A 116,317-nucleotide genomic window follows, 5' to 3' on the forward strand; every position below is an offset into this window, starting at 1 on the left:
TTACATTCAGACTATGTGCTAGATTAAAACTGAACACAAGTATTTCTATTGTACATGTAACCCTTGGAACTAAACCAGGTATTTTCTTTTTAGACATGCAGACCTGAAACAGTACTTTTAAGTGAAACTTTGGGACAATTTTTACTTTTTGTGGCAAAAAATTGTCTAAACCCAACAAGACCTTGGAGGACAGCGTTGCCATGACATAAAACTGAAAACTGAACATAAAGAAACATCAGGTGGCGCCATTAACAAAAGTTTCATCACACATAAGAGTCCAACACATAATAATTGATTGTGTGGATGACTGTGATCACGACCCAAAGTGCAGACGTTTAAAGACTGCAGCCTCTTCTGACCACAAACACCAGCAAACTCACAAAGGTTTACGTCTGCGTGGTCATGAAACTACAACCCAGAAGGACCAAACAGGGTAATACGTCCATGAATGAGTGCTTACAATGAGGCCAGCTAATTACACATTTGAACCTTGCAGTGGTGTTAATCTACATAAATTCAAAGTGGGAAAAATGCCTGCAGTGATTGAGTGATTACACCAAATTACCCTGTAAGTGTAGCTTCTATCTCTACTTCAATGTGAAAAGTGCTTAGAAAGTCAACCACCTCTGAGTGGATTATAATGAGGCCTGCTGCACACACTGAGATAGTGAGACCTCGCTGACTGAGAGAAGTGCCAGAGTGGAAAACTAACAGGACACAACCACAGATCAATCAGGTGGAGGGATTCAAAGTCAAATTTACAAGTGAAATGTAATTAGAACTTTACTGCTGCTTGTGAACAGACTCTCCATGGTGAGGTTGACTATTCATGAAGGTGTGTGTGTGTACAGTGCAAAAGAATTAAAGATGAGGGTGCAGTCAGCAGTAACATCAACACCAGTTTACTTCTTTATGAATTGAAACCATGTCTGTAGACTTAACGAACATGGCAGAGAGCTTGAATGCGATACGGTCGTCTCACTCTGTCAGTCACAGCAAAGGAGTGAATGCACAGTAGGACGTGGAGAGGTTGGCTCGGTCATCAGAAAACTGAGCGCTGCTGCTGCAAATGTCTTCAGTAGCAAAGCGAAGTCGCAATAGAAGCGGCGGGGGAACGAGGTGCAGGTGGAGAGAAGGATGGAGACACGCAGGTGAGGGGAAGGAGGTGTGAAAACAAGAGGAGCTGATTGGCTGAGATCGGGGCAGGACTAACGAGGCTGATGCAGGACAGGTGTGCAACAAAAGCAGTGAGGGGAAGGAGACCACGCCCACAGACAGACGGAGAAGAAGCGGGAGACGCATGAGGAAAGAGAGCAAAGCACTAAGGAAATTACCAAAGACAAATGTGTCCATAACACTCAGATACAAAATACTGGGACCCAGTCACCCTGAAGGGGGATGTACACACCGTTTGACAAGTGAAAATGTGTTCAGAAAATGACCTGATCCTTTTCATTAACCAGGTGATGTTGTGCTTTGCTGTTGAAAAAAGGAATCCAGTTGAGATGACAAAACAGCTGATTCCAGAGGAGAGAAGAGGAATACAAACACTAAACTAAGAGCTAACTGATGTGGCACAAAGGACGACAGCAACAGACAACATGACGGCTGAAAGAGTGAAAACACAGAACAGTTAAAGTTAGCGTGAGCTGCTCTTTGGGTTCTGTGTTTAGCCTGCATGCCTTCATTAATGCACAGCAATATTTGGACACCCAACTGAATCTTTAAAACATGCCATACTTAACATTTTGACATTAAACAGCAGGAACAGCACAGCGAGCCACAGCGAGTGCTGTAGGAAGAGGTTTTTGCAGGAAGTCGACCTTTAATCGTCACTCTGCATCTGTTGTGTTTGATTTGTCTTTTATTCCTGTTAAGTCACACATTCTCTCTTTCCCTTAGTTTTAATGAGAGACTCTTCTGTTCTCATGAGTGTTTCTGTGTATGTCAGGTTTTCACACTTGGTGTGCTTACACTCAATCTGAATTGGTTAAAGATTAAAATTTATCACATACAGCTTTTCCACTGCAGTGGAGTATAATGTTCTGACTATTTCTTTGCTCTTTGTGCATCCCGATCTTTTACCATCTCAATTCCCGTCCTGTTAGCTGAATCCTGGTGATTCAACACTCACCGCTGACACAACGGTGAGAATGGAAAATAACATTGAACACTTTCATTGAGAAATGTACATTAACTCATCTTTTATCCTCCAGCCATCTCCTTTCTCCACCCCTGCAGTGTAACATAACCTCCATAGTTGGCCGCGTCTATTTTCAGGGGTGTTATGAATATTTGAGGATATGACGGTGTTGGGTTTTAATAATCCTGCTTGTCAGAATTAATCCAAATCTCATCAGACCAAATGAAAAGTGACAGGAAGACGGAGGGAACCAAGAGCTTGTTTACAGCAGTCTGGGAGCTGTCCAAAACGATTTGCTGAACCGTCCCGGGTCAGCTTTCACCTCATTAAGCTCAGATGTTCCCCTCTGTCGCTCTGTGGATGCTCACCGCCATTGTGACCGCATGTTTTTTCCTGTTCTAGTTTCACTTTTTTGTCTTTGATATTCCTGAGCCAACAAAAACAGAACAGATTGTTGTTGTTGTTGTTATGCTAAAAAGAAGGACAAGGAAAACATCCTAGAAATGGAATAAATGATGTGAAGAATAAAATTTGAGTTGGACGTCTTAGCTCACCCACCACCGCCTGACCTACTCAAGATGCACAGTCAGTTCAGGAAACACAACAATTCAGCATTTGGAGTCGTGACAGTCGCACTGATCACAGATCAGACAAACACTACTGAAGCATGGCGAGTCTTCTGTATAACCATCCATCCACCCATTTTCTATACCACTTATCCGTCAGGGTGGCGGTCTGTGTAACCACATGTGTAACTTTAGTGTAACCTTTGCTCCCAAACCCAGCATTTGCACCTGTGTGTGTGTGTGTGTGTGTGTGTGTGTTTGTGTGTGATAGCTACCCAATCCAACCAAAACAAGCGAAGTGATAAAGTGTAAAAGGTGTCTTATTATTTTGAGTGCAATGGCTGCCAATGTAAACGCCCCTCTGCAGCAGACTCCTATCAGGATTTAGCATCATGAAACCATTTTCTAATATACTTTTTGGCCACCTATACATTACACCCATCAACACTTTGATTCTCGGGACACTTGGGAACAGTGAAAGACGCCAGCCTCCCTCCCTCCCTCACATTTCCAAACAATCCCATTTGAGTTGCAATAACAATAAAACTCTCTCCTCTTCTTCTTTTGTTCCACTGCCGTCTTTCAGCAAAACACTCCTGCTCTCTGATTCCCTCGTGATTCTCCGTGCCTGAATTGTGGCAGCAATAAAACAGTTTGCTACTTTCCTCTCTCCATCTTTCTCAGACAAATGCTCTCTCCTCCGGTCCTTTACAGCAGAATTGTGCTTTCTTCCTCAAAATGCACTTCAGGAGCTTAAAAAAAACCCAGTTTCTTTCATTTCCTGTGTCCTTAAATGCAGTAGGGGAAAATACTTTACTTTCCCCTACTGCACTTCTTCAATTCTCCTTTTTCCTCTCCAGAGAACAATACTAAAAGGTACAAGTAGCTCATTTGTGAGTACACAATATCTTAAGCACAAAATGGGAGAGCAGCCCCCTCCTTCTTACTCGTTTTCTGCTGGCCTTCCTGTTCTCATCAACTGTCTGGTTAGTGAAGTCGTAACAGCTATCACGCTGACCGTTTTCTTCCTTTTCTAGTCTTAAATCTGAGTATGAAGGTGAGACAATACACTTCTTTTCTTGCTGTACTGAGATGTGAGAACACTATCCTTCTTTGCCTCTTTGTCATTCACTCCCTCCATCATTTCTGCACGAGTTTCCCTCCTGAGCAGGATGGAACAAGTTCTCAGCTCGCAGATGAAATGTAGGGCTGCACTGTGCACCCAGAGCACAACAAGGCTCCCTGAGTTTGGTGTGGAAGAACTTGACTGGCCCACACAGAGCCCTGACCTCAATCTCATCGGACACCTCTGGCACGAACTGAGACTGTGAGCCAGGCCTTTTGGTCCAACATCAGTGCCCGACCCCACAAATGCTCCATTTAATGAGTGAAGGCTGCCACAGCTGCAAAGGGGAGACCAACTCCATGCATTTAGAATGTGATTACACCAAAGTTCCCTTTGGTGAAATGGTGAGGTGTCTCAATACTTTTGTCTATACAGTGCATGTGGTGAGACTCTCTCCACAGTAAACATTTACACCATCTTTATTTACTGCATGTCGGATGCTTCCTGAGATTCCATAGAGGCCATATGAATGGCAGTTACCTCAGCGTGAGGCTCGCTGACAGCTCATCAACATGAGTGACAAGTGTTGGGACAGGAACCACACCGAGGGGACGAACGCAGGAGAGAATACATTTTCTGCCACAGGTTGACAAGATGCAAAGTGTCAAGAGAATTTACTTCATGAATGTCACATTTCATACTGTAGTGGCGCCTGGAGATGCAGCCTGCACTACACTGCTGTTTACACAATGAGTGTTTTGTGTGTTTTGTAAGATTGTTACCCTTGCAAAATGTAAATGCTAAAGTTGATGCTAATGCTAATTGATGTAAATGCTAAAGACATAAAGGTAACCAGTAATACAAACCATGCAGCTCTGCAGGCTGGAGACAGTACGCTACACTGGACTGCTTTATCTGGCTTATCCATCTTAATACACTGCTTTTTTATATTTTATTGAACTGCAATGACTTATGTTTCATGAAAGAGAGAAAAAAATGGCTACACATATAAGAGGGGGAAAGACAGCTTGGTGAATGGTTAGCAGAAAAATAAAAGTTGTTTTTAAAACCTGCTAATTCAGTGATTGGAGCGCTAATGCAGGGTCATGAGTGGAAGAGAGGGACCACAACTGTTTATACATTCAGACAGGAAAGCCAGAACGTAACACGAGATTTTTACAAAAGGTTGAAATTAATTAACGAAACAGGTGCAGTTCACTTTAGTTACCTTTCTGTGTTGGTGCTATAATGGATTAAATTGAACTGATTTGTGTTAAACAGTTTGCATGAATCAGTACCGAATAGGAGGAGGAGTAAGAAAACGCTAATGAGGTGTCATTAGCTTTGTCCCCATTTAGTGGCTGATGCCCTGAATCCACATTTACACATTGACTATGTCCTGATGCCACAACAATGTATGCTATATAGCCAAAAGTATTAGGACACCTGCCCATCGCACTAACAGGGACTTTAATGACGTCTCACTGTAAACACACAGACAGCTTTGCAGCTTTAACAGCTTCCACTCTTCTGTGAAGGCTTTCCACAACATGTTGGAGTGTTTCTGTGGGAATTTGTGCCCATTCATGCAGTAGAGCATTTGTGAGGTCACACACTGATGTTGGACCAAAAGGCCTGGCTCACAATCTCCGTTCCAGTTCATCCCAAAGGTGTTGGATGGGGTTGAGGTCAGGGCTCTGTGTGGGCCAGTCAAGTTCTTCCACACCAAACTCATCCAACCATGTCTTTATGGAGCTTTGCTTTGTGCACTGGGGCACAGTCATGCTGGAATAGAAAAGGGCCTTCAACAAACTGTTGCCACAAAGCTGGAAGCATAGCATTGTCCAAAATGTCTTGGTATGCTGAAGCATTAAGATTTCCCTTCACTGGAAGTCAGGGGCCGAGCCCAAACCCTGAGGAACAGGCCCAAACCACACCTGAATTCTATATAGTGTAATTCAGCCCAATCTTGATACACTTGTGGTGTTCATTGCACATCACAGTATGATGTTGGACAGAATAAACAACATGTTGATTATTTCACTGTTCCTTAGAGCCTTGCTAGCCGTCTAACAGGGTGAGGTCTTGGAATTTTTAAGTAACTGAAAATTTCCAGCACTGTGCCCTGAGCAATCCTACCTCATCCAACCACCGTCCACGTACATTAAATCCTAAAAATGACCAGCCGCTTCAACGCGCAACAAGGTTTGGTTTCAGCCGTTACGACATTCAAGAAGTGACGACAGTGAGGCAGTCAGAATTAGAGACCTTGTGGACAGTGAAATGATGTGAGCATCTCTGCTTTATACAGAAAACACATAAAGGCTATGCATATATTCAGATGTAAAAATAAAATGTTTGCATGTATACATGGAAAAAATGACTCACATGATTAAAGCTTCCTTTGTTGAGATATTTCCACAACTTTTATCCTATGCCATTTATTCCAACCCTGTCACGTTCATCCATGCATGAATTTTCACACTGCTGTTTTTCTTCTTCTTTCTTGTTTTATTAGCAGGTTTTTCGAAAGGTTAAAAATGCCTGAGATTTGCAGTAAAATGTTTTAAAGGGGGCCAGCTGTAGAGGAAGGGTCAAATGCAGGGAAAAACAGGAGAGTTGACAGACATGAATGAAATCTTTTTCTAGAAGACTTTCTTCTAGAAAACTTGCTGTTACACACCACAACCATAATGTTTTTGTTGCCTACACTCGATGCTTTCTTTCTTCTGTTTGTGAGCTTTCCTTTATACTACATACTGGAGGACAACTTTTCACTTGTGCCTCCTTTGTGGAACAGACATGTGAAAGAAATCCCATTTTTCCATTTCCCCTGAATGTGATGCTGTATTGCAGCTCTTAATAGGGATTCCAATCCTACAATAAAGCAGCACTGGAGGTGTGTGTGTCCTGTTTAATGCACCAGCATGACATGAAATATGATCCAGGAAGTCAAGTTAGAGTAACAGAATAATGTGTTTAAATGCTTATCAGATACCAACAATGGACAACAGTTTGCTCACAGACAGGATTTCACAACTCTGGAAATGTGTCTTTTGTAGCAGCTAAACAATACAAAATATGGTGTTTATATGGCGAAGTAATTTCAAATGGACGTGATGCATGACTGTGACGACGTGACATTGTGTTGCAGCAAGAGTTGATTCTGGTTCCTTGTCTTTCCAGATGGCTTTGTGTTGTTTTGCTACTGGGACAGGCTGACTCCCTTCAAAGGCAGGAGATGTGGTCTTCATGCAGGGCCCAAGTCTGAACCCAGCCATTTTAATTAGTCCTGTGGAGAGCATGAATGTGCTCACTAAATTTCATAGCCTTCTGCCCAGTAGGTTTGCTTGATGGTGGAACGAGGAGAAAGTTCACTGTAAATGTCGGTAATCATCCTTTTTAAGAACAAAACCAAAAACAAAACAACCAAAGTGTTGGAAAATGTTCAGTCAGTGACCAGTAGGAGTCAGGAAAGCATCTCGGTGTTCCTGTTGCAGTGTCAGTAGAGCCTGTTGAGTCCAGACACCGACAGACTGACTGATGAGGTCTCCCTGTGGCTGACGCAGCCAAACACTTCCTCAGTGGGAGTAATGGAGTGGAAACACATCAGACCGGCTGTGTTGTTCTGCCAGCCGTGATCCATTTAACACACAACTCTCAGCCTCAGGATGTGATTTGTTTTTCTTAAAATGTTTTCTTAGTGGTCAAGACAATACTTGTTTCAAAGATCTTCTTGAAAACGTTTTTAAAATTTAAAAGAAATAAAAAGCACCATGCTTGCCTAATGTACAGCATGTGAATGAGCATATCAGTGAACAAATTCCCTTTTGCGTTCGATCTTGACCCTTGTATGTAACGCATTTATGATTTTTGATGATACTGCACTGTGAGACTGTCTGCTAAACGTTCCCTGTGGGTATTTGTACCTCATGAAGTATACAGTCCAGCTTTAGCATCGAGTAACTGATGGATGAGCAGATGAGGTCATGAAGAGAAAAGATGTCACAGCCCGGCTGCTTTGTCAGCGCTCGTACCGTCACATACTGTGTCATTGCTGTTAGCATCACCGTACTGTTAGCTTAGCTTTGAAAAGGCAGCACAAAGAGAGGCGTCGTTTCCAAGCTCTCTGAACCAGCACTAAATGCTGGAGGTGGCTAACAAACAGGGCACCTTCACCCACAAGACCAGGTGAAACAAAAAGTGAGTTACAAAGTTAACTTACATCTGTATGTTAACATTTTTAACTTGTGTCATGTGCGTGGTCTTAGTTACATCGCATGACATAAGTCACTTAACGTATTTTTACAGTACATTCATGCAGAAACAGCATTCAGATGCTGTGGTTGCTCAGCTGGAATCATTTTCACCTGCTTTACCTCCTCTTGGTTGTATCAGTGTATCACACACGGGTCGCACATGTGGAATTGATTTTTCCTTGGGATCAATAAAGTATCTATCTATCTATCATCTATCTATCTAAACAAACTCTGCAGAGTAGCTCATAATCATCTCCATGCAGCAAAACAAAGCAGCATAACATGGAATCACAGCACACATCTGCTAGTGTCCCCCTGTACCTGTTGGTGGAGCCTGTTGAGTCCAGTGAAGTGGCACATGAAGTGACGCCATGTTTCCCCTCTGAGCGTGCTCAAACACCTCTGAAAACAAGTGCAATGAGGCAGAAGCAGACGGGACTGACTTTTTCTTTTTTATACGTAATAAACTTGCAGATGAGTGTGGTTTTTGCACTGATTGTGCTAAATCTGAAAAAGCTAAATCTGAAATGTGCAATAACATTTTCAACATTGTGATTGTATGACTTGCAATAAATACCCACATTATCTCTTCTGTCCACCCCAAGCCATCGTGTTAGCTAACCATGTATCCAGGTTTTCATCTGATGGGTCACATGTTCACACCCTGAGTTTGTTACTCATTGCATTTTTGGCCTTCTGCGACGTGTTTATTGCTCATGTTCATATCGTAGTGACTCAGAAATCTCCAAGATTAAAAGCTCCATGAAAAGAAACACTGTTGTCTGATGTACACAGGAATACAAGGCTGTGGATCTGTTCATCGGTTTTTACACTGTGAATCACTCCCTGTTGGCTGAATAGCATCAGCCTGTTTTACTTCACAAAAGAGGACGGCAGCCCGACGTTGCAGAGCTAATTTCGAGCAGGCAGACAGTTCAAAGCAGCAGGTTTGGGTCTGTAAGGACTCATCTCTCTCTTTCTCTATCTTACTTTGTTATTCACTTCAAAACTTTAAATTCCACATCTCCAGTGGTTCCCTGCAGGCATCACTTCACACTGCTTCAACTCAGCTGCTTTCAGGAGCAGGAATTCATTCATCTTCACTGCAATTAGTTAGCTTAATTTGCCCATGAAATGATACAGCTTCCGCCGTCAACAAAAGCGCTTTGTGTTTAGCACTAAAGAATGACCCGTTTGCACAATGAACGTGAATCAGAGCTTAATTATGTTTTCTACATGGTTTCTGTGAAAGTACTCAGATTGTGCAGGTGTACATGTGTATGTACTAATCATGTTTAAAGAGGAGGGAAGTTAATGATGAGGTGAGCATTTAGTTTTCTCTTCATCTCAGAATGAAAAGTTGTGGTAAAAAAAAAACCAATTGGTTTCTTTTAAATTATTTAAGTATAATTACATGTTAAAATCCATAAAATGGCCAGAGATCCTTCCCACATATTAAACAATTCCAATATCAGAATATGAATATGAATAAAAGAGTCTTCTAGTTTTCACAGTGCACTTCTGTTTGCTGAATTCTCGACCAGGGTTGGCTTCCAAACCATTTGTGATCTCACAGATCTTCCTCGTAGACTCTGCCTCTTAAATCAAGCAGATTTTCACTGCGCGCAGAGAAACTTTGAACGTCCCACGGTGAACGTGAGGACGGCCTGATGGCGTCAGGCTGTGCACAGACTTCATTCTGCGCGGAGAAACTCAAACATTCAGCTGGAGGAAGAAGAACAACAACACATTTCTGACTGCACGCAGAGCGACTGACTTACATTTGTGCTCTTCACTTACAGCATGTGTGTTTACCTCCAGAGAGATTCTGTAATTATCCCACATGACTGACAAACACATAAAAACATAAGCAGCATCTTCTCACTGTGTCTCTGACTTTACAGTCAGATTTTCATGCCATGCTGTTAAGCCATCTGTCTTCACGCAGTTAAATACAAACTACCCTCCCCCGCCGATGTCTCTACACGATCGCGTTCTTCTACATCGTCCTCGTCCACCTGTCCTCCAGGTTACGCTAAATAATTTATCACAGATAGAGACGACACACGTAAACGCATAAACAACATTACCTGCCGCACTCTTTCTCCACCTTCCACTAACATCAGCGCCCCCTATGGCCGATACAAGAACCCTCCAGCAGGTTCTCCTCACATCCTGCTCCTCCTGCTCCTCCTGCTCCTCCTCCTCCTCCTCTTCCTCCCTGTAACTGCTTCCAGAGAAGACAGAATGACTGCAGTCAGAGTATTTCAGCCTCTCCTGGGGAACATTTTAAAATGTGCACTGAATGCCCTCTTCTCATTCTAAAACTGATTTTACTTGAGTCCTGTCAAGAATTCAACACGCTGCTTTTTGAAAAGTGCTCTCCGAACAAAAACCATCATCAAAGTACTCTGACGGCTGAAAAGGTGACACTTTTAAGGCGTTAACGTGAGAAAATGCATTTATCTGTTTGCCTGTCTCTCTCTCTCTGTTGTCACAAAACTCCTGAAAAGAAAATGGAGACGACAAAGCGTCGCGGTCCAGCTGAAGCAGTGTAAGCTCTGTAACACGAGGCCTGAGAGGACTGCAGCTTGATGGTGTGAGTGCCTCTGGTGCTAAAACGTCTGAGATGTTTTTCTGCTTTTTGGCTCTGTAAGACGAGAGGTGATACATGAGGTTCCTCAAGGGCACAAAAACAAATATCAGTGGCAAAGACTGGGATATTGCAACCATTTTTTATGGTTTTCTTTCAAGTTTTGTGCAACCGAAGGAGGCTGCATGAATCTTTAATGTAATCTAAATTTATCAAAATTAACCCAGCAAGATAATATCGGTATGACATCGGACTCCTACCCTTACCCTGGCTTCCGCCTACCCTTAGCTTCTGCTAAAAAGTGATTTATTATTATAAAGTCTTCAGGGGTACACAGAAGTCCTAGTGTCTGTGCCCCCCCGGAGGGGCAAAGACACAAATACTGATGTCACATGTGCCCACTGCAGTCCACAGACAATAACAAATACATTATTCATCCTTAGGATGCAGAGAAGAGAGTCTCGGGGGGAGAAGCTGGGATAAGGTTTGAGCTCAGGTCCATCTGCTAGGGGAAGTGTGTTTAATGAGTCCTCTGTGGGCTCCAGGTTCCTTCAGCCTGTGGAGCCTTTAGACAGTATCAATAAATAAACGACACTACAGAGCACAAAAACAATTCCCGTCGGCTTCTCTGCATCTTCTTTATCATCTTTATCTGGGGACAGTTCACCAAGTCTCTTCCGGCCTCCTGTTTCATAATCGTACAGGAACGGCTGACATTTTCTCCTCTGAAAGCAGCTGGACGTTAACAGATTGGCTCAAAACTGGCTGTTTTCTTTGTCAAATTGTGGCTCAGTCAGTCAGTGTCAGCCACAGATCAGGAGGAGTTATTATCCTGGCAGGAAAAGAATAAAAATCTTGCTTTCACAGCTGCTTCTCTGCCTTGATGGGAGAAGACAAACACCACCTGACTCTAAATAGACCGGATAAAACATGAAGCTAAGTCCAACATCGCAACGCACAGAAAACACGCCTGAGCCCATGTAAAGGCCTCTCACTTCTCCTTTGCCCCCTTTTCACTTTCTGAAGTGTCAGACAAAATCTTTCCTTCACGTGCTGACACTGTGACAGGTGTTACCTTGGCTACCAAACAAAGTGTCCATCATGCCGCCCCGTGCAATTGCATAGGAAATCAGTCCCTGGACATTTTTTCCATAAATGGATCACAGAAATGTCTTGAAAGTTGAGATTCGGAATCTTTTATAAAAAACAAAAGCACCATTTCCCTGAAACTCAGACCTCAAGACCTGCATGCTGGTTAGTAAACAAAAAGCATCTGGCAAACAAGCACCTTTTGTACGAACACGCAGCCCGAAGTGTTTCATGTAGAAAAACTGAAACAACACAGACAAAAAAATTAAATTAAAAGCAAAAATATCAGGTCTATGCAGGCTAAAAATTAACAATAAAATGTTCAATATCAATAAACAAAAGTCAGTGAAATAAAATAAATTCCAGAGATTAAAAAAACAATGACTAAAAATTGAAAACTAAAACACAGATTAAAAATACTGCATTCCTTCCCGTTCTGATATCCAGTGTCAGCAACAGCAAAAAGTCAACTGTTTTTTAAAAGTCACAAGCTGAAATATGTTCTGCACACTCTGGAAAATGACTGATGGCAGCCAAGTCCTTCAAGTTCACATCAGAGCTAAACCAGCAGCCTTTTCACCTGCTTAGATGAACCGAATCCAAGAGGCAAACACACCACATTGGTTTTAAAGGAGCCTTTAAACGTTCCTCAGTCAGCCCGATCGCCATCCGCAGCCAGGCTTTATTACTGAAATGTGTCTTGACCGCAACAGGCTTGTTTTTGTTAATGGAGGGACTCGAACAAATGAACCTTACATGAAAGTGACCTGAGGAGTCCTGACATTACTGTAAGTAATTTCAGCCCCACCACACACACACACACACTCATTATCAGTGATCAGCTGAGGTCACAAAACCATCATGAGAGAGCTCATGTTTAAAGCACTGCTGGGTTCACTCCTCTGCTTGGTGGTTTTTCTTTTCCCTGGCAGTAAGCGGTGACAGAAGAGAAAGCAATGTGATGTGAGCTCATCACCAGGACCTGCAGTGGTGTTTTACAGCGAAATGCTTCGGCCATCTGTTTGTTTTAGTGTTGCTTTGGCACAGTAAGTGACAGCTTTGCGTGTGCTTCGCCGCCATGAGGAACAACATGACCGCGTTGCCTCGTGGTATCAGGACCTCAGCATCAGGAACAAACAGCCCTGTTCACTAAAATAAATACCAAGAATTTGTATTTTGGCCAAATAACTGAATTGATTCTGCACTCATGTAGTCAAATACATCCTGGATTGGTTTTTGAGGCTGTTGTCATCTCATTCTTGAGGGTTCGAATTCTGGCAGCTGGGCGGGAATTCAGGTGACTGTGTGACAGGCTGAATGTGAATCATGACATCAGCTTCTTTGGCCCGAGTGTTTCATTGGACAGAAAGCTGAGGAGGCTGACGGGATGATTACAATAACAGTTTGTATGATGCATGTGGTGCGTGTGCCCCTCAGTTAAAACACAGATGACACGCGGTACAAACCCGCACGTACCACACCTGCTGTAGACCTCAGTGAAACAATGTGAAGGCTGTACACACACAAAGGTAAACAGACAGACAGACAGACAGACTTCGCCTTACTACCGCGGAGATGGAGATGGAGAGATAAGGTGTGTGTGTGTGTGTGTGTGTGTGGAGTTGGGGGGGTTGAGCAAATGCTCATCGATCTGTCAGAGAGAGAGAGGAAAAGAACGGAAGAAAACGGAGCGCCTGGCAGCATCTTCATCCCAGCAGACCCCTCCTCTCTCTGTCTCCCTGCCTCCCTCCCTCCCTCTCTCTCTGTCTCCCTGCCTCCCTCCCTCTCTCTCTGTCTCCCTGCCTCCCTCCCTCCCTCTCTGTCTCTCTCTCTCTCTCTCTCTCTCTCTCTCTGTCTGCCTGCCAGCTGATGCTGACTGGAGGTGAAGCGGTTTTTCTCTCCCCTCATCATCCCGGGGAAACCTGGACGGACGGACCGACTGACCTAGCGTTTGTATCTTGACACCGGCCAGTTCATGGTGATGACAGCGGGAGGAAACTGGTAATGTGAAGAACACAAACGGAAGTGGGGAGAGAAAGCGGACACAGACCGAGACGGTGCACTGTAACGCAGAGGGAAACGCAACAACTTCGAGCGGACGTGCACCTCGGGGCGCCTTGCGGGGAGCTGTTGCCAACACAAAGGTAGAATCCTGCCCCGCCTGCTGCAACAATGCAGGAACATTTCCGTTACGGATTTCCATTCACGTTCATGTGCATGTGTGACTGTACGAATCCCCGTCCCGCCGCCGTGCGCACTGCTCACGTCCGTCTGCAGTGTGTCACCGTGTTAATGCTGAGCTGCCTCAGCTGTACGGTTGCCATAACACTCTGTGTAGATGTGGCGCGTGGCGCGGCGCGTGCGTGGCGTACTTCTGTTTTTAAAAGTGTTGTGTCTGCGCATTTGTGGTGCATTTACGTTCCTCTAACTTGTAACACTTGCTTGTGTTGTGGTGCGTTTGAGTCACAGGTTCCCTGCCAATGAAATGTTGAAGTTTGGTGCATTTAAGGATGTTTGCTTCAAACACACCAGAGGTGCGCCACTGACTACATAGCCACTGTTGTCAGATGTGTGTGTGTGTGTGTGTGTGAGTGAGTGAGAGAGAGAGTTACTCTGGTGTTACTACTGTGAGACTGTACTGCAGAGCTGTATGGAAGTGTGTTAATGCCAAAACCTGTACAGAAAACAAATGTAAGCCTGGACGAGGGCTCACTGTTTTTAAACGATTTGGAGAAACTCACTTGCTCATTTCAAAGCTTTCAACTGCAGCATCATCAGTACGTGAGGTTTGCACTGTTATATTCAAACTTTCCCTCATTCTGAGCCCCTCTGAGACTTCTTGTCTTGAACAGAAAACAGATTTAGGCAGAGTCTCCAGTACTGTTGCATGCTGCATGCCCCAAGGGGAAATTCTTTAAAGATCTCTTAGTGCTTATTGAGAATGTATATTTTGTGAATCGCTCTGTGACACTTTCCAGCAATCACTAATGACTTGTAACCAACCCCACAAACGAAGGGACTGTAAGCACAGTCGCTGGTCACGTATTAAAGGTTTGATGACAAAGATGATTGTAAGAAGAGAGAGGTCAAGTCATTAGTCAAGAGAGAGCAGCAAGGAAGTTACATACACAATGACTGTTTGCCATTAAGGCTTGGGATTGAAAAACAATTAACCTACAGTCTGAAGGGACCTTGTAGTCACAATAAGGTAAATCTGGCTCAGGTCTGGAGTCTGTTGTCATGACTCATGGGATAGTCCTGTCAACCTGCTGACATGCAGCTGGAAAAAGTAAACAGAGATCTGTGACATGAGGGAGGCCAGTGAACCCGTCATATCCTTGCTAGACTCAAGTTGAACAAAGTCCATAAAAAGCTTGGTGTACTTCTGTAGATTTGTCTCCCAGGTTTCTTGAATGGAGGCTTCTGTCAGCCTGCAGTTACAGACCTTTAAAGGGAAATAACCTGCTGCTTAATTTCAGAGCAGAAAGTTTGCTAACGTTGCTGGATAAGCACAGCATCGTCTGCCACTGTTTGTGTGTGTTCTCTGTCTGTCTGCAAATGTTTCTGTGTATTGGACTTGTTGCTTTCCTTTTCTTTCACCAGTTTTATTTTCTAGACTTGGTGCAAAGTCATGTCTCAGGCAGGTCCAGCAGAATACTGTCATTTTCAGTGCCGCTCTGGAACAGATGACTTAACTGGCATTAAGGGGACTTGAGAAGCTAACCAGTGTGCAATATTAGCACTAATGCACAACAAGCTGCTTTTTGCAACAATAAAATCATAGCAAAACATGAATCAGTTTTAATTTATTGTCCAGATTCTGTTGTATTTTTTCCCGACCTTTTCTGTTTTCTGGTTTAAGCATACTTTGTCATAGTGTGAAAGTGTGACTAATCATGTGGTTGATGAATAAAATTTCAGTGTCTTATTTCTCAGTTTTTTGGATGACTTAGCCATCTCAAAGTGCCTGTTTGAAATGTGTGTGTGTGTGTGTGTGTGTGTGTGTGTGTGTGTGGAGGATGAGCTGAGCTCCACCCTCAGTGAAACACCAACACAGACTCCAGAACACAGCAGCACAGTTTTTGGCTGAGGTGCTGGTGGGGAAAAAAGCGGCAGGATTTTTATAAAATGCATCCACATTTTGGTAAATTCTGTGATGTGTCTGTGATTGTGTCTTCTGCATGGCAGAGATCATATGGTCCTAGAAACAGGGGCAGAGCAGGAGATTTGTTACCAGTGTGACAGACATAGCAGGAACCAGGATTGTGTTTTTGAACGTTTAGACAACTCTGAACAAGCTGAAGGGTTGACGATAAGCAGAGACGAAATCTTCCCCCACAGTTTACCTCCACTGTATGGGCTTATTAACAACTGTTTGTACTATGAGTTTCCTCTGCAGCCTGCAGGTATCCAACACAAAGCATTGTTCTGCAGCACCCTGACTGATCTCTTGTGTGCACATTAGGGAGAAAAATTTAAAGTTATTGTCTACACTGGTGACAAACACATTTACAGTTTTATTGTGAGAATGCTTCCCCACTGAGTCTCACTGAGAGTGTATGGGGGCATTTAGACAAACGTCATGAGTAATGCACCAAATAAACAACCTCCTCGTTCCTTTGAATGAGGCCAAGCAGGACACATGGAGCACAACAATGTGATCCCATCCCATCCAGCGAGGCAGCGTGGTGGCCAAACAAATACATGCAATTGGAACAACTGTTTCTCTGCCATGTGGATCTTACAGGGATCATAAGTTCCTAACCTCGATACACTCAGTAAACAGCATTAGAGGTGTAAAAACCTGTTGTCTTGCTCTGTTGCGTGCAATAACATCAATAAAAATGTCAGTCTCATTAGATGTTCGTTGTCCTCTCACTCGTAGTAGAAGTGGCACATCGGCCCACCCAGCATGGAGCCTTACATGGACACACACTTCTGACTCCAAGTTTAACTGCTTATTCATCAAAGCTTAGGCACCCAAAGTAAACACACACACACACACACAGAGAGCTACTGCCGCAGAGATCGAACCTGGAAAACAAATCACGTTGTGTTTAGATGAGGACAGTGGATGTGAGAAGGGAAGGAGGTGAGGAAAAAGGGATGTCGGCAGAGAGGGAGGGACAGACGAGCAAGTGACGTTAAGGGAGGGAGAAGAAACACAGATATAAGAGCGTATATAACCCATGTGTTCTGAGCCTGGCAGTAACCCCGGGGAAATTCAGCAGCACAGCAGTCACTTTGCTGTTTTGATTTGATGAATATTCATGATGAGGCCGAGGGAGAGAGGGGGGAGAGGGGGGAGGTAGCCCGGTTCACCGCAGCATTTTGATGTGTTGCTGCTGCAGATCACATGAAGGGGTGTTGCAGAGAAAGAGAGTATTGCCTGTGCATAGAAAGCCTTTTAGAGCTTAGGTCTGTATTAGAGCTGTCATGGATCTGTTCAGAAATGAGCAAAACTCAGTAGTAAGTTTCTTCCCCAGTTATGAAGAACATGGACACTTTAGCTCACTCTGAGGCATCCATCCATCCGTTTTGTGAAGTGTATCCAGGTCTGGGTCCCAGTGGAAACAGGCTAACAGGCTAGACAAGGTAGCCCGGGAGTTCTTCCATATCCTCCAGATGGGATGTGAGGGTGTGTGTGTGTGTGTGTGGGTGGGGGGGTATGACTGATATGTCTATCTATAGAACTGCATGTTGGGGGCCGGGGAGGAGCCCTATTATCGTGTTTAATTAGTTTCAAAAATTATATTAATAAAAACAATGCGTGTACTGCATGACGTGCACAGAAAAGGCAACCATGTGCAGAAAAGCATCCTTAGGTACCTGGCTGTGATGAGGCCATGCTCATCCCTGCCTACATGCTCTTTCAGCTGCACAGTCTACGCTCGGTGAAGTTGACTTTTCAGACGTTTGATTTACCGATCACTTTGTTTGATCTGTGACACAGTCAGAGTCAAGCCGCTGCCTGACAGTACGATCTATGCTCTTGAAGGTGAGTCTTGTCCTTTATTTCTGCTCCAAATGAACATTTGGCAGAGGCACCACTCATGAGGAAGACTGTGTTAATGTAAATATACAACATGTACCCATACATCATATCATATCGCCCTGGATGGAAAATCCATAAGCCTGTTTAGCTAATGTCAGTCCTGTTGTTATGCAGTGTGTCCACACTTCAAGACCACAAGCTAAATGCACACTGTGAGTCAGGAGGAGCTGTTTTTAGTGAAGTCTCTCTCTTTGTAGGTGCTCCAGCATTTTAGCGATGTGTGACCTGAGCTGTTGACATAAAGTCCCTCTTTTCCCTCACGTCTCCTGTACTGATGATGCTGTGGTTGTCTCTTTGGCTGTGCTGCTGCAGAGCTTCTCATCTCAACTCAGGACATTCCTTTGGCACTCCTCTCCAACACTCAGCAACTGTTTTATATTTACATTAATTCAGAGTCTTCCTCATGAGTTGGTGACTCCACTAAATGTGCATTTAGACCAGAGCACAGATTGTCTCTGACTTTGACTGACTGTGTCACTGAAGTGACCCATCAACAGGGGTGAGGTCTCAAAGTCAACTTCAGTGAGCGTAGACTGACCGAGCAAGCATGTAGGGAGGGTCGAGCATGAGCTCATCGCAGCCCTGTGCTCCAGGAGCAGGAATGCTGCCTTGCAAGGATGCAGTGGGTTCTGAGTTGATGAAATGCCATACAGTATTTCTTTCCGCACTGCTTACCTTGTCCCTGAGGTGAGGCTGAGCCTGCCAAAGAAACTCATTTCAGCTGATTGCAAAAGGAGCTCATGTTCAAAGATGAGGGGTGAGAAGGAGATCGACCAGTCCACCAAGAGCTCCACCCTCAGGCTTAGCCCCCTCTTCTCTACGGCCGATGCCAAACAAACCTACTTGTGCTACTTGTGCTTCTTCTTATCCCCACTTGTGAACAAGACCCCAAGATGCTTCAGATCTTTTATTTGTGGCAGGAACTCACTCCCAGCCTGAAGTGAGCGACTCTCCACTTACTGGCCACGTTACCGTGGTCTCAGACAGGGACGTGCCGACTCTTCACTCTTGGATGCAGACTGCCTCAGGGCGTACTGGCGGTCACAGCAGAACCATATAACCGACAAAAAGAAGAAATACATTTAACCAGCACAGTGCGGTGGACTCTGACTATGTTCACTTACCCTTTTTTTTAATTAGCCGACCGTTTCTCTTGCTGGTTAATGTGATTAAATCAACTGTAGCTAATAAACATGAATTTCTAATAAAAATTAGCACTTTGGCTTTTTCCCAGGTGAGCCAGAGGGGCGACTCCCCTCTAGATAATCAGCTGATCACGACATGTCATGTTAATCATCATGCTGTGTCTTTGATTCATATCAGTATTTTAATCTGATCAGTTAGGCTGAATAAATAAAATAAAACAATGGCAATTCAGTCTGATAAACAAGCTAACAATGTGCATTAATGCACACAACGACTGCAGTCACCTGAAGTTTGAATAAGTTGCTTTTATAAAGGAAACTTTATGTGTCAGAAACTATTAAGAGACAGACAAATGAATTAGATAATAAAACAAAGCATAAAATGTAGCTGTAACTGTTTTTTGTTGGTGGACGTCTGTCCTCTCTTAATCTCACTGCATCTAGTGTTCATTAATATTCATCAGTTAATCATCTCCCCTCATCTTTCTCTCTCTTTTTCTTTCACTTAGTCTCACACATCTTGGCATTAATCATGTGGTCGTGTATTAGTAGTAAATCTGAGACTGTCAGTTCCTCTCCTGTCCTCCTCCCCATTTACTTACCTTGTCTCTCCTCTTTTCCTGCATTCCTCCAGCTTCTTTTTTCCTCTTCCTGTGTTTTGATCTTCCTCTTTCGATGCTTTCCCTCCCCTCTTGCTTTTCTTCTCCATGCTCCCTCCTCTCTCTCTTTTTTCCCATCTGGGCCTCCTGCTTTATTTATCTCTGCTTGGTTTACACTCAGCAGAGCAGGAAGCAGTGTGACATTGTAATACCGCCATGAAAAGTTGTGGTCCGGGCTTGTGGGTGTTGTAACCGGGTGCACAAAGAGCATGAAGTGCATGAATAGCAGACTGAGGTTCTTTGTTTTTGAAAAGTGAAGCCAGTGACAATTCTGGCTCCAACAGAACAAACTGATTAATCAACCAATCTTTTTAACTTTAATGTATATAGTTGCTCCACTATGGTACATCATCCACCCCCACTTCAGAAAACCCAAACTATCCCTTTAAGTTACTCTCTAATTTGTGCCCTCATTCAAATGTTGGCTCAAATGTACAACGGAAGGTGACAGCCACAGCCAGCTTGGGTTCATTGTTCACACTAACTTTGTCATAGTATTACATTCCCCAGTGCCTCAAATTACAAAACACCGAATCCCTCGATTCTGAGCAGACTTCTCTCTTCTTTCAGGTGGGTGTTAAACTCCCTCCTCTCGCGTTCGGTCAGACATGGACTTCCCGGAAGACTTCCTGCTGGCCGAGCTCAGTCAGCTGCAGCTCTACAACGACTCGCTCTTCCAGAACAACTTCAGCTCTGCCTACAACGAGACCGACGCCTTGCTGCCGACGGGGGTGAAGGTCACCATCGTGGTCGTCTACATGATCGTCTGTGTCATCGGCCTCGTGGGAAACTTCCTGGTCATGTATGTCATCATAAGGTAAGAGGATTTTCTGTAGGTACAAAGTCCACAGAACTGAACTCAAGAATTTTCCAGGGCCAAGACCACGAGAATCAAACAAACAGCAGCTTATATAAACATGGAAAAAGGTTAACGTGATTCAAGCTGGCATATTTTTTTTCATTCCTTGTAAGTCTTCTGAGAGCCTTAACTTAACCAGAAGACATTTTTGCTTTAAGCCTCCATTTCACTTTTAGCCCACTCTGGTTGAGGAGGATTTATGTGTTTTATGTGAGAGTCTCAACACATAAATAGTTCAGAAGCCTGCACAGCCCAGAGAGAGAGTTCCAGTTTTAAATCAAAGGCTTTGTTGTCAGGAATGATGATAAGAAAACTGTTGCTATAGCAATCCACAGTGATAGAATGAAATACTTAAATAATACATCCATAAATAATCCAGTCTAAATGTGTAAAAAGGTTCGACCTTGTCAGCAGTTTTTCACGTCACCAGGAAAACGTCTAAACTGGCCTATGTGGCTCTTGACACGTGCAAAGCTGTGGATACATTTTCCCTACAGTGTGTGTTTGTACTGGAGAGGCCGTAGCAGGCGAGTTAAGAAGAAGAATAAAAGAAGAATAAAATGACAAGATAGATGTGCGATTTCAGCACAACTAACTAGATGATGAAGTTGGTTGAAATAAACAGGAATTTTCTGTTAACATTGCATTGGACCCTGAAGTGAAGACAAAGTTATTTTATCCTGGAATTTTGTGTGTGCATGTGTGTGTGTGTTACAATGGTGTCCTCATGTTAGCTCCATTCTTGCAGATAATTGCTATGCTCGTTACACCTATTCTCACTCTGACATCTACATGCAGTTCTATAGACAGACATATTAGTCTCACACACACACACACACACACACACAGCTGTTGGATCATGGCTGTAGTCAAGCCGCTGAACAGTGTCACCTCAGCCGTCGCCCTCAGTGAAGATGGCCGCCCTCGACAGCTCGCCTCCATCATTTAGCTCTGTCAGGTGGGGTGAAAGGGCTGATTGCACAGGGTGGCCACCACAACGCTTGCCACCACCAAATGAGGCAGAACAGAGCGCAGGTGTTTGTCCTCTAATCTGTGGCGAGGATACAGCAGTGAATTTCTGTCATCATATTGAAGGCTTTTGCTCAAACGGCTCCAGCTTGGCGGCTACATGCCCTGACGCTGATGCTGTCCACCCAACACTCGATCCCGCCTTCAGCTGCTGAATCATTTTGCTGCATGTAATTTTTCTTTATGACCAATCTGAGATGTTCTCTCTCCGTCGGGAGACATCATGATGGGTATGAGATGTTGTAATTTGTTCTCTTTTGAAGCTTCAAAACAAGGCCATTTTTGATGTTCTGTGTTGCCATCTGGTTAAACGTAGGCAAGTCAAAATTAAATAGTTAATGTGCAGTAAGGCTGCAACTGACTGTTATTTTCATCATCGATTAATCTGCAGATTATTTTCAGGATTAGTGAAAGGAGGAGTCCAAAACCCAAAAGACTCTTCATTTACTACTGACTATCCATTGCAGCTCTAATGAGCAACTTTTGTGCGATTTACTGAGTTAGTGAGAGTTTTGTCTTTTGTCTTGGCTACTCGTCCTACCTTGTCACCTGTGTTCACAGATGTGTGTGAAGTTGGAGGTAGTTCTCCTGACGTCCCTGTGAAATAGTGACTTTTCCCCCAGAGTTTACAGTGAAGATGATGCAGTGTGGCAAAATGTAGCAAGCACAGGGAACATGAGGTAACATGAGAGATGGCAACGTCCTTAGGCCAAGAATAAACCATGCAGAAGACACGATATGCAGATGACACGATACTGAAATAAAACGCTTTATCAAAGACTGAATTCAAATCACTGAGAGAGGTATGTGCATTACATATGCACCTTTTCACAGGTGGATCTTTCTGGCTGGAAGCATTAAAGAATGATCTCAGACCCAGTGCAGGTCAGAGCATCAACCGAATGCTCCAGTTAGTTAATGAATTGGGCCCAGTGTGAGTGTGCTGGGCTCGTATGAAGGTGATGGATCATGGGTAATTACACAGGATGGACTCGTATCTTATCCAAGAGGGCTGCGGCAGGTTCAGGAGGTCTTGTAACGATGGGTTCAGCCCTTTAACTCTTCTTTTTGTAAATCGGGAAGGTCAGACTTTGTATTTATTATTATGACTGATGAAAATTTTAATTTTACATCACATAATTTTTGTGTGAGAGCTAAAACAGCGAGCTCAGTAAATAAGCAGGCTTGGAAATGTGGCAGGATGTAATATACACTATGTGCTCCACAGTTTTGGGGAAAGTATCAGACAGTCTCATTCTAAGTTTACATCTCACAGACACTGGGCTGCTTCTGCAACTCTTCAGTAAACTCAGTTGATTACCGCAAAATGTTTCCCTGGTGGTGTAACTACATCAGATGGAGGACGGAACAAAAGAGAATCACGGGCTTGTGGTGCTTATGTATCAGGTGTCATGGTGGGAGGCTGGCATGGTGAGACAGCAGCCGAGAGACACAAAGAAAGACAGACAAAGACACAGAGGGACTCCTGGATTTGTCCAGTGGATGGTTTACGCTGTTATTAAGCCCCCACAAAGATGGAGGTGGATTGAAGTGCTCTCAAGAATTTTCTCAACTGGACTCCTCCCTGTTAAAGATAAAGGAGATCAAAAGTCCAAAGGGAAAATGAGAGCAAGAGGGAATACGTATCAATATGGTACACACAAAGCAAATGCTTTTCACGTCAGCTGCACTGGAAAAAAAATCAACAGTACTGGTGTTTTAAAATCAGTGTATCTAAGGATTCACCGGGAATCAGTGAGTTCGCTGATTTTATTTCCCAACCCACTGCTTAGAGTGACGGGAAGCCGTCGCTCACAGGATGGCAGCTAATCAGTCAGCGTAGATACAGTTAATAGGTTAAAAATGTATGTACAAGGGGACATTTTTGCAACTTATGCAGCTGTCTGTGCAGATTATGCTCACATAAAGGTGATAGAAATACACTCGAACCGTAAAAAACACAGGCGGTCTGTGGCTACCATGGAGATGGCTTAAATTGTAAACAACACGCAACTGCTGAGCGGCACTCATCAAAAGAGTTGAGCATTTTTTTGTGTCATGTTGTCACATTCAAGATGTGATTTCTTTTTATGCAAACTCCGGTCAACCAAAAAAGCAATACTCTCATTTTGTTTCATTTGCACGAGGAAACGATGTATATTCTAATCCACGTGTATTAAAACCAATCAAATATCATCATATGCATTTCACATGTGTAAACGTACATTTTTTTCATGCAAATTTATATTTATATTTATATGTGAAAACAGCCAAGCGCTGTTTCTGACAGTCTTAACCCTTGAAGGCTAAAATGTCCTCACAATGCCAGCTTATAGCAAAAATCTGCCCACAAAGGCGACAGCAAAAGACGAACACACACACACACACACACACACACACAGAAAACAGATTTTCGAGGTAAGGAGGAGAAAGAAGACAGTTGTTCTTGGTTGTTCTTGGAGCAGCCATAGATCATCATTTAAAACAAACGTAGTTAACGACAGATGGAAAGCATCAGCAGCAGACAGCAGCTGTCCAATCCACCGCTGACTTGTAAACAAAACCGATAAAGACACGGAGGAAAAGCCATCAAGCAGTAATAATCATGTGTCTGCTGGGAAACTCTTCTCTCAGCGTCTTTTTGTTTTGCCCGACGTGCTTCTACCTGACAACGCTGCAAGCCTGACGTGTTTTCAGCTCTCAGTGCTGTCTGGGAAAAGTAGAAAAAAGCTGCAGAGCACCGCAGTGCAGGCGTGTTGTTGGCTCGTAGCAACAGCAAAAGCCACAAGCAGAGATTCTTCCAAGCATCTGTTTAGTGCCACAGGCTTCAAAAACACAAAGGTGGACCACAGGGAGAAACACTGCACTGAGTTCAGCGCAGAACGGCCCTCAGACTGAGAGAAGAAAGGCTGAGGCAAGCAGGCTGAAGATGCTTTTATATGAAGGCTTATTTTCTATGATACATATTTTTTTAATTTTTTTATTTGAGGGAGCAAGCGCTGTCTGGAGACGACAAGGGCTCTCTTCTCATAACAAGAGCCCCAGACACATTGTACATTGTTGGACAGAATCAGCTATTAAAGCAGACAATGAAATAATTCAGTGCCTCATGGATAAGATAAGATAATCCTTTAAAAACAAGGCACTGAAAAAAAAACCACATCATTAACTCTAAGGTGTCACACAAGTGGAACAACCGAAGCACACACAAAGATGGCCAACGCGTCTCCACGTCCTCCCGCTGCACAAAAGAGTTTTCCATTTGGCTGGATGGTGGGGATCAGCTTTGCAAACACGTCCCTGTTTGATTTTGTCTAATGTGCTGGTGTTAAAATATTAGTTTGCCTCTAAAGTGCAGCTCTGTACAAGTGTTTTGACGTGTGTGTTGTGCTTTTACAGTGAAAAATGACATGTACAGTGTCTAACCTGACAGCACTCTGAATGGCTGATTTTTGGATGCCTAATTAAACAAAATGACATATTACAACTTTTTCAACATTTTTCTGAGAGCTTTAATGTAGGAGGTGTGAAGACAAAAGACAGGGAGACACTACATGTCAAAAGGAACGTACTGAACATTTTTTCAAAACTGTCAGTTTTTGGTTACGTAAAGCCAATGGATCCGCCTGAACAAGGGCTTTTAATTTGGCAAAGCAGGAACCACAGATAGAGACAACAGGCAAAAGGCGGACATCAAGGCAATCTGCTGTCCCTGGAGGGCAGCGCAGAGCACACCTGAGCAATTAAAGGTTTTGCACAGTATTCAAAACGAATCTGATCATCGCTGCTTTTCATTTCAGTCCCCACAGTAGAATCAGAGGGTAGCACTTATGCTCCGTGGTACTTTGCATTTGGGGAATAGATAACAGGGAAAAGGAGAGGAAAGAGGGACATGATTTGAGGTGAAGACACTTATGTTTCCCTAGTTTTTTCATCATCAGAAAATAGTTTCCTAGTTATTGATTTATGTTGATAATTTGTTTATAGGCGTGCGTCAGGTGTGTGTTCTTGTGTGTGTATTTGCTGTTCTGTGGTAATACAGTCGATGAAACTGAACTTCATTTACAAATCGGTGGGTCAGTTTGTGACCATCTGTTGCTGCGGAGCAAATCTGGCATTCAAACTGAGTTTTTTTTGGTACCAGAGAGTCTAATTAGGTTGTAACTGGGCTCTGAGCCTCACTGGCTGCTCAATTATTTGAATCTTCTGTGTTAAACAAGGCTGCCGGCCTCTGAACTGATGGACAGTTTGTGTGGTTTCTTTAAAATCAGGAGAAACACACTCTGAGAGGAAAAAAAAATCAACTGGAAATGCAACGCAATGGTTTTTAACTGCCAATAAGAACTGAGTACATTTAACGTGATTAGTTTTTACACTATATAGACAAAAGTATTGAGATGGTGCTGTTTCTCAGGACTTCCAGTGAAGGGAAATCTTAATGCTATGCTTCCAACTTTGTGGCAACAGTTTGTTGAAGGCCCTTTTCTATTCCAGCTTGACTGTGCCCCAGTGCACAAAGCAAAGCTCCATAAAGACATGGTTGGATGAGTTTGGTGTGGAAGAACTTGACTGGCCCACACAGAGCCCTGACCTCAACCCCATCCAACACCTTTGGGATGAACTGGAACGGAGATTGTGAGCCAGGCCTTTTGGTCCAACATCAGTGTGTGACCTCACAAATGCTCTACTGCATGAATGGGCACAAATTCCCACAGAAACACTCCAACATGTTGTGGAAAGCCTTCACAGAAGAGTGGAAGCTGTTAGAGCTGCAAAGCTGTCTGTGTGTTTACAATGAGACGACATTAAAGTCCCTGATGGTGCGATGGTCAGGTGTCCCAATACTTTTGTCTACATAGTGTAGACATAGTTGTCTACACTGTTTACCTCACCCACTGCACTGTTTACCTCACCCACTTGCACTATACTCCACCCTGCACTATATCACTTTTGGACTACCTCCAGAAACATATTTATTTTACTTATCTTATTTTATTTTGTGTTACCTTATTCTTTTTATTTTATTTTATTTTATTCTTCTATTATATGTTACTTGTTACGTTCTATGTATGCACCAATCACCAAGACAAATTCTTAGTAATGTGAAACCTCTTCACTTACAATGGCAATAAAGTCTTTCCTGATTCTGATTCTGAAAAGGGACTTTATGTGGGATTTTGACTCAAAATGCAAATAAAAAAGATCCTTACAAAATCCTGATGAAATCTTGAGTGAAGGTTAAGAAAACCTCAGCTGCGATTCCTTTCACACATGTTCCTTTTGCTAACGACCAATCTTCAGCAAGTCTATGAATCTGTTTTGAAGTTATACAGCATCTTGTCCTTTTAAAATCTGATCTTCATTTTTGTGTTCATCGTTCAGCTCATCCATTGTTGTTTGATATTGTAGATGTGGGCGCTGTACCTTACTCAGCAGACACGGCTGCTGGTTCCCATCAATACATAAGACTCAAACCTGCAGTGTCATGGTTTCTGTTGGCCACAGTCTCCGAGTGCATTCTGCCGTTTTTGTGACGACATCAGCTTCTTGTAGTCAGCCCAGATGTCTTTCTGAATCAACGGAAGCATCAAAGATTCATGCTCAGGCTCAGTGACATGATGCTGAGTGAATAAGTGAATGTGCACAGATGGTCTCAGTGTGTGGAGTTCCAGAAAACAAAATCACATCCACACCCGCACACACAGTTTTGATTTTGACCTTTCATTAGTCAGCTCTTCAGTGTCATTCAGCAGCATCACGACGACCAGAATCCACTTCTTTTGTGTATTTCCATTCACATCTGTATCCTTGGGAAGGTGTCAGACGTGCTGAGTGTGTGTGTGTGTGTGTGTGTGTGTGTGTGTGGAGCTTGGAGGTGTTGGTCTGAGTTTCTTGATGAAAATAGACTGAAGCAGAAGGGAACAGGGGAGCTCAATAAACAGAGAGGGAGAGAGATGCAGGCAGAACGACAGACAAATGAAGGGCAAAGAGAAAGTGATGTGAAACCAAAGACAATGAGGGAGAAAGAGATCATCCAATGTCATAATCTGATATCCTCTCATCTTGTACCTCCTCTGTAGTCCCCTTCGCTAATCAGAATGTGTGTGTTTAATCTGTGCTCAGCGACATGATGAAATCTGTTCGTTCATTAGTTTGTCTCATTTGTCACACAGGTTTTTATCTCCAACATCACTGCTTGATTTTGACAACATTTGGAAAAGGATTCTTCAGGACACATTCATGTCTTGTATAACACAAGTTGATGTTTTGGGCAATAAACCTATTTGCTTTATTGCTGAGAGTATCAGTCTCATTTTCTGTGGGCTTTGAGGAAAATTTGTGGGACTTGTACTTTGAGTCTTTACTTACCATGGAGGGGGAGGGACTTATGAGCTGTACTGCAGCCAGCCACCAGGGGGCGTCCAGATGTTTTGATTTCACTTTAGGGGTGCTCTCATGTCATCTGTCAGTATATACTGCTATGTTTATTATCCAATCATTTCTCAGCACATTTAATGCTGGCGTAGGTGTATATTCAATAGAAAAACACCGATAAACCAACCAACTTCCTTACCTGCCCAGCACCATGACTGCTGTCTTGTGCATGTCTTTGTATTAAAGCAATAGAATAGAAGAATAGAAGAAATAAAGACAGATGCTTCGTGTCAGAGAGAGACAAAGACAGAGAGACAGAGACAGAAGCGGCCATTGTGTCATTTCTGCCAGTCCTTGACCCTGTGGCCTGAATACTCTAGATTGATGGATGGTGTGTGTGTGTGTGTGTAGATTGATGGATGGTGTGTGTGTGTGTGTGTGTGTGTGTGTGTGTGTGTGTGTGTGTGTGTGTGTGTGTGTGTTTCCGTCTGTTCCTGTTCTTGACTGTTCACACTCAGTGGAATTGAACTCAAAGTGTTTTTTAGCACCTTCTCGCCACAGTTAATACGATGATCTTATCAAAACCAAAATGGGGATGTTACACGTTCTTCATCGAACTGCAAGTGTTCCTGTCTGTACCTGTTTGTGTGTGAGCTTGTCAGCCTCAGCGTGTGTGTGTGTGTGTGTGTGTGTCACAGGCTAATGACTGTGCCTTCCTCCTTCCTAATGACTATGGTGAATCATGAGGCCATTGACTCTGCACTGCAAATGAATCCCTCGTTCTGAGAACAGAGGGTGTCCGCGCGTGTGTGTGTGTGCATGTGTGTGTGTTCACGCACGCTTTGTATAACAGACACCAAATATAGCTGGGTGTCTCGTGACTTCTCTGTCTCCATGACACAGACACAACCTCTTATTTGCATGTTCTCAGGACACTTTTAAGTCCTGCCTGTATTGTCTCTACGTCTTTGTTATTATTATCTTTACTGGGATTAATGTATGGATGCATTACAGACATCAGTTACAGTTTTTATGACACTGTTGCAGGTTTTGTAAATTGTCAAACATGAGCCCGAGCTTATGTTGTAAGCAGATCAAGGGTATTGTTACATTTTGTCAGGAGCACCGTTTTAGTAGAACAAAATCAGAGCACAGTTTGCAAAAGGTGCTTGTTTGCTCTCCCATGACAGGATTAAACATGCAGTATCCCACATTTCTATAATGCAACTCAATTTCACCAGAACTGATGGCAGTTTGCTCTGTAAGAAAGCAAAGAAAAGGTTTGTCCAAAGTCCCTGTGCTGTCATGAAGGCCACACAATCCGTCACAGACATTCAATTTATCACACTTTCAGCTGATCCTGGTTGGCTCAGTCAACGTATCTGTGGAAATATGCCATTGAAGTTGGAGTTTCGAAGGCAGGATTACAGATGGGGATGTCATCTTTTTTGTGCCAGAGCCTGAAATTAAAAGTAAAAACAGCATGTGAGCTGACATGCAGAGAAAACAACATTATTTTTTTTTTGATGAACACGAAATTCCTAAAGCTTCTCAGTGCCGACTGGTTTGGGTGAGGAATATGTGTGAGTAGATGACTAATGATTTAAACGCTGCTATCCTCTAAATAAAGGAGGTTTAAGGCATTATTTTTCAATTAGTTTTTCAGTTTTGCATGCAGGAGCCATCGTTGAGTCTGTAGTTCTACTGCACTCAACGTTTATGTGATAGATTTGTTTAAATGGCGCTCTTTAGGACAATGAAGTTCAGAGTCACTTAAATTTTGATGGAGACTGACAAATTGTCTGTCTTATTCATTCTCCGAGGTTTTCCTTCTGAGTTGTCAGTCTCAAAGCTCTCACTGAATGTTGCAGAGTCTTTCCTCCAAACTTTTCTGGAGGCCGTTGACATGAATAAACTGAGCCACCGGGCACAAGACTGTACTTCAAGCCTGCTTTTATCTTAGCGCTCATCTTCGTCTGCCATTCATGTTTCAGTTGCTCATCCTGATGGGTAAGTAGGACAGTTATCAATCAAAATGTGACTTCGACTTTGGTGTCGAAGTCACCTTCAGTGTCCTGTGGCGCATTTTTGTCACAATGTTTCTGTGCTGTCCTGAAAGCACCAGGCACTTAATGGTTTCCCGGTTTATCCTTAACTGCCACTTGATGATTAAGGAGTCCAAAATGAGATTGACTTTGACACCAACTGCAGAAAAAAATACCCCCTAATGAGCAATGAAAATGACAGCCAATCTGTCAAAGTCTGTGCTGGCCCAGCAGACTCCATGGCACTTGTGCCATTGAGAAAACGTCCCTCCAGCGCCTGCCAATAAGGCTCCACCAGAAGCCAGTGACATGTGGGGAGAGAGATGGACTTTAGCCCGTTTCCTGTTAGCTTGTTACTCCGTGTAGCACCATCAATGAAGAAAGGAGTTCGTTTTTGTTTGTTTTTATCGACATAAACTGACCATAAGGAGAATTAAGTTCACTGATCACAAGAACATTTCTGGATTTTGGAGGGGCTGAAGAATGTGAAACTGAATGTGTGGATTTTTTTGCCGTTGCTGGTGATGTGCGAGTGTGTCTGTGGGACCTGCTGAGTTTTAAAGGTCGTTTGACTCCACTAAAGTAAGACATTTGCTCATCCACAGCGTTAATGAGAGTTAAACTATAACACTGATACTAATGAGGAGCCACATATGAAGAGAAGTACAGTGAGGGTCTTTATTCTAATGACAGAAATAGATTTATAATGAAGGCTCTCAGTGTCTGTCCATTTCATCCCTCTTATTGTTCTCTCCTGCGGGTCTTTAGTCAGCTGTAGCTGGGAGGATTCGTTTGCCAAATTCGGCTCTCTTTTGCTCTTTCTCTAACTCATACTTTGATTGTGTTCCTGAATCTGTCTTTGCCTCTCACCGTTTATCTCTGGCTGGTTTAACAGTGTCATAAAATGAGATTGAGTTCATTATCTAAAACTGCTGTGACACAGTCATTCAGCACAGATTTTTACTCTGTTCCAAAACAAACTTTACATCCTGTTTTAATTCAGTCTGAAGGTTTGCTCAGTCCAGCCATGTTCAACCTGCAGAATTTTTACCATAGAGGGGAAACGCCAACATTTCCGCAAATGTCAAAGGTTTTAACCTGAATGGAGAAACATGGACATACAGACGCTTCCTGCTAGAAGAGGAGTCACTGAATGGTTTGAAACTGACGAGACCCCTCTGGTCCTCACATTGACCAGATCTCCACCCAGCTGCAGCATGTTAGACCGGACGGCTCTCCACCACCATCATCAACACAACAAATGTGGGCTTTTGTCTTTTGTTAAGGATGGTGTTAATCAACACATGTGAATTCATTCTTGAGCTTGAAGCTTCTAAGTTTCTAAGACCTTTTTTTAAATCCTCCTTTCACCATTTCAATTTCAATTCAATTCAGTTTATTTATGTAGTGCCGATTCATAACAAAAGTTATCTCATGACACTTTCCAATTAGAGCAGGTCTAGACCAAACTCTTTAATTAAACTGTAATACAGAGAGCCCAACATTCCCCCTTGAGCAAGCACGTGGCCACAGTGGCGAGGAAAAACTGCCTTTCAGAATAGAGTGTATACATCACTCAACTCCTTTGCCTAAAACATCTTAGCAAATATAATTGCTAATAACTGTTTTTTTAAAATGCAATTCAATGTTGTTAAAATATTTAAAGATGTTTTGAGTAAACATTTAGCAGATATATTCATTTAAAAAGTTTTAATATTGTGTTGGCAAAGAAAAAAGTGAATCCAGGTGTATAATATTGTATTTAAACAAGAAATTTCAAATTAGTACTACCTACTAATTAGATTTTAGCAAAGTATTTTCACTCTATTGTCGACTGAAGATAAGAAATAAAATAGTAAACTGTTTTTGTTCCTTTTGGCCTTTTCCTGGTCTAATAACATCAGAAGTCAAACCGAGGCTTGAGGGTGACAAAGAAAACTGGATCTGAGATGCTGTCTTTGCTTTGGTCACTGGAACTTTACTCTGATGGATTCAGCCGTGTTGTGTTCACTGTAGCCAGCTGTTTGAACAGTTAAGACATTATTATAAAAGTTCTTAATCATATATAATTGGAGAAGGTTCGTGCTTGCCTGGTTAAATCTTTTAGAAGTGTTTATTAAAGACTAGCTCTTCTGAACTAATTTTTTGAGTAGAGAATATGATATAAAATGATTAAAAGACAACGTGACTGTTTTTTTAACGGTAGGTTGTTCGAGCTGTATTGCCCGTTTTGCTGCACTGAGAAGGGGGGTCATAAATTCAGTCTGAAAACATTTTTTTCTGGTCTGAGACAGGATGGGGCTACAGATAAAATACCAAATACTGAGTTTGAAATGAAACAGAGCAGCAAAAACTAAGAGGCTGCTTTCTTTTTTCCGGGAGAAGTCCTAATATTACAGTATGCTGAAACAAAAAAATTAGACGCTGCTCTGTACGATTCGCACAAAAAGCAATACAAAGAGCAATCACGTGCCTTCCAAACATTTTTCAGGGATGAACTTTATGTCTGGTGTTTGTGCTCCGAGTATCTCTGAGTTTTAATACGCTGTTTTAGAACAAATACGATCTGCGTCCACACTAGATCCCTGATACGCAGATCACAGGGCTATTCATACATATCACGCATGGCGAAGCGTGCATACATCGGCACGATGAGACGAGCACCACGAATCAGAGAAGGCGACATCAGACTGACAAGGTCCAATCAGGAAGCGACCCTGGGTTTTTACTCTGTCTACACGACTCCGCGACTCCGCATCCATATTCAAACGACTACGGGATCAACAGCGTATCAAAACTGTTCAGGTTCAGGAGCTCAAAAATTCCAGATGAGTTTCTGTCCTGCTTCCTGCCTCTTTGGTACTGAAATGTGCAGCTGACTGCTTGTTAAGACCTGACCAGAGGAGCTGTGACATACTGAGAAGAAGAAAGGAAAGAGGGAAAGAGAGATCAGATGGTGGTGAGAGGAAAATGAGAAGAGGCAGGAGAAGATAGTCTTCTCGTTTTTTCTCCTTCCATCCCTCATTATTCGTTTTATCCATTTTTATGCTTTGATCATCCGTGTCATCTTCACTTTCCATCTGTGCAGTTCTCTGTCTCCTCTCTTTGGTTCTCATTCTCTCTCTCATCTTTTCTTTCACTTAATGAGAACTGTAGACTTTATGAACCCACACAGGACATCTATCGGACAAACTCTCTCCAAATTTTTCTTTCCATCTGACCTTCAATTCACGGTCTTTGGGCGACACTTCTCAGATAATAGTCAACTTGAGAACAAACCTTTTAATGAAACAAAAAATAGCAAAATACTGCATGATGGTGAAATGAAGGGAGTCTCAGTTCCCTCACGCGTCCCCACCATCGCCTGAAAATCAGTCCTGAAATATTTTCATCTTGCAGTCGTCCAAACTCAAAACTGAAAACATCAAATCCAGACTCCTGGAGGAGTATTTCCATATTGTTCTGTTCTGCTACATTATCATGTGACATTTATTTCATAGGTAGGCTCATGAATGCAGTTTTGATCCAGACCCTAACTCAATTAAGGATGACATTTAAGATTTTTGGTAAAAGAAAGATGTTTCCTAACTTCCTAAATCATCAGTCATGAGTTTAGGAATTACTTATGTAATAGAACTAATCTTTGAAATTCCAAATCAGATGTCTCAGTGTTATTAGAATAACGTCATATTAAATCCTTCAGGCAGAAGCTTCCTAATATTCAAGAAGACAGGAAATGAATCAGGACTGATTTGGGAGGGAGAGGACTGGCAACATCAAACCTCACAGGACGGAAATAAAGGAATCAGCAGAGAAAATTTCAGTTGGTGTGAAGCTGTTCAGTTTCTGCGTTGGACGTTAAGTTATAGAATAATGACACCATCAGTTTTCAGATTGCTCCCTTATAAACCTCATTTTCACCATGCAGCTCTGATAAGCGATAAGTGGAAGAGCATCCAAGTGGTCTTACAGAAGGACTGAAATCTGGGATACGTTCAAACCAGATCTCGAAAAGAGAGTAACTACAGAAATGTCAGCAAGTGATGAATGGAGAATAGCCTCTACAGCAGCTGTGATAACTGTGGTCACTCTGTAATTACGCTAAAATTATTGTCAACACTATTTTCTTCCTGTCTCGTCAAAGTGACTCCACTCACTCCAGTGAGTCCTACATGTCTGTAATGTGATGTTCAATGTGCCCCCTTACACTTTCCAGGGTCTGCATGTGGTCTTGTGGTAGCTCTGAAAGTGTGACGTGTGACAAATTTTCCGCACGAGGACGTGAATTGATTTGTTTATTTGTTTGATGCACGATGTTAGCATTCAGCTGACATTTCAGCCAGTGTAGGTGACAGAGCAACATGTGGTTTGGCAGAAATGCATCATTTCTTCTTCACTGGCAGCAGATTAGATTCAACTGGGAGGCAGATTCGTCTCTCACAAACACACACACACACACAGGACACGGTCTAGCTTTGGTTAACGGCGTGTGCAATCATCCCTGCCTCTGTGAGCCATTTCCCTTAATGAGGGCCTCAGATGGTGAAACAGAGCCAGACCATTTACCATCAGCGAGGCTAATTTCTGCCCAGCACGGCTCAAGCATGGCAGCGTTTCTACCCCTGATCTCGCCTTTTCACCAGCAGGCTTCTGGGCTTTCTCTTGATTTTTAACAATGGAGAGCCGAGGTTGATTTTTGACCAGGGAGCGCTTCATTTGCATTACAGTAAGAGCTGATGTGGGGTTTGACGGTGAATGGACAGAAGTAACCGAATGAAGAAATATGGTGGTGATTTATGTCGTTTTCCCTGATAATGAAACGACTAAGATGTTATATCACAGCACGACTGCAAGTCTCATGACCTGCTGACATGTTCATTAAGACCATATGGACAAAAAATAAAAAATCATCTTATGCTCTGTGCTGGAGGTGTTAGGTTTTGCTCTTGTCTGCCCGCTAAGTAAGAGAGAGAAAGCATGAGAAGGTTTACAGCTCCAAAAATAGAAAGTTATTAAGTCACTTTAAGGTACCTTCCTGCTGTTGCTGTTCAGCTTTTGGTGACGTTACCTAACACCCTCAGCGAGTCTAATTTTAAAAATATTGGTATTCATTAAAATCCCATCAGCGGTGTTTGTGTGGCTGCATGTCATTAGCAGGCGGACAAACAAACCAATAGATTAAACTGCAGTCCGCTGACAGTCTCCTCCTGGAGGACACAAAGAGGGGACTGAGAGGAGAAGTGAAATGAAAAAGAAAGAGAGGAACAGAAAGACAACAAAGTTAAAAGGAGAGGACAAGCCATGGAAGAAATGAAGCCGAGAGCTGAGCCGAGAGGAGGGAGGAGACAGATGAGAGGATCTGGGGCCGTCGGTTTAATTAGGTACCTGTTGGTGTAAGCAGGTTAGCTTGACGGGGGAGTCTGCACAATCCACCGATGGGCAACGCTACGTTAAACAGTACAAAAGAGGTCTCCAATAGAGGCAAGAGACAGAAATAGACAGAATGAAAAGGGGTATGAAGAAGGTTAATGAGATCTGATGAGAACAGAGAGAGAGGTACAGACAAATTAATGATGGATTGATGTTAGGAGAGGAAAAAAAATATATGAAAGCTGCAAACATTTGAGCTTCTTTTTTAATAAAATAAGGTCTTTTCAGTGTAAAATATTTCCCTGTTAGGCACCAGTGACTGGATTCACGCAGCTTTCATACTTTTTTACTTTTTTTTACTTGTTTTTACTTTCTGTAGTCAGACTGAAAATGGCAAAATACAAAAGCTGGGTTACTTGAATATGAGGAAGGCGAGCAGTGCAGCGGTGCAGGAATGGCGGACCCTGCCACGACCAATAACAAGAACTACGTAGAGAGATAATTGCTCTGTATAATAGACTGAATTGTGATTGCAAAAGCTTGTTCACCATATAGAGAATAGAAGAGTTTGATTTCATGAAAATATTGAATTATAACATTAAGAAATTTACAATACAATTTTACAGCTCAGGAAAGCTAACAGCCTTTATTTTATCCTCACTCAGCAGTAAACAGTGGATAAACGGTAGAAAGCTGTGCACTTAAACAACATGGCATCAAAAATAGGACATTTTGGAAACAACTTCGTATCTGTCAGGATGAATGAGTGTTGCCTTGCATGTATTTGATTCTCTGAGTGCTAAGGAAAGGCGCGTCCTTCCTTTTCTCCTTTAGCAGAGGAAACGCTGGGCCATCCTTTAGGAAAGGAAAGCAGAAAATGTACAACATGTCAGGGGCGACGCGACATTGGGCCGTTCACAAGAACAAATGATCAACACGTCACATTACACATCCACAGCTTGTGTCAGCCAGATCAACATGAAAGCACAATCGGGTGGACATTTCAAGCTGCTGGACTGAAACACTGTGTGTGTCAGCAGTAAGATGCATCTCTTCGTGTCCTCCTCATACATGTAAATGATTCCATTTTAGTAAAATCATTCAGTTCTGGAGGGTTTATTTTTGAGTTTTATTTAACTGCTCAAGAGAAATCTCAAGGGTGAGTCCAGTGAGTCTTCAGAGTGCAATAAAAACAAATGGTCTTCACAATATCTGAATACCGCTGAGCTCCCTCCCACTCAGCTCTTTCTTTATAAACTGTCTGTAATTCTCTCATTTTATGCGATTCACATCACAGCATATCACTCTTTAAAAAGCAGTCCCACAGATCCATAAGCAATAAACAGCTTTTCTTAAGTTGAATTTTTTTATTATTGTTTTCAGGCAGCATCAACACATCGTTTCTGACCACGATGACCTCTCTTTCTGCTCCAGAATGTAGCTGCCGATCGGATCGCAAGATATCAAGCAAAAACTCTGACCGCTAATGTTTCGAAAAGCCCGTTTGGGTGAGGCTGGTGTGCTGCAGCCGAGAGGAGCAAAACAAACACTTAAATTAGATAAGAAGAAAACATCATCGAGGGGCCGAAGAAAGAACAAGAAAAGAGAGATGAATGCAACCGTACGGCATGTTGGGTAATTTAATCGCTGGTGTACGAATGCTGGTGGAAGAGGAGGTCAGTTAGAGACAAATGGGAGAAAGAGCTGGAAGAAGGAGAACTGAAGAGGACGGATGGAGGACGGAGACACCAGGGAGGGAGACGGCTAACGAGTTAAAGGTCTGGCCCTTTAATTGGGCACTTGTTGGGGCGGGGTGTTGGTCATGGACTGTTTACTCAAAACATAATCAGAAGCTGAAGTTTGTCAGACTAATCTAAGATGAGAACGCAGAGAAATTTGAAGTGAATCTCGACTCACTGCGGAGACAATTTGGACAAATTGTTCACTTTATCAGAAAAGTGCATGAAAGGAAAGAGGAATTTAGGTGGTAGAAATGAAAAAGGTAGAGAGGAAAGGGAGGAGAGATAGGGAAACAGAAAGGGTAAAACCTGAGAAGGAAAGAGTGAAAGAAGGGATGAGAGAAAAGACAAATGAGGGAGAAAGAGAGAAGAAGAAACACAAGAAAACAGAACGATAAAAGTTCATTTTATGCTTTTCAGTTGAGTCTGTGGATCGACAGGGAAAGAGCTGAAGAGTTTGAAGTGTGGAAACGAGACAGAAAGATTAAATTTGAGGAGGAGGAGGAGACAGGAGGCAGAGGAGGGAAAAAAGCAAGGAGGGAAGGGACAAAACAAGGAAGATAAAGATGTGAGAGGACGGAGAGGTGATAAATGGAGAACAGTGAGGCTCCTCAACCTGCATGGATCCCCTCAGGAGGATGAAGAGATGATTCACAGCCTTACAGCTAAACTCAGCAACAGGAATTCGCTGGATGAAGAGGATGAAATATGAGCTGGCTGAGAAGTCGGGCAACGGGCAGACTTTATTTAGGACTGATACAGTACAGGCCACACTGAGACTGTCAACAGTGTGGACATATGTCCAAATGCTTAAATGGGCCAATAATGACGTCTTTTTGTTTGGTTGTTTGTTTGTTTTAGCAATCTCTTAGCTAAGGCAGAAGTTATCCATCCATCCATTTGATATACTGCTTATCCTTCAGGGTCCCGGGGGGGGGCTGCTATCCCAGATCACTACGGACAAGAGGCGGGGTTCACCCTGGACTGGTCGCCAGTCAGTCACAGGGTTTGTGGGAGGAGTCTGGAGGTACTGGAGGACAGTGCTAACCATTGCACCACCGTGCCACCCAGGCAGAAGTTATAAACGTTCTCGTAAACGTTCTCAAGCTGTGTTAAAATTATTGCAGAAAGACAGATCATGGATCTGTACATAAGTAACACGATCTTAGACTTCCAAATTCAGCAAGAGGGCACCGTGAAGCAGGCAAATTAAATAGAAATGTGGCTTCACTTAAAATAAAACCACCAGCCACTGATTGTCTCCATGTAGCGTCTCATCAGTTCACCAAATGGGACAAAGCGAGCAGGTTAAACTGACAATCATGTCGTGTTAACATTTGAAATAGTGCATGCGGTACATGCAGTACATCCAGAATTGTGACACAATTCACCACACAAAGATGACTCGACTCAAAAAGCACTTTTGACGATATTCTCCTCTCAGATGATCCTGATTAGCAGCAGATAAACGGGCCACAGGTCATTTGTCTCTACCTCCTCTGCTCCACTATGTAATTAGATGGGCTTTGAATTCATCCACTGAGACATGGAGGACCATCAAACCCTATCCAAACTAATTTCACACATGATTACACCCGTGCCCTCAGAACAATAGTGTGATGATAGGCATGATGACGTGCACTCACACAGGAGATAATCTGGGATAGTACAGTTTGAAGTGAACACAGGAGTGACATTTTGAAAGATTTTCTGAAAGACAGCAGATCGAACAAAAAGGAACCCAGTAGAATCAGCTGCTTTTTGTTTGTTTTTGTGCATTTTGCAGCCAGTGTTCAGCCAGTTAAAGCGGATATAAAAACAAATGGGCAATTCATAGATGTTGTGTGCTTTGCTCTGTAAACACAAATGGGATTTATGAGAAAAAGAAAAGAAAACTGCATTTAGTAAAGCTCACAAAGGGGTGGATTTATTAACCCACTTCAAATGACGTCCATGGCTACATTTTTTTTTTAATCACAAATTTAGTCTTTAGACTTTTGAAGCCGCTGCAGTTTTGTTAATTTGAGTAAACTGCTGCTAAGTTATGGCCTTATATAGCTTGTGAATGTCTGGAAGGGACTAAAAGAGAAAGAAAAGCGTAAGTTCTGTATGCTATTCTCAACTTGAAATATGAGTCGAAAAAAACCACCCAAAATCTCAAGCCCTTCCTGCAAACAGAAGTAAATGGGAAGAAAAAGTTACGCCACCCTGTTAGCGCTTCTTTATTTATTTTTACCACACTGAGAATCCCTCCTGCAAGGCTGTGCTGCAGTGCTTTTTACCTTCTCCTCACAGATGCTCAATCAGTGACGCACAACCTTCTGCTGTGGGTCTCCGTCGGAGACGACAATCAGCTTCAGGTCTCATTTGTATACATTTCCATTCCCTTCTTCCATACGTAACAACACCCCGAAATAAATCAACCCAAAGTGTCATTTTGCCAGCCGTGCACATCAGTGAGTCCCCATTGTAAATTATCATGATGCTGACTTGTTTGACTTATCTGACTTGGTAAATCAGCCCCCACAGTGTCAAATCAGGAGCATCCAGCCAAGGATGGCGGATCCAATGCACTCAGCAGTACCTGGTACCCTCATGAATAAATGTATGAATACCTAAAATGACTGCCATCAAACTCAAGTGAAAGTTTCTGAGGGAAACTTTAAAACCTTTGCTGGCTTTTTTCCAGACAACACTGAAAAGAAACTTTCTTAATGCTGCAACAACCTTACTTCCTTTCTATACACACACACATACGCACACACATGCACGCACACAGACACACAGACAAGCGAAATGGACTGTGTTTTAAGCTCTGATCTTGCATGAACTCTTCAACCGCAAAACCCTTTCCAGATCTGAGGATTACTCGACTTCTTTCTGATTTACACGTGCTGCCGTTATGACGACATTTTCGGTCGATGCTCATATAATTTGCATCATTGCAAAAATCAAAAGACAAAGATCGTCTTGATAATAATAATAATAATCATAATAAATGCTTACATGTCATGCAAACAAAATAAAACCACTAATGTGTGAGAGTGTTTTATGCAAATGGGATGAGTAAAACAAGGCAATTAAAGATTTCCACAGCAGGAAGCAGAGTTCACAGTGCACTGCTTTTTGTGTCAGGACACCTCAGTCTCATCTTAAATCTTTTCGGTCGGCTCCAGCATGCATATCTGCTCTGTAAATCCTGTGTTCTCCTGTTAGAAAACAATCACAAACCGAAAGCTGATCCAAGAAAATTAACAGAAACATTATTTTCATACAGCCAGTCAAACCTTTGCAGTCTTCACTTAAATCGTCAGAGAATCCAGAGCCACAGACAGGCACAGGCCAAATAAACATCCACCAGAGAGAAGTTTGCCACCAACTCCAGTCTGCAGGCTCGAAAGCTAATAAAGCAGCAGCACATTAAGCAGCTTGCACCTGCTAATGTCACTTTGAATGCTGTTGTGGTCCTTTACTCTTCAGTACAACTAACAGCAGTTGTAGGCTGTAGTGCCAGACAGCCGCCGACAGTGAACTCCAATAATGAAATACTCTTCCTTAAAATAATAAAGAAACTATTAAGGAAAAAAAAACATGTTGACATTTTTTACTCCAAAAATGGATGACTAAATGTCATTTCAACTGGCTGAGCTCTTTTTCTCATTCACCAGCAGCTTGCTTATGATTACAATCCACTAACGTGACTCACCAGTCAGCTGGTTTTCTTGTTTTCTACTCTTTTCTCACAAGAATTTCTGAAGATTTGTCATCATACATGACTATCATCTTCATTGGTGGGTTGGGACATGTGAAGGATTGCATTAGCAGCTAACATGTTTGCTAACTTAGCTAACAAAGAAATATTGGATGGTCTTTTCAATGCTAAAGCAAGATTAAATCAGTTAGGTTTGAAAAACCCCAAATTGTTTGTAGTGGTTACATCACAGTGAACAGATGGAAGTAGTTTGGCCTGCCCACAAAGGTTCTCCTGTAAATGTTACCACTGAATCACAAAACTGAAAATGTGGGTGGTGATTCAAAGGTAATAATACACGAAGGACAAAGAATGGTGAGATGGAAACATCAGCTCTGTAGGCTAGAAAAGACTGAGGAATGAAAAGCAATGCTTTGTGCTACATTAGGAGCAGGAGGATTTTCTGAGCACCAGGAGAAACTCAGTAACACTGTCATTACAGTGAAATAAACCTGTGGCTGCACAGGAAACCGAACAAAACAGAGTTCAGCATTTACAAATAAGAAAATGGTTAATTTCTTTGTGACCAGCAAAGTTTCTCTGTGGGTGATTTTGTCCCAGACTTCTGATTCCCAAAAATGCTGCACAAAAATATTGCTTTCCCTGACTTGTTATCATACATTACCATGTGTGACACCAGCGACAAATGATGCATGCATTGTGTGTTGCACTGAAATTACTCCAGAGATGTTTCCAGCTGATCTCAGTTTGCATTATAGTCTTCCAGACAAGTAAGTATTTTTAAAAACACGTTCACTGGCGGAAAAGAAATGAGCAGGCTCTCTCAGCTCTACCACAGTCAGAGCTGCGAGAGCATGGGAGGAGGAGGAGGAGGAGCGCGAGAGAGGAAGAGCTTTAGAGAAGGATGAGTACGGCTCAGAGAGAGGAGGAGAGGTGACGGGGTCCTTTAATGGCTATAGAAACTATCCTGTAATAGAAAGGTCACAGGTCCATCCCCTGCAGCCACCGGGTCTTCGTCAAAGACCCCGATGAGGACACTTTGCCTGCTAGTGGCTGACAAAAGCCTGGCGGTTTCGTGATAATGCACCGTATTTGCAGTCAGCAATCTGTAATGCTTTTGGCATAGCATTCAGCAAGGCTGGCCAGCTAGCAGCAGCGATGAAAAGGCTGTCAGGTGAGGAGATGCTGGCTGACCGAGTGCACTCAGCACCTGGATTTATAGAAAAATCATTCATTATTTACAGGATGCCGAGGGCCTGCGCTGCACACCGACTGCACCGCTGTGGAGGAGGGGGGGTTGTTGCATGACTGCAAGTGTGCGTGCGCGTGTGTGTGCACGTGTGTGTGGATGTTCACAGGCATGCAGATGCTGACAGCGGCAGAAACTGACAGAATGGCAGGTGATGCTCTAATGAACAACTCATCCCAGGGTGCAACCTCCCTCTCACTGTAATATCGTCAGATCTCAGTTCGTGACTCTCTTTTCAAGATAATGAGGCCAGCATTGCACCTTCTGTGCACATGATGGGGGTGTATGTGTGTGATAGGCAGAGGGAGAGAAGGCCTTTGTGTGTTCGTGTAGTGGTCTTCAAGGGCCCTCTGAGTGTCTTATAACTGATATCATGCTACAGGTCTGTGCCTGTCAGCCTGATCAGGTTACATTTGCACCACAAGCCTTCATGCTTGATTTCCATTTACTGCTCAGATCTGATTTTTTTCTTTGACTAATCGCTTTACTATTTAAATGCAGCCTTTATCCGTTTCCACCTTAACTGATTTGCCTGTTCAAAAAGATGTTGCAACACATCTGTAATTATGGCTTTTTGTGGAGCCTTCGCTGTTCCTTCTGCAGGTGTGTGTGGACGCAGTTGGAACCAGGAAGACTGTGATGTGAACAGCTTCACAGAAACAGATTTCACAGTTACTCCTGTCACTTACTTGGGCCTGATGTTCACCTGGAATAACACGGTAGTCACATGCATTTTGACATGTGTGTTCAAATTGATTCCACAGTGCAAAAATCATTTTAAGAAATGATTTTATTGTTATGGTTTGGTTGAATTGTTTCCACTGGAACTCATTTCTACTGATGACGTAGTGCTTATTTTGACTCCAACAAACTGCTTAGGACAAAATGAACACGTACTGGATCCATGCATCAGCTCAAACCGGAAACTGTTGAAGTGACAGGTTACTCCAGAGAGGTCAAAGTGATGACTGGTAGAGCCTTGAACCTCCATTAGGTCCATGTTGAAGGGAAAGCCAAGTTAGCGGGGATGCGGAGGGTAAAAAAGAAAGGAGAGAGAAATACTATGGAGGTGTGAAACATTCAAATTGTCATAATTTGATCTGCTTAAAAATGAATTCAGTGAAACTGAGGTTGTTTACATTGGCCTAAGCAGCCTGCAGAGTGCACGCAGTGTTATTCTTCAGGTGCTTTCAAAAATCCTCAAGGCTGCTTAACACCATCAAGGTTTTGAGCTTCATTCACTGTGGAGGCTGACATCAACTCTGCAGGCACTGAGGGTAAAAGCAGCCATGTAGTGTCGTGTTAAGCCACAGCATTTCAGAATAACTCATTTATCTGAGCCACTGATAAATGCCAACGTTCTTTTAGCAAATGATTTGAAAACCTCTTATCTAATTTGCTTCTGAATCACTCAGCTGATTACAGATCAACAACCTTTTCAAAAGCAGGTTCATGTGTAAGCACTTGTATACCTGTCCTCCATCACCGCCGGCAACAGCACACCTTCTCCTGTTTAACATGTCAAAGCCAGACAGCCACTTGGAATAAATGTATTCAAGTAACGTAACATTTCAATCAACACTTCCTTTGCAGGTACGTTCTGTTTTAATACAACTGACTCAAGTTTTTCAATGGAAGCTGAAATGAACATGAGCGAGAGTCCTTCCAATCATGTTTCCACTATTTGAGTGTTAGCAAGATACTTAACAAACCTGAAACTGATTACAAAGAAGCTTCATCTAATTCCACTGACAGGCCAACACCTTATCACAGTCATTAATGATTTTCATTAATTACTTAAAAGGGAAGCCTAAACAGCTGGACGCCCCCTGGTGGCTGGCTGCAGTACAGCTCATAAACTCCTCCCCCTCCATGTTTGCAGACGGGACATGAGCCAAACTAAAAACTGAAAAGTAAATAAATCTTTTCCAAAGATGGTTTCTTTCATAGGTAGTTCTTTACACACTGCTGAATGCTTGTGTTTATGGGATATTTTAGTTTCATTTTTGTACAGTGGTAGGAAGTGAAGAATCATTGTTGTCTGTCTTTATGTGTACATATAACAGCAATTCTGTTCTGTGTAAATCAAGAACATTGCAGATGTTCATTTCTCTATTGACCAGTGCTGATATTATCTACTTTCATTATAAAACTACAGCTCAACTGAACAGCAGCCACCAGCTGAACCACTCTCTTACAGCAAACCAAACCAATGCAGCTAAGAGGCTGTTTTGCTCTGAAGAGAAAAACCTTGAAAGTAGCTGCTCATATCTGGAGGCATCAAACTGAGTTGTAGAGGACACATTAATTGATTTCCATTTTTTCTACTTTATATTGTGAGTCTTTAAATGCATCCTTAATCAAAATACCTTCGTCGAGTGTAGTTATAAATTAGCAGCAGGCCTCGTTAGAAAACAGTGAGATGTGCTGTGTCCTTAGAATAAATCAAGACTGCTGAGGTAATGCTGATATCGTATCCATAAATTCAGCTTTGAATTACGTTTTTCTACGATGTTTGTTCCTTTGAAAAAACAGAGTGTGGACCTGGGGGATAGAAGTGGAGGATTTGATTCATATTGTTATCAGTGGACCCCTCTAGATGGATAATTAAAGCACTGATGGTGTTTTCATGCTTGCTCCACATTGTCAGGTTTGGGCTCAGACAGGACTCAGACACAGAGACAGTGGTACTTTCTGAGCTGTGAAACTTACAACAAAAACTTCACTCATAAACAGAGGCAAAAGAGCAGGAAGAATACTCAAAGGGCTGTGATGAAGGCGAGGATCACTGACACAAGACCAGGGAAACGCAGACTATTTGAACACATGGAGGTAATGGGGAACAGGTGGACACAATCAGGTAATCAGGAAAGACAATCAGAGACACATGAGGAAGGGCAAGTGACCCGAAACGAGAGGAGAATTACTCTTCAAAATAAAACAGGAAATGACAAGACATAGACCCAAAACAAGACAAGACCTCACTGTGGTGCGACACACAACCTCGTTTGAATGTTTTGTGAACTTTTGGCCATCCAGACTAAACTGTGCTAACTTTGCAAAGTTCTGTTTTGTAAGTTAACCTTCTTCTTGTTTGCAAAACTTCTTGGCTTTCTGTAAAGTCTCGGTGCAGGCTTTTGTTGTGCATCAGTCTCTGGTTGCTAAAGAGGCATTTTTGACGCTTCTGGTGCATTCATTTGGCTTTAGTTTACTTTCCAGACCATACTTGCTCTATGACAGGAGTATTAAACAAGAAAGGAATTATGGAGCTGTATTGAATTGTTTTCTCTTTTTTTTACAGCTTCAAATACTGAAAGACTCTTTGATAATATCTGCATTTTTCTGTCATTCACAATTTTTCTAATAACTCTGTGTCCTCCTCCTTGTCCTACAGTCTCACCACATAGAAGATGATCTCTAGCAAACAAATCTAAGAATATACTACACAGTGTGTTCACGTCCTTGTTGAGTGACAGAAGGAGGACGGACAAAGAAAGCATGAAACAAAAGTGACAAACGCCTCAAACAAGACAAGTGAGATCGAGAGGGAAGGACAGAAAGAGCAGAACAGCCACAGCTGTGATCTTTCTGAAGCGTCAGACTGAGTCTAATTGTCATCTTCATGTGCGTGGTTTACACTAACAGTTGGCCAGATTTTGTTCTGGTGGAAAAATTTCCCTCAAGAGCTTATTTAGGACTATGCTTGAACGCAACTTAATTAGTGTTAAGTATCTTAACACTGTGGTTGTGAATTTTTTTGTGACCCTTTAAAATGAAATGATGTCTGTTCATGATGAGGAAAATGGTGATTTTTGTGGTGTCCTGGACATGAGACGGCCTGGAAGTTTACTTGTTTTGTAATATCTTCATAAATATGAATGTAATTGCTATATTTTTGTATATTTTATACATTTCCACATTAATGAATAGCAAAATCCATGTTTCTGTGGATCACTAGCTACAAATCACAGTTGCAATAGTGTTCAGAGCAATATGTGCAATTATTTCAGCCATTTCAAATCAGCATAAGAACGCTACAATGACGTCAAATGGCAGCAAGGGAATCTTGATGAAAGCTCTTGAGATCTCTTGACAACTGAAGAGTAATGTCAGTGCTGTCGAGCCTGGCCAGTGTCTCATGTTTCATAGCAAAGAGATCTCACACTAGCGAGTCCAGTCCTGTTATCTTTCAGTTTCTCGTCTCTGGCTTGGAGGAAAAATGTCCCATCTGTGTCCCTTCCCCTCACCGAAATTTCAGTGTAGCCAGTAGGACCGATCTTCCACTTCTCATGCAGTGAGGCTGAGAGCAAACCCCTCTCCTCTTCACTCCGCGGTGAATTAAACTGATTAGATCATAAAACCTTCCGTTGTGCAGCTGCGGCTCGCTCTCGAGAAATGCTCATTTCTAAACATTTCAAGACTGAAAGTAATCATCGAAATAAAAGACATCGTGAACCACTCTGATTTTGCACGATTGTGGTTTTGAGCAGCTGAGGTTTGCACCAAAAGGCACAGAGTACTGCCATAGAACTGCCAAGTAAAGTAATAAAAATATTGACTGTATATACAATATACAGAGCGCAGCAAGGCAAAAAAACACTCCTTAATATGCCAAGTTAGTTGAACTGATTCAAGTAGGGGTTTTTATTAATCCTCTAAATCTGCAGCTTATCGATGGGAAGAGTTTCAGACCTAAAGTGAACAGATGGTTTGCACATTCTGCACAAAGACATAATCACTCATTCTTTAACGGGCCATATAGTGACTTTTTCTTGGACCAGGTATGTGGTTCATAAATCCGTTAGTCGATGAGGTGGGTGGAGCAGGTCGATGGCACGGTCATCATGACCGGTGAGGCGGTTTGTGCAATTTGGCTTTGTGGAAAACCTGCTAGTCAAAGATCTGATAAAGATCTGAGACTGTGGGGCAGCCTGCCTTACCAGCCTCCGTCAGTATAACTCCCTGATGTCCAGGTTACCACACCGACCAATCGTGGAAAAACAAAGATCAAAAACTCAGGTTGCAACAGTCATTAGGATAGAAAAAGAAGTGTTTATTTTTACGTCTTTGTGAAGATGCCTGGGGTTATTTTGCCGGATGAGAAAGGACATCTTTCCTCCTCTTCTCCCATTTTCTTTCACAGCGTTAGCTAACAGCATCAGGGGAAATTACTTTCAGCTGCTGCTTTCAAGAATGTACTCCAAGAAAAAGTCCCTCCTGCTGACAATTGATTATTCTTACCAGTCTGGAGGTTATTTGATGTACTTGTGTGAAAGATAGAAATCCTGAGAACATCAGTGCACAGGAATAGGATGTAATATCTTAAAATGCACCATGGACAATTACCAGAAGATTGATTTTTTGATTTTCTTTTACACAAAAGCCATATTTCTTATCTTTGCAATGAAATGGACCACTTTTGTTAGAACTTCAACAGCCAATAAATACATGTTTGAGGAGAAATGTTGCTGTTGGTTTGAAGCCACTTCTAGTACCAATCAATAAATAAACACATGAAGTGGAACTCACACATAAGGACATAAAGCCTTCTGTTTTGTGTTTGATGTGACATTTATTTTTCACGCATCCGGTACGTACAGTTGTACATATTTGTTATTTAAGAAGATTGAACCTCATCTAGTGTATTTTAAATTTAAAGAATGCAGTTCATTTAGTGGTTTCAGGATGTGAAAACAAACCTGTTCGATGTGACAGAGGAGGCAAATAAGCAGCACATCAGACGTCCTTTGTGCTGCATCAGAATATCTTCTGAGATATTTGTTCTGTGGAGTAGCTGATCCCGGAGTTGTTATGGCTCTTTATTGTGCACCATATTATTATTTTTTTTTCAAAGCGTGACAGTGACTGTTCTTTCTGTTCAAAACAAGGAGACAAACACAAAAAAAGAGACGTTCCCGGTGGACAAATGACTCCCTTTAAAGGAAGGACTGCAGTAGCCAGACTAGCTGCAGTAGCCATTTTACATGAAAAAATAAGAGAACATGAGGGAGGAACACAACGAGAGTCGTTAGAACTGTGTGTGTGTGTGTGTGTGTGTGTGTGTGTGTATGTGTGTGTTTCATTTCCTTTTATGTTCACATAATAAAACGTGAGAAATTAAGGTACAAAGGCGCCTTCAGATGCTGTCATGTTAAGCAGGTTCACACAGAGCCTCCTTATCAACATCCTGCTATGTAAGTGGGAACCGTTTGACAGCTCCAGGTTGTGATCTAAGGTGACAGAAAATGGTGGACTTGACTTGAAAATGTGTCAGCTTTGTCATGTGATCTTTTCTTGCTCTTCTACATGGTGCTGATACACAGGAAAAAATCGTTTGATCACATTTTTTGAAACTACAGTATATTGTTCTTATTATTATTATTCTCATTATTATTGTTGTTATTAACAGTCGGTACCACAGGTTAAGTTTAGTCATCTATTTTGATGCATCCAACTCCTGATATTCCCATACCAGCATTGGATGGAAAGATTTATTATGTGTGTGTGTGTGTGTGTGTGTGCAGGCATCAGTCTGACTCTCCATAATCAAGTGCGACCTGTGGGACTGGAGGAGGAGTTCTACCCTCACTGAACTTTACCTTATTAGCCAATAAAATCTCGCTGTTTTATTGCCAGTTAGACTGTTTATAAATTACACTCATTGCGTTTGAAATTGGAGGCTGAATGGACGTTAGCGACAATAAAACGGTGAAATTTTATTTTCTGATTGCGTCATGGAGGTTCTAGCACATAAATAAACACCTTCACACAAACATATTTTGACATGAATATGAATGACATGAACACTCTGACATGCAGACATAAAGGCTTTGCATGCGGTTTTGCGTTTCATATGAGAATGGCCTATTGGAGTTTTGCCCTTCCAGTTGAGACAGCGTTCAAGTTTCAGGTTTATTGGCATAGAACAACATCACAAAGCAATTCAAAGTGCTGTGCAGAGTGATAGAACAGTTCAAGTTGCGACTGGTATTTTGAAGGCATCAGAGTTCAGGAGCGCATGAAAAGCACTTGCAGAGCTGTCGTAAACAGCTTTATCAGTTCACACAGAGAACTGATGCCATTTAACAGAAAAAGGAGGAGCTGTTTTCAAGCTATTCTGACACACCAGGACTTTGGAGTCCATGTTTTGATTTTCAAAGTGCTTTTCAGGGACTTCATGACCCACCTGGATCACTACTTAAAAGTGTTGTGTTGGGAGTGAATAGCTTGGAAAGCCTGAAAACTCGTCTCTCTGTCATCCTTCTGCTCCATATCAACCTCCTCCTCCTGTCTGATGATGAAACAGCTTTTTTTCTGTCTGTGATTTCAGCTCTTATTTCACAGATTCTTCTGCTGGCACTTCTAGTTAAACGGGAATTTCATTTATGTTCAGGGTTTTATTGTTTGTCACTCCAATTATTTGCTTGTCATACTAATTCAAAGGGAAATGAAGACAAGATACTGTTGTGCATATTTCGTTTGTTGCTCAAGATGACTGATTTAGAGCCTAAACTGTTAAAAAAAGGATGTTTTTTCTTTAGTGTGGAGGACTTTGTGCAAAAGTGTGTAATCAGAATTCCTTTATTTATCCCCAAGGGAAATTCTTTAAAGAAGGTGAACAGTTGGGCTAATTTTGACATTAACACCAAAGGAACAGACAGAAAGATCAAGTTTGCCAAAGCAGTCGTACTTCTCTATGCACATAAAATATGTACAAATCAAAAAACCAAATCTCTCACACGGAAACACAAAGACAATTGAGTCTCCTTGTAGTGGGCCAGTTTTGGGATGTTGAGCTAGTGGAGGAGGATACTATAATGTCTAAAGCATTAGAAATCATCCTTTTGGAATTTATCCAAATCATTTTTTTTCAGTCTTCAGAAAAAGTAACTCATCTTGGAAACCTTAAGGTGACAGTTAAGCCCAAAACCCAAATGCTCATTTTTGCTAACGATCCACCAATTTTGTTTTGGTGTGCATTGCTGAGGTTTGAGGGTATCAACTGTACAAATGTCTTCCTTCTCTTGATGCCACTTTGCTTGTGGTTTTCAAAAGAATATTTGAAAAACCCAACAGCAATGTCGAGTCACATACCCAAGATAAGACCACAGACCTTGTTGTTATCAGTTTCATGAACTGTTTTCTTTTTGTTTTAAAGCACAGAAGGAAACAAGCAACGAGAGCCAAGCTAACTAAGCTAACTACATGTCATGGCTCAGCCGAGAAGGACAACATGCATGCTAAATCCCCTTTCAGCTGAGGCAGAAATAATACATCCTTTGGATAGCTTTCAGAGATGCTCAAAGACCTTGATGAATGGGGCTTATGATGCCACCAGAGGACAGCTGTGATAGTGACACAGGTCCTCCTCATCAGCTGGCAGTTGTAAGTTGGATTATGTGATTGTCGTCTAGAAAGGCTTTCCTTCAAGAGTATTTTCCTCTGAAGATATGCAGGGATATGAACGGCCTCATACTGTAGAAGCATAGGGATAAACAGGTCTTATTGAATCTGTGTCTAAGGCACAGAGGAAGGGAGTAGATGAGACCCAACGAGACGCAGGAGAAATAAAAGGACTCAATTTAAAAGTGATGCTTATCCAGCAGATTTGACAGAACTGAAGGGTTCTGCGTTGTAATGACACTTTGCTGCTTTGGGAGACGGTGTGACCTGGTGCTTCTTAGACTGTCCTTAAATGTAAAGTTTATCAAGTTGACAAATCATAGTCTACTTCATGCGTAACTCTGTAAACCACTCAAACGAACTAAAGTGCAGAAAGAAGTTCTCCAGTGTTCAGAAACATTTACAGCTTGCTGTAGTTATCTTTTGTCATCATATAAAAAGCTTCTGAAGGCGAAGGAGGAGTGTGGGCAAACTTTTACTTTCAGTCTGATCATGTTTCAGTCATCTTTGTATAATTCTGTGTGTAGGGGCAAGTTTGCTTTATATGGTTTGCTTTTATTCTGCAAGCTCCAGTTGTATTTCAGAAGTTTACATAATCTCACTGCAGAAGTAGTGCGATTCATTCTGTGTAGAAAGAATTCATCAAATAACTTGTCAGTCATCGAATTAAGCTTTGGACGGCATGTTGCATTGTTGTCTTTGTGTGTATTTATGTTACACATTTTCATTAACTGACTCACAATGAATATTTGCTTTTAGATCCACAAGGTTATCAGCAAAGCATAAAAAAATGTTCGAAAATTTGTTCCTCTGGTCATGTGGAGAGCATTTTTTAAATTGGTTAGCTTAGCTTAAAGATGTCTAACCTGACACTCTCCAAAATCCAAAGCCCAAAAACATGCCTTATAGAAATGTTACCTGGTTAAATTATATCTATTATATATTACACTTTTAACACAGAGACATGAGAGTATTCACATCTCACTCTCAGCAAGAACACAACTAAGTGTTCCAAAATGACAAAATACTCATTTTAACCCACTTTTAGCCTTCTTTCCTTTAGGGTTAGGGTTAGGGTTAGGGTTAGATATTAACATCAATTAATTAAAGTTCATTGAGTCAAAGAGAAAATGTAAATTAGATGTTCAGAAACATGTAAAGCATTTAAAGAACATATTTAACAAACTGGATTGGATTGTATTGGTTATTATGTAAAAAATACATACAAAGCATTAATTTCCATCAAAGTGGTAAAGATAATTACTTTAATCATTTCACTTTGCAAGCCAGGTGTTCTGTCCTACTAAATGATCCTTGTTAAGTTCATGGTCTGGTACACACTTGATACACACGGGCACAAAACCCACTGCATGAGCTCAAGAATATGTGCACACACATACGCACACACATTTGTGCCAGTGTGTGACAGCTCATTCAAGCTGACACAGTGCAGACCGGCAGTTTGTGAATAATTCAAAGTGATTATTAATATTTGAAACCGAACAGCACGGCGGATGAAAGAGTCGTCAGATAGACTCCTTTCATCCTCCTTCCTACTTCCTCCACCCTCCGTTAATGGAGAGAAGAGAAGCAGAGTGAGGAATAGAGAGAAAGTCTATCAGAGACACACATGGGAAGAGATGAAGGCAGGAGAGTGCGATTGATGACGGTGAAGTCGGAAAATAAGCCCCAGATGGTGCAGTTTTGGTGAAGCCAAAACAACAACATCATCTGCAAACAAAAGTTACATGACCGTAAATATTTCTCAGGTCCAATCAGGATCAAGGTGTAGCATCCTCCAGACTTGACCATCTCGTCCATGGGCCCTTTTGGCTCCAAAAAAACCGAGGCAAGTACAGCTCTAATCCCAAACTCGAGGATTCAAAACAAGGGTAACGTCACAGAGGTTCGGTCCAACAGTTATTAGACAGTCTGTGAACATGACTCAATGTTATGTCACACACGTTTACATTGAAAATGTAATTGTAACCTACACAAATGCTTCCTGCGCAATAAAAATACACATGACTTTTATTAGACACATTTAATTTTGGTGAGTAACACTGAAAGTAAACATAATTCTAAGGTTTTTAATCCAGTGGTGCTGTTGCTTTGCAGACATTCAGTCACCAGCTGATCCAGAATTCAAGTCAGGTCTACTCGTGTGAAACATATCTGCACATGCTATCAGCTTGTGATCTCTCTTCTTGTAGATGTGAGGGTTTATTCTCAGTCCTGTGAGGGGAAAGAAAAAAAATTAATTAAATCACGGTATAAATTGCAAAATCTTGACCTTGTAGCCCTCAATTATTTGCCGTGTACCAGCGGATTCAGCACATTTCATTATCAGCCACAAATGTGTTTCCTGAAAAGTTCACAGGGCTAATCCATTAATTGTCTTTATTAATAACAGGATCAAAGTAACACTCAAATGTAAGTGAAAGGTCAGGAAGAAAAAATAAGTATGAACGTCAAGAGTGAAAGATGCAATCCAAGAGGGAAAAGAAAGAAAGAAAAAACAAAAAACTGAGACTGTGATGCAAAGTGAGCTGCAAAAATACAGACAGAAAGAACTTAATTATTTGGTACGACTCATTTAACATAAAATATTAGTACAGCGTTATGAGCCCGCTGCTCCGTGCTGTCGTTGTTGTTTGTAAGCAGGGAGACAGAAGTGATTTTTACAGTAGCTGCGATAAAATTCACATCAGTCACGCAGGAAACACAGTTAGTGTTTCCATCTTTTGCTCAGGTTGTTTGGCTGAGCGATCTTACCTGCCTCAGGTGGCACCAGAGAAGACGACAGTTTGTCTCGCAGTGAGATTTCTGGTTCTGGTTCTGTTCTCACCTGAGCAACGAAATGTCATTAAGAATGCACTGAATGAGCGTGTGAAGAGTGACATGCAGCATACGGCTGCTGGATCACATGCTTACAAAGGACTTAGAAGTGAAAAAAGGAAAACACTCATTAATTTGCAGCCTATTATGTTTGCACAATTAATGGCTGCAAATCAATCAGTGAACTCCACTTGCTTCTTTTCAGCATTTGCTTTGAAAGGTGACAACATGGAGTCAGGACTGGTACATTTTAAAATGCACTTAGTACTTTTTGCTCTGACGCAGTGTCGTCTCCACTCTGCAGTCTCACTCAGTGTCCTACTCACAACTCAGTCTCATTGGTCACACAACATGAGTAACAGCCTGTCGACACTGAATAATCGGAATTTGCAAAGTAACTCAGGACTAAAGTTTAAACACAGTGGAGTTAAGCAGATTAGAGTTTCACAGTAGAGTAGAAGCATAGCAAAAAGTTAAAATACCAAGTGAGTAAGTGAAGTGCAAATATCTTAAAATTGTGCTCAAGTCCAGTGCTTGAGTATGCTGTTCTTAGTTACATTCTAACCATGGATATTGTGTATTTCAAAAGTGAGATTTCAGTGTTTATTGCATTGTGTCTTGGTTCCAAGTATCAGTGATCAGCTTCTGGACTATTGATCATCAGTATGCGTGTCAGTGCTGAAAAATCCATGCTGGTCCATCTCAGCAGAAAAGTTCAGCTGGATGGCTTTTGCTTGAACCAAATTCAGTTCAACATCGGGTTTATATGTTTGTTTTTTTAATCTGAGTTGTATTGGATTTACAGGCATATTGGCCATTAGCCATATTTTACATGTTAGCCACTGCAACTTAGCTGTATATAAACATGACTTTTAGGAAACGGGTCAAGTTTTGGGTGTTTCCACTGGTTAAATTTTACATCCAGTGTTAGTATTAAGTGTCAGTGGAGGAAGTGCTTTGTGGTTTAATATTAAGAGAAACAAAAGATGTGAATGATGTGCAGGTTGTGGTTGTGGACGGACATGTGAGGACTTGAGTCTGGTTGGAAGACTGGAGTTTGTGTCCTGTCACAATCGAACCTTTAAAGTTTGCCTTTTTTTAAATGTATGACCATCATTTCTGTTGCCTGACCTTTAAGTTTATTATTTGTTTTGGAGAACCTTTCAGTATGAACCTTCTGTGTCGCTGGGGCTGGGAGCTGCAGTAAGCTGGCATTAGCTTGCAGATTGGATTTTGTTCAGAGGACAGTACCAGCCTCAGTGTTTGTGTGAGGACACTGAAGAAGACAGAAGTAGTCCAAAGAGACTTAGAAAGAGAGCAGAGGAATTAAGTGGCACAGTGAGAGAGGCATAAAGCAGTAAAACCTCTTTAATGGATGGCTAAATATTTCATGCTTATTTTGGAGATTGTGGAATTCCTTGAGTGCAGACAGAGAGCGAATGCTAACCGAGTGCAAGAAATCAGCGTGTCTCAGCTGCATTTCAGGAATGTGGGTATGATGAAGTGAGGGGGCGGAAACATTCAGACTGACTGCTCAGCTCACACAGCTGTGCGCAGTTTGAATCTGGAGAAAAGATTTGATCCTCGTCACATGACTGGTGTTTCACTTGATTCTGCCACCTGTTCAGTTTTTCTGTTCTCTGCTTGATTGTTCTGATCTTTGAACTTTTTTTTATTTAAGTCAGTAAGATGAAGCATGAGAGAGTTTGTGCCCTCATCTAACACTTCCTTCAATTTGCTGCTGTCACACACACAAACACATTAATTATCTCGCACGCGTGACTCATTTGTCTGCCTTTATATTCAACGTCAAGTCGTCATACAGCCTGTGCTTTCTCTGTGTGCATGTAAAGTAATTAAGATGAAGATGAAGATGAAGCAACAGCGTTGCAACTCGTTACATCCTGTTTCGACTGCAGAGCTGCCTGAAAGTTGCTCTCTTTGGAATTAAATTAAAAAGACGATCAGTCATACAGAACACGTTTCCCATTCGTCTCTGTAACAAGAATATCTCTGCTGGATTCAGTTAATTCACAGTGTATGTTTCTGACCACAGCTTCTCTTTGCTTAGGGCTCGCCTCTCTGTCCTCCCCTCTCTCACCTCTTTATTTTTCTCTTCTGTGCTGCTGCCACCACCACCGCCAGGCGCTTTGAACTCATAATTAGAATGCAATTATAGTTTCAATGAATGACAGAGAGGGACACAAAAAGAAGGGAAGAAAGAAAATGAGGTGGTGAAGGGAACAGTGTTCAGTGTCAGGAGACTCTTTCAGTAGAGATAGGGAGAAAAATAAGAGAGAGAGACTGTTTCTGAGCCGGAGAGGCAGAAGGCCACAAGACATGAGAGAAGAAAAGATGTTCTGAAGAAGAGAAAGACTCAGCGATACAGGGTTTGGCTTGTCCCCGATGTAAAGAGGGGAGGAAAGCTGAACAGCTATAAAATATTCTCTCTGAAGACTCTCCTGCCCACAAGTCTTCAGTATGCAAAGAGAAGGAGGGAGGGGATGTAAAAGAGGTGGAGATGGAGGACAAGGAGAGAGATGCAGGATTAGGGGAGATGAAGCAAGATATAGAGGACAGAGAGGAGGATGAGGAAGGAGAATGACATGGAGGAAGGCAAGGAGAGAGAGACAGAGATAAAGGTGGAGGTGGGTGGAGAGGGGGAGAATGGAATGAGCTGAAATATATTCTGAACGTGAGGTGGATGAAAGAGGGCAAAAGATGAATAAAAAGTAAGAGTCAGAAAGGATGGAGAGGAAGTGAAGAAAGGGTGCGAAGATGCAGAGAAGGAGGAAGGCAGAAGAGAAATGGAAAAATATGCAGTGGAGAACACAAAGACAAAGTGTTCTAAGTGAGAGTGAGTGGGTGGAGGAAACAAGTCTCAGGTGTTAGGAATTCGCATTCAGCCATTTATTTTTGGAGGCAGAGTAGCGAATGAATTGATTGAGTCAAGTCGATCTTCATATCCTCTCTGTATGCATGTGTATGTAATCCACAAAATGTGCTCCAAAGTTCAGTTTAAAATAATGAGGCTGGTAGTGATTTGTGCTCCCCACTTTATGGCAGCGAGTTGCACAGTTTTGGAGACATCGGCTGTAGAGACGTTTGCCCTCTCTGGGACGTAACGTTCTTGAATTTCCCTCGGGATCAATAAAGTATCTATCTATCTATCTATCTATCTATCTATCTAAAAACGATGCAAACAGTAATGGCGTCCTCCTTGGCTGAGCTGCAGCGTTAGTTAGCCAGCTCAGTTAGCTTGTAATTCTCCAAACACCTTTTCTCCATCCGTGTAATGATACAAAACTATCAATAATGAGTTTGTTTTTTGTTTTTTTTACTGCAAAAACAATGAAACAATCAAACAAGATTTTGTCTTCTGTTTCTTTCAGCCTTGTGATCAGTTTTTGTCTTTGTAAAATAATTAGACAGTGTATTGTTTTCTATCCGACATCTAGCACACTGATTAAATTAGAGATTTATTTACATCTAGGAGATAAACATGCTTAAGATTTCCATTTCTTGAAAACAAAAAGCTACTCTAAAGACTCAGTTAGCGGACGCACCTTATGAATCTTTGCTCATAGTGGAGTAATTTAGAAAAACCTACATGCTTAAGGCTCTTGTATCTGCAAGTTTATTTTCAGAGTGAAATAATCACAGTAAGATTGACCCACATAAAATAATTATAAACAGACTTTAGGTTCATTTAAATAATATTGTGAAATACATGTTTTGATTTGACGGTCAAACACGACGTCATTCATCAGGTCTTTTGTCCTTCTTATGCTGCCCTTTTCACAGCTATTGGAACCTGTGCTCGCCTTGCAGCTGTCTATTGAATTCAGACAAAAGGTATTATAAAAGTACTGAAAACTAATTCAACTTCCTGAGACATGCAGATTCAATGCAGCTGGATGAAAGACCTTAGAAAGAGCTGAGGACATAGAGGAAAGAGAAGAGGAGGAATGACACAAAGAGCTGTAAGCCAGGGAAAGGTAACGCGAGGGGTGAAAGGATAAAAGGCTGAAAGACACAGATGTTGAGATGCAAGGGAAAAGACGAGCGAGAGACTAGAAAATAAACAACGAGAGCGGCGCCTGCTGAAACTGAAACAAAAAAGAGGACATGAGGAGGGAAGAGGAGGCAGAGGAGGTGATGGAGAGAGAGAAAGACGGGGTTGTGTTCAGGGAGAAAAATGGGGGAGAGTGCAAAAGAGCCCGAAGCCAAACTCAATGAAGGAGGAAGGGGGGAGGAGGCGGGAGGTGGAAATGTTTGACTGCAATGCGTTTCTGTAAAGTTTTATCCAGGGCAGCTGAAGCAGAAAAGCCTTCAGTGTGGTTTCAAACTAAAGTGGCAAAATGATACACACATACACACACACAAACCCAATGAATTAGTGACTAATTAATGACTTTCATCATAAAGTTTTATGAGGATATTCTGTGGCTGCAGAGGCAGATTTTTTTTATTACTGTCCAGACCTCAGACCTCCTTTTTACCACAACATTAACAACATACTGTGTGAGGGATCAAGAATACAAAGAGAGGAGAAAAGAGAGAGGCAGGCCAGCAGGATGAAATAAAAACAAGGAGATCCCCGAAGGCGAAGCAGACATTGGACCGTCAGAGGAGTCTGTACCCCCTCCAGTCTGCCACAGACAACAGCAAACTGAACCTGACAGGAACAAAACCACAGAACCAGGACAACGAAACAAAGTGGCTACGCAAACCACAGGTTCACATCAGGCTGATGCTGAGGCCGAGACCACTTCACCTCAGGGGACTAGACGGATCAGGACAAAAACCACAGACGAACGCCACTGGTCACCCAGCAGACAAACTCCACTCCTGCAGATAGACTAAATGGTATCAGGCTGGGTTCAAAACCTCGAAGGTGCTAAACAAGGCGTAACACTGCGACGTTTAAGGGTTTGAATCCCACTGGGGTCACGGATGTTAACATTGTCCTCATTTCCACTGCTGCAAGATGCTTTGGATTAAAGCGTCCACCAGATCTCATTCTGAGCAGCAGTTTAATCACCAGCGCTCCCAAACGCTCTGTATGCAGCCACACACAGTGTCTCTTTGTTATGCAGACTGGATAAAGTCCTGCAGACATTTATTAAGGTGTTGAAGGTGTGTGTGTGTGTGTGTGTGTGTGTGTGTGACCCACAGCCAAATGAGCTGCCTGCCTCAGGTTTCCTCATTTGACCCAGCTTTTTGTGTGTCTTCTCTCCTCAGGTACACAAAGATGAAAACGGCCACTAACATCTACATCTTTAACTTGGCTCTGGCTGACTCTTTGTTCCTGGCTACGTTACCATTCCAGGTACGACTGGAATCGACCGCTGCTCAATCCTGAAATTATATTACAGGAGAAAAGAAGTTTTTCCTCAACCATGATTTAAATTTCACATACTAACATAAAGATTCTGTTGGTTTCTATATGACTGGTGTTTCATACTTGAGACGAGGTTGACTTCTGCCTCCAGTTGTGTTTCCATGTTCATCTTTTGATTTCCGGATGTTTCCAGGGCACGGACGTGTTCCTGGGCTTCTGGCCGTTCGGTAACGCTCTGTGCAAGGCCGTGGTGTCGATCGACTACTACAACATGTTCACCAGCACCTTCACCCTGACAGTGATGAGCATGGACAGATACGTGGCCGTCTGCCACCCTGTCAAAGCGCTGGACATGAGGACTCCTCACAAGGCCAAGGTAAAGGTGTTTCATTTCATCTTTTCATCTTCTCACCTCCTTTATTCTCCCCGACGTGAGATCAGATCATCGGCTCACTTCAAACGCTGCCAGATCACGAACCCTTTAAACGGTCTCTGTGTTGTCAAGCTGGGCAGCGTAAAACATAAAAATAGATTGATACAGGTGTGATGCTGACTTCTCATGGTCTTTAGTCTTCTCATATTTAATGAGATGGTAGTTTTTTCCAGTTTACATTAAGACTAAACGGGAAATCAGACTCAGAATCAGGCAAGGCTCACATCGCCAGGCAGCTCTGCCTTTTCGGCGTGTGATATGTGTGTCTGTTTATATCAGCATGACAAGTAAACATTGAGAGCCTAAAAAGAGCCCAGAAAGTCTTATTGAAGCTTCAAGAAGCCTTATTGAAGGCTTATTGAGGCCCTTTTAGGCTCTGATGAAAATATGACAAAACACTTAAAGATAACAACAGATGATCTTCAAAGTTTTGACAGTTTTTCTGTCCGGTCCTCTTCTTCACAGTGATCCTTTCAGATTGCTCTTGTGTAAAAATGTTAACAAGTTTTACATCAAAGGGGAGCTTATTAACGCCTGTTTATTGGTCCTGGTGAGTACGACTGCATATGCGAAAAGGTAGCATGAAGCCTTTTGTGGCTGCACAGAATACGTGAAGTGAGTTTATCAGTCCTCTGTAGATCACTTCTCATCTCAGCTTGAGGCGAGCAGCTCACAACATTAGCTGCTGCTAGCATAGCACACCCAAATCTTAGGGCTGTCAGCAGTCGGGGTGCATTGTGGGTAATATAACCACTCAGTTTCAGAAAAATGAAAAATGCATGCTCATAAATTTTCATTTTTTTAAACAGTTCATCATGAGTAGGAAAATGAATTGGTGGACTTTTTAAGATGAATTTTTCTCCTGGCAGCCATTTTGGCTCATCAGATTTGGTGATGCATCTGAATAATGTCATAATTATTAATTATAAAAAATAAGTAATAATAAAACAAAGCAGGCCATGTAGTGATTGCAACTCATCAAACTCAAGTGAACAAAATTATTTATTAATTATTTTTTTTTATTATAGTGAAGGAAGGAAAAGGGAATGTGAATGTTCACCCACAGACTCACTGCACTGATGGAAAACCTTGTTCTTGCCAAGTCATTTCATATTTGCAGACTGAAGGGTTAATGAATGATGCTTCTTTCTATGTAATCAGTCTGCCTGTCCGTTATTCACCATCACCACCCTGCTGTCATGTCCTCAGGTGGTGAATATCTGTGTGTGGGTGTTGGCTTCGGCCTTTGGTGTCCCTGCTATGGTCCTGGGAAATGTAGAGGAGGAACAGGAGCATAACAGTAAGTGACACCCACACACACACACCCACACACACACACACGTGGATGCACCTTCACCACATGTGTTCATGTGATGTAAACAGCCTTACGGCAGCATGTACCACTGCAGCAGCATAAATGCTGTACGCTCACATGCATTTTCCTTCTGACTGCAACTGGGTGAATTTTAATGTCTGATTAATATGGAAAACAATACACAGCTGTGTAAAGAGTGCGACACAGCTTTCACTGAATTATTTTATTGTGTGCTGCTGAAAAAGGGACAAAATAGCTTGATTACAGGAGGTTTTAAACGTGTTGTTGCTGTCACAGTTTTTATTGCTCTTATTGCACAGCATCATACACGTTGTTGCGCGACGCCCCTTTTCGTCTTCTCTTCACATTTTCAAGTTCAGAGAGGTTTCAGCCTGGCTGCCTGCCGTCCTCCATGTGATGCTCCGTGTTGTGAACGTCACACAGCAGGTGCACATTTCTGTCGGCCCAAACAGAAACACTTCCAGCTCTTCATCTCGCCAGTCAGCACAGGTTACGCCGACAGACTGATGTGACAGCAGCGTGAGTCAGCAGCAGTTATGTTTAGATTATTAAAAGCTAAATGATCACCAGTGATGTCCACTTGAAGACTGAATTCAAGTCTTTGGATCGGGAGCCTCCAAAGTGAAGCGAGTTCACTTTCTGACCCACGCCGAGCCCAGCCTTGAATGCTAATCAGACCTTTTTTATGGGTGCCTCTTGTGCATGTGATCTTCACATGAACTGCCCCAACGTATTCTGGGAAAAGTTCAAATTTGATTCACTTTGAGTCCAAGCTGCAGGATCTGAGATTCAGAGATCAGAAATCAATAAACTGTTTTCTGAATTTATTTTTCTCAACTATTCATGATATTTAGCTTTAGATGCAGCTATAAGGTTTGTTAGACAAACGCGACAGCTGGCAGTGTTCCCTTTGTGCCTGGCAGATCTGAGGGAAATAAAGGTGTTATATTTCATAATCCGAGAGTGTAGGATCTGACTTACAAATAGCTTTTAACAACATATCAGTATTTAACTATTAATCATAATTTGTTTTAACTTTCCTCCCTGTTTTTGTGTTTCACTTGTTTGCATGCCTTTGTGGCACAAACACACACACTAACACACACACACACACACACACACAGTGTAGACTGGAAAAGGAAGTAGTTTCCTGCAAACACAGTAATAATCAGAAAGCTTTCATCAATGAGCAGTTTGAGCAAAGAGGAATGAAAAGGGAGTCCCAGCTTCAAGTCTTGACTCGTGCAGGTCACACATCGCAAAACACGGAGCAGAATTCTGCTTTTAATAAATGATGAAGTCAATGAGGAGCCCTCGCACTTAATTAAGGCTTCAGTGGCAAAACACATGACTGATGCAGCCTGTGAGAGAAATTCTTCTTTTTCTTTATTTTACAGTTTGTTTATTAATTGTCCATATTCACAGAATAACAAAACACATCAGGTAAAAAAACAAAAAATACACAAAATAAATCATAAATTAATAAATCAGCAATTTAAAGAGTAAATCACATATAATAATAATAATAACAATAATAATAATAATAATATTTCACATTTCATGCACAAAAAAAGCTACAGAACTGCTGTGTTCTTACAAAATTCTGAAGTTTATAAAAGCACTGCCGAGGCCTCTTTAATCACGGTTCCTCTCCGTCTCTTCGATGGCTGATATCACCTGATGGATAACAGCAGCTTCATTCTCAGGTTGAAATCGACTTCTTTCATTTCTCTTCTTATAACTGCTTATCAGTTTCTGCTGAGTGGATCCAGCTGGGTCCTTCGTCTTTATACTCCCTGTGTGTGTGTGTGTGTGTGTGTGTGAGTGATCATCTCTTTCTAACACTCACATATTTATTTAGTACATTTAGTACAGGACACGCAAACACACACGTATATATTTATAGTCTAATATTAATGGAAAACTCTTGTGGTGGAACAGATTTTTAGTCTGTGTGTGTTTCAAAGCAGTGCATTAACCATAAAGGGTGGTGTGAGCATGATGTGTGTGTGTGTGTGTGTGTGTGTGTGTGCGTGTGTGAGATATCTGATCGTGCTGGCAGCCTTGGATATCATGACAAACTAGCTGCCGAGTCTGGAGCTCACAGATGGCAGCTCTTCTCCTAAAAAGGCCAAAAACTTCAAAGATCTGCTCAGTCGCTATGGTAACAAGTGCACAAAGACGCTCATATGATCATAAAGGGGGGACACATTAAGTTTATACAAACCCAAAGCAGGAAATGACCAAACTCTGTCATCATCAGGTAAACGGGTTGTTAATCAACACTGGCATGTCAACATGTCGTCAGCAGCTGCTCAGATGTCTGCTTCATAAAACAGAATTTCTGGCCTTCCATTGTGTTTTAGAACAAACAAATTCCTGCTCAGCACAGTTTTGACTCACTGTGTGGTCAGCTGGCTTACTCATCTGTGTTATGACAGAGTGACTTTATTCTTTATGACGTGTTTAACTAACGTTAGGAACGACAGTACGACTAAACAATCGTGTTCCAGTCTACCATATGAAAACAAATGTATTATTTGTTCGCTTGAGTGTCCCAAAGCTGGTGATTTACATCCATCCACAGCAAGATCACAGTTAGTGCGGTTTTTAATCATGCGAAGGCCAAAAGACATTTAGATGTCCCCGTTGCAGGTCCCAGCTTCATCACAACCAAATCAATCCAGATCCGATTATCTCAGCAACTTACATTGACGTAAAAGTTGGTATGAAAGATCATCATCCCAACAGTTTTGGTCATCTTTTGACGTTTCCTCTCGTGCCAACAACAGGCTAAAATGTCAGCTGTGTGCACAGCTTGTGTGGGAAGCAGCAAGTCTTCATCTCTTTGTTAGACGAACAAACACTTCCTGAATGAGTTGCTTAAAAATGTGAAGTTAGAGACCCAGATTTTTCTTTGGGGGGGGCAGATTTTAACTCATAACCCAAATTCAGTCATGCACAGACCTGCAGAAAGTCATGAGTGCTCTTTTTGTCCCTCAGGTTTGAAAGCAAAATACTTTTCTAGTGCAACTATTTCAGAATGCGACTGCCAGACCGCCAACAGGCTCCAAAAGAGGACATCTTGCTATTCCACTCTCTCTTCTGCCCTTCACTTGCTGCCTGTCAGTGTCAGAACTGAACTTTCTGCTGATTTGTGTGGTCAGGTTCCTGCTTGTCGGTGAACTGATTTCCCTTCTGAACGTGATCGAAGCCTCTGCCGTTCCAAGTCACACTTTTTTTCACCCCTAATTCACATCGAAACTCTCTGCGTTTTCTTTGTTCGATGCACAAAGTGGGTCAGTCCTGAGATGAAAAACAACAATAATAACTTTTATTTTTAGGCTGATGCTGAACAGAATGAAAACTGTAAGTGAATGGTGTGTGATTTTCCAGATGCGCACTGATAACACACCATTTTGTTATTTAGTAGAGTGATATGCTGTAGCCAGCAGGGGAATAGGAGCTCTCATGGTCTAACATTGATCCAGTCTCAGCCTGTACCTACAGCCTAATCCTATAATCATTTTTATTAGTCTCCTCGACTGTAGCTGAGCTCCATCTGCACGCTTCCCTCTGCTCTCCTGCTTTTCTGTTTCACTTCCTCTTTGCACATCTTCTCTCTGCTCATAGTATTTCTGTTTTGCATTTCTTTTTTCCCCATCTTTAGCCTCAAATCCTTCCCTGCACATTTTTCCTTCTCCTTCCTGTCTCCACTTCCATCCCTCTTTCTTTCTTTTGATTCCATTTCTTTCGCTGAATTTGCTTTATATTGTAATCCCATACAGTTCCTCTCATTTCTTTGTCATCTCTTTATTCGCGTTGCTCTCATCTCAGTTTCAAATCTCATAGAAATAATTTCCTTCTTGTTCCATTCACGCTCAGTTCATTTCAGTCTCGTCTGTTATTTCATAGGAGTGGATCGGATTCTCTTTAAGACACGTCAGCAGTGTGAGTAACTTTAGCATCCATCCATCCATTTTCTATACCGCTTATCCGAGGCGGGGTTCACCCTGGACTGGTCGCCAGTCAATCGCAGGGCCAACACACAAAGACAGACAACCACACACTCTCACACTCACACCTAGGGGGCAATGTAGAGCAGCCAATTAACCTAATGTGCATGTTTTTGGTATTGTGGGAGGAAGTCGAAGAACCCGGAGAAAACCCACGCAGGCACAGGGAGAACATGCAAACTCCAGGGCCCAGACTGGGATTCGAACCTGAACCTCTTGCTATGAGCATAGACAGTGCACAGTGGTGCAGTGGTTAAGGAAAGGAAAGGAAAGGAAAGGAAAGGAAAGGAAAGGAAAGGAAAGGAAAGGAAAGTGACATATCTTGTCATTGGAGGGAACTCACTCCAACGAAATTTGTTCTCTGCATTTAACCCACCCAAGTGACGTGCGCACACACACACACAGCAAACCCGGGGCAGTGGGCAACCGCGTGCAGCGCCCGGGGAGCAGTGGGGGTTAGGTACCTTGCTCAAGGGTACCTCAGCCATGGACACCGGTACGGGGAATCGAACCAGCGATCCACCGGTTACGGGTCCGACACCCTAACCCAGGGCTCTTCAAATGGCGGCCCCCGGGCCGGATGCGGCCCGCGAGATGCCCCGCAGTGGCCCTCGAAGTGTAATTTATTACATGAGCAAATCCGGCAGATACGTCTGTAAACAGTCAGCGGGGAAAGTGATAACGAGCGGATAGATTTTTTTCTGTGTTGTACCTACATTTGCCTATAGGTGGCGCCTTTAAATTATGTTCTGTGGATGTTAGGTGTGTACCTTGGTTCGTGCACATCATAACGTTACTGACGTTCGCCAAATCCAGGTTGTTCTAAAACACTGCCGCCTCTTTGGTGCATGAAATGCGAAAATATTCCCCACAAAGAAATGGCACAAAGACACAACTGTGCACCATAAATGTTATCTGTCAACTCATCCATTTTTTCTTTTTGCACAATATAGCCTACTTGCCACTCCAAATGATAGGCCTATTTATCTCATGGACAGTGGAGTCCGTTTAAAAATTTAACCATGGTGGCCAGTAGGCCTACATTACAATTAAATATCTACTCGTAGTCCTAACGTTACCTGTTTTGGTCGGAAATATATTTTGACGGACCGCTCAAACTTGTCACTTTGACACTTTCTAGGCCAGCAACAAGACAAAATGTCTCTATCTACCTTAAAAAAAAGGAAAGTTGACTCAGAGAATAGGCAGTTCAACAAAGAATGGACAGAGAAATATGCGTTTATTGAGGTCAATGTGAAACCTGTGTGCCTAATCTGCAACGAGTGCCTCGCCGTGTCAAAAGAGTTTAATTTGAGAAGGCATTTTAAGACAAAGCATGCTAACTTTGACACTACTTTCCCACCGGGCTCCGTTGCCCGGAGGCAGAGGATATTGGGGCTTACATCTGGTTATGAGCAAAGACGTCGCATACTGTTTCGGGCCTGGACGGATCAAGAGAGGACAACGGCAGCATCTTTGCGAGTGGCATGGATATTGGGCAAAAAGAAAAGGCCGTTTACAGACTCTGAGACAGTCAAGGAGTGTATGCTGGCATCCATTGAGGAGATTGTAGCAGATGAGAAAACCAGAAAAAGCATAGTCGAATTGATCAAGCAAATTCCATTATCTGACACTACAAATATGAGGCGAGTCGAGTGCCTTGCATCGGACGTTTTCGAGACGCTTTTGGACAAACTGAGGAAGGCCGAGGTGATGTCTTTGGCTGTGGATGAGTCGACAGATAACAGCGATATTGCACAGTTGTGCCTCTATGTGCGATTTTTTGATGGTGAATGTTTTCGCGAGGATTTGCTTGGACTAATTCCCATGGAGGGGCACACTACTGGTGAAATTCTATTCACCAAAATTACTTCGTTCTTTGAGGAAAACAACCTGGATTTAGCGCACATCAATATGCTGGTGACAGACGGTGCCCCTTCCATGGCGGGCAGGGATCAGGGGCTCGCTGCGAGGATGGCTGCCGTGGCTCCTCAGTTGAGATCGCTACATTGCCTCATTCACCAAAGCCTCTTGTGTGCCAAGCTCAGTGGTGAGTTAAAACAGACCATGGACTCTGTCATGGCAATTATAAACTTTATCCGGTGCACCTCCAGTTTACAGCACCGCCTTTTCCGTAAGCTTTTGAAGGACACAGCTGCTGAATATAAAGATTTGCTCATTCACAATGACATTAGATGGCTTAGCAAAGGCAACGCATTGAAACGGTTTAGTGAACTAAGAGAGGAGATTGTGCAGTTTCTCAAGGCTTCGAAATTGAAAAAAGCTGGCAAGTTTCTGGCACTAATGGAAAATGATGAGTTTAATGCTACTGTTTGCTTTTTGAGTGACGTTTTCCATCATTTGAACCAACTCAACATGGAGTTGCAGGGCAGAGGTAAAACAGCCGCGGAACTTGTGGAGAAACTTCACGCTTTTCAAAGAAAGCTCTCACTGTTCTCTGCTGATCTTTGTTCTGGAAAGATGCTCCACTTCCCCACACTGAGGCAATCTGGCCTGCAAGTGGCTGAGCTGATGCCAAACTTTATTGACTCGTTGAAAAAAAACTTTGCCACCAGGTTTGGTAATTTCAGCATCTCCAGTGAAGTGATGAGATTTGTGAAGGACCCTTTCTGTGTTATGTTGAGACAGACTTTGAATGAGGGGTCTAGAACTCATTGAAGCAGGCAGTTTTTGAAAATTTCCCCATTTAGTTAGTCAGCCAAGACAAATTTCCACACTCAAGGGGGCTTGCACTTTTTCTTTTTGTTGGGTGTTGAGGCAATTTCTCAGTTATAGCCTATGAATGTAATTGTAATACTGTTCACCTAACCTGAGTGATGTAATTTGCAACATAGGCCTACACATGCACTTTGGTTTTATTTTTTGTTATTTCATGTCACTCAAATGAGTGCAATTTGATAGTGATAGTGATATTGCTGGTGTCTATTAATAAAGACAAATGTGAGAACAGCACTGTGAATTCATGGGGAAGTCTGTTTTATTTATTCGAAGGAAAAAGTTGTATTCAGTTACCAATTGTTGTGTTAATTACTTTATTTGTTACTACGGTTAGTCATATTCTCCGGCCCCTTGTTTTGCTTCAGTTTGATGAACTGGCCCCAGACCCAAATTAATTGAATAGCCCTGCCCTAACCGCTGATCCACGACTGCCCCAAAGATGATTCCGTTGTCGGCAGGATTCGAACCTGCGCGGGGAGACCCCAATGGATTTCTAGTCCATCGCCTTAACCACTCGGCCACGACAAATTAGCGACAGTGCTAACCACTGCACCACTGTGCCGCCCCTAACTTTAGCATAAATAAACATAATACAGCAGTGTGGTGGTGCAAGTTAATTCTGTAATTGAAAGAATGAATGACGCTAGTCAGCTGCCAGTGAAAATTCAATCTTCAAATGAGCTTAAAAAATGGCTCGGAAGAAGAAAGAGAAGTGACTCCTTTACCTCCGCTGCTGCAGCGCCATCCAGTAGTGTTACTGGAAATGCACTTTGCAGCTACGTATTTTTCATCTGTGTTCTGACGTGACTGCGAGCTGTGCAACAAATTGACATTCAGGGATAATAAAAGTTCAGCCGACTCCACTTCCATTCCTCTCCTCTCCTCCTTGTCCTCCTGTATCGTCTAAACAAAGCTTCATAACCTGACAGCTGCAGGGAAAGTCACGGCACGCCGCTCTCAGTAATTGGGGTCAAAAGAGTTGCCCAAGGACACGGAGGCAGGAAGGAGGCCATAATCAACAGCCGCCCTGTTGTCACTAATAGCCTCGCTGACTAATCCATCCACCAGACTTGTATGAAATGTGTCAAAGTGAGTTTCCTGGCTGCGTGTCTGCACTGCTGCAGAGATGTTTCCGAGTGCTGCAGCTTTCAGGCACACACAAGTTGCACTACATGAAGCTTCACTATGGTTTCTGCTCCGACACACACACACACACACACACACACACACACACACACACACTGGGCATCTCCATCTTTCTTTCTGTTGCTGTTGGGTGAACCTTGAACAGCATCCAGTATATAAGCGTACAAATAAATGTGGGGAGGACTGGCCGAGGACGCCGGGGCTGGTATGAGATTAGTAAGAGGAGGAGAGGAAATGAGCAGGGAGGGAAACAAGCAAACAGGGTCACTGTTGTTCACAAATGGGTCACAAATGTTTTACACATGTAAACACAATTATTTGTTTATGTAAAATCATGCATTATGATGGAATTTTTCTCCAATAATAATGAAGCAGAGTAACTTGATTACATGTCAAAGTTGACTGGCTTGTCGATTGTCTTTGCTGCTATTCCTACATCCACATAGCTGCAGTTTGTAAACTTGAATGAACGAGTAAAAGCAAATTGATGCTAATATAACGTCATTATAGTAACAATGCATAATTTATGTCATTGTGCCTCATCGCCTGTGATGATGTGCTTTATCTTTTAAGGGTTAGCTACTGTAAAAGCAGCCATACACACAGTATAATGAAGAGATGTGTCACGCATCATTTCTTTGGCTTGTGATGAACATAGTAAGTCAGAGGCTGGAATATGAGGAATATGTTTTCTTAGCGTTATGGTTTCAGACTCGTGCACACGTCAGCATCAGTACCAACATTTTTTCCTGCTGGACTGTGAGCTGTCGGGTGTGTGTGCAGAGTTCAGAAAGCCAAGGTCAGCCCTTCTCTGCCGTGCTGCGACAAATCACTTCTGTTTCGATATTTCACTCCTGTTTTATTTATTCCTCCAGCACAGTCTTGTCATGGCAACACTGCGTCCTCCCGTGAGGCCTGTCGCAGGTCACATGCTTGTTTAGTGTTTCAGTGTTTCAGCCTCAGAGCAAAGTTCATGCTGACTTATTCTCTTCTTTTATGTGCAAGAAAAACAAGCATTTTTATTATGTGAAAGTACATGAGAAGAATTTTCGGTGTGGGTTTGAATTTATGTTACAGCATCACAAAATGTAGACAAACCAAAGGGAAATAATACTTATGATGAAGCTCTTCTACTTTTGTTGTCTGTTATATCATATTTTCACTGACACTAAATGCCAAATACAATTATGTTTAAGGTTTCACATAAATATTCATCACCCATGGAATTAAAGTTCACGATTTCCTGTTACTTTTACACATGCCGCTAATGTTCATGTGTGTGGTTATTAAGGAGGCCTCCCAGCAGAATCTGCGTAGCTGCTAGAATTCTTTGAAAACTTGGAATGGAAGAGTCAAATCAAACCATTTGCTTTAAATGGTCATCATGCGTTTCTCCGAACCGAACCGACTGCACGGAGGCTAAGTGGCGTCTGAGGCAGTCGTTAGCAAAGCGCTAGAAATGTTATTAAAGAACTGACAGTGACGCTAGAATAAGAAGGAGTCAGGCAGAGCTGACAGATTCATTCTGCATCAACTCTGCGTCTTCTCGTGGATCTGATCCTCCGTTCTCCTCCGTTTATTCTGATCAGATTAATCGACTTTTAGTTCAGTGGTCAGATTATCTGCACAGTGATGCAAGGTTGAAGATAAATCGTCTAATTAAAAAGAAAAAAAACGTGATAAAGTGCGATGGAAGAAGAAACGTTCACGCAGATAAAACTTTTGTGACAACTGCTGTATTGCCTGAAGATACACGAACACACACAGTCACACAGACACACACACACACACACACACACATTGAGCATGCACATGTTTAGAGACTAAACATGTATGAAAGAAACCTGCACACGTGTGCCAGTTTGGGCAAACGCCTGAAGATCGAACTTAAACACAAGCAGGCAAGCGAGGATGAACGCAGCTCATCTATTGGGAGCTAAAGAAGCTAACGCGGCTGGAGGCCCCAGAGGCTTCAGGTGTGGTTAAGTTCGTGCATAAACAACTTTATTCACACTTAAAGTCCACTCAGTCTTTGCATTAGCAATTTTTTATCCCAAAGGACCTCCAAATAACATGTTGAGCACCACGACACACAAAGCGGGTCAAGATAAATCTGGTGAACATCGCATGCTCAGCCTCAGCCTCATCTTCTTTCCACTTTCACTCATTATTCTCTTTAACACAACAATTTTGATGGCCAAAAGTGACTGTGACCTCACAAAACGTGTTTCTAGCCATAAACCAAGAATCCATGCATTAATATGGCATAGATGTCTAACAGGTTAAAATGATGAGGTGAAGACATTTCAAAGGTCAAAGCTCAACGTCATTGAGACATCATGATGTTTCCTGTCCACTGATCAGCAGCAGAGCTCAGGAGCAGGAGGTCAGACTGTGGCCAGATTTCACAGGTGGTCACAAACTGACCTCAGGTGTCCACCTCGAACCTGTGCTGATTGTGCAGATCTTCTGTGCTGCCGGGTTGAACACGTGTGCGAAGCATCCATCTTTTAGAATCCGTAGCTTCTTTGCAGCAACGTCCACATTTGAAGCTTTGTGGTCCACCACAAGCTCGTTGCTTTGGATTGTCGCTGCACCACGTCTGTTCATGCATTATATGAGTGTGGACAGACGTGGACGGATACTGAAACCTGGCTGGTGTGTGGAGGCACACAACCACAACCGTTCAGCTTTTTTCTGGCGTACCTGAAAGTTAAAGTGTGGCGTTTACAGTGCGGTGAAGCACGGAAGCTTTTTAGAAGCTTTGCAAAGGCTTAAGTACAATAAGTGTCATTATCATTATGAGATATGGGTCCTCCTACTGTTCAGTGCAGCACTACAGTTGTGCTTTCACCTTTTACTTTAATGGATGATAACTTTTATCATTAACAAAACAAGATAAAGACTTGACAATTTGACTTTATATATGATTGCTTTAGCAGTAACCCCTGCAGTTAAAGATATCACTAACGCTGATGCGCTGTGGTGATGATAATCCCATGTCCTTACACTACAGTATTTTCATTTTTCATGTGGAAAGCTTGTTTCCTGGTGGAGACCTGAAGTATTTTATCCCTGAAATAATCGATAGATGGTGAAATATCAGAACAGGATGGTGGACTCGGCAGCTACCGAGGCCGCTGTTTAACTGAAGTAACAGACTTTCACGTGTTCAGGTTGGAGGGCAAAAGGATCCAATCACTGCAAGACCACAGCTTTTGTCCTCAGATAGAAAATGGAAGATGGAAGAGGGGGAGGGGGAGGGGGAGGAGAGGAGAGAAGAGAAGAGGTAGAAATGATGAACGAAACCATGAGAAAAGGTGAAAGGAAGAAGGGAACAAAGTGAAAAACACTGTTTTGCTCTGATTGAAAAAGAGAAGAGAAGAGAAGAGAAGAGAAGAGAAGAGAAGAGAAGAGAAGAGAAGAGAAGAGAAGAGAAGAGAAGAGGGGGAACAAATGACTGGACCAAAAGCTGATGAGCCAAGAAGCTTAAGCAGAATGAAGCAAAGGAGAAAATAATAGGTCTGTGCCCGACAGAGCAAAATCAAGAAACTGAAAAGAAATGGATGGAAATGGCGAACGCAGTGACAATAAGAGAATAATATAGAAGATGCAAGCTGGAGGAAAAGAAAAAATAAGGGACAGGCAAAATGCGACGGAGGGGAAAGAAGTGACAAATGAGAAGGAGGAAAGCAGCGGTGGAGAATCATCGACTGTGAAATGGAAACCAGGCTGGGACACCTGCATATATAAGAAAGAAGGAAAGAAAGAAAGAAAACATGGAAAAGTTAAGAGAAGAATCAAAACTGAAAGTGAGAAGAGACCAAAAAAAACCCACAGGATGGAAGGTGTTGTGTGATTCTCTTGAGACGGAGCAGAGTTACTGTTAGCCGTTAAAGTCATTACACATTTTATGTACAGTTTGTTCATTTAGATCAAAGAGTCCCGTGTTGTTCTCCTCATACTGTGACCTCTCAGTCCCTCCATAAAGTGTAGAAGTCCTTTAATGAAGTGGAAGGGTTTATTAGCGTTTATTAGCCTGTTGCTGGTCACCAGGAGCCTCAGAGATTTGGCCTTATATGAGACAGTATGAGACAAGCAACAAATAGCTACAAAATATTATCACAATTTATATTTTCCTGAACTTATTTGACATTAAGCCAGGAAATTACGAAGGTTTGTCTCAGTTAATTGCCAATACTGTTGGTTTAAAACACACGCCATCGCTGGTTTCTGTCGAAACACAGGAAACTAAAAGTCTCCCACTGACTTTTAAAAGGTGAAATATTTCGAAACAGCCATCGGGTGATTGCTGCTAACAGCTTACTCGTAATGGCAGCTTGACCTTTATGCAGGAGTGTCCAACACTGCAGAGAAGCTTTAATGGAGCAGCAATAAATTCAGTCTCTGAGGCGTCCACCTATCAGACATCGGCTCCCCAGAGAGATGAGAGTTGAGCTATTTGGTGTCCTTTATCAAAATCCACACACAAAATATTTCCATGAATGCATGCGTTTGTGTGTGCGTGTGTTTTTATGTGCTACTGTGTGTGCATTAATGCAGACAGTTTTCTAGACAATTGGATGTTGAATTATTTTATTTCCTGTGACAGGGATTGTGCGTAAAATTTACATGCAGTGTATGTTTATGGAGTGCATGAATAAACAAGTGGAAAAAGATTAAATTTAATTGTGAGAGCAGTTTGAATGGAGAGCAGGAGAGCAGTTTGAATGTTGATGATATGAATTATGTTAAAGTGAAATTGTTTGTGTAGGAACAAATTGAACTTACATGGCCTGCCCAGTACAGCCACACCAGCAGTACTTCTCCCACCAAACAGAAAAATACAACCGTACACCTTCTGAACGACTTGAGCCAGAAGACGTTGAAGTCTTCCTCGATGATTGGCAGGGCCGGATCAGGCAGCAGCCCAGCCCAGTCAGTCTGAGCAGAATGAAATGAAATTCCACACAACAAATGAAAGTGTCCACGTGACCTGCTGTAAGGTGGAGAGAGGCAGCCGGAAGCCGTTTCCTCGGGATGAAGACAGGTGAGAAGAGGTTAGAAATGAGAAAATCTACCAAAGAGGTGTGGACTCGTGTCACACTTTGATGACTTTAGGTTCAACTTCACCAGTGACTCATTTGAGCCTTTTGACTTGAAAACAACTGATAACAACTGACAACAACAAAATAGGCTCAGAGTTTCCGACGCATTTTTGTCTCAGTCATTTATCAACGCGTACGCGAAATCCGTACTCGAACGGCCACAAAGGTCATTCAAAATGGTGAAAAGTGCATTATGACTTGTTTGGGACTAGAAGACTTTAGGATTTTTGGGACTTGACGTAAGACTTGTTGATCTTTTCACTCAAAGCTGTCCTGTTTGGACTTGTGTGTAAAGGACCGAGACTTAACACTTGCAAAACAGTGACTTGGGAGGTCACATTTGTTGTTGTTGTTGTTTTCCTTTAGGTCTAAAACTTGTCCTCCATTTCCACATTCTCCTTCAGGGGACAGAAATGTTTATAAAACACATAAACTTCACCGCCCTATCAAGCAGGTTATTCCTATTCCTGTCCTTTCACACAGACTTTTACTGTGTTTTTGATCAATGGCTGCAGCGTGGCGGTAATGGAGCCCGGGCTACGGCTTCCATTTTTACTGAGGACGCCCACACACTGTAAATCAAGCGCAGTGCAGTGGCCCTGCGAGATGCACCAGATAAAAGCAGCCACCAAATGAAATAATAGATCAACAGTTCTTTCAGCAGTTCCTACTCCTATTAGTTCCGTCTGGCTTTATCTCGAGTGTGTGCGCAGTGTGTGTGTAAGTGTGCACGTGCAGGTGTGCCCTGCCTTACCTGCCTGCTGCCAGCAGGTTTGGTTCAAAACAAAAACACGCTTCTACAGTGAGAAAGCAGACAAAAACATTTCCAAAGTTTCAGTGTTCAGCAAAGTAAAAACCAAAACAAAACAGGAAACGGTAAGATTTTAAGTGGGAGTAAACCTTCACAAATTCATCATTTTCGTGCAGTCAGTAACTATTAAATGGAAGACAGAGAGCAAAGCCGTGCTACACTTTAAATACTTATTTAAATTTTGAGTCAGTCTGATTTCTTGGCCTGGCAAACATCTTCGGGAGTTTTGATTAAAACACAAAACTCACCTAATGGCAGAAATTCCAGAACCACATGACCTCTAAAATGTAATTAATTGTTGTTTTGGATCATTTTGATGTTTCTCTGAAAAACTGACTGTCAAAAAAACTAAGTCAGTCTATGCACGGGAGATTTTGCTTTCTTCCCATCTCTCTATGTGCTTGGTTTGCTGTCTTTTATTTCCCATCCCTGACTAAGCAATAAAGTCTTAAACTGCTGCTGAGGCAGTTCAATAAGTTATACTTCTCAAGTTCTGAATGTCAGCTTTTTCGAGGAAGTGCTAAAACAGCTGTGTTTAATTAGATTTTTTTACAGGTTTTGCAAAAACATACCACAGTATGATGCATAAAGTTTAATTAAAATGTAAAATGGTGTCAATGTTGCGCCATGATGAGAAAATGAAAATGAAACATTAGTGATGATGACTCCCCTACGTGTGTCAAAGCCATAAATTCACCAGATTTCACTGTATTGAAAATGGGAATTGAATTTCTGATTTGTTGTTGTTTATAGCCATGACTGTTAGTTGTTCGATCGGTCCATCACTTTGGTCCAAACTAGTCAGCTCCCTGCAAGTGTGCTAATACTTCAGTGAACTGATGTTTCCTGCAGTGCCAACAGCAGGTCAACGTTTTCTCTTTCTCAGTCAAATACACTATTTTGAGACAGTTGCAAAGCTGTCTTTGCAGCTGTGATTGTCATATCATTAGAGTCCCTGTTGAGGTAACGGTCACTTGTCGCAGAACTTTTGTCTACATAGTGTATCTCAACATCCACTGAACAGACTGGCGCAACATTCACTCCAAGCATCAGTTTTCCCACAGACTCACAGTGTTACTGGGTGGGTGAGTGTCAGGAGGAAGGGTTGGTAGAGCGAGTCGAGATTTTCCACGAGCTAATCGATCGCAGATGGCGTTGCTCTCTGGGACGGGCTGCCCGCTCAACTAAAGTGTGAAGGAAACTCATGATGTGTTTGTGAGAGTGAGAGAGAGGTCAGGGAGAGAGACACGGGGGTGCAAAGCTCCAAAAATAGAAAATGTAACTGTGGCAGGCAGGACTGATATTGCGGTGGGCCGTGACAGATCAGTGAATGTATGGGACACCCTGGATATTGGTAGTTCCATTAGAATGACACCATGAGGTTGACATTTGTGGCTTTTTAAAATGTCGTGTGTGGTTTGCCTAATCAAACCACGTTCGAGTGAGCACACATGCATGTTTAAGGTTCATCGTGTAACAGAAATTGTTTTCCTTTTTCTGGTTAGCTCATAAGATTTCCATCATGAGGTCAGTAAACACTGCAGCCTTTGGCTCTGCAGCAACTCTCCTCTTATTAGCTGGTGGAAAGGCTCGCTGTTTGTTTTTAGCAGTCGCTCACAGCTGCAGTTTTCTGTTTTCTCATCAATTTGTGATTCATCGCTTCCGGCGTGTGAAGAGGATTTTCCTCCAGTGTCCAAATCCACTGCCTGAGTTTCATGTGGGCAAACAAAGTGAATTTACTCAGTTTCATCGGAAAGAATGGGATGCTGTTTGTGATTTAGGCTGAAAATGCAGGTGTGTTTTTTGTGAAATGTATTCTTCATTTATCATCCTTTGCAACTGTTTATCCTCTTTGTATTTTAGTGTAACATCCTGTAGTCACATTTTAGTTTTTAATTGTGTAATTGTGTATTTCTCTTACCACCACCACCTTCTTCTAAAACTCTACAATCATTATTTATTCCTTTTTTTAATTTTGCCTGCCTCTTCTGATCTCTCTATAGCTCCAGACACATTTATCATCTTGTCTTCCTCCTGCTACCCTCTCCTCATCCTCCTTAAGCTACAAACAGTATGATGACAAACTGATTAAGCCAGTCTCGTTGTCTCATGAATGTAATTACGTGAATGTAATCACAGTGATAATGTCTTACAAGTACACGTAAATGCACAGCATATCTTACAAAGACAAAATACAGTATCATGTGACTTTTGGCACAGTGTTTGTGCTTTAATCTGTTTGAAAGTGAACATTCCCAATATGTGGTCAGTTCATCCACATAATTTATTTGGAAAGATGTGCTGTAGTCTGGGATGCATCTGGGTCCATCCTAACCAGCCACCCTACGCAGCAAAGTTGTTTTGGTCACCTGTATTTTATTTGGCCAGATTAGTCTTTATGCCACATCCTGTAAATACTCTGCCACTATACAAGGCTGTACCCTACTTGTTCATTGTGCTGTAATGCTTTTTTCTAACATTTTTTTTTATCTCTTCCTCTTCTCCAATGCCTCTAGGTGTTGAGTGCATTGTGGTTTTACCTGAACCCAGGAGTCACTGGGATCCTGTCTTCGGCACCTGTGTCTTCCTCTTCTCTTTCCTCATCCCTGTTGCTATCATCAGCATCTGCTACAGCTTGATGGTGAAGCGCCTGCGCAACGTTCGTATCCTCTCTGGCTCCAAGGAAAAGGACCGCAACCTGCGGCGCATCACCAGGATGGTCCTGGTGGTGGTGGCAGCATTTGTTGTCTGCTGGACCCCAATTCAGATCATGGTCCTGGCTCAGTCGCTGGGCTTCAACCTGAGCAGTTTGTTCACGTTGGTTCTGATGCACTTCTGCATTGCGCTGGGCTACGTCAACAGCAGCTTGAATCCTGTGCTCTACGCCTTCCTGGATGAGAACTTCAAGCGCTGCTTCCGCGAGTTCTGCAACCCATCTCCATTCCGCCTTGACACGCAGCAGTCCGGGAGGATGAGGAGCATTGCTAGGGAGGTGGCAGCGGCGTACAGCTGCAAGGCCGGAGATGGAGGGGGGCCCGGGGGAGGGACACCTAATCCAGCATGACTAGGCGTGGAGCTCCCCTTGGTGGGGGTAGACCCCCAACAGAGGCGAGAGACTCAGGGGACAGGGAACTCCAACACAGAACTGACTCAGATTACAGCTCTCTAGCGGCACGAGCCCCCCCGCCCCCCAACTAGAAGACTGGCCTGGGGTGGGGGGGAGGGAGATGATGAGGAGAATGGAGTCGAAAGGAAAAGAATTTAAGAATTAGCAGAGGGATGACACAGATAAAGGACTCATGGGTTGCTTACACAGGTGGAGGGGATAAGATGCACTGAAAGCTTTAATGGAAGTGGACATCTTCATAGAAGATGGTGGCCCATATGGGAGGTTGAACCACTGTGGATCCTGGATCTTGGAATGATTATGGCCCTGACCCCACTGAGGTAACAAAAATCAGATGTACTGATGTTGGGAAACCTCAGTCAGACTGGCAAAGGGATGCAACTATGCTGAGGTGGACATGAACACAAAACAGCTGACGGCATTATCTGATACTTATTGTAGCGCTTAAAACAACAGCCTTACCTACAGAAACTGGATCTGCCAACTGAAGCTGTTATGTAGTTGCTGCATCTCTATACAGATGCCCAACTCTGGTCTTGGGTGATGATTAGGCAGGGGTCGTGACTGGGAATTGGAGAGAGCATATAACCAACACAGGATTAATAGTGGGAGCCATAGATACTAAAATTTCTGAAAGCTACTTTGGTTATTGTAAAAATGATATATATATGTGGAATATCTGGCACTAAGGACCACAGACTGAAGACTTGCCAAGGAAGACAAAAGCTTTCTGGAAGTGTGACATGGAGAATGAACACTTTCACTACAGTTTATTATATCCTGATCAGCTGATGAACTTTTTCCCTCGAGGGGGAGGCGGTGGACAAAATTTTCTGTCTCCCACACTGATCTCAGTATGGAGTCTTATGTTGTGATGGTTTCTCTAAAAATGGATCTACATGGTGATAATATGCTGCTGAGCCCTTTTCAGGACTTAAATGGGCACACAGTGTAATGTGACATTTGATAATGTAGACAGGAAGTGAGGCGTAATGTAAACAGCAGTTGTCGTAAAGAAAAGAACAATGTGCAACAAGCTGCTTTTGAACAATGTTTCTTAAACTGTGTCCATGGACCCAGAATGGGTCACATGAATGTTATTTCTCATAGGAGCAACATTTTTCAATGTGTCCTGCAACAAAACAAGCCTGAGTAATCCTGTCCTAAAACACGTTTCTTAGAGTTTGTGTGGTTTTTGAAAACTTTATACGATCACCTGTTGGGTGTCGGAAACTTGGGGGTGGGTGGGATTGTATCTCGGAAGAGCAGCAAAAACTCAAGAATCAAGAAATCAAGAGAATCAGGAATTCCTTTTCCTCTTCTTGCTGTGTTTTAGGGCTCAAAATGAGTGACAGTGCATGGCTGTGGTAGGTCCACACATCAGCCTGTGTCCAAGGATAGATGTATCCATATCAAATTTGCAGCTCAGACTTGAAAAGGTTGCCGTAAATATTATCTTTTAACATGACCTGGAGAAAAATGGCGCATCCATTAAAGCCTGTTCAAGCATCTCTTTCACACACGTATTTAAACATATGATTCCTTACAAGACACCTCCTTAGAGGTCATGAATTTGTTTTCGTCAGTTGGAATAAAGATTGACTGAAGATCGAACATGAGAGCAGAGTCGCACAGTCTGCCTTGTCTGGTGCCAGCAGTTCATCAATTTCACTCAGTTTCATCTGATTTTGCGTCCTGGTTTTAGCTCTTACTGAATCCTAGTTTTGATTCTTTCCGTGTTGTTCAAGTATTAAGAGAAACTAAAATGTGTTGAATGAGCATCAAACATAAATATTCTAAAACATTCTTGTGCCTGCTGCAGAAAAATACCACCTTGTGTGCAATTAACAGTGGGGCTTTATGGCCATAAAGCCTGAACAAGGTGAGCTGCTAAAATAGAAAAGCTCTGACGCAATGTAATTATTCTCAGTTGTTCATCGGCTCCAGTTCCCTTGTTGCGCGGAACCTGCGGTCCATCTGTTAGTCACCGAAAGGGGATGCGTTTTGGTCATTTAGCGAAAGCAGATGGCATCCCTCCTCACCCCCACACAAAGCATCCACTGCCTGCAATCTTTCATTTTCACACAGCAGGGTAATTAGGCATCTTGGATAAAAGCAAAGCGAACATGACAGAGGCGATCTAATCACAGATGTTTTGAAGATGGCACATCTGGATGAGCTGTTTTTCCCAGGTCTGTAGCTGCTGTCAGGTTTGGGAATCAGTGGTGAAACTGATGGGGTTTGGGGTCTGTGTCGGGATTGGGGGTGTTTTTGGTGATATTTACTTCGGGCGGGATTGGGTAGGGGTGTTATCAGCGAGTCATTTCGGCTCCCGGCACCACAGTGGCAAAGCAGGAGGAAGGGGTCACAGTGCTCTGACCCCCCTCCAAGGGACAAAGGGGCTCTCTCTCTCTTCTTAGTGTCTTAAAGTGGAAATTAACCCTGAAACAGAAGCCACGTCACGTGTTCTCATTGGACAAGACACATCAGTTCAACTTTTGTTCATCTTCTGGGACACCAAATTGGAACAAGAAATTGCTCAAGTGCAATTTCAGAGAAATTTCTTTCTCTGAAATGCTCAAGTTTCGTGCAAAAGCACGAAACTTGAGCATTTTTATGCGGGTATTATTTATTTGCCCTTCACATAAATCTTAAATCTTAAAGTTTTGTTATCAGTTGTATTTGCAGTAGTGTTTAAATGGGCAATGTTGGGATGACCAAAGTTATAATGAAAGCATGAAATTAGGCCCAACAATATACAAATTATTTTCTAAAATCTGTTTCCACCTTTCTTCAAGCACTGCACAAAGACATTTTTACTTTAAAATACAAGTCCTATATGAGGTTGTGTTCACTGTAAGGAATTAAACAAAGTGACAATTTCATTTCATATTTTCAAAGTTACACACTTTGAACCTTCAGGTGTTCCCGCTGCTCTGATGGTTTTCAGCATTTGTCTGCAGTTGCAGTGAGGCAGTTAAACTGATGAGGTGTTAGGAGTTAGCTTGTGGATTCTGTTTGAGGGTTGGCGTCCCCTTTAATTTTATATTTGTGTTTCCTCGTAACATTTGGGTTGGTTTGGATTTGATTAAAATGTCTTTAAATGTTTTTTTAACTAATTTTTTGACTCATTCATTTTGAGTTTAAAGAAGCTGACGACATTTGTTGTCGTGAAGGCTTATGGTTTGCCATCAGCATGTACGTGTGTAGTTTTGCTGCATAGTAGCTGCAGCACATATAAATGTGTTCATTTTCTTTTTTTCCTCCATCTTTGGTTTGAGAGGAACAATTTTATGAACTTACATTGCCTTAAATATGAAGTCAAGTCTGTTACTGAAGCTCGCTCTCTGGCTGGATAAAATGTGTTCTAGTTTTACTGGTGCTTTGCTGTTAGTTTATACTATTCCAGATCTGTGTTCATAAAGCCTCAGAGGACAGGAGTCTTTAGCAAACCAGAATTTGTATTTCTTAAAACAGCCATCTTTAGCCTGAGAAATAAAGTTCGTTAGTATTCTCCAACAATCACATTCACTATTGGCCTACCTGATCATCGTACCAACAGGGACTTTAATGAGATCTCATTCTAAACACTTTGCAGCTCTAACAGTTTCCACTCTTCTGTGAAGGCTTTCCACAACATGTTGGAGTGTTTCTGTGGGAATTTGTGCCCATTCATGCAGTAGAACATTTGTGAGGTCACACACTGATGTTGGACCAAAAGGCCTGGCTCACAATCTCCGTTCCAGTTCATCCCAAAGGTGTTGGATGGGGTTGAGGTCAGGGCTCTGTGTGGGCCAGTCAAGTTCTTCCACACCAAACTCATCCAACCATGTCTTTATGGAGCTTTGCTTTGTGCACTGGGGCACAGTCATGCTGGAATAGAAAAGGGCCTTCAACAAACTGTTGCCACAAAGTTGGAAGCATAGCATTGTCCAAAATGTCTTGGTATGCTGAAGCATTAAGATTTCCCTTCACTGGAAGTCAAGGGCCGAGCCCAGACAATGAGAAACAGCCTCATACCACACCTGAATTGATATGATAAAGACGTGTGTCCTGATACATTTGGTCTATATAGTGTATGCTGTTTTGGGAGACACTGGCAATCATTTGACGATAAGGACACATTGCTCTGGGCTCGGCAGGAAATTATTGTTTTGGAGGTCTACTGGGTATGGAATGAAGGAGCAAAACGTTGAACTGAGATATGACACAGGTTGTTCAATCTGCGCTCTCTCTTTGCCATCAGTTCTGGAAAATGTTTTTAAAACTTATCTGAGTGTGCCTGTCTGAGATCGTTTTATGAATACCGGTCGTCTTTTGTACAACCTGGCAGACTTTGTGTAGGAAAAATAACATCAGTGACATGGGCTTCAATGTGATTCACCTTTATGGAGCTATAACGCAGCTGTGAGGCTCATTGTGCTTAGCTGTCACCGTAACATTGAAAACGCAGTGATATTTTGTATTGCTGTTTGGTAGGTTCTGTTGTTTTGTTTTGTAGCACAAATGTACATGAAGAGCACTCTAAGAGGGCGAAATCCTTCTGTTCAACAAGGCAGAGTGAGCATAATTTTACTGTTTGTTAGCTCTGTATAAATATTCTGTTTGAATATTACACTTATGTAAAAGTATAAAACATGCTTCTGATCATCATCTAATGTCTGACCTCTTTCTCTTGTTATTCTTGGTGTATAAACTATTTCACACCACCCGTAACAGTACGTATTGTTACCTCCTGCATCCGACTGCAGGGAGATTCCTTTCATCAGTTTACATTTTACAGACCACATGAATGTCAAATGAAAATCCTAATCGAGGAAGAAAAAAACATACAATGTTGATGTTGTTGTTATTACTATTATTGCTATCTAAAGAGAAAAACAGTGGTGCATTAGTGTTTTTTGCTGTGCAGGAGACTGTCTGGTTGTATCTATGTATTACTTGTGGACTGCATTTTGCTCACTGCCCGAGTCATGAAATGAAACAGTTCTTAGGGCTCAAAAGTTAAAGAAATTTTACTCCAAAAAGAACTGTCACTGTCTTTTTCCCACCCACACAGTGTAGCTGTAATACAAAACTTCTTCTGTCATTATTTTCAGGTGACAGAGCTGTTTGTATCACATGACTCTGGTTGTAGCTACATTAACTTCTGCAGACGGCGGACTGAACTATCATGCTAGCTGGCTTGTTGTCAATGCATAGAGACTTTTTGCTGAAGCTTGAATTTTAAATTGTATATTTTTCTCTGCATATGAAATGAATAAATAAAGATGGCCATGTATGTCACACTGTTCTAGTGTTTTGACTGTCTGTTAGGTAGACCTTACATGGGATAAGTGGATCAGTCAGTTTATTCGTTATAAATCCCAATTCACAATCAGTGCACTCAATATTTATCTACAAGTGTGACCAAAAAATGATGATATGAGAATCTTCAAATATTACTTCTTCTCGATTAACAAAAATATTATACCATGGACCAGCTGCAGGGTCTTCATTTATTCCTTATAATTATAACCCACTAGGCAGTTCCAGTTGAACTGTCAGTTCACGGGTGTCAGGGACACCACAACATCAGAAGTAAATGATGTGAAAAACAATCCGAATATCATCACCGTAGCGTAGTCCTTCAGTTCCTCGTCCTCACCACTAGATGGCAACTGTGACACTCCATCTGAAAGTGAAAGTGTAGTTGAAAATCTGTGGGATTAGTGACTGGATAGGTGGATTGGTTGGGCAGCTAGATAGTGTTGTTGTTAAACATGCTGTCAAATTATATTTACTTCGCCACTGTTAGAACATGCTCAACTAGCCAAAATACCACCAACAAGGGCACAAGGGCCAGTTAGTGTGGTGTGTCGGGGTCCTACAGCACAAACTCATGAATAAGTGTGTTCGCACTTGCTGTCGTTCCATGATCAGCTAGCTCTTAGAGGAGGTGAGAAGATGGATGAATATAGTAAAAACAGTGAGTGTATTGATCCTTTGTTATGCAAAAACTTTGTAATTTAGAAAGAATACCCACTGCCAAGAAACCACTACACCATGGCTGTGGATTCTTCATTTTGTGCAGGTAAAACATAGTTCATGTAAAAAGTAATGGATTGAGACTTTTTCATAAACAATTTGACCTTTTCAAATAGTTTTTCAGAGTTGCTGGTAATGGGTTTTGAAGTAACTATGAGTGGAAAAAGGTTAAAGCAATTTCCCAATGTTACTCTTTCAGCACTGAAGGTCACTGGTTTTCAGCCTTCATTTCTGTTCTGGATTTGCTGCGCAGTGGCAGCTGAAGACAGCCTCTCCCTGTGTGAGGAGTGTCTCCTGCAGATTGTTTTTGAAAAGATCATTGGCAGACTTTCAGGGGGAAGACCTGGAGAGATGGCATTCATCCAGTTTTGGATGGAGCAGCAAGTTTATTAATTGTCTAAAGCCATGACAAGCTGTAATTTACTTCCAATGTAAATACATCTGCATCAGTGTTAGACAACCTGAGCAACTGCGACAGTTTGCAAAGCAAGAAAGCCATAAGGGGGGTGGAGTGGCAGGACCTTCACCCTGACACTGGAGATCACATCCTGAATGAAAGGAAGTGTACTTCACAGAAGTGTTATCGGCCGCAGAAGGGAAAAAGTACCGTGCAGGTCAGGATGAGAGGCACACGGGCGAATGGCAGCGTGTTGGGTGACGCACTTCGGCCATCACACAAACAATTAAATCTCAGGATAAAGTGCAAAGAATCACTTGCCAAATATACTAACTAAATACACACTGATGTACAACCTGTGGAAATGTGGGTCATATGTAAGGTATGTCATGACAATCAGAGTGGGATATAATACCAATATATGTGTCCGTCTCTAATTATGTCTCCCCTCCTCCCCTTTCATTACATAACAGCTCTGTCCCTTTGTAGCTTCTCTTTAACTTTCAGCAGAAGTTTTCACACTTCCCCCACTCCCAAACCTGCCTACACAACTTTGCATATTTCTCTCATCTGCTCCTCTCTCATTCTTCCATTTGTTTATTTCTTAAGATTTTTTTTTTCTTGTTTCCTCCTTCCCCTTTAAAAGCATTTTTCTCCTCTGCCATTTGCTACACACCATTTCTGTGCACTCCTGGCTCTCTAAAGCCCTCTTTTACTTCCCACTTTGCTTTTCATTTAGCTGCACCTGTCCATTTAGTAGAGGCTTTTACCCAAAGTGCCTGCTTTGAGCGTATGCTTTACTGATATGTTGTAACTCCTTTAAAAATAGATCACACGTATTCTTTCTTAACTTGCTCCTTCATTTAGGAGTAGGATTCTTTGTTTTTCTTTATACAGTTATTTTAACACTCCATGATGTTTGCAATGGGATCCATGTGGCCAGTTCTATGAGTGCAGACCATTTCTTACCGAAAAGAAGTACAAGGACTCATGGGAGAGCTTTGGGATCTAATGCCTCTTATCAGCAGGATGACATTGTTTGTGCCTTCCAGAACCGTTACAAATTACTGTTGAAAATTTGTGTTATGATGTGACAACACTTTGGTTGAGGTTTGGTTGGATCTTGGCACAAAAATGATTTGGTAAAGTTTGGGGAAAGACTGCGGTCGATGAAGTCTAGAGGCCAAGATTCAGCCCACGTTGGACAAGCATTAAGAGCACACTCCTATATCCTGTCCGGTCTGTCTGAATGCGGCACTAGTGGACCACTTGTGTGCAGAAAACAAGGTGAACATGCTGAACTGAAGAACACAAAACCCTGACAGTCATTATACTGTTCAGGCTAAAGTGTTAGCAAACAACTGTCTATTTACACATCCAGAGGACACTGAGCTGTGCTATGTTATCATGCCATTGAAATAATGGTTGTGTCTACCTGATGAACCCGTCCAATATTTACACTCCTTTTAGCTCCATTTTGGTACCCACCAACTCTTGAGGGAAACATGAGACTTTTCAGCTGCCAGATGCTCCACTCTGTTCACCACCCGACTTTGTCTGCCATTTGGTGCTGGGCAGGTCGCGTACGGTGGGTTTTATCAGAGCTTATCTGACCGAAACAGCTGCCTGCTGCTGCTGCTGGCAGTGACAGCAGAGAGGGAAACTGAACCATTCAGTAAATGTGCGGTGAATTTAAAACAATAAGCTGAGAGAAGATCAAATATTTTTAAGTAGCAGTGAAGTACACTCAGAGCATGTTCACTGATATACCACGTACACTCACAGAGTCTGTGGCTCCCGTTATTATTCCACACACACACACACACACACACACACACACACACACACACACACACACACACACACACATGCTGGAGCTCTCCCCAGAGGGCCAATGTGACCGTTACACTCATAAATCTCTCCCCCATCTGCTGATATGACGCAAAGACAAAATTTCCATAGTAACATCTTGACATTTGACCTCTACAGGAGGTCATGAACTCTCAAATTATTTTCTTTGACTGATGAGCATAAGGGAATGTTGCCAAATCGATCTGCGCTGATTTGTATTCATGCTGTGGGATTCACTGCTACAGTAGTCTGGCTGATCTTTGACCTGTTAGGTCGCAAGTGAACTAAAACTGAAAAAAGAAAACAGTGCAAAACATGGTGGCTTTAAACCTTCACACTTCGCAGCAAAGTATGAATTAGCTGTGAGAGTTTAAACTATGTGGGAAATTTTTTGGCGTGAATGCAGATCAAAACTTTTTTTCCATAGATATCTCGTTGATATCGTCTTTGCGATGATGATTGTGCAGCTGAAATCTGACACTGACACCATTTTTCAGTGAGAGTAACAGCACTGAACTCACACACCTTGTCAGACATTGTTTGATGGAGCTCGCACAGTGTGACGTGCTATCTCACAGTCTCTAGAGTCCGGAGTGTTTCTGCAGTGAACGTGGAGCACAAAGAGGTCGTGTAAACTGTGAAAAGTCAGCTCGGATGAGCAGATCCGTCAGAACTTCAGGCCAGTTTTCCTGTCACAGTTAAATTAGACCTCAGCTTCCCCCTTTTTGAAAGATCGCATGCAATCGATTTACCAGCCTGGTACCAACATAACACTTTATTCATCGATGAATGACTCAAGTTTACCACAGAAACTGATGCATTTTGATAACCGACATCGAACCGGGTTGTTCACAGGCAGAAGCAGTGCTTCTCTGTTCTCCACTGTGATGTATTAGATCAGAGTCCTCTTTGTGATACTGTCACTGCAGCACAGCAGGAGGCTCGCGCTGTGAGCACAGCCTAAGTGGGACAGCACTATGTACCATCAAGGAAAAGTGTGCCCACTGTGACTGTATGACAGGCCGGCTTTACCTGCAGCGTGTCTGCATGACAGTTTCGCCTCAATAGGAGAGGTTATTATATTTGCTTTGAAAGTCCTTGTGCTTGTTGGTTTGCAAAGAGCAAACACAGAAGGGTTGTGCATGTAATTCTGCCTACGATGTCACATGATCGCTCTGTTTGAGAACAATAATGGGAACGCTCAGTTGACGCCATGAGGCAATTACAGCAATACAATTACACTGAAATCATTTCCAGGCACTGGAGGATGAGGTGGGGGGGGCACATTCATTGAACCCTGCACACACACACACACGCACACACACACAATTGTCATCACACAAACAGACCTTTACATTTAAGTAGCAGGCAAAACACATAACACACATTTGCATACACGATGCAAACCCACGTGTGTGTTCACGCAAACATAAATATGTCCTCATAGGTATTAGTTACTAATTGGCGAACATGCAATTAACAGGTCTAAAAATAGAAGCAGCTATGACTAATTAAGAATAATTAGTGGCAAAGTGGAGAAGAGAAGATTAACGATGAAAGACAGAATGGGAGGAGGCAGAAGCAGAGAGAGAGACAGAATTATTCCTTTAATGGTTTGCTTTCCTGTTTTCTGTCCTGTGTTTTACTAAACAGTGTTGGTCCAAGGAAATGTGTTGTATCGTCACATTAACACAACAGCCTCGAGCTGAACAGCCAAAGCAAACGGCAGACAAACAGCACAAACGGAAACTTGATTGTCTCCATTAAAACTGTAATGTGCTGCATTCAACAACTTTTGCAACTTCAAAACGGATGAATCAACAAGAACATTGTATTCCTGGAGTCATTGGCCAGGTGTGTGGAGGTGAGAAAGCTGGCAGGACTCTTCCATCAGTTTTCGTGTGTAGAAATGGTACAAGACTCTCCGTCTTATTTGTTTTGCTGTCTCTCAGTCTGTTTGTTTTCTGGAAGCATCTATTACAAAGATCCTCCAGACACCTCTGATCATATCTCTGTTTATTTAATTGTGGTCTGAATGGAGCACAAGGACGCCATAGTGTGGTCTGAGGACTCTAAACTGACACAAAGTATCAGCAGTTTCTGTCAAAATATTTACATTTTTTGCAAAATGTGTACAGGCTTTATAAATCATAAGCCTTGGATTAGCAAACCCCTGAAACAGCTGCTGACTTGGAAGAAACTATCAGGCAGAGAGCACTAAAAAGAGGCGCGCTAACAGGCTAAACTGTAGATAAACTGCAGAAGGAACGGAGAAACGGCAGCTCATGTGCAGCTTGTGAAGGCATGAAGGCATGTGAGATGCACACTGATGACGACACGGTGTGTAAATCTTTCACTTTTCCTGGTCCTCACAAAGTGCTGTGTTCAACAACTTAATGTCAGCATTTCAAACCATGGAAGAGCTGAAGGCACCCAGACTTATCATTGGCCAGCGGCTCTTACGCACATGGATCGTTGGCAAACAGAGAACAGATGAGAGCTAATATTTCTCTGTCCAGCATGTGTCTTCTGTCTTCCACAGGGTCTCCTCAGCACTGCAACCTTTTCCTGCTTTTTCTCCTCATATATGTGATGTGAACGCAGCCCTTGGCCTGACTCCTCCTCCTCCACCAGGTGATATGAGACACCTGTTCATGCTCGTGTCTGCTGGCACCTGTCTGTGGCTCAGTGTTCGTCCTGTTTTCATTCCATGTGTTTTCCACTAAACAGTTTTGTTTGGATTTTCTCTTTCGTTTTTGTTGTTTTACATGTGTTGAACCAACTGGGTTGATATTTGTAAGTCTTTTTGTGTGTGTGTTAGTTTTCTTCTCTTGGTGAAAGAAGAATTGCCCCTGAGGGACGTTGATATTAGCAGATACTCTCTGAAAGTGTGAACCCTCATCTGCCACATCTTTGCCTCTAAGCTTCCCCGCTTAGTTTCCTACCACCACAAGCCAACCTGTGGAAAACGGATGCATGGCGACATTTTTTGGCGGCTTATAACAACACTAAACACACACTCGACATCCCTCTGTTCCACCCACACAGAATTGCATCATTTTGTTCTTTTGAGAGTCCTCTTTAGCCACCTTTCAGGACACTCCCTGCTCGGCGTCTCTGTCTCGTGGGCTCACTTTGTTCTCTGACCTTTGCTGCAGTGTTTGAATGCTGCTGATTGTGGTTTGAGCAGCATCCAGGTGGACCCATTCACATGGTTACGCGAACATTTCTTCTTATGCTGTTGGGAATATGTCAAATAAATGGCTCTGGAGAAAAAGTCAGAACATTTCAGACACTAAAGACTTCTTCTTGATTTGTTGGTTAGCTGCACAGGTAATACTAATCATTGTTATTTGATTTCTATATTAACTGTAATAGTGAAAGTCAAAGATAATTTAAAAACATCATTATGTGCATTTTGGCTGCCCGAATTATAAAAATATTGCAGTTATGACACAAATCCATTAAAGATTATAAATAAAGTAAGCTCAGTGTGTATTTTTAGCGTATTGCCTCTTTACCGACATCATGGAGGCAGAATACTAAAACAAATAATCTTACATTAACCTGCCTTTTCGTTTTCTCTTATTTGCACCTTTCATTGCAGTGAGCCGTTTTTTCTCACAGATGTTCTCGGAATGCTTAATCAATATCTAATCAATATCTTATCAAGCAGGCGTGATTTAACAGATACATTTGATGAGGGATAAGAGGATTATGGATATTTAAAAATTAAAATAGCAGACTTTATTTTTCTCAATGTTTTATGTGGGGGCAGAGGTCTGAGTTTACAACACATTATTATTAACATAAATCAACTTAATGAAACCTCGCTGTGTACTGAGGGGTGGGGACAAAGTGTCCATATTCCCTCCACCACCACATTACTGTTTTCTATTAAGTCGTACCATTCGGGACTCCATCAAATCCAACGGCCACAGAATCTGGTAATGACCTCATATAGAGGCTTCATCCTCAGCCAGCTGATGATTTTTCCCAAAACGTATCAGCCCTCCATTAACGGAGCAGCTTCTGCAGAGGAGAAGAACAGGCTTTCATGATTAAACCACCGAGCTCTCTCTCTGCTCTGAATACAAATAAACAGACGGCCTCCCGCCTTTATTTGACCACGAAGGGTTTGCTGTCTGACGCCCTCGCAGTCAGGAGCAGCATAACCACAGTGTCCTCCCGTGTGTCCCTGCTGCACACATCCATTAGCGCTCCTGCTGAACGATTTCCCAGACACACTTTTCTATAATGGCTCAAACGTCGAACAAAAATGTGTTTTCCGTGGCACACAGTACGGACAAGCGGCCGTCATGGATGAAAGTACTAAACTGTGTGACCTCTTTGTGCCCCACAACGGCTGCAATGTTTGGCAATACGTCCAACGCAACAAAACAATGTTCTACTTTCAAGAAAATGACTTAAACTCTCATAGCGTTATAGTATGGACACTGTCTGTTGGTTTGCAAACTGTCAAAGGCAGAGAAGAAGAAGTCTGACATTTAAGTGTGTTTCTCATGGTTTTCTTAGACAAAAGGAAAAGTCTACAACTTTTAAGAGAGCAAATCTTATTAGAGCTGTAGTCTCATTACATGTCAGACTCAGATGTGCATGAACTTCTCTCCAAAGTACAAAAATTTGGTCTGTAAAAAAAATCCATATCATCCATGTCACCTCATTAAGATCACAGGGCAGCATAAGATTATAATCCTTCATCCTTCATCCCCACATGTCAAAGCAGTCGGTCCAAAAGAGTCACAGTCACAGTCAGGCTCTGGTGAACTGAGCTACAAACTTCACTGTCCTCAGTGAATGTAAAGTCCCCAGAGGAAAAGGCTCCACAGGACCAGCTGGGAAACGTTGAGTGTGTCACGAATGAATGTGTAACACCTCCTCCTCGTCCTCCTCCTCCTCCTTCAGCAGCTCCTCTTCACTGGCCTTTGATCGAAGCAGCTCGACTGCCAACTGCTCGAGCAGAGCGGCTCACCGGCCAAGAGTTTCTGCTAACAAACCATGCTAACATGACAGCAGCAGACTGGTTCAGTTCAGCAGTGTGGCGTCATTTCTCATGTCGCATTTTTACTTGATGTAAATTTTAATTCTTTAGAGTACAAACAAGTACAATCAAGAGTACAATCAGCAGAGGGTCATCACGCTGTCTCACTTGTTTCTCATTGGAGAAACTGAGTGTGTCTGTCACTTGTCTCTCAGTTGTGGATGCTCCCTAACGGTGCGTTCAGTGACATCCTGACCTGTGAACTCAGCTCGTCCCTGTCAACACAAGAGACAACCACTTTCAAGATGTCTGCGTTTTTAATGTGTGCTTGTTTTCAATAACTGTACGAAGAGAACCAAATCAGTATTAAAACTGATGGTGAGACTGACGTTCAGACCAAATCAACAATAATTCTCAAAAGATACGAATATTTCACAATGAGGACTTTTTGTCTCAGGCTGAACTGACATTCAGTTTAATTGTGAAAACCAATGGGGAGCAGGAGGAGAAGGAGCTGCTGGGAGAAGTTTGCATATTAGATGTCATTAGATTAAACTTTAACAGTAGTGGAAAAGTCAGTTATATAAACACGTCTGTAGGGTTCAGCAGTGCGACTTCAGTTTTTTAACATGTTTAGTCCGATGGGGACAGGCTGTGCCCACAGGAAGTTCAGAGGGAGAGAAATACAGAAGAGGAAAGAGGCAAACAAAGGCTGAAGGAGCGAAAACCATTTGACGCTTCAACGAATGCTATGATTTCATGGGTGATGTGAGAAGAAGGAAAAAGTTGGGCTGGAGAGGAGAAGATAGAAGAGAAGGAAGGATAAATGGAGGAAAAAGTTTCTTGTTCCAGAAAGCAAAAATGTTTTGTTTCGGGGCAACTGAAAGCAGCCAGACTGAACGCAGAGTTTAGAGTTCAGTGTAAACTGAATGTTCCCGGTTTTACTGCGTTTAAGTCAGGCAAACAGATTCAGCAATAATTCATTGTGTGCAGCAACACCAGACTGCCTGCATGCTGCTTTTTGCAGGTTTACACGGTGAGAAATGTGAAGTGAGCAGACTAATTCTTTCCTCTGACTGGTGGAATGAACAAAATGTCACTGTTGTAAAGGTAAATAAAGAGTTTGCCATCCTAGGAATTTCACATCTCGTGGCCATTTTTTTACCATGAAATTCATTTCTGCCTGTACTTTTGATTAAAATAGATTTTTATTAACATGTTAAAGCGCTGTTTGTGATTACGCCTGTGCTCTGGCATTTCTTTGTGTTCTACACTGGCAGACCTGTCATGTTTCCTCTACCACCACAAACCACAAGAATTTCAGCTTACGCACACTTTAAAAATATCTTCATTATAACGTGTTGCGTTAGTGATGGGTGTAATGAGAATTTGGTAAACATGTTAGTGGTTACTTGAAGATATATGTATATGAATGCAGAGGAAGAGGATGAATGAGTGAGCTGAATGAGATGTTTGGGGAGGAGGGAGGAAAAGGAGGAGGAGGCAGGGACAGAAGGTGAAAACCAAGAAGAGAAGGTTGTTTGGGAAAAGATCTGCAGCTAAATCGACTTGACTGGAGGACGACTGACTTAATGGATGTCATGGAGGAAAGGCAGTGATGAGAGGTGGTAAATGATGTTTACATTAAGGCCTCAGCTAATGGACAGGAAGAATAAAGAAAGCGATGGAGGAGCAAAACAAGGGGAAGCAGAGAGAGTTTTAAAAAAGATGATGTTTGGAAGAAAAAGCTCAACAGTGACACGTCTTCTGTATCTCCTAGTGTGTGTGTGTGTGTGGGGGGGGGGGGGTTTAGGTTTATCTTAAAGGAACAGTTCACCTAAAAAGAAAAAGAAAATTCAGTCATGATCCTTTTCACCCCCATGCTGATGGAAAGTTGAGTGAAGCTTCACAGTAAAACAGAGCTGCAGCACTAAGGGATCAAAAACCAGCCTAAAAAAAAAGAAAAAGAAAAATAAGAAAAAATAAAATTAAACGGCTCCTTGTAGCTCGTCTGGCTGAAATCCTCAACTACAGCAGGTAAGTGAAGGCAACAGAAAATGTTGATGTCAAAATGTTCCGGAAGAAAAAGATTTTTTTTTTTTCCAAAGTAAGTAGGAGACATAATGATCGACTTGTTTCAAAAGCACCATAAAATAAAAATGTCACACATATTAATTTTGTCAATCAGTTTTTTCTTCAGAAAATCGTAACATTTCAAATGTAACAAAAGTTTATTTCAAGTAAACGTGTTTGCATCCTGACATTTAGAAAAGTTTTCAAGATAAAGCAGCTTTTGAAAATATGAGATGACTTAAATATGTGACATTTCTGAGCTTTGTTTTTTTAGTTGTAGTTTAATGATTTCCTCCTGATTACAGACATACAGCATGTGTGAATTGGCAAAAGAGCGTCTCTTTACCTAAAATTGTATTTTTCTGTAACTGTCTGTGTCTGCATGCAGTGTCAGTGTTCAGTGTTACCTGCCGTGTATGGTGTCTTTTTTTGCCTCCTTATGTTACTTTTTCTATTAAAGGGGCAGTTCACCCACAAGTCAAAAATATATGTTTCTTATGTGGGGGTTTACATTAAACTCGTTTTCTTACTGCATCACCACACATGGACGAGAGACTCGGCACGTAAACATTAATGCTGTGCTTCTCGACTGTAAAGCTGTAATGTTGTTAGCTTGCTTAGCTTCCTTAGCAGTGCTCTCATCCGTGAGCAGATGCACCATTCTTCCTGATGATATGGAAAGAAAGTAATTCCTCGATGAAACTACCCACAACAAGGTCTGTGGTCATCTCGAGTAACCATCTCCACCACATTTTCAAAACCCTGCATCTCGCACCGAAACAGTCGAGATGGATAAACAGCACTATAGGTAAGAGGAACAACACTGTGTTTCTGGTTTTGGGGTGAACTGTCCCTTTAAAATCAAGCCTCTGTTGTCAGCGTTGGGTGAACATCAGGTCTGCCAGTGAGACAGCTTCATGTGTTGTTGTGTGACAATTTGTCAGTTAAAAATAATAGAAAATAAAAACGTGTGACTGCCAAATGGAGCATCTGCTTGTCAGGAGCAGACCAGATCTAACTCAGGCCTCGTAATGTCCCTGGTTTTTGTTTTCTAAACTGAATTTGTAGTGTTTTGAAAATGAACTAAATTGCATTTTGCTGATAGAAAGCAGGGATGTGTCATCTGAAGTGTTTACCCCCCTGAACACACAGTTAGTCATCCTGCTGCCCTGACACCTTCTGTATTGTTCTGAAAACCCTAAAACTACTGTACCCAATGTTTACACACACACGCGCGCACACACACACACAGTGAAGTCATCTTTCAGCACATGCCTTCAGCCAAAGCTGCCAGTTTACATCAGATGAGTCTTGTTCGTGTCTGCAGGCGGTGAAGGTGGTCAGCAGCAGCAGCGTGTTGCGTTCAGTCATCGCACTGGAGGCCTGATGAAACGCAGACCTGCAGCTCAGCAGGGAGCCGCATCATTGCACTCATTTATTTCTGCTTTATAATATGACAGCCGGCGGCAGCATTGTGAAGATGTGTAGGATGAATTAAGTGTACAAAGCATCGCTCACCTCACAGCCACAAACTCTGAGCTTTGGATTATGATGTGTTTGTAGCTGTGCGGAGAGGAGACGGCTGTCACTGCTGGTCTTCTGCTGTGCGAGGTGCACTGAAGAGGCAAAGGGCATCAGAAGAGTGTTGTTTCTGTGTGTTAATGGGCACAAAAACAATAACGTAAGCCAAGTAAAGAAGCCCTTTCTTTGTCGTTTTCTTCACATCCGTGCATCAAACTGTTGACAGGTAATGTTTGAAACCAGCAAAAAAACTAGCCCAACAGAACTGATTGGTTATGTCTCAGCAACGAGACAGGAGTCTACAGCCATGCAGCTCTGCGAGGTTGTGGTTGGCACTGTACTGTGTGTCGTGAAAATGTGCTTATCTGGGTAGGTTTAGGCACAAAAATCACTTGGTTACGATTAGAAAATGATTTTTTTTTTATCATTTTTGGCCTTAAAATACCTGGTTTTGTCACCACAAACACAGCTGGAAAATCGCCTGATGTTTCCTACAAATTATCTGCTTTCAGTGCCACAGAAATGTCCTGGTGGTCTCTACAGTGACTCAGTTGGTTGAAGTGGTCACGAACAGCTGTCCAGGTGACACAACACCATCAACCCCCCCCCCCCCCCCCCCCCCCACCTCAAGAAAGATGTTTGCGTTGACGACAGAGCATGAGTCCTCGGGTTACATCAAACCTGTTGTGTTTTGAAATTTTCTTCATTCTTCAGGTGTGCCATAAGACTTGCTCTGACGTGACAAACAGTTTACTGAAGTTGTAACTTTAGCAGGACCTTCGTTATCCTCAGAGAAGCTCGATGCCTCCTCCATCCTCTTCTCCCCTCCTCCTCCTCCTCCTCTTTATCCTCTTCATCGTCCTGTGCCCTGAGGTGTGGAGCTATGAGGCTCCTGAGGACAAGCAGGATGTGTTTGCTAGAAGAGCCTGTCCTGCCTTCCTGACCTTCACCAATGCTGCCTACCTGTCTGGAGTCACTGTGGAGCTGCCTTGCCACTGCAAACCACAACAGGTAACAGGAGCAACCATAAACACTTTTACAACACTGGGAGAATAAGAGATTGCAGACTGAGTACACCAAGATACAATGAAGAAGACATGAGCCCTTGTTCCTGGCTTAACTGGAATTTGGTAACCTGTAGAATAAATATTGTACGTAAAGGATATTATTACAATCAATCAATGAATTATGATTTTACTTTAATTTGACTTAGGTGGTGTGGAAAACATCTGGTAGATTAAACCGTGTTCTGAAATACTACACTGGCCCAAGGTAGTTCGGGTTTTCTTGACATCAGCCTTTTACCAAAAGCCACAAAGAGGGGATGTGATCTCTACACGTTGATGCACAGTCAAGCGAGACCGTGCTATGAGACACAAATATTTGTGTGTTGTAGAATTATTGACAGTGCAAGAAAACACTGCCTCTCCTCTCTTTGTACAACACCAGCTGTGCAAATGGGTTATCATCAAGCCGCTCTGCAATCCACAGCCTCCAGTCAGCATCTGTACAAGAAAGCAGAAAAAGTAGAAGAGTTAATCAGTTAAATGGATGCTGTGTAAAACCACTAATGAGAGAATCTCTTCTGCATTTTGTCTCTGAGGCAGAATGAGAGACTTTAATCTCAGCATCTACAAAAGTAATTTGAGTCTGTGGTATTGATCAACTGAACAACATTAATGACCATTAACAGATGTATTTCGGTCATTAAGTTCCCTGTGTGTTTCAGGTCCACTCAGTCGTGTGGTTCTTCAGGAAACATCTGGACGGCTCCAAGGAGACCAGAGCCCTGACTGATCACCATGGCAACAAGCTGGTGGACCCCAGGCATGTTCCTCACAGCGGGACCCTACAGAGCCGATTCTCCATCCGTCTCTTCAGCCTGCTGATCTTCAGGGCTGGTCCTGACGACTCAGGCATCTATATCTGTGGCTCCGCTGACAAAGACTTCTTCTATGGTTACGACCTGGATATCCAGGAGGCACGCACAGTCAGCTTCGTTCAGAGGTGATGAGAAAGATGAGAAGTCAGTGACTGTGACATTACAGCTGACACTGACGATGATTAATGTGCCTATTTTCCCACACTGCTGTCCAGTGAACATGTATCAACACCCAAAATTAATTCTGTGTGGACATCCTTAGCATGTATCTGCAAGCATTATGAAGACATCCCATCCTCACACCAGTCATGTTCAATATCTGATTATGTTTGCTGTTAAAAGGTGCACATCTTACCTCCCACATGAGCATTCTGTTGGGTGAAAGCTGTAGATAAGACAGGCTTATCAACTTTCCCATCAACATATAACTAAAATGGAAGAAATCTGTCTGTCTCGCTTTATATCCTTTGATTTTTCTTGACAACAGTTCATTCTGCCAACTTCATACTTGGTGGGTGTATTGCTGAGGACAACACAAAGTGCATTGACAAGGGTGCAGTAGTTTGAATGAGCGGTTCTTTAAAAACATAAAAAGATAAACGCTCTGTATGCATGAGTCCAAGAGAGAGTTGGTGTTATGTTACACTGAGGGCCACACAGAGAAAGTGTTAGGGTTTACTGTGTCTGTGTCTGTGCTTGTGGTACCTACCTGTTACATTTTACTGCTGTAGATGTTTAAGGGTGAGCTTGCCTTCTACTCCAGGGTCTCCAACCAGTTGGAGGTGCCTGGAAGAGCTGCCTCAGCTGACTTATTTCTACCTAAAACAGCAGCACCTTTTGTTTTATTTTTATTGAGAGACCTGAAGTGGCCGAAACTTTACTCTCTGACTCATATTGTGATTTGATTCTCCTAGGCTCAATCCAGAAACTACAGGAAAGAAAATGAAAGAAAGGAAAGGACTCGGCTCTGTTCAGCCGTTGTATCAGGTGTTCATCGGTTTCCGACCCTGGTCAGTCTGTGATCGCTGTGGAGTAGCGGGAGAGCAGGTTCGTGTCGGGCTCTGCTACATGCACTCCCACCTCCTTCATGTACGCTACAGACGGGCCAATCAGACAGTCACGTCATGCGGCTCAGGTGCGGTGCCCAGGACTTTCACACAGCGGAAGCAAGACAGACTTGGAGCCAAGCTCGAAGTCACGAGCTGTCAAGTGCCCTGTCCAACTCAAGCTCCTCGATCCTCCAAAATCCTTGCTCTGATGACATTTCTTGGTTACAAGTAAGTGTTTTGATAAGTATGAGGAGGTTTACTCATCTACTGGTGAGACAGGTGACAGGTAAACAGACAGGTGGGTCGACTGTGGCCATGGCGGTAGAGTTGATTATCCAAGTCATTCGACAAACGCTTCCATCCATGGTAGCTCCCTGCTATCGGCAAATTGTAAAGCATTTTGGATGAAACGATCCTCTGGGAACCATGAATACCCACTAACCCTCATTTTCAAGATACATTAACATTAACGGAGAGGAGGAGGATGTTTGAAAAGAAATTTGATTCACCTCATTACCTGACTGTAGACAGTAATGTCAAAGTTACTGCAAGAAGGTTCCAAATCTGATTCATTCCAGTTTTTACACAGTATTCTACCCTAAGACGGTTTCAACTATCCGTCAATATTTTCTTTAGAAAATTATTAATATTGACAAGATATCATCCTATTGCACTCACACCATCATTACAGTTTGCAGTAGTAGTGTAACTGTTAAAGACAAATGTAAAGCCTGTAATGAATCTCCTGTTGTGTGTTGTAGTTCTGCCTCCCTGCCAGCAGAGGTACCAGTGTTTTACCTAAACCACCCCACAGACCATGTCCTGACCCTGGGCTGTCCCGAAGCCCGACCCAACATGGCTGTGGCCTGGGACAGAGGATCTGAACCCATATACCGATGGGAACACTCGGCAGGTCGTAGCCTCAGCACCACGGCACCCAGGCTGCTGATTGACGCCGGACACCACCTGGTGTTTAACCCTGCGAAAACCCAGGACTCAGGTACCGCCTACTCTTTACAGTAATGGAACTGAACTCGTGTCTATCAGCCAGGACAAACCCTATGAAAACTTTGTATTATTGCATTAGTCTCCCAACTCATTATCTTTATGTCATAATGTTGCTGGCCTTTGATGTATCAGTTCAGGTCAGCATAAACTACTTGTGATGTGATGTGTTGGTTGTATAGTTTGTGTCACCCTGAAACCCATTTCCCGTTTTGATTGCCAGTTTGTCTTGTTTGCCAATATTTTTAAATTGTGTGCATGTGTGTGTATGATTCCAAATTGTGTCATTAAAATTGCTTAAATTATCCCATTTCCTAATTAGGTGTCTACTACTGCTGGCTGCAGGGTCACCAGGCCGCCGAGATACGTCTGCTGGTCTACGCCCATCTTGGGCGGGGGCAGTCAGTGACATCACATCCTGATTTCCCAAAGGCTGTTAAAACCATGCTGACATCTTATGCTGTCATGACAGCTGTGTTTTGCCTTCTGATGTTCGGCAGAGCTGGAGTCAGACACCTCAGAGACACCAGAGAAACACACGTGGATTAAACCAAATCAGCCTAAACTCAGAGCAGCATGTTGGTTTGTGTTGTGAGTTGATGCTGAAAGTTGGTGTTGGTTCCATTACGGCCTGCCTCAAACAGGCTGGACGCACTGCTAGAGACAAGATGCTAAAAGGAAAGAGCTCATTCAACTTCTTCAACACGAGGCCGATGCTCAGTGTGGATTATACTCAGATAATACCATCCACTTTTCTGGTTTATATGAAAACGTCACCCGCACAAGCATCCAACTAGTCTCTATGCTTTTTCATAGAGATGTGTAGAAAATATGCTTGACAGTACAAGAAACTTGTTTTGCACAAAATGTTACTAGTGAAAATGTCAGTACATTTACTCCCACATCAGCAAATTCAACTTTTTCAAATTTCTAGGAGAGGGATTCATGAACAGCAAAGGGAAATAAGGTGTGAAGCGTCGGTAAAGACATAAACAGGATTCACTGTGTATAGCAAACCAAGCAGGCCTACTGGGTTAAACACAAGGTTCTGAGTACAAATCCTAGTGGCCAGTCAACAGAGTGCATCTTAATTAAGCACTAAAAAGCGCTGTACTGTACATATTGTGTACATACACTGCACTGTATCTGTTCCATGCGAACATGCTTAAATTTAAATGCTAGCAAGCGCCTGAATGCTGTATCACTGACATCAGAGCACAGCTGAGCTTAGCCTGATAATCAGACTGTGATGCCATTAGCTTTTCACTTATACGTCCCCTCTAGCATCAGGGTCGCGTTAGCAGCTGCTTTGCTCTAACGGATCAAGATCCATCTCGTTGTTTTCAGCCTATACAGGAGCTGTGGCAACTGAGCCCGATAAACTGAGAATCTAAGATTTACAAATGCCAAATCTAGCACTAATTAAACTGTAGAACCACTAATGGTCAGATGAATGCTGCAAAGCAGATTTTTCAACCTTAAAATCGTGGATCTTGTTTGATGTCAGGAAGCACATGATTATCTGCGCTCATTGAGCTCCTGCAGTGTTTTGAATGTGCATTTCTTTCACTGGATATTTGTGAGTGCCAGTGACGTCTGTGTTTGTGTGTGAGTAAACAGCCAAGTGTTTGTACCTGATGCATCTTCTGCACCCGAGTGTGAAGTGCTCTCAGCCTCTCCTGATAAGAGCTGAGGGACCGAGGGATCCGACGAAGCAAAGAAAAGCCTTCTGAGAGAGAACACACCGATAATGACACAGATAATGATCAAAGTGGGAGAGGAGATGGGATAAAAATTTAAGCTTGAGTGGTTGATAAAAAATAAGAAATGGCAGGAGATTATTTGAATGATGAGATATTAATTTCTATCCAATGATTTTTGCGCAGATTAGTTCAGCTCCAAATATGGACAGAAATCAGTCCTTTGTATTCATGCAGGTTTTTTTAAAATTGTTTTTCATATTATCATTGTTCAAATTGCCACAGAAATTTATTAACTTTCATTTGTTACTTTCTTTATCTATATTTCTCTTTCACATATATGTAGAGAGAAAAATGCATGTTGACAAATACTGATATATTTTGTTGTTGCAATTCTGGCGGCACGGTGGTGCAGTGGTTAGCACTGTCGCCTCATAGCAAGAGGGTTCCAGGTTCGAATCCCGGTCTGGGCCCTTCTGTGTGGAGTTTGCATGTTCTCCCTGTGCCTGCGTGGGTTTTCTCCGGGTTTTCCGGCTTCCTCCCACAATACCAAAAACATGCACATTAGGTTAACTGGCTACTCTAAATTGCCCCTAGGTGTGAGTGTGAGAGTGTGTGGTTGTCTGTCTTTGTGTGTTGGCCCTGCGATTGACTGGTGACCAGTCCAGGGTGAACCCCGCCTCTCGCCCGTAGTCAGCTGGGATAGGCTCCAGCTCCCCCGCGACCCTGACGGATAAGCGGTATAGAAAATGGATGGATGGATGTTGCAATTCTTAATTAGGGACGGCTAAAATAGAATCCAAGGTGTTAGCATATTCTTTTTTCTCATGCTGTTAAGCCCCTGCAGCTCAGTGTGCTTGTAATGGCTTGTCACGCCTGGACTCTTGTAGCACCTGCAGGTGTTGAAGTGTCTCTTGAAAAGCTCGGTGCTGCAATCAGCAGAGAGACGGAGCAGAGTCAGAGGAGGTATCTGGATTGTCACTGCTGCACAGAGGGGACCTCAGATGTGTCCTCATTAAGACGTCTCTCCAAACTGAGAGGCAGAGGGATGAACAACACAGAGACACTTGTTCCTCAACAGCTGTGGCCTCCTCTTCACTCCCTCTCATCTCGTCTTTCTTGTCTTTTTTAAATCCTACTTTCCCCTCTCCTTCATTTTGCCTCAGCAGCTCGGAATCAGCTTCTAAAAAACAGGCTGAGGCTTCACTGACAAACCAAGATTCCTCCTCCTCCATCAGGTTCTCACGTGCTGCTTTTGTTTATTCATGGAGCTCAAACGAGTTTACACCAAATACACCAGGCAGCGACGTCTTCATTCAGCTGTAAATGGTTTTTGGTTTATGATATTCTTTATTTCATGCTTTGTCTGTTTGCTCTTTTATTCTTTCTGCTTGTTTTTGTCTTTCTCTTCTCTTTCTCTCTTTCACTTAGCTGCTAAAACTGTTGATCTGTTGGTCAGTAGCTGTGATTTGCTGGGTTGCCAATTGTCACACACATCTTTGTTTAAATATATTTTTAAATAGTTTGTTTGTGACTTTGAAATTTTAATTTGGGAGCAGAACCAAAGTGATTTTAGAGCATGAAGTCGTCATTTTTAGAAAAATACATTGATGCATTGATGATTGAAAAACCCAAAGTAACGTGAAATTCAGTCCAATTCAACACGGTTCTTCTCCCTTGTGGGTGTTTGAGTGACCCTCAGTCAATTATTATTACAATTTCTGTTCCACTGGGAACCCTGACACTGAAGCTATTCGCAACAATCCAATTTGATTTGACTTTTATCTCCTTCTAAACCTGAATAGGCCTTTGAGGAGCAGATTAACACTTTTGGCAGAAACTGAAGAAACTGTCTCCTCCTGATAGCTCCTACTTTTCTTTTTCTTTTTTTAAGTTTTTCTTCTCTTCCCGCCTTTGATTCTGTCCCTAGTTGTCTTTCATTCTGCCCATTAATCCTCCTCACCACTCTTCCTCAGGGGTATGAACCCCGGTGCTTTTCACTGTAGACTTATAATCAGTCGAGGACTGATTTACAGCTGGGGAAGGGGAAGAGGAAGACGAGCAGGTCTGAGAAACAATTTTCACACAAGGTGTGGAAGTGGTGTCACAAAGCATTCACCAGGCCAGGTAAGATGGGGGGGGTGTGGAGATAGAGAACTGGATCTGAGGAGCAGATATATTCCACACAAGTCTGAACAACAGTTCACCACAGCTGTGGGATATGACGAAATCCTATCCAATTTCACTGCAGTCTGGTGTGTAGATGTTGAGATACACACCTTCCCCACCTGCTCAGGAACAGCTTGAAGAACCTGCTGATCTTTGTGGAGAACTGCAAGCCGAGCTGAGAGGTTATTTGTTCGTATCAGGACTATGTAGCAAATTCAATTTCCTGCTGCTGAGGGGGTTCAAATGGGTTACCATTTCAATATCAATCAAAGGCACATGTTGCAAAAAGCAGATGCAAAACATGTTTAACACGCTTTTGGATGACCTTACGTGTTCATCTATGTCTTATATATAAAAGGGTTTTTTAAACGTAAGACTATTTAAAAAAAAAAAAAATCACATGCAGAATCTCTTCCACCTTAAATATCCACAAGCTTCAACTGATTTAATTTCACCTCTGAGCTGAAGAAGGTTTCACTTCACAGACTTCATGACCTTCCTCTCTACTCTTATTGTGAAGTACAGCCATCCTGCTGTCGTGCAGCCTCTCTTCTCTTGCTGTACTTCCCTGTCTGTTAGGCAGCTCACGCTGCAGAACTGGTTTATATGTACCGCTACTTTGCCCGGGGATGTTTTCTCATTTTTATGGAGCTGCTGCACAGGTGCTGTGCAGTTATTTGCAGTACTTTCTGTTCAGTCAAACTTGGAAAGTGAATTCTGAAGAGTTCTACTTTTGAGAATGCGTGATAGGAATTTATTAGGCAAAGTGTGCATGTGTCTTCCATCTACAAGAGAATTTGAAATAAATTTCATTAATAAGCTAACATCCATGCTGTTTTATCAAGGAAAGATACATTTGATGAGTCTTGGTTTGAAGAAATTTCACTTAAAGTTCCTTGCTTGGACTCATCTGAGGATGTACCGTCTTGCCAATCACGTTTTTCTGGAGAGAATCTCTAGCTGCAGTCGATGAATGGAGAGCAGGTGACCTTCGGACTGCCTTTTTGTTGATGATAGAGGTAGTGCTGGCTTCCTGGACACCTTCCTGTGGTGGTATCCTGCCACGGAGGTCCAGAACACTGTACACTGAAACACTACTGGGATTACAGATCCAGTCAAGGCTTGGGAGGCCTTGGTAGCTCAACTGGTTTTCACCCAAGTTTGTCAGATACTGTGGCTTTATCATGCGCCCCCCGCAGCTCATCCAGATGTATGAGGTACCCTTTAGCATTTGTGGGCAACTCGCAAAGCCTTCCTGGCACAAACCCCTGATGCAGATGTGTTTGCACCAGAGGTGCATTAATGCCTGCTATTTGATGCCCTGCAAATGAGATCAAGCTTAGTACCTCCCAAGAGGAAGCAGTGAGGGAGAAGGAAATCTGGGCAACAGTGCCTCCTGCTCCCCTCTGCTCTTGCCACATGTCCTTGACCAAAAAGCATATATCGTCCACATTCCATCTAAGAAATATGGCTGCTCGTTTGTGTTGGAGGTGAATGCAGCAGCACGCGGCCTCGTTTGCCCCTGTTAGATAACTTTGCTCCGTATTGAGCTGATTGTAGCTGGCAGATGTAGAATGCAGAGCGAGGCGAAGAGGAGAAACTTGGACCACACTCCACAGTCATTTATCAACTTGTTTGTGCATCCAGGCCAGCAATGTAGCATGCCGGCTGTCTGCCTGAAGATAAATGAACCTCGCCTGGTTTCTTAACCTTGTTTTGCCTTGGGAATAAAGAGAGAATATTTAAACCTTTCTGCAGCAAGGATGCCTGCCTGCTGCTGCTGCTGCTCCACCAGATCAATAAGAAATAGTTTTGCATGATTGTAGTAATGCTGTAATACTGACAGACAACAACCATAGTTTACTTTAAGTCAAGGCAGTGATTATAATATATAATGGAAATTAAAAGAGGAGAGGAGAGGACCATGAGAGCAGAGCACAGCTAAAGTCCCTGCTGTCCACCCAGAACAATAATGATTAAAACAGCAATTTGCAAATCCTGGGCCACAGTATACCATAGCAATGCAGGTCATCCCAGGTTTTAGGAAATTTTAACCTAAAACTGCACTTGGCTTGAGTTTAGGTAACACGAGCAACAGTATTGATTTCAAACTTTCAAGCATTTCCAGTCTTAACAAATGATGAGTCAGTCTTTCTGTGAGTACAGAATGAGTGAAAGCAGAAAATCATCCTGCAGCTCTCGTACAGCACTGAGGGTGAGGAAAAATGCATGCAGTCCCCCAGCTCATTTGTGATTAACGTACATAATCTGCTCTGCCTGCACATTATATGGCCCTTATTGATCATCAGCCTCCAGTTTTTTCTCTGGAGAACACAGCAACATTATAACAATATTGGACCTCCTGGCTGACTGTATACAAGTTCATTTATTGCATAAATTATGAGATGCAGCAGCGCATACATACATACAGAAAAAATAAGGGAAAACAGTCCACCTCGTACGAGTGAAGCTCGGATGCTCAGTTCTAAGTGTTGTCTTCAGGAGGTTCACATTGAGGTAGTATTGCTGTAATATTGCTGTGGAGTTTTGTGTGGAGACGCTACGTTGTCGTATCAGGAGAACTGCATCTGCGTTCTTGTACTTCTATCACTGTGATTAAAAGAGCTAATCTTAAAATATGGAAATTTGGGCGCACATCAACACCCTCCCTGCTGTAGATTGTTTTACCGTTAGCTGCAGAGTTTGTGAGATCAGCTTTAAACTCAAATGTATGACTAAAGCTGCTGCTGCTGCTAAAGTGCTGCTTTCTGGGCCACACTTACAGGGAAAGCATTTGTTCCACAAACCAGTTTTCACTTGAATGTCTTGTTTGTTTTGTCTGCTCTAAATTATTGTCCTGCTGCATTGCCTCAGGATTCAGACACAAATTAGAACAGGAGGAAAAAATGCATGTGCACTATATATGCAGCAACTACCACAGTCAGGTTTGTGATTGAGAGCACTGCAAAAACTTCCCCTCAGTGTTTCCACAGCAATTCCAAATTCAAAACTAGACAAAGCCCATCGCATTTAATTGAGTGCAAATGTGACTCATGTGGCAAACAGCGGTGATCAGTTAGCAGCTGTCACATGTGGTCAGTTCCTCTTCTTGATCTGAAGCACTAGCATCATCTGCAGGCCTGGTTCTCTTAATTAGGTAGCAAACTGCTGAAAGACACTTGGGTTTCAGGGTTGATTCAGCTATTGTGGCCTATAAAGCTGCAGGTACAAGCAACCAACTGTAAGTTACTGTAAAGTCAATGTAAGTCTGTGGTGCATGTACTGGGGGAACAATAATGACACGTAGTTAGAGTGTTTTTTTGTTTTAGTTTTTTGGCTGTCGCAGTGGACAAACATCATTTCTGGCAACACAAGAGACAGAGGAACAGATTTAACTGGTAATATCATACTTCACTAATGGCCATTTGGTGCCGTAACATGATAATCAATTTGTACTGAGAAAATGACACGTTTGCTCACAACAGAAGGGGGGAGGGGGGGCAGAACAGGAAGGTGAGGCCTCACAGACTAGATCTGAAATTGGATCTCTGCCTGACTCCATCTGAGCTCTTAGCAACAACCTGGATATTAGTTACACCCTTAGAGGTAGAACATCATGATTAATGCCCTAAAATAGAAAAATAAATGCAAGTTGGTAATAAGAATACCCCACAGAGGACTAAATGATGGGCTGGAGAGGTCGAATGACTCACTAAGTACATCCACCCACTTGAAGTTGTGTTGTGATAAATGCTAGAATCACTAGATGTCTGCTCAAAAGGATTGTGCCCCATACCAAAAGGCCTGTTTATGGATCCACAATGCAGTTTTCCCCAGTTAGTTACGCAGTACACAGTGTGATCTTTGGATGGCAAATTCAAAATCCTGGGTCTTAAGTCTCACGTAGGGCATGTGGCAAACCCCCTCTGAGACATGTTTTCTAATGCAGAGTTTAAATCAATACATACCAACCAGTCAGTGGCTAATAAACCCTGACCACAGAAGGTCCTGGACTTTATAATCTCACTGGAATAAGAATGAATCCTCCATCCGTAACTGACCTTCAGGTATATCTCAAGGAGCTTTTCATTAAAATCTCACCAGAGGCTTCACCCTGCCTGTTTCATTAATCCTACCACGACTGTCAACACGTTTAATTTCCTGTCTGTCATTCACCATCGATCCCCCCAGTTAACCCGTTCACCACATCTTATTATTTGCATTTCCCATCTTCTTGCTGCCATCCAAGTCATAATTTTTCCTTTGGCTTGTTTGCATCTCTTTATTTTACTTCCTGTCGTCCTCTCACCGCTGCTGCAGCCTCCGTTTTTTCCCTCTACCCCATTGGATTCAGACATGCAAACCGGTCCTGACCCATGTGTAGCTGTCATGTCACTGCTTCCTTCTTCCTCCTGCACTCTCATCTATTTCTTAACCCGTTTAATCCCAATTTTTCCCTGCAAAATAAGTAATACAATAATATTTATGATTTTTCTTTTCATTTCATGTCGGTGATGATGGTGATGGTGGTAAAGAGGCTTGGTCATGTGACCATTAACTAGTTACATGAAATTGATACAATTTAGAGGAGACAGAATATTCTTTTATTTTAAAACTTGCATTAGGTGCTCAAAGCTAAAACAACATTTTCAGAGCTTCCGGAAGAGTGAACAGTTTTTGCCAGTTGGATTAAACGAGTGAAGTCAGTTTTTATGAGACAGATTGCTGCCATCAGAGGTCTGTATCCAGGTGAGTCAGCCAGGTAGCCTCCCGATCAAACTGCAGTGCCCTTCACCAGCCAACCACAGAGTCAGCTGATAAAGTAAACGAACAAGTCGGCCGGCGACTGGTTGTGCCAACCAACACCACCATGTCACGTGGCTTCAATACACGATTGTATGTGATCGGGAGTTGAGTCACCTGATGAGTCCAAACACTGTGGTTAGAATAGTCACTAATGTGTAGTGATGAACATGTAAAGAGAAAATCAGAATTTTCAGTGCAGCAAAGTTTTTCACAAACTGATGTTTTAAAAAATTTGAGGTATAGTGAAGATTCAGACTCTTATACTTTCTGTCTTTCTTCTTCTTCTTCTTCTTCTTCTAAAGCAAGATAATTGATTTCAGCTTGAACTCTTTTCTATGATTCATCCTTTTTGATGATGTCTTCCTTCCTTCCTTCCCTTCCTTTATATAGGAAGGCCCTACGGACTGCCAGAGCAGCCTATTAGCATCCCATGATGCACTGAGCTCTTTCTTCCTCTCCCTCTCCTTCTGCACACATTCATGTCCCAATAATGCATATCACTAACCCAACGTCTTCCCTGGAGTCCTTGTGCTTTCTCGTCTCTCAGGTTCTCATGGATCGCGGTTGGACCTCCTGCTGCGGTCCTGCTCGAAACTCACTGCGTTTACTACTGTTTAGTCATAATCTATTTTAATTCTATTACTACTCTGCTGCAGCTGCTACCGTTATTATTGTTACTAATACTGCTATCATAATCACCACAGTACCTTCTGTATACTTCATTATCATTATCTACAGTTCCAGTATTTCTGTATTATTACTGCTGCTATGCATCTCTGCTTGTGTGCTCCTTCTCTCACACATCTGTTCGTCCTGTCTGTTTGTTCAGTTCGTTTTGTTTTTCTGTCACTTTATTTTCTGTCAACATCACATTCAATCACTTTTTCATCAATTCTTCCCTCATTCTTTTGCCGCGTTACTTTATTTCCTTCTCTGTCAACAGTTGTCTCAGTCACTCATCCGTTTCTTACCATCTCCTCATCTCTACTCTGTGTTTTTTCTCTCCATCTGCCTGCAGACACGCAGCTCTTTCCTTCTTCTTACTTGATTTGTGCGGTTTATGAAAAACGATCCATCAAACGTGTCTTTCCTCGTTGGTCCTCCGTCTTTTTTCACTTTTTCATTGTTGTTCCAGTCACCTGTGGGTGTCAGGTCGAAGTGATCTCCCCGTCTTTTATTCCCCTCTCCTTCCTGACAATTTGCATTTAAATTAAACATCCTGATGAGTAATAAAACACAAGGCAGCCAGTGATGGTGCTCCTGATATTTGATGGCATTATGAAACAGGCCGGATTGTCACTTCTCTGTGGATGTTTTCAGACTTAATATTTGTTGATTTCCTGGAGTGTTTTTGGATGGAATAAAATATAAAACAGGAATAATTTCTTCTTTATTTCTGACTGTGACTGCCCATCCAACACCTGAAAAATAAATCAGAGAATCTGTGGGCAGATTTTCAGGAAAGTTGTGGTGGATTTTTATGATATTTGGGTGATCATCTGCAACTCTGTGGCGTTTCAGGCCAGAATGATTTACTGCTAGTTTACAATATTATCATATGTTATAAATATATCAGTTCTGTGATCAGCATCATCAGCACTGTATGTCGAGGTGCTGGAAGTCATCTTTTTTGGCATATGGTTGTCATAACTGGTCAACTCAGACTCTCAACATTGTGATGTGTTGTAGCAAGGCCACACGAGACCTCACCGTCCTCCAGGCTGCAGCAGAGCAGTAAGGCTCAAGTTACAATCAAGACGTTGATTTATGGCCAGAACACAGTGTATGCAGGTGTGTGTTTATCAACCGTGTGTAGTGCACACCTCAACATCCATAATACATAGGAACTGGTCTAGGGAATGAGAAGTGTGTGTGTGTGTGTGTGTGTTCAGATGTCTCCTTCTAGTCAATGTTGACAAGTAAATGAGCCAATTTAACTTTGTATTGATTTGAGAAATTGACCAAAACGCTGTAAAACATTGGTGAGTCTGTTGAACACACCCACACACACATACACACACACACACACACACCCTTCATTCCCCAACTCAGTTATCCCAGATAGATCCCATTATTTCTCTCTCTCACACACACACACAGACACACACACACACACACACACAGATGAAGACCGCGTTTATTTGTTTCTCTATTGGCTTAAGGGTGTCACCTGATCGATCCACGTCAGACTGAATGTGATTGTTGGAACAGCTCAATCTTCACTGAAGTAATTGTTCCTATGGGACATTTTTATTAACTACAGCAAAATTCACTCTAGATTTGAAGACAGATGAGAGTATTCAGTCATCTGCTCGGGGTGTTTCCAATATGTCCCCATGTGGTGGTTTTCTGTTCATGTCCAAGTGGGAGGAAATCCCAGGACAGCCATAGAAGAAGCTAGAGTGATTACATGTGCCATCTGGTCTGGGAATACCACGAGATTCACCAGAAAGAACAGTGCATGTGGTTCCAAAGATGGATGTCTGGGCTTCTCTGCTTAGCCTGAAACTACCATGTGGTCCTCAGCGGATGAACTCTGAGTCCCAGTTTGCTTTATTTGTTTTTTAAGGGTCGTTCCTGAAATACGTATTAGCTGTGAGAGAAATACTGTCATCGGTACTGGAGAGGAAGGCGCAGCAGACTGTACTGTTCCCCCAGAGCGGAGTACTAAGTGTACTCGCTGGTGGCTGTGGAGTACACTGTCTTCCAAATACAAGCGACTGTCAAAGAAAACGCACTGCTATTATTTCAAATTGTTCAATCACATATAAGTATGCTTCACTTCAGTACACAATATTTTACATTATAAAGCAAAAAGTGAAAAATTTAATTCAATAAAATAAAAGAAATAAAATAAGCTCTGTACTGTGAGTACTGTGCCAGTGGAATATTGAAAGCAAAGCACAGAGCATGGAGTTTTGATCTGATTGATTTGGTGGACAGAAACTGCGTTCACATGTTGATAAATCACCTGTTCTGCTCTGACTCACCTGGTCTGCACCTCTTCTCTTCAGCTGTGGATGTTCTTGCTCCTTCCGTTCTGCTTCACTCTGCTCTCTGCAGGTCTGGACGACAAAGAAAATTTAAACAACACGATGTGAATAACGTATTTAAAACAAACAAAATGGATGACAACAACCAACATTACCTGATGATTTATAAGCCGACAGGCAACACTCTCTCGTTCTCTCTCTCTCTCTCTCTCTCTCTCTCTCTATCTCAACATCCTCTACCTCTCTCAACCCTGTCATTTGCTCTCTTGTCATGTCTCTCTTTGTCCTATTCATCCTTCCATCTGTCTCTCTGTCTGTCTGTCTCTCCATGTTTGTCCTTGTCTTCAGTCACGGAGCTGCGTGGAACCCTGTTTAGTATTCTCCTCAGTCACATCTGTCAGCTCGCAACTCTCACACGCACACACACACACTCACACAGGCTGCACGCACAAGTGGTAATGACTTATCTTTTCTAACATAGGCTACAAATTAAACAAACAAATAGATACAGGCATGCAGCCACAGACCCTCACACACACGCACACACAGCCGACGGCTTCCTGTCCTCAGCTTCATGGTTTAATGTGCAGGAGGACACATGTTATGGCCATGCCGGTCCAATGTCACGGTCACTTTATAATAAGGGGAAGTATTTAGCTGTCGCACCGCAGGAGCGTCTAGGTCATTTGTACCAAGAGCAGCCAGATGCTGCGTCTCATTTCAGACCCGAACACTTTGATGGTTCATGTTCCTGTCGCCTTCCAGGTCGTCCATCTCAGATCAGGACAGCAGTCAAAAAAATACCCTGAAAGCCCAACGTGTGCTAATCACCCAGGTGTGTTCTGACAAACAGTGATGCAAATCTTGGGAGAGTGTGATATATGATATGAGATATGAGCTCTGCGAAAACCTCATGTGGCCTTGAACCACCGAGAAACCATGTGATGCTAAAAACAAACTGCAGACAAACCACAAAATCACAACTGACTTAACAATTACACTGAACTCCTACTTCTAAGAGCAAATTAAACAGGATTTTAATAGTAACCTTTCCAGTTTTTCCAGCTGAGAAACAGGATCACCGCTGTAACGCACTAACCTTTTGCCAAATGTCTGCAGTTAATGAGCCAGAAGTGAAAAACTGTTAATGTTTCGCGTCTGCTGGTTTGCTGCTCGTGATAGAACCACCAATCAGCAGAATTAAGAGTTTCTGTTACATAAAGATATAGCAGTGCATTAGTGTTTTATGTAGCGTAATACTGCAAAGGATTAGGCAGCAGGAGGCGGAGTGGAGAGGAAGGCCTGGGAGGTTGGAGCTGGAGAAGAAGGTGATGGGGGGGTCATGATGGAGGACAGGTGGTGAACTGCATTATCTGTCCAATCATCACTGTCAGAGAAGACTGTTTCTCTCTGTGTGCGCCTTATCTCATCCTCCTTTTACTCTTCATCAGTTCTCTCCATTTGTTTCACCTTTGCAGCCCAGCGTCTGCCTTCTCATCTCTCCCACACATTCTGTCGATCGATAACACACTGAGCGAAGAACGGCTAAGAAGAAGAAGAAGACGGCAGGAAACAGCGGCATTACTTCCTCAAGCAATTTAAACAAGACCTCTGAAGCGGACTGTATTAGACTGGGTGTGGATTTTGATCATTTAGCTTGTTTTTTCTTTCCTTTTCCCATTTCAGAACTAGTCCTACACACACACACACACACACACAGAAGCTCTGTCATGCCATGTTATTATCGTTGTCACAAGTGTGAATAAGAGAGACTCCTGCTGAGTGTGACAGGGAGACAGACTGACAGAGTAACAGGATGATGATGATGGTGTGCTGAACATGTCCTGACAGAGCAGATCAACCAGGCATGTGTCTTGTCAATAACCAGCCTGTCACTCACAATTCATCAATCAGTCAAAGTCAACTTAATTGTCAATTCTGCCGTGTGTGTAGCACATACAGAGGACTGAAATTCTGGCATTCCTCTGGCATCAGACTGCAGCTCGAGTCCAGTTCGCCTTCGTTATTAACTAAGGCCTGATGGCAGTGGACACACATGAGGGCCTTCAGGTGGGATGAACCGCCCATCTGCCACAGCCCGTCATGAGGAGGATGAGAGGAGTTAGGATGGCTTTCATCTTGTCCTTCATCCTCCTCTCCTCCACTGTCCCGGTCCTGCCAGACCACAGAACTGGCCTGTCTGAACGGTGTGTTAAGTCTCAGCAGCCTTCATGCCACCACCCCGGCACACCGCAGTGAAGACCGGCACGCTGCCTGATGCAACAGCTGCATGCATCAGTTTTGCTGAGTTGGAGCTCATGTATGAATGTTCCTTAGGCACCAGTGAAGGAAGATGTGGTGCAGAAATTTCAGCTTGCTCAGTTCATCCTGAAGATTTGTTCATGTCGAGCACAACGTTAAAGAAGCGTCTATGGGTCCTCTCGAAGAAGCTGCCACATTACAGCTCCATTCACACAGGATTGGTGGTCAGGAAATTTCTTTCAGCTTCAGCAGTGATAGTAATCCTTTTGACGTGGAGCCAACTGTGTTTTCTCAAGCCTGCCTCCTATAAATTATTCTTACATATGACTTGTTTGTTCTGCCTTTTATGCTGCCATGGGAGGCTCATTGTGTTCCCTAGCAACAGTTACTTCCTCTGACAAAAGTGAACTCTTTATGTTTTCCACATAGGTTTATAGTGATTATACTGATCTTTTATCCATGACAGCATCTGGGATGGGTCTAAATAGCTAAAAATATATAACCTATTTTTTTAACAAGATTGTGGATTATTTACAATTTTATTTAATGTTTTTGTTTTCCTGTGATATCACACTGGGTCATTAGCCTTTGTGAGTGGAGTTTGGGTTCCCTCCAGGTGCTCCGGCTTCCTCCCACAGTCCAAAGACATGCGGGTTAGGTTGAATGGTGACTTTGAATTGCTTGTAGCTGAATGTGAGCGTGAACGGCTGCTTGTCTCTGCACGTCCGTCCTGTGATGAGCTGGCGACCTGTCCTGGATGTACCTCGCCCCCCCTGGTCCAGTGTCAGCTGGGACAGGCTCCAGTGCTCTCCAGTGCTCTCCCTCTCTCATTGGACAGTGACTGTGTGAGTGAAAAGCTGCTTAGATTGATGAGTTAAATCACCTGTGATCTATCTATCAGCTGACTTTGTTACCCTTACAGACTGACTGCGTCTCATTAGGATCGCACAGGCAGACATTCTGGCTTTACATTAACTGAGGATCAAAGAGTTTCAGCTGCAAGGAGCGAACCTTCCAGAGTTCACTAGACTTTCATCCGGATGATCAAAAGACATCTTATGTAAACTTGCATTTATAATTTATGTATGTGAGTGTGATTCTGTGACTACGTGATTGTGTGTGTGTGTACACGGCGTTGTTTGTGCAGTGCATGTGTTATGTCATGTCTGTGCTTGTCTGGATACATTTATAAATATAGCCGTGCTGGTGGCCTGAAACATGTCTTCATTAGGAGTGGTTACCCTGGTTACATGCACTCACATGTTATCATGCAGAATAAACAGCTGACAGGCGTCGTAGGCTACATTTATGATGGTTAGATGGAGGATCTTTCATCACATTAGGATGCTGTAGAAGTCCACAGTATCAGCAACTTTCCTTTGCCTTCATTATTAGTTCCTGACCTCCACGAGGCCACAGTGGGTTAGTTGCTGCTCTGTGTACAGAAGAGGATGCAGAGATTCAGTTTCAGTAAAATCAGAAGAGACTGGATTAACAGGCGAAAAGAGAAACCAGTTCAATTCTGTATGAATGTGCCTGTGGATGTACAGACAACATGCAGCCTCACTGCTGGACGCTGGGGCCCTTTTTCCATACAGTTGAAACATGTTATTTTCTGCAGCCTTGATTTGTTTTGGCCAGCTGTAGTGTGCAGCTCCTCCAAACTTTAAGCTGAGGTGAAGACACGCAGTCATGCTCCCAAAGGTGCAGACACTGCACTCTGCCTTCATGTTAATACATGTGGAGGTAGTACAAAGTACAAAAGTACAGTAACTACAGTCTTTCAACTTCTTCTTCTTCTTCTTGAGAAAATCTAAATCTGATTCAATTTCTTTTTACATTACGTCTGTTTTTAATCACTTTATTGTTCGCATGTTCAAAACAATTAGAAAATCATTTTTCCCACGTTAGCTGATAATACTCAGATGAAGGATGAACTCCCAGTGGAGAGCATGAAGATTCCCTCCTCTGGTTTGTCTTGAAACTAAAAGCAGGAGTGACTCTGAAGCTTCATGCATTCACAGTCTGGATGACCGTCACATTGTGATGCTCTGCTGCCTGACAGCAAGAAGATCTTTTTCCCCCAAAAGACTTTTTTCCCCCTAAAAGAGACAAGACTGGCCTTAGACAATTTAAAAGTTCAATCTCAATAATTCAGTCTGAACCAAGATTGTAGTTGCAGAGTTACAGTGCTTTGGCTTTGGCTTTGTAGAGCAGCATAAACATTGCAATGAAAGGGAACATTTTACTTACTTGCTTTTGACAGTGTGTGTATGTGGCTGCTTCATCTGGGAATAAATCTGTGGCTCACTTCAGCAGGTTGAGGAGGGGTGTAAAGTTGTGCCACATAAAATGTATTTAACACCACAGGAACGACATAAATACACAATCATTCAGGTGAAGTGCAATTAAGAATACTTAAGGAAAACAAATTTGCAGAAATGTCACTTCCCCTTGCTGAGATGCAGTGTGGATGCATGCGGAGATAAGTTGCGTGTGTGTGTGTTTGTGTGTGTGTGTGTGTGTGTGTTTCCTGTTATGCTGAAATGGATGGCAGTTTCACTTCCTCCTAATCCAACCAGACTACAGCCTGACAGAAGGTCTGCAGGTCTGCAGAAGGAGACAAACTTTCTGTGCATTGCTGCACTCAGTTTTGCTGAATTTAGCTGGTGGTGGCAGAGGCAGGACGACGTCTGATTCAAAATCTGTTTTTGTGTCATTCTGATATGTTTAGCTTCTGCTGCGTAGAATACAAATATGTGGTCTAAAGGTACAAATGACTCATATCCCATCTCCATAATTAAATCCCAGCACAAAAGGTTTGATGCTAGAAAATGTGTTTATGTTTCCTGTACGTTTGAACTGTTAAAAGGCTCCGCTTCTCTCTGAATCAAACTGTTTCACGCCCACAGTTGTTACCCAAAGCTCCACCGTTTTTCCTCATCATGCTTTTCTCATTTAATATTCTCAATAACCGTTTTATTGTTTTGCCACAGCACCTACTGAATTCTCTGTTCTCCTGCTGGAAATCCTTCTTTTATTTGCCGCTCTTCTGGCTTGTTTTAGCTTTATACTCTACGTTTGCTCTGGCCGTTTGTGTTTCCTTGCTTCCTTCCATCCTTTTGGTTCTGGGGAAGAATCCTCTGCGTCATGTTGTCTTGGTGGCTCGTCAGATCTCTGCAGACTCTTTCTCCTTGACGTCCTCTGAGACGCACTAGTGCTGAAGAGGGAAATTAACTAGATATGAAACTCAATGAGAAACACCCAGCCTTCCCTCAAAAATGACTAGTCCTATCCTCAGGCAATGCAATTAAGCCCTAAGTCCCCCAGTGGAGTGAATCACTATAAGATTGCAGCTGTGTAGGCAGCAGTCAGCTGGTAATGTGAATCAGCGTGTTGTTGAGACAAAATATTGCAGGCTCAGTTGGTCTTACCTGGATCATGACCGCACTCAGTCCATGTTGTGTGTGGAGCAAATTCATTCTGAATGTTGGTCAGTATCTGTGTGCAAGAAGCAGACCATCTGCATAACCTCGAAATGCTGTGTCAATGACTTGATATGCAGCTTTAGTGCCCCCCTGTGGTAACAGAGATCACTACACAGGACACTCAACAAGTGGCTTTGGTATATTTCATGGAAGGAGCAGGGAGGGTCACGTTCCCTGTAGCTTTTTGGCATCATTTGCACACTGCAGATGAGACATACAAGACATTATTGAAATTTAGAGAAGTGGTGTGTGTGTGAGTGTGTGCGTGTTGTTGCCCCGTGTTGCTGTACAACTGAGTTTTGCAATACACTGAGGCCTTCCTACGTGCTTTTATGTGACTAGCACACAAAGCAAGGGGCAGTGGAAATGCATTTGATAAGATTTCACACCCAGTAAACCTATCAGAGGAGATTTGTGCCTCTAGATATGATTCAGAATCATATCATTGATCAAAGGTTAACCTTTGATAACACACAGCAGTGCGGAGACTAAAGCCAAGCCTCAGGGATCCAACAGGGGGCGTGTGACTGAAAAAAAACCAAAACAAAAACAGACAAAGACAAGCCAGCGTTAAAAGACAAATGCTGGGTACTTTATTTCAAATCAAATTACCTGCATCGTCTCCATCACAGGCGGCTGACTCAGAGGAGGTGAAACGTCAGCGGTCACAGCCACCTGACGGAGTTCCTGCAGCTCTGGGATCATGATTTATGAGAGGCATGCCTGATTAGAATGAAAGCACTTGGCAGTGATGGTTGATGATAATAAGCAGTAGGTGAGTCAGTGAATGCACCACACAACTTTTTGATTTTGGAGAGTTTAAGTGGCATGTTGGACT

The 116,317-nt window shown here is 42.5% G+C and overlaps 2 protein-coding genes and 1 non-coding gene across 3 annotated transcripts; 2 read left to right on the top strand and 1 right to left on the bottom strand.

The window, feature by feature from the left end:
• Positions 1-13,546: 13,546 nt before the first annotated feature.
• On the top strand, positions 13,547-78,487 carry oprl1 (opiate receptor-like 1). The gene is made up of 6 exons (XM_046397168.1): positions 13,547-13,860; positions 20,146-20,392; positions 58,439-58,526; positions 58,732-58,914; positions 60,181-60,271; positions 76,644-78,487. The coding sequence occupies exons 2-6, from the start codon at positions 20,184-20,186 to the stop codon at positions 77,189-77,191; spliced, it is 1,119 nt and encodes a 372-aa protein (XP_046253124.1). The 5' UTR covers positions 13,547-13,860; positions 20,146-20,183; the 3' UTR covers positions 77,192-78,487.
• trnas-aga lies at positions 67,509-67,590 on the bottom strand. The gene has a single exon. It is a non-coding gene; the product is annotated as a tRNA-Ser (tRNA).
• A 16,320-nt stretch (positions 78,488-94,807) lies between the features above and the next one.
• On the top strand, positions 94,808-98,611 carry LOC124063360 (Ig-like V-type domain-containing protein FAM187A). The gene is made up of 5 exons (XM_046396947.1): positions 94,808-95,136; positions 95,855-96,132; positions 96,922-97,284; positions 97,818-98,056; positions 98,384-98,611. Exons 1-5 carry the CDS (start codon positions 94,927-94,929, stop codon positions 98,608-98,610), a joined length of 1,317 nt encoding a protein of 438 aa, XP_046252903.1. The 5' UTR covers positions 94,808-94,926; the 3' UTR covers position 98,611.
• Positions 98,612-116,317: the final 17,706 nt, after the last annotated feature.

This window comes from Scatophagus argus, chromosome 8, assembly GCF_020382885.2.
Source record: "Scatophagus argus isolate fScaArg1 chromosome 8, fScaArg1.pri, whole genome shotgun sequence".
NCBI classification, from domain to species: Eukaryota; Metazoa; Chordata; class Actinopteri; family Scatophagidae; genus Scatophagus; species Scatophagus argus.

Bases quoted from the DNA above. Each gene is read 5' to 3' on its own strand.
- oprl1 (XM_046397168.1), top strand. From the start codon at position 20,184: ATGGACTTCCCGGAAGACTTCCTGCTGGCCGAGCTCAGTCAGCTGCAG. The intron at 20,393-58,438 runs GTAAGAGGATTT...TTCTCTCCTCAG, and splicing joins GTCATGTATGTCATCATAAG to GTACACAAAGATGAAAACGG. The intron at 58,915-60,180 runs GTAAAGGTGTTT...TCATGTCCTCAG, and splicing joins GGACTCCTCACAAGGCCAAG to GTGGTGAATATCTGTGTGTG.
- LOC124063360 (XM_046396947.1), top strand. From the start codon at position 94,927: ATGCCTCCTCCATCCTCTTCTCCCCTCCTCCTCCTCCTCCTCTTTATC. The intron at 97,285-97,817 runs GTAAGTGTTTTG...TGTGTGTTGTAG, and splicing joins ATGACATTTCTTGGTTACAA to TTCTGCCTCCCTGCCAGCAG. The intron at 98,057-98,383 runs GTACCGCCTACT...TTTCCTAATTAG, and splicing joins TGCGAAAACCCAGGACTCAG to GTGTCTACTACTGCTGGCTG.